The following is a 132355-nucleotide window of genomic DNA, read 5'->3' as shown; positions in this document are numbered from 1 at the left end:
CAAACTTAAATCATAATTTACATATACATCTTCTTCCATGGTTTTCAAAATTTGATATATAATTAGTAAGTACACTTTGGTTTATTGTGAGAAAAGGAATTACATATATTAAGAGTGAATTGGTTTTGTATCCAATTCCATATATATTTTCACATTAGTTGATATTTCATCATAATTAAGTAATTACTGTTTAAGAAGTTAAATTAATTTTTAATCTATCTATTAATTAAATATCTCCACTTTCTTTCTCTAATCTTTAATTAAATCTCCTCACTCACTCTTATCTTCCACGATTTGGAACTCCAACCCTCATTTCTTAAGCTTAAGTAAAAGAATAAAACCAATGTATATAAGTTATCAAAATACATTATAAATAATTGATTTAATTTACCTCGTAATCAACATTCTTCCAATGGTATACACTATTTATGACATAACTCATAGTATTAGTATTATATTCTTTCGATTGTATAAACATTTGATCTACCTTATACATTATAGTATCATTTATTTATTTCTCTTTAAAGAATAAAATCAATATCTTTTCTCCTAAATAATGAAAAAAAATAAACTAAAAACATAGCTAAGTAATTTGGGACTTGTAATTTTATTTTACAAGAAAAAAAGTAAAGAAAAGACAAATGCTTGTAAATTAGTATTTAAGATGTGCATCAACATTTTTCTTATTTGACTTTGGAAATGTTAAAAACTCACTATTGGAAAAATATTTATATTTGGTACAAAAATCAATTACAGTAAATTTGTATTATTTAATGGTTTTTTTTTTTGTCGTAAAATGTAAATAATTTGTTTTTTTAAAGATAAAGTTTTTGAAAATATCTATAAATATATTTAAATATCTCAATATATCTGTGATAGACTACGAAAGTCTATCGCGATCATCATGATATAATTAAACATGGATAGTAGTCTATTTTGGTTTATTATAGTCAATCGTAAATAAACTATAATATTTTGTAAATATTTTGATTCATATATGTGAATAAAATAATATAATTAGAGTGTAAGCAAGTCACAGTTGAAAATCCCTTATAAGAAAATGTCACAATTAAAGTATCATTCATCAATTCAAACCTTACTTAGGGGTGAAGAAAAAATGAGAATGTAGGCTTTGATTTATATTCAAATTTTAGAAATCTTCAAGTCTCTAAATTTAAGTACCTTAAATTTTTGTGCTCATGAATTATTGTTTCTTACGGATTTTTATTTGAGTTGAAATTTATAATTTTACATTACTTATTTTTTGAGATCAAGTTATAACTTTTTATTTTTCTAATGTCAATATTTACCCCTATAAAGTTTGATGTAATTTTTGTGCTCATCGAATAAATAGTTGTATCAATTTGAAATTTTCGTTCGTGTAATGATAACACTTTACACTCTTCATTTCATGGTATTTGAATAAATATTGTGTGCAATTTGTAATTTACTGAATCATTAATTAAATCCTTAAACTTTTAAAATTGAATCAATTTAGACTTTCAATTAAGATTTTTTTTTTTAAATCATTCATGCATCAATTCTACTCGTTCATTTTATTTTTCATTTATCATGCTTTTGTAATCTTGTTAATTAACATCCTACTATAAACTAGTGGTAACTCACGTTGTAATTCATTGAAAATACACAATAGAGGAAAATCTTAAAATGCCTTAGTTTCATAGAAATTATTTAAATAACAAAACTTCTAAAAATATTAAAGAAGAGACTTATTAGACAAACATAGACTACTGTAGATCTAATAGTCTATTGCTTCGTCATTGTTTATAGATGGTGATATTTTACTATATTTTGTTTTATTTTTCTATATTTGAAAATAACTCTAATTTTTATCTATTTACAGTGGTTTATAAGATTAATTAAAACAGTTATATGTTTTTGCGCAATACCTTGTAAATTGAGTTTATAATATTTTAGTTCTTCGACCTTCTTAATAGTGTAGTTCTTTTATACTAAATTATATATATATATATAAAATCCTTCAACTTTATATTTTGTGTTTAAAATAATTTCAAATTTTCAACAGTTTTAAAAATACTACTGAATACAATCTTCGCTAGTAAATAAAAGAACCGTCAGCATTGATCTGATTAAGGTAGTAAACAAAAAAGTAAGATCATTTAAACCTATTTTTCAACGTTTATAGAATTTGGAAATTATATTTCAAAAAGTTAAAGATTCTCCATTGATAGGTTTTCCAGAGTGAAAAATATCTTAATTAAAAGTGAAAATGTTTTTATTTTATTTATAATTTGTTTAGAGAATATTATATATATATATACACACACATGGGATCGTGGTGTATAACACAAACAAAAAGAACAAAAGAAAAACGATGGAATAGAAACAACGAAACAAATTCCATGGTCTTGTTTGATTGGTGAAAGCCGAAGGAATCCTTTGTTTCTCATTTCCCCCATCAAATTCTTGGCTGCACTTAACCACACCCCATAAAAGAAAAACAAAAACAAAACTGAGCAACTTATTGGGTGGGAGCAGGTGCCGTCCCTCTCCGCCGCCGCCGCCACCGCCCCTCTCTTCCTTTTCCCCTCCTCCGATCATTCCCCCCCTTCCCTCAACTCCAATGGAAGCTCTTCTTCTCAACGCACCCACTTCACACCCAATTCCTCGTAAATCCTTCCTCCCATCCCCACCTTCCTTCTTCAATGGCACCTCCATTTCGATTGATGACAATCGAAACAGAGTTAGACTCACCAGGCCTCCATTCATCCAAGCCACGCTTTCGAAGCACGCCGTCGACATCCCTCCTAATTCTGTATCCAACACTTCGATTCCGACTCCTGGAGATGCATTGGCGCCCACCCCTTTGCCTCCTCGCAGAAGGGTGTCGGCGGATTCTCTGCAGTTCCCGCCTGGCTATCTTGGCGCTGTTCCGGACCGTTCCGGTTCTGATAATGGCGAGGATAGTGTTGACGCCATGGAGTATTTGACTAGAATATTGGGTTCGAAGGTTTATGATGTGGCTATTGAATCGCCGTTGCAGCTTGCGCCGACGTTGTCTGAACGTCTGGGGAATAATATCTGGCTTAAAAGAGAGGACTTGCAGCCTGTAAGTGAATTTTGAGTAGAGTTTTTTGTACTTTTTCATTTTTATTGATCTATTGGTTTGAAAGTTGGTATTTCTTTGGTCGCTTGTTCAAGGATTCTGTGTGAACTAGTTCCCATATTTTCATTTTGACCTTTTGTTTAACATGTTGTGTTAACTGTTGAGCATTCATCTGACTTCTTTTAAGAATATCAAGTTGCGGCTCGACTGTCTTTTGATTTCAACATCAGATGAAGACGGCGGCTTCTGTTGATGAGGATTGATGAACGATTTTGCATAGCAGTCATGGCTTTAACCCCTTTTTTTTTTATATTTTATTTGTAGGTGTTCTCATTCAAGCTCCGAGGAGCTTATAATATGATGGCCAAACTTCCCCAAGAACAGTTGGAAAAAGGAGTTATATGCTCTTCAGCTGGAAATCATGCTCAAGGGGTTGCATTAGCGGCTAAGCGATTAAGATGTAATGCTGTTATTGCTATGCCAGTTACTACACCTGAAATTAAGGTGCAATAATTTCTTCACTATAGGTTCTCCCTTTTTGTCCTGGTATTTCATGCAGATAACAATGTTGTTGGTTTGCTAATGAAAATGAGAACTTCTAACGTTGCAGTGGCAATCAGTTCAAAAATTGGGTGCAACTGTTGTTCTTGTTGGAGATTCATACGATGAGGCACAAGCATATGCTAAAAAGCGGAGTGTAGAGGAAGGCCGCACATTCATTCCACCTTTTGATCACCCTGATGTTATAGCAGGGCAGGGTACAGTTGGGATGGAAATTGTGCGTCAAATAAAAGGTCCAGTGCATGCGATTTTTGTACCGGTTGGGGGCGGTGGTCTAATAGCTGGTATTGCTGCTTATGTCAAAAGGGTTTCTCCTGAGGTCTGTTGGTCTTTGTTGGAGTGGATTTTTGTTTTAAGCTTTCTCATCCTAACACTATTTTTTTAGTTCAACAATAAGTGGGGGGGGGGGGGGGGGGGTGGGTGGGTATTCGAACAACCTTTTGATCAAGCTTATAATGTGTTTTAACCAGTTGAGCTATGCTCATTTTTTGTTATCTGTTTACTTTACCTGCTTCATTTGACCATAAGATTTTTATAATCTGGAATGGGATGAAGTGTCAGAATTATGGGAATTCTTGATACTACACTATTTCTTAATATATCTATTCTTCCCTCAAGGAACCAGACTTGAAATCTTATCTATTATAGAAATATTAATTGGTCTTATTTTTCACGTCTTTCATACAGGTAAAAATTATTGGGGTAGAGCCATCTGATGCAAATGCTATGGCATTATCATTATGTCATGGCCAAAGAGTCATATTGGACAAGGCTGGAGGTTTTGCTGATGGTGTAGCAGTTAAAGAAGTTGGTGAAGAGACTTTTCGCCTTTGCAAAGATCTCATGGATGGTGTAGTTCTTGTTAGTCGTGATGCTATATGTGCTTCGATAAAGGTTTGAGTTTCTTTTTTCCCTTTCATGCACATGCGGCATTGTCTTATAACATAAAAAGATTAACTTCTCATTTGTTGAATCCATATGATAAAAAGACCTTTACGCTTCCATAGAAAGGATCACAATGAAGATTCAATTGAATGAACGTCTGGCAAAAAATAGATGAAAAGGCTATTGCTAATTTTGATATTCTTAACACCTAATGTAGATATGTGCTCAAACTATAACTGGTCTTTTTCTTCTCCTTTAAATGGTATTTGTAAAAGTGATGTGATTTTTCTTGTGGAACTTGTCTCCAACATTCTTCAAGCAGTGGTTTGAGCAGAGGTTTTTTATGTTTGTTATTATATCACAGGATATGTTTGAGGAGAAGAGAAGCATCTTGGAACCTGCAGGTGCTCTTTCTCTTGCTGGAGCCGAGGCCTACTGCAAATATTATGGCTTGAAGGGAGAAAATGTTGTGGTAATAACCAGTGGTGCAAATATGAACTTTGACAAACTGAGTATAGTTACTGAACTTGCCAATGTTGGTCGTGAGAAAGAGGCTGTGCTCGCAACTATATTGCCGGAGACACCTGGAAGCTTTAAAAAATTTTGTGAACTGGTTTGTTTATTAGTATTTCTAAAATTTTCTTGTTAAACATCATTCTTGGTTGATTTTCATAGACTTTAGAATGAGTGCTATAAACGGGGACTTTGGCTTTTCAGGTTGGGCCTATGAACATTACAGAATTCAAGTACAGATATAGTTCTGAAAAAGAAGCTGTTGTTCTTTATAGGTAAGTGCTTATCAAGCTATTGCCAATCTGAATTAGAACTTTTTTCTAGTTTTTCAGTAGCTTTTTAGGTAAGCGCTTATCAAGCTATTGGCAAGGAAAATTTAGTAATAAAAATTGTGATTTAATGAGAATATTAAAACAAAAGCAAGGAAAACGGAAAGAGCAGTTTTGCTGTAGATATTTGAAGATTTTCAGATTGGTGTGTAATTTTTTTTTTTATGTTATGTTTTTATTTCATTTTGGTTTGTTTTGTTTTTGCTTTTTTGTTTTGTTTTTTTTTTTTCCTGTTTCAAGGCAGTACTTTGGTGTCATCGTAAATATTATTCGGTCTTTCAATCAGGGTCATTTACAATCGTTTGTGCCAGTCAAGTGGAAGGTCTAGCCTCTTTCATGTGTTTTTTGGTATTGATTTATACTGGCAAAATCAAGAACTTGTCTATTGATTTGGGGGTTATGGTTAGAGAGGAAGTAGAGTGTTTTTGGTGGGGCTTGAAGGATATTGAGAGGAGGTGTAGTCTCCTATGTGATATAATGCTTTCTCTAGGTGCTTGTCAACTAAGACTCTTTGTAATTATCATTTGAGCCTATTACATTTGGACTAGACCCCTTCTTTGTTGAGCTAGTTTGGGGCAGGGGCTCTCTCTCTTGTTGGGCTGTTTTTTTTATGTCCTATAGTGTTTCATTTCTTAATTCTTCTCAAGGAAAATGAAGTAATTTTTCAATGATGATATCTTGAATACTTTCAATTTTGTCATTGTTGCAGACTTTTTAATATTGTTTTAGTTGGTAACAGTGTTGTAGAAAGCCCTTCCAGGCCTATATACCACACCTTGAAAAAGCAATGCCCACAAAATAAGGCGAGCATCTTTCGTGAAGTGCTGGGCATTGAGACTTTTCATTATTTTTTAGAAATAATAATAATTAGGTGTGAGACCCGTACCTAGATAAGAAAAGTCAAAATTTTGACCAAGTGTTGAATAGGTTTTTTGAGAAGAAGCCTATGATAAGAAGATGGCGTTTAAGTTAGTTCGCGATGAAGTAAAGTGACGTGATAAGACATTTGACATTTAAGTTTAAGTATGGTCAGGTGTTTGATGTTGTTCGCAAAATGGAGCAAGGCGAGGAAAAGTCTAATTTTGATTTGACAGAGGTTTACGTGGAAGGTTAAGAGTTAAGCATGTTTATTAAGGTAAACACGAAGCTTACACGTATATCACTTAGAGCAGGAGCTGGGAAATTATTAAGTGATTAAGAATGACTAATCCAATTCAAGATTAGTATAAATAGAGGATGAAGTCAGATTAATAAGAAGTTTTGGCTGTTGGAAATCAGAAAAGAAGTTAAGAGTTGAAGTTGACATTAGGCGTTCTGCGAGAAGGAAAGACAAGTTGTTGTGAGTGATTTCTTCTAAAAAGGGTTTGTTTATGTTAAAAGGTTTTCCTTAACTTTCTTACTGATTGAAATGATGTTTTATATTTGCATGTTTTAAAAGGGATTTCGAAAGGAAAATGTTACGATGTTCAAAGTATGTTTTTATGAATGTAAATAAAATTACGTTCAAACCATTAGTCTTCTCCCTTTCGATGAGCTAACTGTAATGTGTACATAAGGAGTAAAGGCAGCCATGTAGAAAAGGACTGCATGGTGGAGAGAAGCTAACCAATGCATAAAAGATGTGTATTGTGCTTAGTGGCCTGAGCAACAAGGAGTGAATTAGGCTATTCCCGGGTGCTGTTGACGAAAAGGACATCATAGTAGTCTAAACGCGTGATGATAAGTCTTGGTGTAGGGAATGATTCATGTTTTTGGCGAAAGGATTGTTTGAGACTAATGTTTGTTTATGCGATATGATATGAAATGATATTTCAAAAAGGGTTTTTCTTAAAATTTTCTTAAGTTTTCACTCTCCAAGTGGTCAGTCGTTAAGGGCAAAGTAAGGAAAGGATGAGAAGTTGCTAGGCAACGAGGATACCAGACGTTTAGTTTAAGTTTTAGTATTATACCAGACGTTTAGTTTAAGTTTTAGTATTATTTTTTTGTATCATGTGAATTGTTGTAAAACACATGGTTAAAAGTTAATAAAACAAAATGGTTTGTCTTTTTCCATCGTGTAGAGTTGTTATTTATCGTGAAGTCACCAGGCAATTAAGCAAAGCTTAAAGGACCTAAGTGAACGTTCTAACATTTCACTTAGAGGCGCCGCCGCCGGGATTGCTTTAAGTTGCACCGCGTACAGTATGGCAAGTTCGGATGCGTGCAGGGCGGGACGTGACATTAGGGTTTTTCTTTTTTTATTAACTAAAAATTCAAATTGACCAACTCTAAGTAGCTTAAGTGGAAAATTTCTTGTGTTTAGGGATTTATTTTTTCTCCGTAGTTTCACTTCAACTATGTTTTCTAGTACTTTTAGATATAGTATGCCTCAAAAATAGCTTGTACCTTTCTTTGGTATGTGTGCTTTAAGCCCCAAAAGACGTGCTTTATTGCGCCTTGAGCTTTAAAAAGCACTGGTTGATAATAGTATATCAAGTTTTGCTTTTTTGGGTCTTATGGTGCAGATCCTTGACTGTTTTTAAGTTGGTTTCTTCCTTATCAAGATGGTTAGCTTTGTTTTATTTATCCTTCGTGTTGGATCAGTGTTGTGGGTTGGTTACCGCACACGCACAACATTTTTTTCTTAAAGAAGGAAGCATATTATAATATTTGTTTTCGTCGTCGTCCTTTGCAGTGTTGGTATCCATATGCCTTCCGAACTAGAGGAAATGAAGAATAGGATGGAATCGTCTCAGCTTCCAACTTATAATCTCACAAAGAATGATCTTGTAAAGGATCACTTGCGTTACTTGGTAATTTTTTTCATTTTGGCTGATGAATTTAGCAAATGCCTATGACTATTGCTTAACTTGTGGATAGTAAAGATGCTCCATCTCTGCCTGCTTATGGTAGCTCTCTGTTTATTCTTTTATACGTATGTGTGTGTTTGTATAATATATGTATTTTTGAGATAATATATGTACATATGTTTTTGTCTCTATTGTAAGGGGACATCAAACATGCATAATTGGTATGTTGATGCACTTCCAATTTGAATATTGAAAAGGTAAAATTCTTTTATCATAAGGAAACAACCATATCATACAATCTGCTGCCAATTTAAATGAATGGTTGAAAAGAGTACCAAGGTGGAATTGACCTAATTTAGGCCTGTTTGATAATCATTAGTGTTTGTTTTTTGGCTTTTGAACATTGTGCTAGTTTTCTCCGGTGCTCCTTACAATAGCTAAGGACTTAATTCTGAAGCCTTAGCTTATTTTATATTTTAAATTTTTAGTTTTCAAAACCAGGCTTTTGGAACTCACGGTGGAAGTAGTGTTTATAAAGTTAACCTAGAGTGAGATTGCCCGTTAGCCTCAGAGGAAAAAAGCTCTCTTATATCTTTATTTTGTTTTTTCAGCTGTTGTTTTAGAGATTTACTCGTTGACTGGCCTGAAATTCCAATTCCTGAACTTGTTTTACTCAAAGTCCTGTGTTTTAACAGTATTTGCATGTATTGGACATGGCGGAGTAAATTTGAAATTCAGATTTTCGCATATTATCACATTTGGATTAACTGGAAATATATCTTCCATATTTAGATTAACTGGAAATATATCTTCCATGTTCTTGTACCAAACAAATTATTACTCTTTGCAGATGGGAGGCAAATCAAATGTCGAAAACGAAGTTCTTTGTCGTTTTATTTTCCCAGAAAGGCCGGGTGCTCTAGAGAAGTTCTTAGATGCTTTGAGTCCTCGCTGGAACATTACTTTGTTTCATTATCAAAGCAAGGTTTAAAAACTGGGCTCTGACTTTTAAATTACTCTTTCATTAGGAAGACTGTTTTCAAGATCCTTCCATCCGCTAATATATTGAACATTTCTTCGTCAACAGGGTGAAACTGGTGCAAATATATTAGTTGGGCTTCAGATTGAAAAACCCGACATGGGCGAATTCCATGAACGTGCTCGAAGGGTCGGATATGATTACGTTGTGGTAACTGATGATGGTATCTTTCAGCTTCTGATGCATCATAGACCAACCCACAAGGCCATAGATCTCTTAAGTTGATCAAAATATCAACTTATTATCTTCTCCACGAAAGCGAGTAAAACAAGCTACTCCAAAATCTTGTACATTGTATTAGAGACATGGTGATGGCCCTACGTACTTCAAAAGGCTACCAAGTATCATCCTTTACCTTGAAATTTTGTAATGTGTTTGTTTAACTTAGTGTTATCTCTACTTACATAATTAGGGGTGGGGGATCTTTCAAATACTATCTCTCTTTGTGTTGATGTTGGAATAGCTCTGTTTTATTTGTCCCAATTTAAAATAATGGATGATGATGGAAATTAGTAGAGTTCACGTCATGCGTCTGTATCGGGGGAAATTGACCAGCTATCCTTGTATGAATGAAATGATTCAAGTAGTTCACTAAAGTAGATTTTAATGCTTCTTTTTCGTTCATGTAACATAATTATGGCTTTTTACTGCTTGAAAAGCAATTTTTTGGTTCATGTTTATTAGTAAATTGTAGTAATTTCTCCATGTATAATTGCAGCGAAAATGTCAGGAAGTTCAAAGTTGTATTAACACGTCTTCAGTGTTTGTCTTTTATTTAACAAATACCTATATTCTTTTAAAAGTTGTTGAACAGACAATTAAAAAATGTGGTGGTGACTAAGGCACCTTTCTACAAACATTTCAACAGTTTTTTTTAATTCTCTTTATAGTTCTACGTTCTCGAGTGGGATCTCGTCTTTTGAAGAGACGACCTCAATGAGATGGAGTTTGTCACAAATTAACAGAGAAGTAGACACATAACTACTGCTCCAACCTGCCAGCCTCGTCTCTTAAAGAGAATACATCGTGTAATACGTAGAATTGTTTACATGACAATGTTGCTTGAGATACGACAAAAGATCTTGGACACAACCTCCACTCGAAAATTTGAAACTATAATATTTAAATAAATAGTTTCAGAATTAAAATATTTTAATGCAAAGAAAAAAAAAACTCCATGTTTATATATATAATTTAGCTGAATTTATGTGATATTAGTATTGGGCTTTTCAACATTTTTCTTCACTTATCTGTGAGCTCCTGCAGCCCTCCATTACTCCCATTTACTCCATTTCACAGCTGCTTCCATAAAATGGTAAGAACACAGGAAACGTAGCAGAAGAAAAGTTTTTGCAGCAAATAGTACCTTTCAATTGATTTCAGCATTTATTTTGCTCCAACCAATCCTAAACAAAGAAAATATAATGCACTCACTTTAATCTTTATATCCCACAGTTCTGTCTAAAACAATAATAATAAACAAACGAACAAACAATTTTTATAAAAAATCTTAAAACAGAACTGAAAATCTAAGGATGTGCCAAACCATGCTTCTTCTTGGGGAAATGAACCATACCATGCAAAGAAAATAAGTTATGGCAATTTGACCAACGCTCTTAGAATCAAAATTTCCTCAATAAATTCTCTCCCAACTGCCCACTGCATCCTCATTCACTCTTCCTTCTTCTTTCTCTCTTGCCTAGACCAAAAGCTTTCACCTTTCTCCAACACAAAAACAAAATGCAGCTTCGAGTCATTGGCTTCTTGCTTCCCTTCATCCTTCTAGCTCTCATTTTTCCGGTGGCTATCACTGATCCTCTTGTCCCTGCACTCTGCATCTTCGGTGACTCGGTGGTCGACGTCGGAAATAACAACAATCTTCTAACAGTTGTCAAGGCTAACTTCCCTCCTTATGGAAGAGACTTTGTTACTCACACACCAACAGGAAGGTTTTGCAATGGCAAGCTTGCCACTGATTTTACTGGTATCTTTCCATTTTCTTCTTCTTCTTTATTTTTCTCTAGAGTCCCGTTTTCATCCTTTCAACCAGTTTGTTTCTGTTTTTCATTATATACACAGCTGAAAACCTTGGATTTTCTTCATATCCTCCTGCGTATTTGAGCCAGGATGCTACTGGAAACAAGCTTTTAACAGGAGCTAACTTTGCTTCTGCTGCTTCTGGCTTTTATGATGGCACCGCTCAGCTCTATGTAAATAATCTTCTATAACTCACCATGTTGTAGTTTATGGATCGTGTACTAATATTGAAGCTAACACTTGAAATAAGGTGTTTAGATCTAATATCAGATTGAGATCGTGAGTACGAACTCATCTGTGTTGGCTTTCGTTTTAAGTTTTTGAATTTAGTGATGATATAATACGTTCATGTTTGCATTGGTTCTGCAGCATGCAGTTTCACTAACTCAGCAGTTGAATTATTACAAGGAATATCAAAGCAAAGTTGTAAACATGGTGGGAACAGAGAAAGCCAACGCTATATTCTCTGGTGCAATTCATCTTCTTAGTGCAGGCAGCAGTGATTTCATTCAGAATTACTATGTTAATCCTCTTCTTTACAGAACGTACTCGCCACAGCAGTTCTCTGACATTCTCATTACATCTTTCTCTAACTTCATTCAGGTTTCCCAGTTTTTTTATTTCTGTTTCTTCTTATTTACAGATATATAATGCATCTTGAGGAACCTGAGAACAGATTCCAACATTTTCTCTTTCTCAAACCTCAAATTTATTTTCATATTTTTCGACTACTTTATGTTGGTTAAATTACTATATATCAAGAATTCTTTGAGCCTCATAAATTGAAACCATGATGTATAACCATTGAAACAAGTTTTTTGTCGAGGTTATACTACAACGTTAGACAAATGTTTTGAATAATCTAGGTGTATGCAAGCTGGTACAGGCAGCCATAAAATAACCAAAATTGATTATGTAATATTTCTGCATTGATTTCCTTGAAATCTACAACATATCAAGATCTTCACTTTCACAGAACTTATATGGAATGGGAGCAAGGAGGATAGGGGTGACAGGATTACCTCCATTGGGTTGCTTGCCAGCAGCTATAACCCTCTTTGGTTCTGGCAGCAATCAGTGCATCCAAAGGTTAAATCAAGATGCCATTGCATTCAACACTAAGCTGCAAAGCGCAACGAGTAGTTTGCAGAACAGATTCTCTGATCTCAAGCTTGTTGCCTTTGATATTTATCAACCTCTCTTGAATATGGTCTCAAAGCCTGCAGAAAATGGTAAAAATCCGCCTTAAACAGCTTCACATGGAACTCAAAATTAAAGGATATGCATATGAAAACATTCTCCAAGTTTTGCATACCCCTTTATGTTATTGCCTACTAATCTGTTTTGAGATCATTCTGCATTGTTGATGGAGATTTTAAGACAATATCCACAAATTTGTTTCCCAATTAGTTGTGTTTGCTTGTCTTTGCTCTTTGAGCCCACCTCTCAAGCCAGTTTTCAAAGATGAGTTTTACGCTCATTTAAAGATGATTTTCCCTCTCTTTCTCAAATTGTATTATTTCCATCACATCTTACAATTTTCATCAGAGATAAAAGTGCAGATGGAAAGATGAAAATGACTTTTTTTAGATGGAAACTGACATTTCTAGGTGGAACTTTGAATGTCACAGGGTTTTTCGAGTCGAGAAGGGCTTGTTGTGGAACAGGAACAGTAGAGACCTCCTTCCTTTGCAACAGTAGATCAGTTGGAACCTGCTCAAATGCCACCGGCTACGTTTTCTGGGACGGTTTCCATCCAACTGAAGCTGCAAATCAAGTACTGGCTGGGGATTTACTTACTCAAGGATTCAGCCTCATCTGATTTAGTGTTGCTACTATCAGATACTGGCAATTCTTCTATAACACATTTTATCAAACAACCTTGCGTTTGTTCCATGACCCTTATCATACAGTTCCTTTGTATGTTGAAATGCTTTGATAGTTAAACTCTAATCTTACATCGGATCTTATAGCACAAAAGATCAACTTTAGCTTGTCAGGTATGAGGCAAGTTTAAGTTTTTCGAACAATGGATGATGGTTTTGGACACGTAAAAAACTTTATCATTTATCAAACTCACTCTTCTAAAACATGAGCGATTACTTTCTCAACGTCTGTTTTCTTCGTAACCTCTCAAACCGACTTAACAAAAGCTATTGCAACATCAAATGTAAGTTAAAGGTCACATTTTATGTCTACTTTATTTTTTTATTGATGTTTATGCTGCAAACTAATGGTGATATCATTTATAATTTTGTCACACATTTTAATAAAAACAGAACCTGTGTTGTTGGGGATTATTTGTTAATAGCGCATTATGTTGTACGTGGAGGATCGGAAGATTTCATTACTTGATGTTTCTTATCATGTCTAGTGATATTCCTACGGTTGAGTTTGTTGTATTTGTTATTTACTTTAAAATAAAACAAAACTTGGAGTGGCTATTTAAATACAATTCAATTGTAATAGATACACTCTTTCCATTACATTTAGAATAATTTATTTTATTTTTGAAAAATAATGGTTTAAATCTCGTAGCCTACATTTGTTGTAGAAGAATAGTCATGTATAACACAAAAATGAAATTGCTTACAAAGTATAGTAAAAATCTCAAATAGACTATGAGTTTGATGAATTTTGCTATATTTTGTAAACAATTCCAATATTTTGCTATTTTTAAAAATACTCTTATATTGTACTCCAATATATCAACAATCTTTTATTCTCTCCTTTCTTTACCTTTTTTCATCTAATTGCCTGCGAACTTGTTTGAACATTGTGGATACTAAAAAACAAACAAACAAAAAAATTTCTTAAATTATCTTCCTTATACCTGAAAATAGCAGTAGAATGAATAGTTATCCTTGATTCAAAGAAAAAAAAGTCATAGTTTTTATTTAATTATAGAGTATCAACGATTATATTTTACTTTTAGATTTTGAATTTAGTTTTTATCCCATCAATATATGTCGAAACATAGTTTTGAGTTTAGTTTTCGCCTCTATTGGTCTTTAAAATTAGTTTTACATTAAATAATTTAAAATAATTATGATGAAAAATTTTTAGTAATTGAAAATTAATAGAAAAATAACAACAAATTAGTAGAAGTAAACATTAAAGAAAAAAAAATCAGTTTTTTATCCTTGCATATTATTTGTAGAGTTTTTTTCTTTTTGGATTACATGGCACCCGCAGCAGTTGGGGAAGGAAAAGAAAGGCAAGAAAGAAGAGTTGAAGACTGAGCAAAGAAAATATCAGTTATGGGTATGCTTAAAGTTGGCGCCTTTGGATGAAACCCATATGAATGGCAGCCATTGTTTCACTCTCTACATACCCCATTTCTGCACCTTCTCTTCTTCCTCCCACCATCTTCTCCCGCTTTCCTTCTATGCCCGCCAATCCTTCTCCTCCAACACCACCACCACATCTATCCAAAACTTCTTTGTCTCTCTGTAACCCAAACCCCTGTCTCCGCCCATTCAATTCCACCTCTCCCACCCAATTCCCCACCTGCCCTCAACACCTTGTCTCTGTTTCAGAACCCCTTTTCGCTTCACGCCCTCTAAACACCTCTCTTTCTACCGTTGCTTCCCCCTTCGACTTGCTTCGCCTATCCACTCGCTACGGTGACCCTGACCTCGCCAGAGCTGTTCATGCTCAGTTTCTCAAGCTCGAGGAAGATATCTTTCTGGGTAATGCTCTAATTTCGGCTTATCTCAAATTGGGACTTGTTCGAGATGCTGATAAAGTCTTTTCTGGCCTTTCTTGTCCTAATGTGGTGTCTTACACTGCGTTGATTTCTGGGTTTTCCAAGTCGAATTGGGAAGATGAGGCTGTTGAGCTTTTCTTTGCGATGTTGGACTCAGGTATTGAGCCGAATGAATATACTTTTGTAGCAATTTTGACTGCTTGTATTCGAAATATGGATTATCAGTTAGGTTTGCAAGTTCATGGTATTGTCGTCAAATTGGGATTCTTGAGTTGTGTTTTCATTTGTAATGCACTTATGGGGTTGTATTGTAAGTGTGGGTTTTTGGGACTTGTACTTAGATTGTTCGAGGAAATGCTTGAGAGAGACATTACTTCATGGAATACTGTTATCTCGAGTTTGGTGAAGGAGTTCAAGTATGATGAAGCGTTCGATTACTTTCGTGGTATGCAGCTATGTAAGGGTCTCAGAGTGGATCATTTCTCTCTTTCTACTCTATTGACTGCTTGTGCTGGTAGTGTTAAACCAATGAAAGGCCAACAACTTCATGCTCTTGCTTTGAAGGTCGGGCTGGAGTCTCATTTGAGCGTGAGCAATTCCCTTATTGGTTTCTATACTAAATGTGGGAGTGCAAATGATGTAAAGGATCTGTTTGAGACAATGCCAATAAGAGATGTTATTACTTGGACAGGAATGATAACGTCATACATGGAATTTGGAATGTTGGATTTGGCAGTCGAAGTTTTTGATAAGATGCCGAAGAGGAATTGCATCTCTTATAATGCTGTTTTGGCAGGACTTTCAAGGAATGGCGACGGGTCTAGAGCTCTGGAACTTTTCATTGAAATGTTAGAGGAGGGTATAGAAATATCAGATTGCACATTGACTAGCATCATCACTGCATGCGGGTTGCTCAAAAGTTTTAAAGTTAGCCAACAGATTCAAGGCTTCGTCGTGAAATTCGGTATTTTGTCAAATTCTTGTATTGAAACAGCATTGGTTGACATGTATACAAGGTGTGGAAGGATGGAGGATGCTGAAAAGATGTTTCATCAGCGTTCATTAGAGAATGACTACACTGCAATGCTAACATCAATGATTTGTGGGTATACTCGAAATGGGAAACTTAATGAAGCGATTTCTCTCTTCCACTCTGGTCAATCTGAAGGAGCCATTGTTATGGATGAAGTTGTGTCGACATCAATACTCTCTCTTTGTGGGAATATAGGCTTTCATGAGATGGGGAAGCAAATGCATTGCCATGCACTTAAATCAGGTCTCATAACTGATACAGGGGTAGGAAATGCAACAGTCAGCATGTACTCAAAGTGCTGGAATATGGATGATGCCGTCCATGTGTTCAATACAATGAACATGCAAGACATTGTTTCTTGGAATGGTTTAGTTGCTGGCCACGTGCTTCATTGGCAGGGTGATAAAGCCTTGGGAATTTGGAAGAAGATGGAAAAGGCAGGAATAAAACCTGACAATATTACGTTTGCTTTGATTATTTCAGCATACAAACACACTGAATTGAATTTAGTTGATAGTTGTCGCAGTTTATTTGTCTCTATGGAAACTGAACACAATATCAAACCCACTTTAGAGCATTATGCCTCCTTCATCAGTGTTTTGGGTCGTTGGGGTCTTCTTGAAGAAGCTGAACAAACAATCAGGAACATGCCTTTTGAACCGGATGTTTATGTCTGGCGTGCTTTGCTTAATAGTTGTAAAATCAACAAAAATGAAAGGCTGGAAAAACTTGCTGTCAGAAACATACTGGCAGTGGAGCCGAAAGATCCGTTTTCTTACATACTTAAGTCCAATCTATACTCTGCATCAGGGAGATGGCACTATTCGGAAAAGGTGAGAGAGGATATGCGAGAGAAAGGGTTCCGGAAGCACCCAAGTCAGAGCTGGATCATTCATGAGAACAAAATTCATTCATTTTATGCCAGAGACAGGTCTCATCCTCAAGTAAAAGACATTTACAGTGGATTAGAGATACTAATCTTAGAATGTTTAAAAATTGGTTATGTTCCGGACACAAGTTTTGTTCTTCAAGAAGTAGAGGAACGCCAAAAGAAGGAATTTTTGTTCTATCACAGTGGAAAATTAGCTGCAACTTTTGGGATTCTAATGACCAAACCGGGAAAGCCTATTCAAATTGTGAAGAATGTCCGTTTGTGTGGAGATTGCCATACCTTCTTGAAATATGTTTCTATTGTCACCAGAAGGAAAATACTTCTTAGGGACACTTCGGGTTTTCATTGCTTTATAGATGGCCAATGCTCATGTACAGATTACTGGTAACTATTTTTCAATCACCATAAATCTCATATATTTATGCTTAGAATCTCTTGAAGTTATTATTATATTTGGGAAACTGCATCTTTGCATTTGAAGAGAATTAGGATAGCTCTCTAGTGAATCTCTTGGTTTTATAGTATTTATAGATTGTTTGGATTGACTGAGTGCATTATTGTTGTATGCTGCTGAACCAAATAAACTGTTGCGGAGGGGGGGGGAGGGGTTTGAGGAGAGACAAAAAGTTAGGTAACTGATGAAAATAATGAATTACTTATAATCTTATATTAACATAAAATAAAATTAGAGCGGGGGTGGACAAAACACCTATAATTACAGGAAACCAAACCTAGAAATCTAAAAAATAACAGGCAATTTTGTATTCTGAAAACCTTTAGAAAAAACGAAAGGGAAATTTATATTAAGCGTAAAAACTTAAGAAACAAGAATATCCTAACAAGTAACTTGAACTGCAAGCCGATTATGTTTCTTGCAACCAGTGTTTCCAAGATTACTTTTTGTAACTTCAATGGAACATTTCCTTTTTCCAAGACATGCCTACAATCCAAAAGAAAACAAACCATAAAAAACTCACAAAATTAAATACAATACCATATTGTGGAACAACCTAACGAGCGCCATAACCATTTAACAGAAAGAAGTTTTACCTTTTCAATGACTGAGAGGGCAGTGGAAGAATCACAGGTACCCTTCTGGAAATTGTCACAATTGCCATGAGGATTCCCAAAGCTCACAAAATTGATGTTTTTGATGGTTCGATCATGGCATGATAGCTCCAATGTGCTTCCTGCATAAGGCTTTGCACACACTTTTTTCACTCTTGTTATCTGGATATCTATATTCAATGGCACCCCACCAAACTCCTCGAATAAAATCAGTGTGTTTTCTTTGCCTTTATTCAGGTACGATCTTGGAATGTGGTACCTATGTAATTTTCAAACAATCATTACTTTCTTTTCACTTGAAACAATCATATTATACAATTTACGTTCTATGCCCAAAAACTCGAAAACATACCATCTTTGAGTGGGTTTTCCACAGTTAGTGACACACTTGTTATCATAGTATGCTCCACGGAAGTCACAATGTGAAGAGCAATCATTTTCATTTGCATGATAACTTGGCCAGTACCTTCCAATGCTTTTTCCATTTACCCAAGCATGCCCCTTTCCCATGCCCAGTAAATCCACCACCACTCCTTCTCGTTTTTTAGGAGTTTGGAAAGTGGTCTGTACCAAACAGATTTTAGAGTTAATTTGGGTAGATTGTTACAGAATATAGGTTTTCAAAAGTAAGGGGAAAAAGAAGAAGAAAATTTAATACCTTCTACCAAGTGAAATTCTGGTTTGACGGGAGATTGTCAGAGAGCCAGGGCTTTCTAAATCGATGATTAGGATCGAAAAACTCATACTTTTCACCATCCAAACCAATTTTGTAGGCCCATTCATTATTCGACAAATCCCTTATTGTTTCTCCATCAGCAACTAATTCAACTGGTCCATGAACTCCCGCCTCAACATCTTCAAAGTGTGCTCCATAATGCTTCATTTCCCAATTAAAATTTCATGTTTGTAAATTTAAATTAAGGGTTTTCATCTTTATCGAAGGGTTTTTAATGTGCTTGTACTTACAGGTAATCCAACTGTGGCACTTAATAGAACAATCTGGTTGAATCCATGCCTTAGATTCCTAACTTCCTTCTCAAATATGAAGTTATATTTGCTTTTTAAAGCATATTGTGACCTTGATATTTGGATTTGAAGCTTATCGATATATGATGTAAGATCTTTTTAGACATAAAAATGTTTTGAGAAAGGTGAGAACTTACCAATATGCCTTTTGTTGACGAAGGCATGAAGTATATGGCCACGAGTGTTAACGCGCAATTTTACCCTCTTGCCAAAAAGTGGATCGGATCCCTCAAGATGGAAACTGAAATAGAGGGTAAATACAATTATTATGATTAGGTTTATGATTCTGACTATAATTAGGAGATAATTAAAAAGGGGAACTTAGAACTTACCCAGTGAGGTACCACAAGTAATCACTGGCATCATTTGTGACAACCTTTTGATCAAGAAGCCTATTGGCAGTGATAACACTTCCATCAACTCGATCCTCATATGTCATGTGTTCTATTTTCTCGCTTCTCCATTGCCATTTGAATCCTTTGTTTGTTCTTTGGCTCGAAACCTTCTCTCTTATCGTTGTTTGAGTGTTTACCTGATAGATATTCATAGATTCATCAAACAAACAGGATTGAATTGCGAAAAAGGAAATTATTGTAATGGAAGAAATGAGAGAATTCATTACCTCTGCAGTATTGTAAACTTCAGATTTGCAATCAGGAAGTATACCGACTGACCAACCAGGAATATTATAGGTTCTATCTCCAAAAGTTACATTCCTGTCACCATTTTCTGCATTTCCAATGAAGCAACTTGATTTTCCCTTGTAGGTGTAAGTTGTTGCCCGTTACAAATATTTAGGTCACTGTCAGTAATTGTACCAAATCTTTTAATCTTAAAGAGAGAGAGAGAGAGATTCTCACTGTTGTCGAATGGCCATAATCAGTGTGTTTAACATCACCATAGGTCAAAACTTTCTCCATTGACATCAAAAGTTCATTAAGTTGCTTCAAATGTTCCCATTTTGGTTGGTTTATATTCCCTAACAAACAAATCTAGATCAGACTCCCATTTTCATTAAATGGGTCTCATTTCAAAATCAAAATCATTAACAAAATAAGAGCAAAATCTACCATATTCGTCAAGTGGTGCATTATAATCATAAAAAGTCTTGATGTAAGGACCTCCTGAAGTTCTACCAAAGTTTGTCCCACCATGATACTACAAAAGAAAAAATGGATCAAAATTATTAATATATTTTTCTTAAAAAAAAACACGTGATTTTAGGGTGAAAATTACCATATAGTAATTTTGCAAGGAACCACCATATTGGAAGAAACGAGCAACAGAAAATGCTACATCCTCAGCTGTTCTCATTGGGTCCCCAGTTCTTGAACCTAATTTTTTTTCAATTGATAAAAAATTAAATTTATCTTATTTAATGAAAATTAAATAAAATACAAGAATTAGCATAGGTAAAAGGACAAACCAGCCAGTCCACATCTTAGGACTACTTTTATTGTTGGGTTTGAATTGGTCGCAGTAAAGCCCATTGCATGTATTAATCTGTCAATTACAAAATGAAATGTAAATAAACTTTTAACAACAAACAAATAAATAAATGAGAAAGGAGCATTATGGCAAATGGAATACCATGGGTTGAGGAGCATCTTTTTGTTGACATATAACCCAAGGAACATCAAGGTCGTAAGATTGTGCTAACTCAGCACACCACTTCACATACTCATTCCCCTCTTCTCCATACGATGATTTTACATTTCCATACTCATTTTCAATCTAAAATAAACATATCAGTAATTCTCCATTTTCTTTAATAATAATAATTAAATTAAAATTTTGAGACTTAAAATAATAATAATACTAATAACCTGGGCAAGGATGATGGGTCCTCCTTGTGATGCAAATAACTTATTATTCTCCATTTTGTTGACTATTAATGAGGTGAATTTTTCCATCTCATCCTAAATCACAATTAATTTTACTATCATTACTCAAATTTATTATTAATTAGTAAGCAAACTAATAATACAAATATATATATATATATATATATATATATATATACCATGTAAACTTGATTACTTGATTATTTGTTCTTAACTGGATGCCAGGAAGGTTATGCAACCAAACAGGAAATCCACTGCAAAGAAATTAAAATATAAATAGATAGAAATGAAAATTAATAAAAGAAAAAAGAGAAATTAAATTTACCCATAATTCCACTCTGCACAAACATAAGGTCCAATTCTAAGAATAGCATAAAGCCCTTGTTCTTGTATTGTTTTAATAAACTTTACCAAATCATTATTTCCCGAAAAATCATACTGACAATATATATATATATATATATTAAATATTTTAGGAACAAACAAATAAATATTTTGATTTAGAAAGAAAAAGAAAAATTACTTGGCCACGTTCAGGTTCATGGGCATTCCAAAATACGTAAGTGTCAATTGCATTAACCCCTCCTTTTGCTTTCTTCATCAACAATGGCCACATCTATATTAATTATAAACAAAATTCATACAGTTAATTAAATAACTAAATGATGTAAATGAATAGGAATTAAATTAATATCGAATGAGAAAAAAAAAAAAAAAAGTTTACTTCAGGAGTGCTATGAGGATAATGAATGGAACCAGAAATTATAATTTTTCTGTCTCCATTTATTTTTAGAGCTCTTCCATCATAAGAAAATGAAGTTTTCTTTGCAGAAGAAAGTATGGGTAGAGCTAATATCAAAATGACAAAGTTTAAGAATACAAAATTCCCACTCCAACCCATTTTTGAGTTTCTGCTAATGGGGAACTCTCTCGATTTATAATGCAAATTTATGAATTTTAGATGTTCATATAATTTTGATTTTGTAATTCTGATTTCGTTTCTGAGATTTTTTTTTTTTTTTTTTTGTCGTTTTTATAATGAAAATGAATCATAAATTATTAGGATCATAACCATTTTCAAATAAATAAATAAAAACAATATGATAATCTTTAAATAATCTTTTTAAATAATGTCATCTCTCCTTCGGATTTTAGGAAACACCAAATTGATAATCTTTTTTCATTAACCCTCCAAACTTTTTAATTGAATGTGAATAGCTCATAATTCTTTTATATACTTCTAGTGATCATGATAACCATATATTAAGATCATAATTTTTTACGATTTTCATGTGTCGTTTTAAGATGACGACTAGATCAACTCAAAAGTGAGTTAAAGTTCATTTTTTTCACAAGGATATTTATGATTAATTATAAAGACACTCTCAATGCATTTGAAAAAAAAAAAATCTAATGCAGATTCAAGATTTTATAAATAAAAAGTTATTGGATACAATAAAAATGGGTTATAAATTATTGGGATTTATATCCATTTTCAAATGAATAATTACTAATGCTTCGTTTTTTTCCCCTTAATTTTAGTTGGGAAGTCTGCTTTTCAATTTAATTTTTTTTGCTTTTCAATTTAATTTTTTTAGTTGTCTTCATTATTAAATATATTAATTGGAATACTTACCTTAATTTCATATTATTGTTATATTTAATTAGGTAAATTATTTAAATTATTTGAACAGTATCAGATTAAATAAATAATAAAAACAACCATAATCTTTAAATATTAACATTTATGCCCTCTGATTTTAGAAAACACTGAATTGGTCATCTATTTTAATGCAAAAAAGAACGAGAAGAATTTTGTTTATGCACTACTGGATCCACATGAGGGTTAGGAGCACATGTCTTCTTCCACTTATCGGTTTTTCTATTTTAAATATATCTTTTTAGTACCATTTAATTATATATATAGAGATGAATTCAACTATATGAATGAGGTTTAAACTATGAATGAGATTTTAAGGCGCTTCTATCATTTTGATCTGACTTGGAATCTCATCTTATCCATTTTTAAAACTCGTTTTACTTTAAAAAATCAAAATTTTGAATTCTGATATATTAGGTATGTTCCATTGTCTATTTTTTCTATGAAATGAAACGAAGTTCCTTTAAAAATATATATATAAATTTAGGAAAACTAAAAGAAATTTAGTTTTAAAGAAAATCATATTTTTAAGTGTAAATCATAAAATGATAGGGTAATTATAATAGGTAGCAATTTTTAGAATAATTATCAAGTATGTAGCAATATTTTTAAAAAATTGCAAATATAGCAAAATCTATTGGTGATAGAGTTCTATAATTGATAGACTCTTAAGTTTTATAGTGATAGACCAACATTTGTTACATGGTCTATTAGTAATAGACTCCTATCATTAATAGATTTTGACTGATTTTACTATGTTTGCAATTTTTTTAAAATGTTGCTATATATCTTATTATTTTGAATGTAATTGTTATATTTGCAACTATCCGTAAATACTTTTTTTTAGAGTAAATACGTATATTTTAAAGAAAAATACTATTAGAGACTACTAAGTTAAGAAAAAAACAAAATTATTTTACCAATTTTTGTTGCTTAAAACTAAAAATTTTAATACTTTTTTTAAATGTATAATAGATATATAAACTTGTAATTTAGTATTTAAAAATCTAAAAATTTATTATATTTTTTAATTAAACGTACGTTTTTTATTTTGAATAGCTAGTAGTCATATATTATTTTTCTTTCAAACCATGTTTGTCAATTTTCATTCGTCGCTTAATTTTACTTATTTTGATGATATCATGTGATTCTCATCAATATCATATCGATGTATTTAAAATTATATTTACATGAGTTTGTGTCTCTCTTTTCTTCTATGCAACATAATTAAACTTGGGTCGATATGTTATCCTTGCCTTAATTTAAAATTTAAAATGATTAGTTATATTCTTCAAATTCAAAATTTTATATTTTCTTTCATTTTAACACAATGGGTTAGACAAAATTAGGTCAGGATTTGGAGTGTTAGAGTGCGTTTGGATGGACCGTGGAAAAAAAATTGTTTTTCAAAAATACACTTTCTTTTAAGCACTTTTTTAAAACTGAATTTGAAATCCAAACGCTCCATTAGATCTTTTATAAGCGTTCATATACATAACTTTGTTTAAAAACTTATTTTCTCAAAATTTGGTTTTGAGTTTTCTTTTTAAATAGATTATTTTCCGATCTCATTTTTTAAAAATATATTTTGAAAAGTTATCAAAAACACCTCAAATATTTTGAAATTGATTTTTTTTTCAAACTTAAACACTTTAAAATGTAATCCAACAAATAAGTAAATTTTCTTTTATCAACTACTTAAGTTTTTGTGTAAATCGATCATTAATATATCATCCGATAGTCCAAAAAAATTTATTGAAAATTTTTGGCCATAGGTAATCATGGGTAAAAACAATCACAATTTTCAACTTATAATAATAGGAACCCAAACCAAACACTTTAGGCATAACAAACCACTTCACCAACTTAAGTAACGAGATTTGTCAATCATCCATTCTAATTTAGAAAATTAAAATTGTAGTTTCATTTTAAGTTGCTAAATTAAATTTCTTAAAAAGTTATGGAAAGATATTTTTAAACTAACTTATGAGATATTTAATTTACCTAATCTAATTAAAATGTGTTTCGAAATTGACACTAAATTAATCGTTTACTTACTATAAATTAAAGAATATTGATATTTTGTGTTCAATTCTGAAATGCTACAAACCATATTAAACATTCCATTTTTCGAACAATTCTCTCATATGAATATTATTATCTAATATTTTTCTTAAGATAATGAAAAGCAGATTCAAACTACAAATTTTTTAATGGTTTGACAGATTGTATATCCATTAAATTTTACTCCTCTCTTTGGCTACCTGACTTAAAGTTTGGACTAAATTATTGATAGTTTTGTATCGTAAGATTTATCATATTGATTATATATATTTAAGGCATGTATAAATATGAAATTCATGTGTGGTATCATATTTGTATATATATTGATCTTATCTTAACTATATGCATCTTTGCACTTATAGCGGCGGTGGAGATAGACATGCACGGCAACCACCAATCTCCGGTGCGGCGGTGCCGGTGCGTTTAATGCTCCTAATTATGACCAGAATTTATCAACTAATTAGCACCAAAAATCTAATTAAGTCTTCCATATAATAAATACCAATTAAAATAGATACATACACGTACTAATTTAATTTCTTCCTACTTCCAATGACTTTATTCAAATTCCCACTCAGAAACTTCTTACTAAACAACTCCCAATATTTAACCAAATTTTAAAACCTTAAGTTTTTGCTTTTTCATATCGTTCAAATTGCCCAAAGAAACATGAATCTCAATTCTTAAAACCTTAAAACACAATTGCATTTAATATTTTTATTGAACTACGTACATGAAAGTTAGTTTTCAATGGATTAAAATTAAAGGAAAAAAGGGCATTGGGAGTTTAAATGAGAGGTGGCAATTGGCATGCACGAGAGAGAGAGAGAGAGAGAGAGAAAGTTTCCCCCTCCTTAATTTCTTTCTCAAACCTTTATTACTATTATTAAATTTCTCTTTAAATGAGAGGTGGCAATTTTTTTGGTTTAATTCAATGTGTGTTAGAGTTACATTTTATATATATACTTCAAATTAAAATTTATAGGTTTAGTTACAGTTTCTTTAGAGATAATTTTAATTACAGTTTCCATTCTTGTATTTTTAGTTTTAGTTTAGTTTTTATATTTGTCTTTATGATTTCAAGAGTTTCAATTCATATAGTTTAGATTGACTCAATTTTAATGTAAGTTATACATGCATGAAAATAAAAGAAAAAAAAAATTACTCTAACCCCATTTATGGTTTATTATGTGATCAATATTTAGGGTTCTTGGACTTTTCATTGATATATGGAATTAAAGCAAGCATATCGTAGAAGATAAAAACTTATAAATCATATTAAAAAGTAAGTTATAAGTTTGACCAATATTATTATTTGAATTTGTTACTATAATTTTACCAAAAAAGAATCAATTTAGTCTTATCTCTTGAGATTAAATTAAATTTGACATTTATTATTTCCAAACTTTCAATACCAAAGGTGGCATGAACTAGAAAGAGAGCGAAGATTGATAATTACTCTACACTACTTTTTGGTTTAACATGTCTCTCGTCTCTCTTATTTTCAAAAATGGAAAAGAAAAAAGAAAAAAAAAAAAGAACATGTCCCTCTCTTACAAACCCATTTTTTTTGTTTAATTTTCATAGTATTCAACTTCTTTTATTAGTCAAAGTATATTCTTTTGGTATAATATTTTTTAATATTTTATCTAAAAAAATTTAATTTAAACATTTCTTGAAGTTGGGAGTTAAGTATATATCACAAACACAATTATCTAAAGAAAACTACCATAAAATTATAAAACCTACTAGGTGGCATATATTTTTTTCATTTATTTTAATAGAATGACAGAAAAGATCAATTTAAAATCCTAAACTAACTAATATATTATTAGTTTCAACAGTGTATCAATTTAAACTAAAAAGTTATATCAATTTAACTTATTCATTATATTTTATTTAAATACACTTATGAAAATTAATGATCAGTTATAAAGTTTAGAATTTAAATTAACATTCTAGAGTATAAATTGATACAAACAAAACATTAAATTATGGGTTGGGTGATATAAGTTTGGTATTTACCCTAAAATGACATATTAGATATGGTATAGGAAGGAAAGGAATTAAGTAGAGAAACATTGAACATGATGAACTAAGAAATTAAATATGTGAACAAGGGGTATAATGGGAATAAGGAAAAGTTGCATGAAGGGAAGTATGAATTAAAGTAAAAAGGAAATAACAGATTGACACTTGGCAGTAACATTGTTACTATTTATGGCCACATCCTCTGTTCTTCCATCACCTTTCTCCTTCTTCTCTCTCTGTTCTCACTTCTTTTGTACTAACCCCTCCAATGAAGTAAAAGAAATTTCCAGTTCTTGAAACTTGCAAGAGAGTCATGAAGTTCCCGGTTTTTGTAATTCCCCTCATCGCCATTTCTTGTTTTCTTGCTCTTTTCGCTCCTCAGTTCAACACCGATTGGACCATTTTCTTTCATAAATCTGCTCCAATCCACCCCTCTCTTTCTTATTCCTTCAAAAGAGAGGAATTTCATTCTAATACCTCCGTTTCGGTAGCGGCGGACGAGGCTGCGGCGGCGGCGAATGTCTCTGTTCTTTCTTTTTCTTCCCCACCGCCACCAGTGAACGACGAAAAGCAAAGTCTTCAACTACACCCAGTAAGATTCTTTTTGTATTTATCATTTTGCATGTAGAATTTTTCAAACACGAGGATTGGAATCTTTAAGACGAATCAAGATTGATTCCTGTTTTTTGTGTTTTGAGAGTTGGTGTTAATGTAGCTAATATGGATATGTGATGATAATGATACGAACAGAACAGGACGAGAGTCAACGAAGATTTGGGAGAAACCGCGACCGCCATTAATGGAGTGATCAGAAACGTTTCTAATGATAGTAGTTATGAATCAGCGGTGAAAGTGAGAGCAAGAAGACAGAGAGAATATACAAAATTGGAGAGAATTGAAGCAGGGTTAAGAAGAGCAAGAGCCGCCATTAGAGAAGCTAAGTTCCTTAATCAAACACAAGATCCTGACTTCGTGCCTTCTGGTCCAATGTATTGGAATTCCAAAGCATTTCACAGGTTAAATTTCAATCTTTTGTTTCTTAATTTTGTTCACAAGTTATCAACTTTTGAATTTGTTTTTCTTTCTAACAATACTGTATTTAATGAGGATTAAAAATGGTTGACCAAAATTTGATAATGATGCAATTTATTTTGTTTTATTATAACATAAGATTACAAGTGTTAAGGGTGAAATATATCCTAGCTTTTTTTGGGTTCTTCATTTAATTTTGAATTCTATTTTGTCTTTCATGTATTTTGCATTTTCGAACGATTAACCTTATCAATGTGTAGGTTTAACCATGATTTGTATTTATCATAAGTCAGATTTTTACAATATTTGTGTATTATCATGTATATATCAAATTGGGAAAAATTCAATTTTCTGTCTAGCTGTGTTACATTATAGTTGCCTAACGATTTTAATTAGCTTGATACTGATCGAAACAATCAGCCTTCCTTCCAAGAGGTGGAAGGTTTGAATCCCCCAACCTTGAATGACAAATCCAAAAATTTTGTTTAAACATAGGCCTCGAGATAGATTTTAGACAGATATACCACTGAGGCAGCTAGGAGTTTTGATATTGTGGCCGATACATACATACATATCCAAATCCGTTGACCAAACATGAAATTGACATAAATGTTGCAATTAAAACCTTATACCTTAGGGGGTGACTAAGGGAATGAACCGGCCTCCTTAAGAAGTCATATAATTACTGTATAATTAATGTTTTTTACCTCCACACTTCTCAATTTAATATTTAACCTCCTTGGTATATTTTGCAATTAGTACTATGTTATTGGTTTTTCGAATTGTTAAAATATGGCTTGGCCAAAGTTTTTGTGGCATGATATGTAAGTATTATTTTCTCTGTTGAACTCTGAATGCAAGTTAATTTTTCTGAGAAAGTTGTGCACTGAAAAATATGTACTCTTGACCAAAAGAGGTAAGAGGTTTGAATCTTGGCATACTCGAGACCAAGTATTCGGTGTTTCTAGCGTTAACTTGAAATTTTAAGGTTAGAAAATTAATACACTAATATAGAAATGGCGACGTTAGAAGTGTTCAAAAGACAAGAGGGTATTCCCATTCATTTTCTTACCATTTCCTGTAATGGCAATTATGGCAGGAGTTACCTTGAGATGGAGAAGGAGATGAAGATCTTTGTGTACGAAGAAGGAGAGCCTCCCCTGTTTCACAATGGCCCTTGCAAGAGCATTTACTCAACTGAAGGTAACTTCATCCACGCCATCGAAATGGACTCCCAATTTCGAACCAAAGATCCCAACAAGGCCCATGTCTTCTTCCTTCCTCTAAGTGTTGCCATGCTCGTTCGGTTCGTCTATGTTCACGACTCACATGACTTCACTCCAATACGACACACCGTCATTGATTACATCAATGTCATTGGAACCAAATACCCGTTTTGGAATCGCTCACTCGGTGCTGATCATTTTATGCTCTCCTGCCATGATTGGGTAAGTAATTCACATTGTTCAAGATTTAACTATTATATTCCCATCACTTAGATTCCTTTTCATATTGTTAATCTGACCTCGACAGGGTCCTGAAGCATCGAAGTCGGTTCCCAATCTATACAAAAACTCGATTCGAGTACTGTGTAATGCAAACACCTCCGAGGGCTTCAACCCATCAAAGGACGTATCATTCCCAGAAATCAATCTACAAACAGGTTACCTGACTGGATTTCTTGGCGGCCCATCTCCCTCCCACCGCCCAATCCTGGCCTTCTTCGCCGGTGGGCTTCACGGCCCAATAAGGCCCATTCTAATCCAACAGTGGGAGAACCAAGACCAAGACATTCAAGTCCACCAATATCTCCCCAAGGGCGTCGTCTCCTACATTGACATGATGAGGAAGAGCAAGTTCTGTCTCTGCCCCAGCGGCTACGAAGTTGCCAGCCCTAGGATTGTCGAGGCCATTTACACCGGCTGCGTTCCTGTCCTCATTTCCGACCACTACGTCCCACCATTCAGCGACGTAATCAATTGGAAATCTTTCTCTGTTGAGGTCTCGGTCGACGAAATTCCAAACTTGAAGACGATCTTGACAGGAATATCGACACGGCAGTACTTGAGAATGTATAGGAGGGTGGTGAAAGTTAGGAGACACTTTGAAGTAAACTCTCCGCCGAAGAGATATGATGTGTATCATATGATTTTACATTCTGTATGGCTTAGAAGACTCAATCTTAGACTACGTTGATATAGTAAGTAATTGTATTGGATACTGATCAATTTTAATTTGTATAGCTATTTATTGCTTCACTTTTTTTTAGATTTATGGATTCTCTAATCCGAGTGATCATTTTCATTACGTTTTCTGGTTTGATAAATTAATAATTGGAATCATTGAATTACTTAGGTAAATTAAAAAAAAAGGCTTTCATGTAGATATAAGAAAAAAGAATTGTTTATTAACATATTATTAATCATTTTATAGTTCATATTACCACCACTATGCTGAGAATTGGTATTAGCGTAAAAATTGAGGAGGGATTTGAATCCTATATTAACTTTGTTGGTGATACCAAACCAAACCAAACCAAAATGTGTGAAGAGTTTCTGTTGGTGATACCAAACCAACATGTGTCAAAGTGTTTATTGCATGTGGGATCTAGATTTTAGAGATCTTTGTACTCTCTCACTCTACATACCACATGATTTATTTATTTATTTATTTATTTATTTATTTTGGCTCTTATGCTGTCAGATTGTTGGTATTGTCAATTTCACAAAATTTCAAAATTTGATCTCTAAATTTAAGTGGTCATCACTGTATGGATGGAGTGTTTTTAAAAAAATATAATAAACTCACCTTACAACATATAAAAAATGTTTCGTGTTTGACATACGATCGGTGTTTGACATACGATCGTTTAGATTTGATAGTTCAAATTTCGTTACAATTTATTTTTTCAATTCTACTGTTTTTTTTTATATGATCAGTTTAATTTGATTATGTTTAAACACGATCATTTATATTTGAATTCAGATATAAACGATTTTTTTTTTCAAATTTGGTACACAATAATTTAGATTTGGCTAAACAATTTTTTTTTTAATTTTTTTGGTACACGATCATTTATTTTTTTTACACGCAATATTTTAAATTTTGCTATTTTTTTGTACAAGTCTTTTATATTTGGTTGTCCAAAAAAGTGACGGAAAAGAATAAAGACATGGAAAGAAATTACAGCAAAAAAAAGAGAGAAAAAAAATAAAAGGACAAATTTGAAATATTTAAAAGATTGTGTTTTATTACATTTATGAAAATTACCCTTTAATAAACGGAAACTTTCTTGAATATAACAAACTATTAAAACATTTAAGTTTGTATTTTTAAAAATTTTCAAGTTACTCTTCCATCCTTGTTCTTTCTGATTTTCTTATCGTTTTTATTCTTATGTCTTTCTATCTTTCTTCTTTTTCTGATTTTCTTATCATTTTTATTCTTATTTCTTTCAATATTTCTTCTTTTTCTAAATTTAGATAACAAAGTCTGACTTTTTTTCTGTCTTTCTTCTTTTATTTTTCGTTCGTTACATACATCGTCTTTCTTCTTTTGCTGTTCTTTTTTATGTTGTTTAGATTATGGTAATCAAATCTAAAAGATCGTTGAAAAAAAATCATTTGTACCAAATTTTGGAAAAAGAAAATAGTTCCAAATCTAAATATCAAACAATAGTCAAATCTAAACGGGTGTTACCAAATATATTTTGGCGTTGTTGATAGAATATTTTTTTTGCATTTTTTATGGTAGACAGATTTTTTCCGTTTTTAGAAATATGGTGTAAATATTTTGCCGTTTTATTATATTTTTAAAAATACCCATTTATTTTATTGTGCAAAACATTTTAACGAAAGTAATATATATAAGATTATTCTCCTAAAATTTGATTTTGGGGCTAACGGGAAGAATGTCAACCCCTATCAACGTTTTTTATTTGAAATTATGGCAAATTGATTATCAATGTTTTATTAATTAATTAATAGATTGAAGATATCATACTCTATCCTTGTAGTCTCTACATTGATAGACTCCTGTAAATCTAATATGGGGTAATAAAGTACATACACTTTAATTGAAACAAAATATAAATAGATATAATGATCGTAACACAATACTCGCTACTATATGATAACCAACTTATGTGAATATAGTATTTATAATCCAAAATAACAACAATCCATGCATATATATATTATTCCTGCTATTTCTAAAACAGTCTAATATAATAATGTATTGAGAATGTATAGTAGAAGGAGAAAGCGATCATCAATGTCAAATAGAAAATGCAAAAAAAAAAAAAAAAAAAAAAAAAAAGAAAAGAAAAGAAAAGGCATCGTACCCATGAGATTTCATTACATGGTATTAACTTATACATATTATCCACACTTAATTGTGATAGAATCGTTAAGAATGTAATTTACAAACATACATTCATGAACAAATACATTATATAATTAAAAGAAAACTAATTGACAAGTTGTATTGTACGTGTTATAAAAGGTAAAAAAGAACTCCAATGACGTACAGCATGTATTATTAATTACTATGATAATTACTTTTTGCTATACTAAATATTATTTAAAAATATTTAATTAATTACAATAAATACTATTTCAAAATACTTCATTTCAACAGTTTCATTGTTTTATATATTGATAATTTATTTTATTTTTTTTATTATCGTATTTATTAATTGCATGAAACATTATTAGTGGAAAGGAAGTCAAAAAATTGGTCAGCTGCCAGAAAAGTACAGACACGAAGTCCCTACTCAACGTTGGAAGATTCCTTCAATTCAACGATGAATAATTGCAATACTATTTTCCAAAGTATCACCCCTCGTTACCATCTAAATTCCTTAAACTTACTGTAACATTATTACAACTTCAAACTTGTAAAGATGCAAGCAATTAAAACCTTAAACTATAAAAATTGAACCTTCCATTTCGTGCCATTTTTATGATTATAAAAGTTTAAACAATTTAATTTTTATACGTGTAAGTTTCAAGACTCCATTTGGTTTTTTATTTTTTAAAACGTGTATAATGAATAGAACATTTTTTTTTAATAAGTGAAACAATTGAGAAAAATATAGTAGAGAAGTCGTGGACGGTAGTCCACGGCTTTGTTGACGTGTCCATTACGAAGTCCACGACTTCCATAGTTGTTCTCCATTCACACTTATTATATTCTTCTTTTAACTTTTTTTATATATAGCCACCATTAATAAATCTCAATCTCCTAAAAATATTTCATTCCTAAAAATATCATTCCTTAATTATTAAATAAAAAATATCTGTTAAATTACAATATTTAATTATTTCCTTTCTAAAAATCTTAATTATGAACTTAAAAAATTATTTAAAAGTTTTCGATTGAATTATTAACAAAAAAAAATCTTATTAATAAAATTCAAAATTAGAATATTTCTATAATTTAATAAGAAGAAATTTAAATATTAAAAATAGAAAGAGGAAGGAATAGAAATTATACCTTTATACCAAAATAAATATTAAATATAATTATTAAAACAATAAGCAATACGGCATAATTATCTATGAAGGAATGGTAAAATCACCTAAGGAGAGAAACTGCTCTCCCGAATGGCCGTAGGGTTTTTTATTTTCCTTTTATCGTTGTCCTTAGTTGTGTTTCATATAATTATATTATATATTTTTTAATAAGTTTCTATTCATTTCTCTTTCTAGGTTTAATATTTATTTTGATATAATTATATTTTTATTTTTAATATTTATTTTGATATAATTATACTATTTATTTTTTAATAAGATTTCTATTCCTTACCCTTTCTATTAATAATATTAAAAAATTTCTTTATTAAATTATAGAAATATTCTAATTTTAAATTTCATTAATAAGAGATTTTGTTAATAATTCAATAAGGAAACTTTTAAATAATTTTTTAAATTCATCATTAAGATTTTTTAAAAGAAAATAATCAAATATTTTAATTTAATAATTAAGGAATGATATTTTTAAGAATGAAATATTTTTAAGAGGTTGAGATTTATCAACGATAATTATGTATAAAGAAAATAATAATAATAAAAAAAAAAAAAGAATAAAATAAGTGTTGGATGATATCGTGGACTCCATTTACGACTTTGCCTAATCGTGGACCCTTCCTACTCTATTTTTGTCGATTATTTCAATTTTATCCCATTTTTGACAATAATTTTTAAAATAACATTATTAAAAAAAACGTTATAATGAATATCAATATTTACCCTTTAAAAGAAATAAAGAAAATAGGTATGCAAAAATAATATGGATTTTATATATATATATATATATATATATATATATATATATATTGTTGAGAAAGGAATAGTTTGGAGTAATATGGTTGAAATTAGATGGTTGGAGAAAAGAAGAAAGTACATAACTTAGCTGTCAAATGTGGAAGGATATGTATATAAAGATTGTAGTCTTTTCTTTTTCTTTTTCCTCTTTCATTTCTTCTTTTCCATACTAAGCCAAGTAACGTCCTTTTCTCAGTGTTGTCCTCCCCAAATTAGCTTTATTTTATTTTATTTATATCTTATCCAAATATGACCCTCCGATTAAATTTTAAATAATACCATAATTTATTATAAATAATAAAACGCTTAAAATAGACACCCCATATTAATTTGATAATGCCTAAAAATTTATTATATATATATATATATATATATATATTTTAAAAAAAAAATATTTTGATTCATTTTGAAGTAATAGTTATTACTTAAATATTAAGCTATTATAAGTAAATCGATCAATACCATTTATCGGTGGTTTACATTTTTTTTATTTGATTACTTTAGGAAAGTTAAAGTCCCGTAATGCAAGTATTCTTTTCCAAAAGGTTTCAAAATAGATGAAAAATTTAGAGATTTTTCAAGAATAATAAAAGAATACAAACTATTTATACTTTAGGACAAAAAAAAAATCACTAAAGGACAAGAACTCGCTTGCTTGTTTATTTTGACATTTTTTTACAATTTTCCTAGAAAATTTACAAGGTAATTCTTTGATAAATCAGCAAATAAAATATATAGAGGCAGAGAGAGTATAAATATACATGAAAAATATTCAAGTTTGACACAAATCCACTACAATCTAATCTATTGTATTTGATTCTTATATTTCTCTTTCATTTATATTAATTCCCTGGTTCAAAAATTGAATTAATCTGTCTTTTTAATCTCTCCTCTTTTTATAAAAAAAAAATTACATCATATAACAAAAAAAAATTCAGAAAAAAAAAGCAATCCATAGCATCTTACAAATATAATAAGTAATTAAATATATCAAACGACTATGGATTATTAAAAGACTATCCGTTTTTAAATTTATTACTTTTAGAGTAACATGTATCATATTACTATAATTTCTTTTTTTTGCTGCAAAGGTCGCTTTTAAAAATTTATTTCCTTCTTCATTCCAAATATGTCAAGAAGTAGATGAGGGTGGAGAGAGACTTAGAATAACAAGATAAAAAAGAGAATAATTATTTTTAAATAAAAAGGACCATATATTATATAAGTATGCCAACTTGATCATAATTTCTGAAGTCTAAGTTTACATCTAATTTAATATTCTGATTAAAACAGTCGCATTATAAATTAAATGAACATTATACTAAAATAAACAAATGATTTATTCTCTCCAGAAAATGGACGGTTGATATTTTAGAAAAAGGAAAAACAAAACAAGTCACAATTCTCTTTGTGTGGTTCCTTGGTCTTTTTATTTTTTATTTTTTTTTTATTTTTTTTTTGTCCCTAATAAGAAAATGACATCATTTGAAATCTCAAAGAAAATTTAAACTAACTTGTTCGACTAAACTTTATCCCTTATGATTGATTCTTAAAGTTCACCCTCTTTCTTAGATTCTACATATCTTCATATTTCATTTGTCTAAATTCCACCCACCACCACCCTTTATTATTGTTTTGGAACTTTCTAGCTATTTGAGAAAATATTTAGATTTTACACCGACAAATGTACATCTACATATCCTCTCTTTTTATCCAAATAGATAGAGAAATGCACTAATAACTGTATCAAATATGAAGGGTTTCATATCCTTATTTACTAAATAATAATAAATACTTCTACTTATGTACTTTACAAAGTATTATAGTTATTTACTAATATAAATATCGTAAAGATATTTTCATAGACACTTTTAACATTATTATTATTATATATATATATGCTTGTTAATTGGGCCTGTAGACGTAGACAAGTGTGTGATAAATGATTATATATTAATGAAAAATAAATAATAATGGAGGGAAAAAGATGTATACAATGTTTAGGATTTTTCAAAGAAAAAAAAACTTTTGAATTGAAGAGTTGTGATATTCTTCCATAAATATTTTGTTTTCTTTTTATATATATAATTATGTGTTTTTTTCACACATTTTTGTTACATTTTTCATGTTTTTTTAAACATATACATTTAAATTCTAAATCAAAATTTAAAGGTAATGAATTTTAAACAAATAATAAAAGGAAAGAAATAAAATCTAGAGTTGTGATATTCCTCCAATTGGAAAATAATCAAGCCTGTGGCTCTTAGCTTTTGCAACATTTGAGACTTTATTTCTTTATTATTTTTGAAAAACACCAATTATGATTGTATCTAAATCCTTAAAAACTTTAATAACTCTAGTATATTAGTTTATACACTCAATTACCTCTCACATTTTTTAAAAGAATCAATTTAAATAGTCAATTACAATTTTTCTTTCAAAATTGTTCTTACATCGTTTCTAAATTATAATATTCTATTTTATTTATATTAACAATTAAAAAAATCAACACAAGATGTAAGAATAAATGTATGAACGAGATTAAATGTCATATAATTAATAAATAAATAAAAAATATAACTAATTTAGAGTTGAATTTAACCTCACCTCTAAACTTTTCAAACTCTACAAATATGAAAGCAAAGGCATAGAAATATGTTGAATTTACGTTGTTTTGATTTGTTTTAAATATTGAATACGAAAGAATCATCAAAGTCGCTTTTCTCTATATTTATGCTTATGTGATCACTAGAAGAATTTCATTTTAATCGGGTAACCTTAATCTAAAAGAAAAAATAAATAAATGTTTAAACTGTATGTATTTAAACATTCCAAATAATGTAATGAATAACCAACCAACCCCCAAGTTCACAATTCAACCTATAGATTGAATCATGTCTATGGCTCATGAATTATTATTACACCTATCGCTTCTCTTGTCAATTAAAATTAAAGTATTTATATTTTAAGCATTTAATTCAAGGTTTATTTTACTCTATTTTGTTTATTAACCTAATGTTTTCGTCTATATTTCTATAATTAATTTGCCGATCTGTTTATTCAATTATAAATAATACAAAACATTATCTATAGGTGTATAAATGTAATCAGTTTACATAAGCTTGCTAAATATTCAATATCGTATAGGGTGTGTGTGTGTATAATCAAATACAAATTTAGGTCAAGATAAACATAAGAATAACAAAGAGCCAAGGAGGTGTATCTCTTTCAAAAATAGTGATACTAATAAATAAATAAAACATTAGGAGGCCTATCGAGGAACTTCAATAAACTAAATAAGGAAGGCCTTTCACAGACTCCAAAAGCTCTCTAATCTCTATTTTTTGTGAAAGAGAACAATTATAATTACTACAGTGGGATTTTTTTTTCCTTAAAAAAAGTTTTCACTTAAAATTAGGCTTGTCTTAGATTAAAGTTACGAAGATATGCTTTGGACTCGAGATTTGATTATCTTCAATTAGTATTTCGACTGATATGGAGTTTGATTGTTTTCGAGGTATCGTTTTGTTGGATAAAGTTGCTCTTAATCGGTCTGAAGTTAGATTTTTTTAATTAAGAAGTTTAATGATGGGTTTAATCAAAATGTTATGACATGATGTATTGTTTAATTTATAAAGAAAGTCTTGAATTTTTATTTAGCTTACTTTGGTTATATCTCATGAGATTTTGGTATAGTTGTTTGGTTTCATTGTTTTGTTTCTATTTTTAACGTTAATTAGAAAGAAAAGATAATTAAAGCTCACAATATTCGGTTTTTCTGTTTTATTTTGGTTTATTTTAATCTCTGTAATTTTAAAATGTTAATTTTTCTCTATTGTTTTATTAAATATATACAACTTATTATTTAAGGGAGGGAGACATTGTTATTTTTCAAAACCAAAGGATTTAATGGCAAATTATGCATAATAAAGCAAAAAATTATGAATATCAGAAAAAATAAAAAATTTCCCATCATCAATGTCATTATTAATAGGGACCAAATTAATTAGGTTTGTTGATATTATAACCTCCCAAAAAAAGGAACATTTATGAATATTTGGATGATTCATCCCTAACTTGATTTTAAAACCATATAAAAATAAACCAAAAGAAATAGTTTTTTCCATTTTACGTGAAGACAAATTGTGAGACGTCTGGACCATTTTTGAAATTGAAAATAAAAGTAGATATACTTTGTTGTATGAATTGAAGTTTGATTCATTATTTCTCCATATATAACATATGATGTAAATCTCAAACTCATCTCCTCCTCATCAATTTTATTTCTTTATTCTTAATATATTTATATAACGAGAATATTCCACTTTTTGTGATTTATTTAATCTTTCCTAATTTCTCAAATTAATGTGGACTTGGTGTAATCTTCGGCCGTAGCCTAAAATTATTTTCCCTGATGTGTTTGAAGTTTGTTTTTCTTTTATTATATTTATTATTTTTCTCTATGATTCGTTTTCTTTTTTTAAACAATTTTTTTTTCTTTGAACGACTGAGGGCTACAGCTAGGGCTAGCCTGGATCAATTTATATATATTTATATCACGTGATTTTAATTGAAGAATCTTTGCTTCTAAATTTTGAAAATTTTGACACTTTAATTGACTTTATATTTGGTTACTACCAAAATTATTTGTTATCATGCATCTATGGTATGTGTGTTCATGTATGTAATCAAATAATTTCTTTTAACTAAAATTTAAAAGACCAAACATGTGAATTAGTTTGGCTTTGTGTAAGTCATGTTTGACAAAATTAGTTTGGTATTTTATTCCTTTTGAATTTTTAACTTAATTTAAAAGACCAAACATGTGCATAGGAATAGGGTGTTTTTAATCTAAGATCTCTTTCATATATTTTTAATTTAATATAGTATATAAATTTTAAAATAGTTCATTTTAAAATCAATTTACAATAAAATAAGTTTACCGGAAATTCTCATAAATCTGGTATCAATATGTATATTTTATAGTTTTAAGTTATTAAGAAAGTGCATGTGCATCTAAAAAATAATTACTAGAAAAGTAAGGGTGAAAATAAATATAATTGGTTTAAGATTTGGATAGGTAGAAAGAGTTGATGTATAGATGGAGGAGGGATAGACATGCTCAAATAATTGTTTGGTAGATAGCGAAAATTATTTATTGCTATAAGAGCCAAGAGGAGGACAAAAACGATGAAAATGACAAAAAATGGGTAATTTATAAATAAATAAATAAATAAATATATTTTGAGACATGAAATGTAACAGTTATAATATTTAAATATAATTTCGCTACGGAAACGCTGCAGGGAGATTGGTAATGGCCAATTATTAAATGCCACGTACCTCTAAATTAGTGATGGAATGGAATTGAATCGCCTCTGTTGGAATTTGAATATTCTCTATTTATTTTATTTCAGATAAACAAATATATATATATATATATATATATATATATATATATATATATATATATATATATAAACATATTTATATTCATATCCCTTCCCTAAATCCTTGAGAAGCACGGCCACCACTCACGATTCCGTAAAAATCTTGAAACCACGGTTGCCGGAGACCAACGACGTGCGCGATTTTCTTTTTCTTTTTTCCCTCCCCTTCTTTTTTCTCTTTCCACCATGGCCACTTCTGGGTTTCTTCTTTACCTTCTTTCTGCCTCTTCCATCGCCATTCTCTCTGTTCTATACCTCTCTGACTCTTCTTCTTCTTCTTCTTCTTCTTCTTCTTCTTCTTCTTCTTCTTCTTCTTCCTCCTCCTCCTCCACCGTTCTCAACGCCTCTCTCTACACCGACAAAACATGGCCGGTTCGTTCTTCCCTCTTTTATTTTTCCTTTTCATTAATGTGCGTGTGGGTTCTCATCTTTGTTTTTGTTTTTCCTGTTGAAGGATTTGGAGCTGAGTTGGAGGCTTGTGGCGGCGACGGTCATCGGATTTCTCGGCTCTGCTTGCGGAACCGTTGGAGGAGTCGGCGGCGGCGGCATTTTTGTCCCTATGCTTACGTTGATTATTGGGTTCGACACCAAATCTGCTGCTGCCATTTCCAAATGTATTGCTTGCTCTCTTTTAAATCCAAAATCCCCCAAATGATTTTTCTTTGAATTGAAGAAAATTCTTATAATTAATGGGATGTGTTTGTTTTGTTGTAGGTATGATAATGGGAGCTTCTACATCGTCGGTTTGGTACAATTTAAGGGTGGCTCATCCGACGAAGGATGTGCCGATTATAGATCATGATTTAGCGTTGTTGTTTCAACCCATGTTGATGCTTGGAATCACCGTTGGTGTTGCCCTTAGCGTTGTTTTCCCCTACTGGCTTATCACAGTTCTCATCATTATTCTCTTTATTGGTCTGCCATTTTTTCTTTCCTTTTTCTCTTTTCCTAACTCTCCAGATTTATGCATAATTATATGGGTTTCTTCTTCTTTTGGTTGTTTGATTCAGGGACTTCCTCCAGGTCTTTCTTTAAGGGAATTGAGATGTGGAAAGAAGAAACTATTCTCAAGGTTTTCTAATTCATTTCCCTATGTTCTAATAATGTTTGGTTTTGTTTGGAGGTCATAATTTACTCTTTGTTGGTTTTTTCTTTTTCCCCAGAAAGAGTTTGCTAAACAATGTGAGACTGTTGCGAATTCTCATGGAGAACGTAAGTAAAATGGTTATTTGAAAGTCTTTGATAACTATTTCGATTTTTTAGCTAAAAGTTATGTTGCCTTGTTTGACAATTCTTTTGGTTCGATCCCGATCATTTGAATTTTTAAGCTAAATGATAAAAGTGAATTGGATAAAAGGAAAAGGGAAGATGGAGCTAGCTAAGAAATTGTTAATGTTTTGTATTTTTTTCTGGTGGTTTTGCAGTATTGATTGATGTTGAGTATGACCCACTGATTCCCAAAGAACAGAAAACAAAACTGGTGGGGGACTAAAACACCAATAATTTCTTTGACTTCATTATTCACTGTTTATGTAAACGGAAAATCTTAATGAACTAAATATTTTTGTTATTTTGACCTCTTCTTTTTCAGGAATTAATGTGCTTCAATCTAAGATGGAAAAGGACCTCCATTTTGTTTGTTGTTTGGATTTCTTTTCTCATACTTCAAGTTGTGAAGGTTTCTTTCTATATTTCTCTATGTTCCTTTTCTTCTCTCTCAAAATTCATCTTTTAATGTATATGGTTGATTGAACAATTATGTAGAATGATGTAGCAGCTTGTAGCAATTGGTATTGGGTCGTCTTCTTCTTGCAGGTTTGTATTATTTGAAACTTTAATCAATACCCCATTTGTTATTTGATTATTTTATTAGTTTTTTTTTTTTTTTTATCATACTAATGTTTAGAACAGTGTTTTCAATATAGTGTTTTCAATATAATGCAAATCAATGTTTAGATTTTGGATTGGGATTAGAGTCGGAATCTTTCACTAATTCTTAACTTTTTTATTTTTGCTGATTCTAAATTCATGGTGGGTCCTACGTCAAATTGGGAATGGAATTCCTAAGTTTGGGATGTGATTTTACCATTAAAATTCCAAAAAATCTTACCATGATACCTAAATTTGTGCACCCCACCCTACCATGATTCCTAGATTTGTGCACCCCACTTTTTAGGGTTATGTTTGATAACATTGTTATTTTTTAGTTTTCTGTTTTGGGGAATTTTGCTTATTTACTAATGTTTGTCTCTCTTTCTAATTCTGTTTTTGGAAATTTTGCTTTAATCACTAATACTTCTAAGGATAAACCTACAGTACCATTTGTTACGGTTGGATAACCTTTAGATTCTTAATCAAATTCCAAGAATAAAGAAGAGAGTTTTTAAAAAGTAACTGTTTTTATGTCTCATTTTTTTAACCATTAGGTTTTTACTTTTGGAAAATTCAAATTTTATTCAAGAAAAATGGTAATTATAGAAAAGAAATTTTGACAAATACAATCTTATTTTCAAAATACAGAAAACCAAATAGTTATCAAATAAAATTTTAGTTTTTCGAGACTTGGACTTGAATTTTGCAAATACTTGTAATAGGTAATAGGTAATAGAGAACATGCTTAATTCTAATAAATAAATAAAAACCAGATAATATTTTCAAAAGGATCTTAACTTTTTTTAACTATGTCCAAGACTTCTAACTAATTTTATTAATTGGAAGTATATTGAGGTGTAGATAACAAAATATTGAAAATAGTATCTGATTCTAATGGACTTTATTAACTATACTGTGCTGTTGTTGTTGTGAACTTGTATCAGTTCCCCATAGCAATTGCAGTGTTTGGGTATGAAGCAAGAAAGCTATACAAAGAACACAAGAAGAGGATGGAGACAGGGAACTTGGAACAAATTTGTGAGGCTTCAATAGGATGGACTGGCTCACACCTTGCCTTTTGTGCACTTTGTGGCATTGTTGGAGGCACTGTTGGAGGCCTTTTGGGTTCTGGTGGTGGCTTTGTTTTGGGCCCTTTGCTGTTGGAAATTGGTGTTGTCCCTCAAGTTGCTAGTGCCACAGCAACTTTTGTTATGATGTTTTCCTCTTCCTTATCTGTTGTTGAATTCTACTTGCTCAACAGGTTTCCCATTCCATATGGTGGGTTCCCGTTTCCATTCTTAACACTTTCCGATCTCGTTCAGATTCTATCAAATTAACCATAAGCTCTTCTCTCTGAATCTGTTTTTGCAGCTTTGTATCTGACATCAGTGTCGGTTCTGGCTGGGTTCTGGGGACAGTTCTTTGTTAGAAAGTTGATCACCATTCTAAGAAGGGCCTCACTCATTGTGTTTATCCTTTCTGGTGTTATCTTTGCCAGTGCCATCACCATGGGTATGCATTTTCATTTAACAGAACATTTTAAAAGTTCAATGACTAAAAATCTAACTTGTGGGTTTGCCTTGTTTTCAGGCATTGTTGGAGTAACGAAAAGTATAACAATGATACAAAACCATGAGTTCATGGGGTTCTTAGATTTCTGCAGCAGTGGGTGAATGAGATTTGATCACATAGGCAGAAAACTGTAGAAAAGAATGAAGACTAGTGCAGAAAAAATAGTGTTTTGATTTTGTTAGTTGCTTTGCTGGTGATATCAAGCTGAATTTGTTAGTCGCTTTGCTTGTGATGTCAAGCTGAAGAATTGGCCAACGCTAGTTGTCCAATACAATACCATGTTTGTGAAATAAAAATAATAATTAAGGTGATTGATGACGGTTAGCTCTTCGCTGACAGCATCATCATACCTTCCAAATTATTTAAATGTCTCAAAAATTGTTTTATTGGGTTGTCGTTGGATTGTTCTGTTAGCACCTCGCTGACAGCATCATCTGTAAATTTCATCTATTGTCAGTAAAATGTCACTATGCAGTGTGTTCAATATTCTTTTGCTGCCTCCTTTCTAAATTATTGTTAGCGTAGTTAATTATCTAATGCCACATCAAGATCATAATAGTAAACATTAAAAGAGTGTCGTGGTTTATAAAGAAACAGTCAGCGAAACTTTGAAGACTAGAAATGACTTTATACTCAGCAGATTAAACTTGTTATTCCATATTAACTTGTGTTAAATATTATAATAACCTAACACTGAGCATTGTTCTTTAGTAATACTTTTTCCTTTCCTTAAACTTGTATATATATATATATATGAAAGAAATCAATATACAAACCAATAAATCACATTGTATTGCAAAGCATGCTGACGCCATACCAGGCCATCTGAATACAAAGGAATATCTTTTTCTCTCTTTTTTTTTTCTTTAAATGGTAAAATGTAAATTATTTTTGAACTATAGGAATACTTAAACCAGTAAAACCACCCATCTGGATTCCACACTAGCCAGACTGCTACATCATTCAGCTTCATTAAAATAAACTTCATGTTTCACCACATTCCCAGCACAAGCGTTGTCTTCATCCTTGTAATCACAAGTTTTTCACTCGGAGTTGCTGGAGCTTCGTTTCCCTCCTGTTAAAGCAAGTCATTGCTTTACTCAGCTCTTTTGGAGTAAAATCCCAACCACCGTTGCTAAATCCACACGAAAGATGAGGAGAAGCAGAGACCAACTTCAGGCATTGGCTTTGCTGATTTTGGACTTGAACTCCTGGGAATCATTAGCTTGTTCAGAATCAGAAGTAATGGCAATTTTTCTCATTCTAACCTCCATTGCCTCATCTTCATTCTCCTTCTTATTCTCCTCAGAAGTCGAGGGATTCAGGGATGGTTCCAACAACCGAGGGCCAGCATTCATCCATGGATGAAGAAGGCATTGACCTGCAGAGGGTCGGTTTTCTGGAACAAAATCAAGAATTGGTACTAGAAATTCTGCCATTTGATTTGCATCTTGTTCGTTGAAATCATACTTCTCCATGAGAACTTTGTTTAATGGCCAGAAACGTAACCTCCGGATGTGCCTCAAATTTCCATATCGATTGAAGAAATCTCGAGAATAGCGACCTCCGAAAGCAATCTGAAAATGATGGACATCACAAAAGTGTGTGTGGTTATGCTAGCAGATAGTTTTTAAAAGGCTTCGAGGAACAATTGATTACCTTGCGTGGCATCATTCCAAGAAGTTCCATCATCAAAGCCAAGTGGTCCTGCAGCATAAGAATATATTGTTTTTAAAGCTTGAAAACCTTGGCAGGTATCTACAACTCATTAATAGGAAAGCAACTTCAGAAAAGCCTAAATCAACATAAAGACAATATTTCAGCTATAAACAGCACATACAAACACAGAAAATGACTATGACTGCATCGAGTATCAGGATCACACCATTGATTAAATCACTTTTCTAACAATGATCAAGAAAGAAGAAAAATAAAGATTCAAAACAAATCTTCTTAAACACATTCCACAAAACAGGATTATGAGATATCTTTTATGGACCGGAAGCTTTTTAAGCACAGAATTCAAGAATGGGTCATTGCAAAAGAAAAGCCTAGCTAACCAAAAGGGATTAAGATTGAAATGTATGCTTAGGTAAAGTATATGACAAAGTGGAAGAGTGTAAGAACGGGCAGCATCTCATGCCGAAATGGTATCTTTCATATTAAGACTAGTATGTTTTACTACAACACTAAATTCAATCAAAAAGAAGAAACAAACGTGTAAACAAAAGGCTCAAAGAAGGAAAGTCTGTCCTAATAGTTTTAGAATGTGGCCAAACCTCATCTCTGTCGAAGTTGTCTCCACTGTGAGGATCAAAGAGTACATCACCAGTTGCAAGCTCAAAACAAATGCATGCAAAGGACCAAAGATCTGCTGATGTAGAGTACTTGGATCCAAGGATAACTTCTGGGCACCTATATTGTCTAGTCTGAATGTCATTTGTAAACTGTTTGTATGTCCAACATGCATTTCCAAAGTCAACCAACTTGCAATTCAGATCCACCGAAGCCAATAACATTTTCTTTCTCAATCGACTCCCTTTCTTGGCAACTTGATTTTCTTCTCCGTCGCCCTTTGCTCCATCAGCATCCAATGACCTGTTTGTATTGAAAGAACTAGATTGTCTTTCCTCATTTGCACCTGCACTTGACTTTGCATTTGGAGATGATTGAACAGTACAAGAAGTTTCTGGATTAGTCTCAGCCTCTGCAGTCATTTCCTTCTCCACACACCCCTGAGCAGCTTGCTTTGCCTTTCTTCGAATGTTTCTCTTATGATGTTTAGTCATATCTCCATTTGAAAATTTAATCTCTTTTGAAATCCCAGACTCAAATGTAGCCTTGTCCTTGTTAGTTGGAAGAATGAGAGGGATACCAGATTTTCTAGGATCCTTTGATGGGTCAATCATCGACAGTAACAAAATATTTTCAGGCTTCAAATCAGTATGTATAATAGAAAGCTGTTTATGCAAGTAGTCTAAGCCAACCAATATATGAAAACATATCTCCTTAACCATATGAATTGGTAATCCGCGGTAGTCAGTATACTTTATTAGTGTCAACAGATTATCCCCCAAATACTCAAAAATCATACAAACATGCTGCCCATTAGGTCCTGAATGCTTGAAATGATCCAAAAGCTTCACCACACATTTTTTATCATCAGGGTCTCCCTCAGCAATCTGTTTCAGGATTGTAATCTCGTCCATGGCTGCCTCAGTGTAGTGCTGAGCACTCTTCTGTACTTTGAGAGCTACATATCGCTGGACGTCATAAAATCAGTTTAATACATAAAGCCAACCTCCCACTCCCAACCAAAAAAAAAAATATATATATATATTCTACTTTCTACTTGCAAAAAAAAAAACCAACATCCTACAAAAGCCAAATAAACTACCAGCATAGATTCAAAAAAGAAGGTAATTAAAGCAACAAGAAAAAGGGTTTTGTGTATTGATGAACAAGGAGATTATGAATGCGAAAAGAGAAATGAGAAGGAGATAGAGTAATTACAGAGGATTGGGTGTCCCAGGCGAGCCAAACGGTGGAGAAATGTCCCCAACCGAGCTTGCTCTGCACCACATATCTAGCATTCTTGAAAGTATCGCCAATTCGAACAGCGTGGTAACCTCCACGGCGGTAATCTTCGCTTCCCTCGTCCTCCGACGTGTAATCGCTGCTGTCGGTGTGATCTTCCTCTTGGTTCTTAGTATCCATGGCTGTCCAGAGCTGCCATGCGAGTTGAGGGGTCAACTAACTCCCAAAGAGTTCCGATTTAGTCGGAAAATTAAGGGGATTAGAAAACAGAAGGGTTGTTGGAGCAGAGAGGAAGGATTAAAAAGGGGATTTTTTTCAAAAGCAGAGAAAGAGAGAAGATGGAGATGGGAATTATTGAAGAGTTTCTCCCTTTTGATTACCGAGAAGATGGGGACTTGGGAGCTCCTTTTCTTGTTGCTCCCTCTTTGTCAAATATGTCTCTCTCTCTCTCTCTCTCTCTCTCTCTCTCTCTCTTTATTAATTTAAATTATTGACATATATATATATATATATATATATATATATATATATCAATTCACAGCCTGGATAAATCAAGTATTTATTTGCTCTACAATATATAAACATTTTTTTCTCAAATATATTGTTCATTTTAGATGATGGTATCCATTACCCGATTGTTCAAAAATGTCATTTGTTCTATTTTGATGTCTTGCATGACTATTATATGATCACAAAACTTCATTTTGGGGTGAGAAATGTTTAATAATTCTCTATCAAAAATGTAAAGAATGTTCGTTTAGGTGTAGAAATGTTGAGATTTGTCTTCATTCTTAATGTCTAAGTTAAGCTATATCACTAAAATGAACATTCTTTAGTACATATATTTTGCATTGATATATTAGACCTGCTTAATTTTGTAAAGATTAATGATGTATTTGAGATGTTTTTTCAATTGTTTAATTTAAAAAAATAGCTAATTTTGAAGAAAAAAAAGTAAGTATTTGGGAACCACTTTGTGGGAATAATTATGTTAGATTCAAGTTTATCTTCCTTGTCTGGCTTTCTCTTCATTCTTGCTTGTGTTTTTATGATTTCAATATGCATCATAATGTAATAAAGGCGAATTCTCCTTTTGACTACGAGTTCGAGCCATAGCTCAAAGCATTGAATTATGTTATTCTCCCTCTTCTCTCTCGTTCTTGATATTTCTAATAATGAAAGACCGAAGGGTAGAGTTTGGAATACCAAAGGGAAGAGCGAACTAAAGAGTCTTTCCATCTATAGTTAGTGGACAGAGAAAGGGAACTTTTTCCTAGAGGCAAAAGAGAAGAAAAAAAGCATTATCCTAGTATAGTATAAGATCGAACGAAGGTGAAGAAGGATCCCATTCCAAAGATAGAGTCACGTTTAGACTGAGAAAGTAAATGGAAAATCAAGACTGAGAAGGAAAACTCTCCCACGAGGAACATGAACTCATGCCTCAGACTCCACGATGGAAATAGCCTTTGCGCCTCATGGTCGAGTTACTTACTTTTTGTAGGTCATATGACTCTAATTCCTCCACGGGGTAGAATACTTGATGCTCTTCACTAGCTGACTCTTTAGAAAGAGATCTAGTCTGGAATACTCGCTGACTGAGAATCCTAATGGATGCTTTGAGTACTTCTTCCTATTATAAGTTATGAAATTACAGAATATTCGAGCCTTTTTCTCGTAAACTCTATACCCAACTCCTATCCTGATCGAAGAGAAGTCTCAATGATAGTGGATTAGTCGAGAAACTTGGGATAGACTTTCTTTGCCTCAAATTCCCCTTCCCGTATAGTAGGAAGCTTCTTAAGAAACTGAGCAAAAGTCATCTACCTCATTTCCATCATATTGTCGCAGAACCTACCACCAACTCTCTATCACCCAACTTCGTCTACTACCATTTTCGGCCAAAACTGCAAACACTACGTGATTGCTATCGTTGGCGACCAACTTAGTGCGACCACTTTTAGCCAACTCTAACGACCAGACACCCCATAGTAGCACTTTTCGACCATCTCTCTATAATTATCATCATCACCAACGACATTCAGTCACCACCATTGTTGATAAACTTCGTCTAACCACCTCCATCAACTTAAATAACAACCAACTTTAGCAATCATAATTTTAAATAATTTGTCCATAACATTTTTAAAGTTGTTAGATATGTAACTTTGCACTAATAAAAGTACATTTAGCATATGACAAACCAAACAAACTTGCAGTAAAAATGCTATTAAAAGATTCAGGTATCAATTAGATAGTGGTTTATATTTTAAACTTTTTTTTTTTAAATCAAAGTTGTTTAAGTGAAATAACTTTTCTAAACAAATGTTTATTTTCCTACCATCAATCTAAAAGACCTTGTAATTTAATTTTTAAATATTCTTTTTAAAAATAAAAATAAAAAAGCCCAAACTCCTAATAGGCCTTGAAAAGGCTGGGCTCAAAAAGGAATTGGACCAACATATCGGCCCGCATATAGTAGAAGGCCCAGTGGCATTATGGTGATTAAATTACAATAAAGGGGTTGTCAAATAAACCTCAAACTATACATATCGTTTCCCTCGATAGATTTAGTTTCTAGGGTTTCGGCGACCACGAAGAAACGGAGGAGTAAGAACTGCAGCCGCCACCATGGTGTTGAAGTTAGTCTCTATTACAGCTCTTTCTGATTCATAGTTGTATTGATTTCATTTAGTTTTTCGCATTCCTTTTAAGTTTCTTTCGTAATCGATGATTGCATCCATTATGGCGAGATAGAGCTGGATCGATGATACTATAGGTTTTTTTCCTAGGTGAATTTGATATGTAGGTCAGTAGGCTCTTTACGATTGATGGGTTTGAAGAAGTAGTGGCTTATACTGTGAGAATGTGATGACCTGTGGTGGTAGATATGCGTATTTCGTTATTGATTGATTCTGAAATGTAATCTGCCTTGGTAGGACCGAGCTTTGTCGATTCAGTGGTGCGAAGATATATCCCGGTAAAGGAATCAGATTTGTCCGGGCTGATTCACAGGTAATTAATCTGCACAGCCACTGATTGAGTTGGAGTTATAACTGGATAATTTTATTTCTTTCTTTTCTTTTGGTATGATTTATTTAAATTGTAATCTTGTTTGGATTCACTAGGTTTTCCTGTTTGCTAACTCCAAATGCAAGAGGTACTTCCATAACAGACTGAAGCCTTCTAAGCTCACCTGGACAGCAATGTACAGGAAGCAACATAAGAAGGTAAAAAAGAAATTTTAGTTCTGGGATTTTTATTTTTTATGTGTATATTTATAATATTCTGTCATATCGTGTTCTGTTTGCAAGCTTTGATTTTTGACGGGTAATTTTGAAACAGAGTGATTTGTACATTAAGATCATCATTTCTATCATATCGTATTCTGTTTGATAGCTTAGGTTTTGGATGGGTAATTTTAAAACAAAAAGATAGGTCTGTGTTACTTATAGATCATGATTTTTATCAATATAGAGGTTTTCTGTTTTGTGGAAACACAGGCCTAATTATTTGGGGAAATATTTAATGTTTTTTTATTCGTGTAGGACATTGCTCAAGAGGCTGTAAAGAAGAGGAGACGTGCCACCAAAAAACCCTACTCAAGGTCCATTGTTGGTGCTACATTGGAGGTGATCCAAAAGAAGAGATCTGAGAAGCCTGAGGTTCGCGATGCTGCAAGGGAAGCAGCCCTCCGGTACGTGATTGTTCTAAGTGTGAAATATCATCTATCATTTGTATCCTACGTTTCTAACAACCACTAAATAATATATTTATCAATCACATATCTTGTGTTTTTTCTTGGGTGCAGTGAAATTAAGGAGAGAATTAAGAAAACAAAGGATGAAAAGAAGGCAAAGAAAGCAGAAGTGATGGCCAAAACACAGAAGACACAGGGGAAGGGTAACGTTGGTAGGGGAGCTGCACCGAAAGGACCAAAGCTTGGTGGCGGCGGTGGCAAACGTTGAACTCTCTATGCTGTAAGCTAAGAAGAGTAGTAAGCTTTTGATCGTCTTTCAAATAGCAAGCCTGAGTAAAAGATAATGTTTGTTTATTTCCAAAATTTTGAATGGATCAATTATTGCACTTATGTTACAAATATCAGAGTTCTGCATTTTGTTTTCCTGTTAATTTGCATGATTATGAATGATAACTTGACTATGTTCATTAGGGGCATGGTTCTTTTTTAGGAATTTCCATTAAAATTTTATTTGCTTACCTTTTGGATCCGTGAAGTATGGATAAATTATTTGGGCAACACGGATTGTTGTTGAGCACTCTCGCATTTGAAGTTTTTGGTTTTTTCACTCTTGCTGGGACTTAATTTTGTGGCAGAGCCCTGTGGGTTTGGTTTAACTTTTAATTTAATTTTGAAATTCATTTTAGAAAAGAAATTGAAACGTTCGACAAATTTTTAAAATAGCTTCTAAAACTCTTCAAGGTGTGTTTTGGACAAGGAGTTGAGTGTGATTATTTTAGTTTGGATTATAATAATATGTGTTTGGTAGAAATGCTAAACACGGGTAAAAAAATAAAAAAAAAGATGAATCAAGATTTTTAGAATATTGTTTACTTTTAAATAATATTTTTTGATCTTATAGTCCTAAATAATTTAACATAAGATGATTTCTTTTTAAATCATGGGCAAGCATTTTATTTTTTTGGGTTGCTAACAACTTTTGTTTGGTTTATTTGTATTGGATAGAGAAGAGTTTAACTTTTATCAAGTGGATATTTGCTTCTATATTCTTATTTACTTTATGCTTTGCTTCCTTATTGAAGCATAAAATTTCGCTTGGACAGTATAGACGTCAGACAGTTGGGTATAGCCTAAATGTAACTATTTTTCTTTTATATCAATCACAATTATTTTAATCATGATAGTTGAGAAGAGAATCCTAACGACTAGTGACGGAGAATTAGGAATCAGTTGAGTATCTGAATTTTTAATTCTCAAATGTCAAGTCAACTTGATAATAACGTTAAGAATTGAGTTAGACACAAATTGCTTAAAGATCAAAACTTTGGAGACAAACATGTTTCTTGGTTCAAGCTTTGAATATTTCATAAAATAGGACAATAAATTTTATTGAATATTCTTAACATATGATTAATAACAAATTTCATTGAATATTTTTAACATATAATTAACGCATAGGTCCAAATTATTTTCGTTGAACTTATAGAGACCAAAATGGATTTATCATAGTTTGTTGAAGAGAAAGACATTAAATAGTCTATTTATAATATTATAGTCGCATCATTGTGAAAATGATAAAATGGTAAAATTGAGAAATAATAGAATTATATCATGAAACAAAATGTAGATAGTCTTCTTTTTTTGCTTTGGATGATTCATTTTTCAATCCAAACATTTTTTTTTTATTTTCTTTTTGTGGTTGCATGATCAAACATTTGTGACTTCCAACCTCATCAATGGGTCTAAAGTCAACTTTTACGTATATTTCATTGGATTAAATATGAATCAATGTTTTAAAAATTGGCTGGCCTACGAGTTCCATTTATGCCATATTTAGATTGAAACCTATTTAAGGATGGACTTATCATGGACCAACCTAACATGTATTATATTTTATATATTAGATTATTGATCTTTTCAGTATTATTTTTTTTAAAATGTATTTAGATACAATGTACGGTAAAAAATTGATTAAAGTATTTACATGATACCGTTTCTATTAAAATTAGACAAACATTCTAAATACTTGGTTTTGAAATTTTGTTATATTTTATAAATATTATTTTATTATATTTAAAAATAATCTATGAAATTTTATAATATGAATATTGTATAACAATATTGAACCCATTCAACAACGAAAATGGTATTCAAACGAAACTCAATTACGTAACATTCGTTAGTGATCAAACGACATTGTATCATGTAATTACCATGTTCTTGTGAAAAAATTTCAAAAACTATATTAATACGATTGAGCTTCCATTCAAAATGTAGCATCATGAGTTTGAGTTTGGCAAATGAATTTGATAAATAAAGTCAAATTCTTAGAAGCTCGAGAGAACCCATTGTTCTTCCCCAGCTATTCTGTGGCAATCTCACTTAATATATTCGCCATTATCTCTTTCCTTTCGGAGGAGGTGAAGATTGGCAACCAAAAATTTTCTTCTCATCCACACTTCAAAAGTAGTACTTTTTTCTTCGCCTCCCGCGTATTATTTTGAACACCTTTGTCTACAACACATCTTTCTCCATTTTTCATAAGAAAATATCGAATAACGATTTTATGGATAATAATCTTTGGTGTATGTAAGCATTTTTAGAAAATGGTAAATATAATAAAGTTTATCAACGATAGACGTTTTTATCACTATTAGTCTTATATATTTTATCAGTGATAGACCACCAATAATATCACTGATAGACTTTGTTATTTTATATGCTAATATTTTAATTATCATTGCTATACTTTCAGACCTTCTAAAAGATATTTATGTGTTGGACTTTTCTTCGTAAATTCTACTTAATTGTCTAATCATAATTTGCATATAACAATCCTTTTTTTATCTTATGGTCTAGATGCAATTTAAAAGGCATCCAAGTATTGGTTGTTTGACCATAATCTCTCAACTTGTCCTCTCTTGTGTTTAAGTATGCTATGAGCTATGTCAAGGTATATCAGTCACAAATGTCGTTTATCCATTTTTTGGAATCATGATTTTTGTTTTACCTCAATCAATGAAATACATTTAATTCGTTTTGTTGGCCTTTTTATTGCATTTGAATTCAGTACGTAGAAGTTTTACAAAAAAACGAACATAGTTCAACTAACATACGAACGTGTTGACTGCAAGATACGTGGATCGGATGACCCAACCTGGCTACCTCCACTCCTCTTGTACTTTCTTCTCCTTACCCTTCATCTCCTATCTGTCATTTTCAACTTGGGAACTTTCTAGTTCTACATATATGATCATTTATTAAGATCATTCCAATAAGTAAAGGCTGTCCCATAAAATTAAAGCCACTGTTAGCTATATTATTAATGGAAAGTAACATGGCAATGTATGAATAAAGAAAGTTGACATTTTTATTTTTTATTTGACAATGATAATAAAAAGGTTGCACTATTTGTATATCATTGGATGGTAACATAACAATGCCTTTATAATTACGTTTGTACCTTCAAATTTCACGTACTTCCAAAACCATCCTAACAAGTTAAGGTTATCTGTCAAATAAAAGGCCCTTTCTATCGATTATTATTGGAAAGCAACAAAACAATATAATGCTCCCATTAACACCTTTGACTAGATCACATAAAACGTTAAAATAAGCGATGCACTGTAAATTAAAATGTTAAATCCTGAAAAAAAGAAATGTCGAATACTTATAGAAAAAGTCCAAGTTTCTTTGAATTGACTTCAAAAGATGCTTTTCAACGAAATACATTTTTACTTTAACTCACCTGTTAAAATACATTTCGAAATTGCTAATTTTTTTAAAAAATTATTTTGAAAATTAAACACTAAAATATATTCAATGATAGATCTTAATAAACTAAACTAAAAGAAAGAACATGCATAAACCCATTTATTTTATAATATTTAACAAAATTATTGAAAGTGCAAATTATCATAGGTTATATTAGACTATATGCAATATGATTGTTCACCCAAAATCGAGCTCTTCTAATTGCTCTACCACTGTAAGAAAAATATATTGATCAAATAATATATATATATATATATATATTTATGCCGTTAAGATAATTAGTTGAATTTGTTATTTGACACACCCTCACATCGATTAAACAAAAGATTTTATTATACATTTTCATATTTTGTACTTTGTTGCTCCATAGAATGGAAGAAAAGGTTCTCTTTTATTTATCGATGTAACTAACACACCACTAATGAAACTATGTAAATATATGTGTGTCATGTTCTTGTCTTTTTGTTTTGGTCCATTGTTTTTGTAATAACAGTAGCAATTTATACTCATGTTTAAATACATGTTTAATTTAGTCCTAAAGCTTTTTTGGATTGTATTTAAAAAGGTGTCTTAAAATTTAAACAATAATGTCTATCAGGGTATTAAAACTTTTAATATGGTGCCTCTCATTTTGACTTTAATAATGTATAATATCCCTGTGTACCTGCAAGTGTTATGTGTTGTGGTTGTGAATCCAAAATAGAATGATAAAATAAAATGTGGACAGAGAAATTTTTTGAGACTGACAAAGTAAAAGAACAGACATCTTAATTTTCTGTACACATATGCTTATGTCAGTACTACAGTAACATGAAACTATTTTGATCATTCTACTGCTACTATACATATCACATTTATTATTAAGTATTCAATTAGCATTAATGTTTGTTGTGTACCTTTGTTGGTTGGGACAAACAAAATATATAAAGAGAATTAGAAAAAAAAATTGTAAATTAAATATATATACATACCGTACAGTTCAGGTTTTATTTTTTTAAAGCTTACAGTCGTTTAACCTACTGCAACCATGCATTTCTCCTTTCCGTAACTTATTTGGGAAACTTTGGACGTAGGTATAACATGCACCTTACGTATAGGATTCAAAGTTCATATCCGACTCTTCGTTATGGGGCATCACAAATGGTATCAGAGCAAGACTTCTTTTAAGTAAGATACGATTTAAGGACGAACCTAAGCAGAATCTGGTGGGCATATGTATACCCTACGTTTAGGAAGGGTTTATGAATGAACCGAGATTACACATAAATGAGGGAGATTCTAAAAGAATATAAAAGTATGGTTAAGAAGTCTTAAAAGAATTAAATGGTACAATAACCTATATATCAACGTGGTGCACGTTTCTTTTTAGTAGCTCAATCGTAGAAACTCTAAATTAAGTGTGTGTTTTAACTGAGAGCAGTCCTATTTTTTGGTTGATAAAATTTTTTTCTAAAATTAAATTAACCTATACGAAAAAATTGGTATTTGTTTGTAAGGAGATAGTCTTTCTTCTTGGAAGCACTTTTAAGACAAATGGATGGGTGTATCAATTTGTACTCTCCATGACTAAATCTTTAGAGACTCACCACTTCTTTATTTGACACCTAAGAATTCTATATCAACATAGTCTAAGTTAGGAGCATAACCCTAATATCAATTATTGATAATTTATTAAGGACAACAAACCATCCACCTCCTCAATCATATTATCCAAAAGACTTAATACCTAATAGAGATAGTTGTTTGTACTTGTCTAATTTATTTTAAGGCTTTTTTTTTTTTTTTTTTTTTTGCATATAACAGTTTCTTATATATAAATCCATAAATGGTATTTTCAATTGAATAATGTTGTATCTGAAAAAGTTTGTGAATAAAAAAATAAGCCAAATAGAACGATATAGATTTATATATCGACATGCACACATGAAATCAAAAGTTTTTGTTCCTGATCAATAAAAATATCCCAAGAAAGGGGAAGAACACATCCAGTGATTGAGCCTTGGAAGTGAAGTTAATTTTATATGGGTGATCAAGAATATTCAAACACACATAACATCAAACGATATAATGTCTTTTCTAGATCATATCATCATAAGAGAGTAAAAAAGTTGATGCAAATTTCTAAACCCAAACTAATAATTAAAATTAAGTACCCCTCGGGAAGCCTAGCTAAGGATAAGAAGGCAAGTGAGCAGCCTCAGCACCCCACCAGAATGGAGGAGCTGAAGCTGATATTTGGTTGAAATCTTCCACATTGTACATGTAATTGTTACAGCTCAGAATCTCCACCGATGTGCACTCTACCGTCGTCTCCTCCCCGGAGATGTCCGTGTGAGCCATCGACCCTGCATTCCTCGTTGTCTGTTCTCTTAGCATGTTTCTTAATTTCATCACCTGTCCCACCAATCCAAAAGTTAAGTAATAAATTAAAGGAACTTCCCTTTTCTCTGATATCACGTTAAATCAACCATTATTGAAAAAAACCAAACTTTCAAAGGGATGGACTATATATGGCCAGTTAGAGATATGGAAAAGAGTCGAGGCATTGATGTTCACCGCCACACAATAATCTCAATTAAATGTATTAACCCATCCGTATTTTTTTTTAATCAATATTTCTATATGTCATTGAAGGGTATAATATCCTTTCCTTTCTCAAGATGTTTTTTAGGTCATTGTTTAAAAACACCTTACTTTCAAGGCTTTGGAGGGATGTTTTTGCATGATTTTATGTCAAAGGAATATGATTAAGCTACCCTAATGACAATGATTATTTATATATAATTGATGTGCTAATTAATGTCAACTCAATGATATAGTTCACAGAGTCTATTTAGAACAACTTTCTTAAACACTTAAAAACATTATGTTATTTGTTACTTATAAAAAAGTAGTTCCATGCATATCTAAGTCACTTTTACACTCTATTTCTGACAACAACTTAACTATGAAGAGATTAGAGAGAGAAAAACCTCTTGTTGAAGATTGTGTTTTTCTTTAGAGATAGTATCAAATTGTTGTTTGAGAGTATCATAGAGATGCTCAAGTTGCTTGGTCTTCCAACGAGCTCTTCTATTTTGAAACCACACAGCTATTTGCCTTGGTTGAAGTCCAAGTTCCATTGAAAGCTTCATTTTCCTATCAGGATCAAGCTTTACTTCTTCTTGAAAGCTTCTCTCCAATGCCTCCAACTGATCTTGACTCAACCTCTTCTTCTTTTGATGATCCACTCCTCCAGCCATATTTTGCTTGCCTTCCCCGGTCGCTACCCGTGTCGCTGTCTCTATCACTAGTTGGACCGAAGAAGGTTGAGAATATCGATCGGTCTCTTCTTTAATAACCATTTTATTAGTTTAATTGGTTCATTCTTGATTAATTATTAGATTGTTAAGTTAATTATAGACTCTGCCTAGCTCTAGCTATGAGTTTCTTTGGTTTTGTTATCTACCACTCTAACAACATTTTCCCTTTGAAACATAAAAAAGTGAAGATCTTTGTAAATAAATGAAAAAATTAACCAAAAGAGTAAAAACAAATATACTTTCATATTTTTAATTAGGTTTACAGTTCAAATTTTACATAAAAAAAATTATTTCAAAGAAATCGTAAAATCCAAAAGTTATCAAAACAAGGTATTTAAAAACTTAGATTTTTTTTTTTTTTTTTTTTTTTTTTGTTGTTGTTGTTGCAATTTGGTTTAGAATTAAAACATGCTTTTCAAGAATGTAAATAGCATACCACAAATTAGCAAACAAAGCATAAATTCCAAAATTAACAAAAAAAAAAAAAAAAAAAAAAAACCAAAATGGGTATCAAACCAAACCCAAAATTTTCATTTTGAGTTCAATTCGTTGTGATTTAACAATGTATTTAAGAGGGAAAAAAAATGTTACGTTCAAACTCCTACCTCGAATGCTAATACCTCTCCACAATCACCCAATAGATAGAGTAGTGTTGAGAGAGAAAAAGAAAAAGAAAAAGAAGAAGAAGAAGAAACAAACCCAAAACCCTAAAAACCCTAAAACCCTATTTGGCAAAATTTTGACAAATTAGATAGGGTTTATAGAGAGAAGGTTTAGGTTTAATGATCCATCCAAAAGTGGTGTCTAAAAGGAAAAAAAAAACGAACAATATATACATGTAGAACAGTAAAAACTAAGTTTAATTTATGAGTTGGTTTACCAGGAAAGTGATCCAAATTGTAGCTGCAGTTGAAGTTGTAGTTGTAAAGCAATGCAGAGGAAGAAGAGGATTGTGGTAGTTGAGAAACAAAGTTAGAACTAAAACTTATATTTCCATTATTCCATTCCATATGTATTTGGAATATGACTTTCTTTAATTTTTCGCACAACCTCTCTGTTTTGTTCAAACCAAATGGACCACAAACAACATAACAATATCTATCTGTCTGTCTATCTCTCTCTATATAGATATATATAAAGAAAGGCCAAAGCTAAATAGATTATGATTAGTTAGGCGTGGAAGATAACAGTAGAAGCTAAGAAAAAGGCTTCTATTCTGTTGTTTCTTCTTCTTCGTTCCTCTTCTTACAAAAAAGTGAAAAAGAGAAAACAGAGAGAAGAAGAAAGGCGTTAGAAAATTCTTAACTTTTTGGGAAAACGAAAAGGTTTCGAAATTAATTAAGTAAAGGGTGGAAGGCGTGAGAAAGTGATGACAGACATATAATGTCAGTTGAAACAGAGGGCAGAAGAAACAGAGCAAAGCAGAAGAAAGCAACATGAATTATAGGGACCATATCGAAAGAGACCTTTGAAACAAAACCCTTTATTTTCTTTTTCCTTTTTTGTTCAAATTTTTCATGTTTACTAATTACTTCTTCACCCACAGTTAAAAACCTTTCTTTCTCTTTCTCGGACCTTCTATATCAATGAGTTTACAGAACAGAGCATGAAACAGAGCAGAAGCTTCTTGAGAATCCATTTAAAAAAAAAAAGATTATTGTGTGGATTCTGGGTTTTGCTTTTTGATGATGATGATGGTGGTGGTGGTTTAGGTTTAATGAATGGGGGCAGGAGCAGGTGGCTATGAAGGGCTCCAGAATCAGAGTCGTCGGAGAGAAAGTAGACAAAAACAGAGTAGTACACACCATTCCATCACAGTAAGTAGCGTTGTCATTACGTGAATTGGTTAAGGTTGGCAGATTCAAAGCTCTAAAAATGGCGAAAGAGATTGATCATATTATCATCCTCTTTATCTCTCCATTATTTACCACACGTGTCGCCCTTTAATTGCATCCCAAAATTCCAACTCCTACCCGTGTATATATATATATATACAAGGGATAGTTGCAAATGTAACAATTATATTCAAAATTAATAAGTATATTCCAACATTTTAAACAAATTGCAAATATAGCAAAATCTGTCAAAATTTATAATAATAGAAATCTATCACTGATAGATCATATAACAAATGTTAGTCTTAAATCATAAGAAGTCTATCACTGAGATTTTAGTATATTTATAATTTTTTTAAATATTGCTACATGCTTAATAATTATTCTAAAAATTACAACCATATATATAAATTGGTAGAGTTATTATCTTTCTACGTGATTTAAAGAAAAAATGCACAGATGAGAGGCAATAATCGATAATAAAAAGATCTAAACTTATTTAGAAATGAATGCTTGTTTTACGTTTACTACTTATGATTTTTTTTTCAAAAGCATTCAACTCAACATTTTTTCAATATTTATATATAAATTGAGGCATTTAGATATAGGATGTGATTGCTTTATTTCTTGGGTGATAATGGAAGGTTTATAATTTGGAAAAAGAAAAAAAAAATTGAATGATCATAATTTGGAGAAAAAATCTAAAAAATAAACGATAAAGTTTGGATGAAACTGACAAATAGAATAACTACTAAACTATCGATTATTAAAAATTAAATAACTTTTTTTATAAATATTGAGGCTTGAATCCCTAAACTTATACTAAATCGGTCTATGAATGTTATTAAAGAATTAAAGAAAATTATATTAGATGACAAAAAAATAAAAAAACAAATTATGATACTTTTTTTACATATTACAAATATGACAATTAAACAGATATATTAGAAACTATTAAAGGACTATGAAAAGGTTATTCATTTTTACATTTGCTATTTTTACAATTTAAAAATACAATAACATAGATCCTATTATTATTTTTCTTATGTGTTTTTTTTTTTTTTTTTACTAACACCAACAAAATCAAAGACTATCATTAAGCCATTAAAAGAAACGGAGAGAAAACTGTTTTTTTTTTTTTTTTTTTTATGTGAATAGCCACCAAAGCACCACTCTATTTAATTCGTAAAAGACACAAACATCAACTTTTTCTTTGTTTTAATTTGTTTCTTTCCACAACTTTTTCACTATCGATTTCTTTTTTAGAAGAAATAATAATAATGATAATGTTGACTACTATCTCAACCATTCCATTCATTTAGATATAAGATAAAAATTAATAATTTACCGCTAATAATAATGATAATAATTTTTAATCAGGGTAATTCTAATGGACAGTAAGTTTTAGAATAATTATTAAGTATGTATCAATATTTTTAAAAAATTGCAAATATATCAAAGTCTATCAGTAATAGACTTCTATCATTGATAGACTCTTATAGTTTATCGATGATAAACCAATATTTGCTAGACTTCTATCATTAATAGATTTTGATAGATTTTGTTGTATTTGCAATTCTTTTAAAATGTTGCTATATATTTAATTATTTTGAATATAATTGCTAACTTTGAAACTATCCATATTTTTGTCAATATCTAATATCAATAGAATTTATAAGTTTATTACAATTTGTAAATATTTTTAACCGTTTCGGAACATAAAGGTAAGATTCAGTTTCTTTTTTAAAATAAAATGGAATTATGAATGAAACAATTTGCTCTCTCTTTTTCAGAAGTAATAAATGAAGTTCTCAAGTATTGTTTCTATTCTTTTAACATGTGATATTTTACAATGGTATCAAAGCAGGAGTTAGAAAAGATCAAATGAGTTTTTAATATCAACGTTAAACCTTCTAATTTACAAATAAATCAAAATGTCAAATGAATATTTAAATTCTTGCACATAGGGCATTATTAGTTGAAGTCTAGAATCTTTTACTTTCACTAATTAAATATTGTAAAAGATTAGATCTTTTTAACTGGGGAGAGAACATTTTGGAGCAATAAAAATTTAACTTAAAAGTTTAGAAACTATGTATATATGAAATGTCCTTTTAGTTTGAGAAGGATGAATAACTTACATAAGCCAATTGAGCTATAGGTTGATTAGGATTTGAGGTTCAATTTGAAATATTTTTAATCTGTCATTAATTTGAGGTAGTGCACTGTTTAGATGTATACAATGTATACCTATCTTTATGTATTATGTCTCATTGCTTCTTATTTTGTCGTCAATTTCTAGTTTCTTTAGGGATCATTTGGTTCAAAGGTTATTACTATTGAGTTGGATTATAATAACCTAACCATTGTTCAAGGGAAATGTTATCATAACCTTGTTTTTGGGTTTATCATAGCCTCTCTTCCCCCTCTCTCCTTCTTCTTAAACCTTTTTCAACTCCCTATAACCTTATCTCTTCAACTCCCCCATAAAACTACATTCTTAAATTCTCCCTCCAAACACATCTATAATAAAACTATCTTTTTAAACTCTTCCCCAAAGCACGTATCAAAATACTAACTCTCCATAACTCAACCCTTCCACCAAATGTCTCTAGATTTTGTATGTACTTTTTCTTTTTGTATCCGAAGTTTTTTTCATTAAGTATATGTTTTATTCACCATTTTTCAGATTTCTTTTTTCGATTTAGTTGATGTTAAATAAACATTACAATTTCACGTCTTTAATATATAATATTAAAATTAATCATTTATCACATACTAGTAAGTGCAATGTTAAGTTTATCATAAGTAAATAACAAAACTAAAAAAATATATACACAAAGCCAAACAAAAGAAAGATTCAACGGATAGATATACGTAGTTCGCTAAATGTGTTAGCTACATTTCCTAGAAAAAAAGAGCAATTTTGTTGGAGAAATGTTACGAACAATGAATCCTAAAAGTCATAATCATAAATAATTAAATATGTTAAATATGAGTTTTAAGTAAATTTCAAGATTGTTGCTCTTGAACTTCGTATTTGGTCATTCAATGCGTCATATAACAAATTCATAGCATTTTACAAACATAAAAGATTCATTTGAAACTTTATGAACAATAGATAAACAGTAAGCCAAACATTAGGATCTAAATGAAAACACATTTTAAGCAAGAACTTGTTACATTTCTAAAAGAAAAGTAGGAGAACCAACCAAAACTTGGTTGAGTAAAAAGGAAATTCTGCTTAGAAAAGAGAGTTGCATTAGATTAGGAATAAGAGTAGAGTGTGAGAGTGGTCCATTTATAAAGCACAGAGAACCTATAATCCAGAAGATCATACGTAAAAACTAAAAAGCAAGTTAAAACTCAAACCAAAGAAGGAAAAGAGCTCAAAAAAATGGAATTGAACACTGGATGGTGCAAGAATTTAGAAAATTTCTGAGAGATTGAGAGATTAGACCACCAAGAACAGAACCATGGTGGGGTGTCCTGTGCACAGGCGGCGCCATAGGTGGACCAAATCTATACAACTCCACAAAGCAAACTGCAGGAGCAACATCTCACCTGGCCCACCACTCTACTTGGCTACTCCTACTCTCACATGCCTTCATTGGAAACCCAAAAGACCAAAGACAAATTTATGAACTTCCTTAAAATAATGATTCCATCGACGCGTGTTGTACGTCGAACCATCGATCGAGCACCAAGAGATGATAAAAAAAACTAGAAACAGGGAATGTAATATGCGTCATTGAAGTACCATACTTATTAGTGGTTTAATAGCTACTACCCAGCAAGTCAGAAGGAAATTCTAAAATCTCAGTCAAGAAATCAATGATGATCAAGTAGTTTGTTGAATAACTTCAATCATCCATGGAGGTTTTACATAAATATCATATGGCTTCTAAGAAAGACAAAAATGATCCATCAAGAGTCAGTTTACACAGATAATTACTCACCAGGCTACAATTAATTCTCCAAACTCTATGTTTGTATATATGCAATAGGTGATGACAGCAATTGGAGGACCAGAAGCTCTTCAAAAATTTTGAGGGGAGGTGGTGGGATGGTGGTCCCAAGGTTCAAGAGGTGAAGATGGCATTTTAATCTTCAAGCTCGATAATCTTTACTACTGATGCATCCCCAACTTTCTGGCAAACCACTACACGGTCATGTGCCTTAATGATTCCTGCTGACTTTCCATGATCTAGAGCAGCCTTCAGAACAGACTCATTCGTTGCATTGTTAGAGTCCGCCTAGAAAGCAAGAAAATTATTAATTTACTAATATAATAGTACGATCATCTGATCAAAATGGTGGCACAACTTGTTATCCAAGAAGTTCAACATTGTTTCACTCTTTTGTTCAAATATACAAGAAAACAGTATACAATAAAATGATTGTGAAATTCGTAATAATGGTAATTATGTTGCATACTCGGCAAAATATATGTACAACATGTACAAAAACCATGGCCGGTATTCACAAAGGCTGGCACACAGTGGCCAGTAACTCTACCACACCAGCCGTATGGCACACAGTGCAGGGTCAAAGCAATCACAGAATAAAATGTACAAAAACGAGCCTTTGTCATTCCGTTGCTTCCATGGCAGTTGGAGAAACAAAGTTTGTTGCTAAGGGTTGACTACGAGGAAACCTATGAAAAAGTTAATTGATCTTTTCTAGAAGCAAGGATTGGTGGCTGCATTTCATCAGCAAACTTCTCTATAATTGTGAATAAAAGAACCAAGGGGGAAAAACTTGCCTAAAAGGGGTTTGAGACAACGGGACTCCCTCTCCCCCTACCTTTTGAAACTTATGGACCTTAGGAGGGAAACAAGAAGAGAGGCTCTCTGGAAGAAGGTGATTTCTAGTGTATATGGGGTTGAACCCTTCAGGTAGATCGCTTCTAAACCAATGGGTAGGGTATTGGAAGGCCTTCATTCAATATAACCAAGAATACATCCTTCTTCCTTGAACTTTTGATGTTCAAAGTAGATGGGGAAAGAATCGATTATGGAAAGATAGATGGGTGGGAGACGATACTTTAGAATGTGCCTTCCCTGATCACTTTTGTTACCACCAAAAGCAATGCAACCATTGCAGATTGCTGAAATGAAAATTAAAAAAGCTAGGGTTGGGTTTTAGAAGAAGGTTTTTCGACACAAAAGTCAATAGCAAACCGCTTCATTAATCAGACTTGGTGCAGCTTGGATCAAGGAAAGATAGTATGCTGTGGACTCTTGACCTCTTCGGTAAATTCACCTCCAAGTCTGCCCTTCTGTAGCTCACAGAGTGTATGCCCTCTTTTAGAACCCCTTTTTTCAACTCTATTTGAAAATTCAATATTCCTAGAAAGGTGAAAGTTTTCTTTTGGCCCTTAGCTGGTCAAAGAGGCATTAATACTCAAGATAGAATGCAAAGAAAGATGCAGAGGGCGGGTGAGGTTTCAGTCATTTTACTGCCTAAGTTTCAACAATGAAGAATCTTTGGATCATATTTCATACAGGCAGTTTTCTTTGAAAAGCTAGGCTTTTCTCCTGAAGTTGGGCTCCCTGACTTTTCGCCCTCAGCATTTAGATGATTGGCTGGAGGTTCTTAACGGGGAATAATTTAAAAGCTTAGCCAAGTTGTTATGGGGTTATACAGTCCATGCACTATAGAGGGGATGTTGGTGGGAGAGAAATTTCAAGACTTTTGAAGATAGCTTTGTAATAACGTACAGCTTCCTACTTCTTGGTGGTGTTATAGAAGCACCAAATTTATGTCATTATTCCCTCGCAATAACTCTTCTAGATTGGAAGGTTTTCTTGTGATTAGTTCATTCTGGAGGGGCTTATCTCTTTCCCTGCCCCTAGGTTGTCCTTTTGTTTCTTTCTCCATGTATATATCCAGGTTTCTTTAAAAGAATAATAATAATAAGATTAAAAAAAAAAAAAAAAAAAAAAAAACATATACAAAACCCTGAAGGGCTATAAACCACCACAACTAAACATTATATACCGCAAATACAACTAATTTTAGGAGAAAACATCCCCCATAAACCATCAAAAAAGAGATTCATCAACTTTGGAATCAGCCATGTAAAACCAACCTGAAATCAATAAATTAGATATAATAAAGCAATTTACATAATTCAACGATTGTACAGAATGAGAACATACTAGGTGTTGAGGATCAGCAAGCACAGGAAAAAGACCTCTGATAATTAATGATTGTCGAGCCTGAAATTGAAGAGTCAGTTTCTGCTTTCAGCACTTGGTTAATAATAATTAAAAAAATCATAATCACTATCAAGAAGAGTCCCTTCAACACGATAGAGCAAATAGTTGCTGAGATTTGGGCAATTGAACCAAGTTTAACCTTAGAACTTTCAATTTCATTCGTTTAATCTTTGAACTAAAATAGGTAATGCAATTAAAACTCCATACATAACATAAATAAGTTGTACAATTAATACCCTCAATTAGTAAAGATTCTACTTTTTGTAAGATGACAATGGCTGTCGGTGTTCTAGTTCCTGTTTTCTTTTTTGATAACAATGTGGGGTAAGGTGACCTCAGACCTTGAGGTTGATAATTCAAGTTCAAGTCAATTGAGTTATGTTCATATTGGCTCCTCCTATAGTTGAATGAAATTGTTTCTGAAGGTGTCGATAAATTTTGTTTTGAGGTATTAATGGCAATTGGTAAATATGCTGAATTGGAAGTTCAAGTTTAAATCGACACACCCACCTATGTTTAGAAGTAAAAGTTGAATTTTTCCCCTAGAAGAATTGTAGTTAGAATTTGGAAGGCCTACCGAAAGATAGGCATAGAAAATCCATCTAACACTTGAAAGATAACAGATAACATTTAAAAATATTAAGGCAACACAAAGCACGAGGAGTAACAGTTGTACATTAATCGACCATGATAAGAATGAGAGAAAATTTCTTAAAAGGGAAGGCTGATTCTAGAAAAACTTTAGAATGCTTGATTGTTAGGAATTTAGGTATTTGTGTAGAGGGGTAAAATAGAAACCTTCTTTGGTACACCAACAAAAGCAGCATAAATTTTAATTTTTACCCATAAAGTGCTTGCGTATTTACTAACTACTTTGTTTAAGAACACACGCACGCATGCAAAAAGAAGGAAAAAAAATAAAAGAAAAGCATATAGGAAATTTTGAGCCAAAATTATTCATTTATTTTTGCAGTAGTACTCATCAAAAACGTAGTTCACAGTAGCACTCTCTTTGCATGAAAATTAAGTTCTTAAAAGATAGTAACAGTAGCAGAGCAATAGGCATACCTCAAATGCCCCACTCAGACTCCACCTTAGTTGATCTGTCTTCAACCTTGGAACGACAACAGATATAACTGGCATTGTTGGCCTATACTTTGCAATTAATCTGCACATTAAGACAAAAATGTATGAAACTGACATATTAATGGGAGATTTTCCTTTCTACATATAACAAAAAAAAAAAGCTATGGTATTAGCTCAAAATTCAAAAGCAAATAGCAGGACTAATGAATTCAACAATCTCAGATTTAGAAGCATCTGTACATGAACACACCTAGCAGCCCTTCCAGACGAAGTAAAGCATATAATCACAGAAGCCTTCACTTTAATGGCTGCCCTAACCTAAACAAAAAAGGTAAGATTACCAATTAAGGAACCCACTTTTAAACTTCAGCAAAAATGGACAAGAGAGAGAATATAACAGAAAATTGTAATGAAAAATTAGAGCTGGAATAGAAAGCAACACCGCTGAGGAGGCAATAGATTCCAAATGTGACATTGGCTCCCCAATGTGTTTGACTGCCTTCTTGAAATACAAATCTTGATTGAAAACCTTCTCTGACTGCATTGTTAAAAAAGAAAGGAAAAAGAATAGAGTTTATGCAAAAGGTTCCAATTTCACGATATGAAAACAATACATTTTAACTGCAACCTCTAATCACTTAATAACCAAATATCTGATTGCTGAGAGCAGTTAAAAGGGATATTTGAAGCAAAGATGAAAGATACTGGAAATAATTATGTTCTTCTTTCATTTTCAGTTTAGCCAAAAAATGTTTAGGGAAGCGCTTTTTTCAAGGGCTGCGAGTGAACTAGGGTTTACATTGGTGCACTGTTGACCATTTAGAATGCATTCGTAGATCAGCCAGAAAGGCATAAACAAAATGATAACAATGTAAGTGCTCTAGCTTCAGCTTTTGTCATTACCCTAAACAGTGAAAAGTTATCATAATGTAAAGTGGTCTAGCCTCAGCTTTTGTTGTTACCATACCACCCAGTGGTATGTGAATGGTTGATCAGTAGGCTGGGCAAGTAGCCTTTATTGTACATGTTCCTTTGAAAATGAATTCATGGTTCTTGGGTAGGTTAGCTTTCTTCAGATTTACTCTCCTTGAAACTACAGAACTGAGTAGCTTACGGTTTTCATTTTATCATTTGGGTCGAGTGTTGAGATTTTACAGCAATTATTTGTTTTTATGTTTGGGATCTTTATATTCCTCGATTGGATGTGTTTCGTAACTTCCTTAGTTCCTTAGTAATATTTTCATTTGATTAATAAAAACTTTCTGTTTCGAAGTTAAAAGAATAAAGGTAATAACGTGACAAATATGGATAGAGAGAAATGCAAGAGCTCCTATTAAAAGAAGGGGATGGCGAGAAACTCTGGCCTCTGTCAAGGTTCCACCTTCAGTTGGGTGAACTTTTTCTAACTCACGAGCCCCTTAGTGCACGAGATTTTAGAATGTTTCCAACTTTTTACTTCAAATAGTATCAAAGAAATTTTTAGTTTTTTTTGTGAGGGAGAAACTTACCTAAAGAGACTCAACAGAGTAACAAGAGAATGCAGCACTAAATGGTGGTTATAAGGGAAAGCATGCAGCATTTTCTTTGGCCATAAACAGCCTCCACTTTTAGAGATATTCCTTTGTTTTACTTATAACTTTATCCTTTCCTGGCAAGAGTTCGTGTTTTCTTTCATGTATGGTTTTCCTTCTATTTCGCCTTAGTGGGCCTTTTCTAGTCCTTTAACTGCACTCATGACCTCACGTTAAATGTTCGTTTTCTCCAAACGAAAATTGTACCTTCATTAATTCATTAATGGAAAAGTAATGAAGGAAGGAATGAAGGAACGAACACACCTTATACAACATAAAGCTTAGGTTTAAAAACTGTGTTTCTATCTCATACACACACAAATTACCTCGGCACATATTCTACTAACGGTTGAAACGGTTTCTACTGGATATAATCCACGCAATGTCTCAGCCCCAAGAAGAATTGCATCACTTCCTGCACACTCATGAGAAGACAGGTTATAAAAAACGTCATACAATCATACCCCTAGTCAGGAATAGAACTAAGAACCCTGATTTACACTAAATATAATGATACAATTGAACGTAAAACAGATAAATTTAAAAAGTTCAACCCAATGTTCAGCATCCGTTATTATGAGATCAGTGGCTTTAGAAGGTAGAGAGGGATTTTAAAGAACCATGACTTAAAAAATCATTCTTCTTCGGTCTTTAAGCAATAGAGATTTAAAAATTGAATAACTCACCATCAAGTACAGCATTGGCAACATCAGTAGCTTCTGCACGTGTAGGTCTCAAGTTGTTAGTCATGCTGTCTACCACACGAGTTAAAACAGCAGGCTTCCCAGCCATATTACATCTATAAAGGGCAGTTTTCTGAAACAAAAACACCTGTAACAATGTAGAAAACAGAAATAATCAATCCTAAGGTAACCATGGTTGACCAACAATAGCACTACCAATCAGTGATAGACTATAGGTATTAATAATCACTGAGCCCAAGAGATATTATCATAAAAATACCCATAATTAAATATCTCTTACACCCTCAATGTTCACTCAACAGTGTATAAACTCAACTCTTAGTGGACCATCAAATTCAAACTAGCTTACAGAAAATTAGACTAGAATTTTGTGGTACTTTCCTTATTACAAATTGTAAGCATCTTTTTGTATTTCCTATAGATGGGACTCTTTTGTATATTTTTTAATACTGTACTCAAACAACGAAATAGTGTCGTTAAAAGAAACAATTGGGGACCGGGTGGTGGTTATACATATAAATATATACATATATACATACAGACATACAGACAAACATACATATATATGTATACTTTTGTTAAGAAAAAAAATAAAAGAATATTCTCAGTAAACAAATAAAGAAAGATACCAATTTAATGCTCCAAAATACACCCCCACTCCCACAAAGAGAGGAGGGGAGAAAGAAAGTAAGACACTGTGACTGCCCACAAGAAAACAAAGTACGAGAATAGATATACTCTTTTCATTTTAACACGGTTCCAAAAAAAAAAACATTGCATTGAATAAACACATAGAAACTAACCTTCTCTGGTGGAAGATCTAACCCCAAATTGCCACGAGCAAGAATAATACCATCTGCTTCTTGTAGTATTTCATCAAAATTGGTCAATCCCTAGGAAAGGAACAAAAAAGTATGCATGCATTTAAATTACCACCATGGTACGTTGATATATTAACAAAACAATCTTTCAACTAAAGAATATGAGTCAAAAGTGAGCTAACAATGACTTACCTCTACACTTTCAATCTTTGCGAATATTTGAGTTTGGTTAAGGTCGCCTAGCTTAGAAAGAAATTGTCGAGCCTACATAAAAATTTAATTTAGCAATCAATATCCTCTATTGTAATAATCAACATAGTCAAATCACCCACGGTCAATCATTTGTTTAAAGTGAAGACTCAATGCAAGGAAATAATACTTGTCGAACATCTTCCGCATGTCTAGCATGTGACAGAGAGAGGAAGTCAATCTTGTTTTTTACTCCCCACGTAGCTATGATCTAAAGTCACCAGTCAACATCAAAAAATACTATGAGCTACCAATCATATTGAGGTTGTATAAGCTAATTGCAAGCAATCAGAGAGCCTTAACAGGCATAACAGACAGGAAACCGAAGAATTAACCTCTTTGTCTTTCTCAGTAAGTGTTGGAAGATCAATGTGAATTTCAGCAGCATGCAAAGTGTACATTGTACCAACCAACGTGGCAGAGTTTTTTACCACACAAACAACATCATCTCCTTTCACTTCAGAAACCTGATAAATCCCCAACAGACATAGCATAACATCATTTACCATGATTCCTTACAGTGAAAAAAAAAATGACGAACACTAACAATATGCTCCATTACCTCCAACCAGACAGATGTTGTTTCACTTCCAGTAAAGAGGTACTGACCAAGAAAAAGGGTGTCTCCTTTCTTAACAACCTATATAAGAAAATTTCAAGTTTAGTAATGGGAAGGAGATTACTGTATAATCAATGCAGTGAAGGAAAGAACGCCTATATTTTATAAAGTTTGACTTTGCAAAATATCTTATTTGCATAAACTAAAGAATATTAAAACCTCAACCTCTTATCAATTTTTAATGAAAAACTCATTTGTCTTCATACGATGCAATTAACAATGCGGATCTCATGCATCAATGAAATGAACTACCACCTCTACACGATAATTTCTTATTACAAGTCTATTTTTCAATAAGCACCAAATTGAAATCCCTTAATATATAAGGGAACTTGATGTCAGCTGCTTATTTTACTGAGAGAAAATTGCATCAGGCAACAGACACGATGTAGACAAGTAATTAGATAATTAGTATAGTCGGTTAACATTAGTTTAGTTGATGATTTTAGATTAAATAATGGTTTGGATTTATTTAGCTATTTGTTCTATTGTCTTGTATAACAACAAATAGCCACTTCTAGAAATACACGAGGGGCTTTTGAATATCAATTTAAAATAGAACTTTAATTCATAGAAAGTTTTTCCTGAACTTCAGGGCTACAGATTTTCCTTGTTTGGCTGTGGATTTGGCCTAATCTAAAATGTTCCACAAGTAGTATGAAGTTTTATAGTATTTACCAACCTTTGAAAGTCCATCATAATTTATAGGTAGCAGCTCCGAAGATGCCTCTAGTTCTTGATTGGGTGTTAGAATAACAAACCCATCTTCCTGAAGAGAGATAGATTTCTCACTTCTATTTACAACCAACACCTCAGGACCCGCTGTATCCAGCATAACCTGAAAAAAGCAGAGGCCAAGTTACTAAAAAATGGTAGGAAAGTTCAAATGATAAAATATACACTCAAAACATATTAAAAACGAACATACAGCACAAAGTTTCTTGGTGCTTTTAACAGCAATCTTCAAATTTTCCAAAGTCTCTTGATGGTAATCCGGACTACCCCATGAAAAGTCGAACCGAGCAACTAGCAGCCACCAAAGAAAGAATATAATAACAAAAGTTCCCTACTTTAACATTACCCACTAGAAACAAAAGGAAAGTTGGTAAGGAAACGAACCATACCCGACATTCCAGCCGTCAAACAAGCAGAAATAACTTGTACAGATCGAGAGTTAGGACCCAGAGTACCAACAATCTTAGTCATCGTAGGAAAGAAGCTCTGTAAAACAAGAGGGCAACAAACAACAAAACATCAAGGGGCCTCAAATACAAGAAAAAAATGCAATCTATGTACACTTGTAATAAAATGCAGCAATTCAAAGAGGGAAGTAAAATCAAAACCGGAAAGGCAAGACTTACAGCCTTGGAAGGCTCCAAAATGGAAGCCATCCGAATGGGCTCCTCAAGAAGCAAGTGATTGGAATGCATTTTGGTGAAAATGGGAATGTGGGTTCAGTTGGAAAGAGAAGAATCCTTGGAAAAAAGAAATCCTTTTTTGGGGGGGGTTTAAGTAAAGAAGAGCAAAACAAGGTTCTGCAAAACAAAACCAGAAGAAGATGAATCAATAGATTCAATACATTCGAGTCTTCCACTTCCCAAAACTGATGACTTCTTCTGTCTTTTGATGCGCTGTAATATAATATAATACATTTCAATCAAATCAAATCAATTATTATAGTTTCTGTTTGACAATTTTCTTTCTTTATTTTTTTTTTCTTTTTAAGAATTAAATTGAATGAGATGTGTTGTTGTATAGAATTTATATAGTTCTATGATTGCCTTAGCGTTAAGACATTGAAAAATAGCTCCCACCATACATTAAATTTGTTCAACAACTAAAACTTGCTATTCAATTTCTTTCTTCTTTTTCCTCTTTTTCTTTTTTGGATTTCATTTATTGAGAGATTCAAAACTCATCCAATCCATTTTATTTTGTGACATGTATTCCATTTCATTTGTTATTTTATATTTTTCAAATCGGCAATAGTAATTTTTTTCAAAATATTTTAAAAATATAGCAAAATAAACCAATTTATTTACTCATACACCATCAAACATAATTAACTTTTATTTGAAGGTATCTTATTTTCAAACAATATATTTTCCAACCTTTTATTCTTAATCATTTACAAGATCTTAATTTAAATTATTTTAAATGATAATTTAGATAAATTTATAAATATAGCAAAATTTTAAATTTTATTAATGACAGATACTAGTAAACTTCTATCAATATGTATCTAGTGTCCACCAAATCTACTCGTGGATGATTTATAAAATTTAACTATAATTTCTAAATATTTAAATTTATTATATGATGTTGGACGTAATTTATAAGTTTAAGAGTATAGTTTAATTGTATTTTTTAATAAAGTTTAGAGTTGATATAATTTAACCACAAATACTAAAAAGTAAAGATAAGTTCAACGATAATTTTATCTTTCGTCTCAATAGATCGAAAATCAAATCCTCACTTTTATCGTCGTGGTAAAAAAATAAAAGGCAGTAAATAAATAAAAATTTTAACCTCCTATTCCATTACCATTACCCATCTTTGACTTTTGTAATATTACTGCTCCCTTTTATTTTCTCTATTGGAGTCCATTGTTTTACTAAAAACCACCAAGACAAACAAACAAAAAAGAAAAGGTATATACATATATATAGAAACGTCACAAAAGCATATTGATTTAAAAAGGAAGCTGCCGAAAGGACCTTGGAAATTTAATTTGCCTATACTTACTTTGAAAAATTAATTTGTACCGAAATTTGTTCACAATGATATAAACGATACCACTTCAATTAATAAAATTCAGTTGAATTTAATTTCAGTGACAATTATGTAAAAGTGTCGAATCCTGCCTTACTTGACAGCAAATGATTGAAAGATTCAAACTCACGTGCATATCAATTTGTTTTTCCTTGTAATATGTGAAGTTATAATGCATACATGTATATAAAGTAAAGTATAGTATTCAGTTACCTTATAAGCTAAGCTAAATTTGTTTCGCAAACAATGATTGAAGAAGATCCTACAAGGCTTGGGAAAGAAAATTTAGTGTAACTATTTACATGTCCTAATAAATGTTTTTATATTTTTTATAATTTAAGTAGACGTCAGTAAATATATAATAATAAAAATCTATCTATACTTAGAAACTAATACAAATGATAGAAATCTATAGAAATTTATTATTAACAGAGGTGGATAAAATTTTATCAATATCTATGAATTAGGAAAATGGATTGAGTATATAATTGAGAATGTAGATGATAAAAATAATACAATTAATTCATTTCATTAAGTAAGAGTTGACAAGAGCTTATCATTTTTTTTGTCTTAATATGTGAAACTTTTTCAAAGAGAAATAGCGTAATTTGAGTAAATAACACATGAATTAGCATAAAAGAGAGGAGGGCGTGAATCACGCGCATACGTGGCACCACATCCGTCCGTACCGTACGGTGCGTTTTGGATGGCGACAAAGCGACAGTACACACGAAACGAAACGGACGGGAACTCCGCTTTTTGGCTTGGCGCCCTCAGGGCCAAAACTCATCCAATAAAAAAAGAAAATGCATTATTCCACATATCAATTCTGACAATTTAGGAATTATTCTTGTTATTAGTAATTTGGTATGAAGTCCAAAAATATAAATTACTTTCTTTTTTTTTTTTTTTTTTTTTTTTTAATCTTTGCATGCTTCGTTAATTTAATTTAAAACTTAAAAAGTTTTATCTTTTTCTTTTGTAATAATTGTGGAGATAAATTTTATGACTCGACACTCATTACTTTAAATAAAAGGAATGTCATTTTCTTAGTGTGAGGTAGTTGGGTTGCATATGGAGCTTGTTCGATGTGGTAGGTATAAAGTAAGGCTTATCCATTTCTTGCATCCATTATCACCAGCGAAAACTATGCAGGGGTCGCAGGTACACGTGCTCTCTTTCAAATTTATAGGTTTTATATTTTAATATTAATTGTGAGGCATCATTTTATATCATTAATATCAAGATGAAGTCATAATTTTATCATTTGAGACACGTATCCATTTTAGGATTTCCATATAAGGATCCATGTGGGAGCAAATTTCTGAACTTTTAATCTAAAATATAAATAATAGTTAATGAGTTAGATGGTTGTGTGGTTCATTACTTGGAAACATGGGATTTTGTATTTAAATCTCATTTAATAGGTAATTTATGGTTTTCTTTTTGCCTAATTTTAATTATAAGTTTAGTACGAAGCGTGAATTTGAACTGTTGTGAAATCTTGTCATAAATAGAAAAAATAAGAATAAAATAAATAAAAAAGAATAACTTAAGTTTTATGTTTTAATTGGGTAAATATTATAACAATGCAATTTCTCCATCTTTTCTAGGGATTTCTCTCTAAGATTTTAAACTCAACAACATTTAATTAAATAGGTAACTTTTTTTTAGTGTAACTTTCGTATCATAAGTTTAACTCAAATGAAAATTACTGAAATAATTAATTATAACTATGTGAAAAAAATTGAAATTAGTTAATTCATATTAACTCTAAGAAAACGTGTATATGAAGAGATAAAAAAAACTTAAAAATGTGAAATTTTAAAGTTAATGGAAACAAATGCAGGTAAAAGGGTAACATTTTGTAGCCTACCTTATATATGCTACTTTTCATTATAATTTTTTTTAAAAAAAGTTTAGGTTAGATATCAAAATTTTAATTTTGATCTCTATTTTTCAACCTTGATTTCCATTGGAAAAGATAGAGGAGAATGTAAAAGGGAATAAAGAAGAGAAAAGAAAATGGAAGGAGATGATGGTGACTGCCAATGAGGCGAGTGAAGAAAACAGTCGATGGAGAAAAGAAAAACGAGAAAAACGAATTATAAAGTTAAAATTCTGGTAAAAATTAACCAAAGGAAATTTGTGTTACGTCCAAAACACTTTATAACTAGACATTTAATAACAAAATAGTCATAAGATAGTTATCAAAAAGAAATTATACACTTGAAAATTAAAATATGGAAAAGAAATTAGAACAAATTTGAAGTTAGTTGGTAAAACATTAATAAAAAAAAAATTGTCAAACTTCAACGGTTCAAAATTCTCCCACAACAGCTAGCAACCCTATCCTAAACTGGACCCTTCAATATCTATCTAACATACTTGATTTCCCTGAAGTCATGAAAGATTTTGTTTCGCCACAAAGGAATATATAAAAGCATTGCCATACGCAGGAAGGTAATAAAATTCAGTACTTGGGTATTCCGTTGTTCTTCAACAATATGATTAAAAAAGAGGACCACAATTATTCTAAGCAATATGCAAATCAAAACTACAAAGAAAGAACAATTCAGCGTACAAGAAATTTCCGGACTGTAACAAAACCAGTAGATCTCATGATTATTGTGGTGAGTGCATGATCAAAAACGGCAACCACAGATCCTCTAGTATAGGTCTCCTAATGCCACAATAAATGAAACTAACCAAAAATCATGACTTGGCCATTGGTTGAATAACTTCAATAAATTAAGATTTGCCATGAACACCATGGCTTCTAAATTTGGGAAAGTTAATAATGTTTTTATGAGTCATTTTACATTTTCTCACTTATAAGATCTCCTCAATCTCCAAAACCATGTATATAATTTCATTATACCTCATGGTGGTGACAGCACCAGCAAAACGGTCACTTCAAAAATTAGCGGGAAAAGAAATTATCTGGAAAGGCTATTTCAATCTTCAAGCTCAATAATCTTGACCACAGATGCATCCCCAACCTTCTGACAAACGACAACTCGGTCATGTGACTTAATCACTCCAGATGCTTTGCCATGATCCAGAGCAACCTTTAGAACTGACTCATTTGTTGCGCTAGTAGATTCCGCCTACAAAGCGAATACAATCAGAAGGCTTAAGTCATATTGGTATTGAGATTTTATTTTAAAAAGAACAATATACAAATTTGAAAAACATAATGAAAAATTGAAAATTGTCATTCTTTTACATTCAAGAAAGACAGCCGTGCCCTTATTAGAACATACATGTGCTCATGCGAAAATTTCCACAACACAAGTTCATGATTTAAGAAAATGAGCATTCTCGTGTCTATATGATTATTTTTTCTATGCAAACCCAGAATAAATGAAGCTGGCTCATTCATTCTCAACCAAAGGGATTCTTTTTCTCTTGTTAATTTCAAACCTTTTCTGGAGGTTTTGCTCCATTGCAAATCGTAAATTGTCGCGGTACATGCTCCTTTTCTATGTCAGGTGAACAGCCCAGGCACCCAATACAAGCTACGTAACTATTTTCAGAGAACCAATCACAAGGTTTGTGTAGAACTAATTTTGTTCCAAAGCAAAACAGGGATAGACCAAAAACCATTTGTTTACAAACAATTTTGAAGCATAATTCAGATATAAACCAGCCTGGTCTTGTTAAAGGATCATGAGTGAGACAGTCGATTCAGACATAAACCAAAAGCACAATTCACTTTATCAACCATATAGAATAAAATGGAAAATAGCACTTACAGGGTGCCTTGGATCAGCAAGCATAGGGAAGAGACCTCTTACTATCAATGACTGCCTTGCCTGAAATAGCCCAAGACCAAATAACACATTTACCAAAAATAGAAACCATCAATATAGGATTCAGGTTTTGGGAAGAAAATTGTTCAACACCAATGGCAAAACGTGAATATATTCAAGGATGAGAGGTAATCTAGTTGCACGTTTAGCTTCATCTACACGACTTCTTATTGCACAGTAATACTAATACTTACCTAAAGAAAAGAAAGAAAATTATACAATCTCTCATACACATGCCTAAAGTAAGGATAATGGCATCCAACAACTACATAGAACAATTGATACTCTAGCTAAAATCTAAGAAATGAGAGGAAATTATATGGCCTTACAGTATCTTAATTACTTTAATTTTGTTTGAACTTCTTTGCTGGGATGAATTTGAGATAGAATACCAAGTATAATACATACTCAACAAGTTTGAAATAGCGTCCACGATTCCTCTTTAGCAATGATATAATCATTTTAGAAATATCACAAGAAAAAGAGTGCACAATAGCAAGACAGTATTGAATATTTCACCGACTATTGACTAGTATAGCTCGAATTGAGGTAACTATAAAAGGGTCCCTTTACTAAATCACCCAACCCATGAGCAAGAAATATTTGTCACTTAAAGAAATGACAGCAAAAATGAGACAAGATGTACCTCAAATGCTCCACTAAAGCTCCACCTTAACTGATTTGTCTTCAGCCTAGGAATGACAACAGATATAACTGGCATCGTGGGCCTATATTTAGCAATTAATCTGCATATTTGCACAAGAAATTTAGAACTCTGAAACATATGGGTGGAAAATTTTAAGAAAACTTCAGCATGTTTGGAGATAAAAAAAGGATCCGTAGACTCTGATACCTTGCAGCTCTTCCAGATGAAGTGAAGCAAATAATAACTGAAGCTTTCACCTTAATGGCAGCCCTAACCTAAAAACAGAATAAACATATGAAAACCACAGTAGACCAATAACAATATAAAAAGATCATTAGTAAGTCCAAAACCCATTGAAAATAATATGCACAAAAATAACACAGAATGAGAATTTAGTACCGCTGAGGAAGCAATGGATTCCAAGTGCGTCATAGGTTCCCCAACAAATTTGACAGTCTTCTTGAAATATAAATCTTGATTGAACACCTTCTCAGACTGCATTTATATTGGAAAACAGAAGCACCAAAGGGGAAAATAAACACTTAAGCAGAAAAAAACAGAAAAAGGAATCAACATTCTATATAGACCGATAAAAGAATATTGATGAAAAAAGATGCCAGTTTCAAATCTCGTATTACAAAAAAGTTATAAAAGACGGAGGCATGATGAAAATTGTAGGTTAAATTGCAAATTTGGTCCCTCTTATGAAGGTTTTATCGAACCAAAAAGATTAAATTCTAACTTTAAGAGAATAATGATAAATTTGAAAATAAAGGTAAAAGGGTTCCATATCTCACGATTGGAAAGAAAAATTCATAAATCATAGAATGAAAGACTAAAGCACAATGAACAAAATTATAATCAAAGTTTGTCTTAGGAGTATGGGACGTATTTGACCCACATAAGCAAAAAAAAATAATAATGATGATGATGTGATCATGCGAATAATTTGAGTAAACCCAAGCAGAAACAGAACTCAACACAAAGTCAACCTGTACTACAAATAACAATTGAATTAGTACAAGGGTCAAGTTTATCAAAGTGATAAAAAACCAGTAAGATAATGTGTCAGAAAATCCCTAAAAAGAATAGACAAAAATTAAATATTGGAGCACGAATCTATTCCATTATAGCTGCTAATTGAAGTTAGAATTAGTGTCATTGGATGATTCTAAACTTAGTGAACACGTTAGCATAGTGAAAAAAATAACTGATCACTAAAACCATGGACACAGTCTTAAAGATAAAAGTTGTGGTAAATCAATGGGTAAAGAAAAGCAATAGGATATGGGTGAGGAAATAACCGGATGTGGCTTTAAACAAAACTAAAATAGCTTAATACCGAAGTTTGCGAAGAAGTGAATTTTGGGTGCAAGATTGTGTTCACAAAATGAATTCCTTGATATACACCAACTACATATATACATGGATCAACAGAGAGTATTTACCTCAGCACAAATCCTACCAACAGTAGAAATAGTCTCAACTGGATACAGTCCACGCAAAGTCTCAGCCCCTAGAAGAATTGCATCACTTCCTGTATACATGAAAAAAGTTTTTTTGTCATGGAACTTCAATGCAATCGTTGATGTCAACTGATATTTCAGAAGAATCACAAAGATCACAGAAACTCTTTAAAGCAGTTTGAATTCATAAACAAAATTGTCATCCCTTAAATAGGTTACAAATAAGCTATAATAGTATTTACATTCCTAGACCAACATACTGTCCACATATCTACTGTCTTGACATTTCATCGACATTTCCACAATATTTTGGGAAAAGAAAATTTTACTTCTCAAATAAAAAAAGTGGAAGAAAGAGAGTATTTGAGGATCAAATTTCTAAGCAAAACCACATCATTGCAGTAAACCAAAGACTTCCAGAAAAGGGTATCATCGAGAAAAGTTTACACAATATACTTTTCCCATTATTATTATTGTATGACTTACCATCAAGGACTGCATTTGCAACATCAGTAGCTTCTGCACGAGTTGGCCTTAAATTGTTGGTCATACTGTCTACAACACGAGTAACCACAGCAGGCTTACCAGCCATGTTACACTTGTAAAGGGCAGCTTTCTGAAATAAAAACACCTGCAATATATGGAGAAGTGATCAGAAAGAAGCATACCTTAAGCCCACCTTAAGGTCACGGTGAGAAGTAAATTACGTTTGGACAAAGATCATCAATTATTGAAAAGGATTTACGAGGATAATGTCGTAGAGTGTTTTGAGAATATACAGAAGGAAACTAACCTTCTCGGGTGGGAGATCTATACCCAAATTCCCACGGGATAGAATAATACCATCAGCTGCTTGTAGAATCTCATCAAAATGGGTTAATCCCTAAAAGCAGGACCACAAAAATATGCAAATGTCCAAATCAGCATTATTATAGGGCATTCCCCCAACCAAAAAAAAAGGAAGCTAAACATGACTAACCTCAACAGTTTCAATCTTGGCAAAGATTTGGGTTTGGCTAAGGTCACCCAACTTAGAAAGAAATTCACGAGCCTGTATAATAACAAAAATGAAGTCCAACCATTTAACTCAAATTATATAGGCAGAGATGGAGACAGAATCAGAGAGTTCAATGTAAAGGAATATCATACTTGTCGAACATCTTCAGCATGTCTGGTATATGATAGTGAAAGGAAATCAATTTTGTTTTGCACTCCCCAACTTGATATAACCTGAAATTAAAAGTACAATACATAAAGTTTAAGAACCAATAATGAGAAAATTATAGTCCTTGAGGATAATGACAATACAAAAATCAGAATGCTCGCCCACCTCCTTGTCCTCATCAGAAAGTGTAGGAAGGTTAATATGAATTTGAGAGCCATGCAAAGTGAACAGTGACCCAGTCAATGTGGCAGAGTTCTTAATTACACAAACAACATCATCGCCCTTGACTTCGGAAACCTGATCAAGTTCCCAGTAAAAAACAGTCAAGAAAAAATTCATCTTTTCAACACAATATTCAAAAGAAGCCTGCTATAAACATCCTTATGAATTTATGTGGTAAACTATGTTTTCCTGATTAAAAACCATCCAGACAAAAAAGGTGCACGATCAAATCATACAAACACACACACTCTTGAAATAAAGCCACTATCTGAAAGAGCCGTAGTTTTAGGGTGCTATCTCAAAGAACTGGAAACAGCTTAGAAGTTTTCCTTACCTCCAGCCATGCAGAAGTTGATTCACTTCCAGTGAAAAGATATTGACCCACGAAAATTGTGTCTCCTTTCTTCACAGCCTACAAAAGACAAAGTATAGTTTTTGGATGAAAATTACTAATATAAACTGAAATTGGATAGTAAAAAACTGCAGTGCTAAATGGTTCACAATGCTGACTCAATTTGTAAATTAAAAAGATACGAAAATCAGTGTTGGATGAGATCCATTTGAATAAAATATATTAAGTTCTTACAGTCGAAGTTAAAAACAAAAATTTTATTGATATCTATCGAAGATGTAAATAAAGTATTTCTACTTTTTACTATTTGTAAATATCACTCTTAGGTTTTAAAAATTATTATTGGTACTTCGTTGTTTTCATCAATATTTGGACAATTGGTATTTTAAATAATCATGAGCACATAAATGTGAAACCATCATGTCAGTATGAAATTCAGAATTGAGAAACCCATAATATCATTATTCCAGGTGACTACAAGACTAAGAATGCATGACTTCAAACGCTTCAAAGTTCATTATTAGCATTTTTCACTAATGGATCAACCCATGGTGGTTCACTACTAGCTTCAAAGGCAAGGATCTATCTTTTTTTGACAAGTCTGTACAAGGCCAACATTGCTACACCCTACATGATGTCATCAAAAAAGGAAGATTTGCTAGAGAAAGGATGTTTCAGTAAGGCCTCACAATGACAAAAGAGATCAAGTGCTAACTTTCAACAGCCAGTCCAACTAACATAGCCAGACCAAACAAAATCAAACTCATTATTAATTTGTAAAACGAGACAGTCATCACGAAAATAACAAAAGTATGAAGTTTAATACCTTTGAAAGTCCTGTAAAGTTAATAGGCAAGAGCTCCGAAGTCGCCTCGAGTTCTTGATTCGGTGTAAGGACGACTATTGCATCTTCCTGAAGTGAAATGGATTTCTCGGTTTTGTTTATTACTTGCAATTCAGGGCCCACAGTGTCAAGCATAACCTGAAAATAGCACAAGTGCCAAGGCATCACATTAGTTCTCTTCCTTCACTACACATAGAAGGTAGAAAACTTTGCATGCATTTAAATAGAATAGGCAAACATATTATTTCATCAGAGAAGAATTAATTCTTGGATGATGGCACTAAATACCAAGTACCACCACTAAACAATCTATAAAAAAAAAAGACTTCCAGTTCCAAATTCCAATAACAGAGCAGAACATATAAGATATCAACTTGGTAAAATAAAAAAAAAAAAAACCTCCATCCAGTTCCATCCTGGGACAGACATTCACATATTTTGTCCACTTAACCAAACAAATAATCCAACAAAAGTAAGACAACACAAAATACTTTTCTAATTTATTTTTTAAAAAAAACAAAAAGGGGCAGACGGCATGTCAAGGGAGTGTTTCCCCTTTCTACAATAGAGTATTAAAGTGACAAAGATTTCAACATACAGCGCAAAGCTTCTTGGTACTCTTGACAGCGGCCTTCAAATTCTCCAAAGTCTCCTGATGATATTCAGCGTTACCCCATGAAAAATCGAAACGAGCAACTATAACCACGAAAAAGAAAAGCTATTAGAAATAAGCAAACTACGAAAACATGCATGAAAAGACGGAGATTGGAAAGGAGAAAACGTGTGAATACCGGACATTCCAGCCTTAAGACAACCAGAGATAATCTCAACAGATCGAGACCTAGGACCAAGAGTCCCAACGATCTTAGTCATAGCAGGAAAAAAACTCTGAGAAACAAACAAAAAGAAAAACAATGAATCATCAATAAAGAAATCGTTAAATCAATAAAACAAATAAAAGGCAATAGAAGATCGAAGAGGAATGGAGATGATGAAAAGGGGTGAGTGAAGTTACAGATTTGGACGGCTCGAGGATGGAGGCCATGCGAATAGGCTCCTCGAGAAGCAAGTGATTGGAATGCATGGTCGATGGGTAATCGGGGGTGATTGAGAGAAGATGAAGAAATCGGAGGAGGAGGAGGAAGAAGAAGAAGAAGAAAAAGAAGAGGAAGTGAATGAATCGAAAATGGAAAATGGCCTTTTTTCTATCTCTGAATCCGAGAGGGGAATGAGAGAAAAACCTGGTTCTGCCCTTCCACAAGGAAAAACAGCAAACCAATTTTTGTATATTTTTTTTTTTCGCTCTCTCACTAACTTCTCTCCTCTTCTTCCAATCTCGCGATAAATTCGCTTTTTTACACATTTGTTCTTTTCACTTTTTTTCTTTTTTCTTAATTACTTACTTACTCCATTCTTATAATAATATAATAAATACGAATTGTTTTCAAATTTTTATGGTTTTGTTTTTACTCTTTTAAGTTCATCTTTGTTATTTACTATTTTTTTTAATTTAAAATTATTTATATCATTATTATAAAAACTTAAATCTATAATAATTAATTTCTTACCTCGAACTTGCTCGATAGATTGATACATGTCTATTAGTATTTATCGGTATTAGACTATAAGATTTTGTTATATTTTATATTTATAAATATTTTTTATTAATCTTACTATATTTTAAAGCAATCATTTTTTTATATGACTTGAATTGGTTTTCATTTAATAGTTTCAATAATTGACATTTATGTTTGTTAATTAATTTAAAATAGTTATGAAGTGAAGTTTATATTTCTTATTTTAATACCGGTGAAAGTGACGAAGCTTAATTAATTACAATCGTTTTAAATGAACTAACATACATTAATAATGCTAAAATACTAAAGTGACTGTATTGTGAAAACTCGAGATGAAAAAGTGTAAATCTCAAAACATGTGTTTCAAATTAAAACAAAATTCAAATCTTATAGGTAAATTGTAACACCGTAAATAACACATATAGATATACTTAAAACCAAACTTGAAAGTCTTAATATATTTTGAAAACTTGGAGATGAAACCTAAACTAGATTCAGAAAGTACTTATGGACAAGAAAGATATATATTATTAGTGAAAATGGCAGTAATCTACCATTCTATCCAACTTGTGATTGGAATTCGATATTGAATATTGTTTAAGGTAGGAGGGTAAAAGTGTAAATTCACTTTAAAAAAAAATATTGAGCCCCTTTAGTATGGAGAACCCGTTCAAGTGGTTATTGTTTAAGAGAGTTGTTGGAAGCAAGTGATGTGCAATTAGATTGCATATGGTATCATAAATAAATCATGCAAACAAATGAGTATAGTGCAATGTTTACTTACATTTTAAATTGGAATGAAAATAAATAATCACTAAGGATGAAGTGTTTGGGGTAAAGATAATGCATTACTGTAATGATCATCTCTTATTACAGTAAATACCATTTTAAAATTCTCAACTAGTTATAATAAACACTATTTCAAAATCTCTCATTTTCTTCAATACTATTTTACATTTATATTTTTTTATTATTTACTACAATGTTTACTATTTACTTCTCAAACTAAAATGTTTTCATCCAGATATAGATTATTGTAATTCAAGCCAAAATAATTTATACTATAAACACAAAAACTATTCTAACTCAACTGTAATAATATAATATAACTTACCTTTTACCCCAAATACCCCTGATATTCTGCTTGACAATCATTTAATTTTTGTTTTAACCGAGTCTATTTTATCTAGCTAGCTTACACTAATTTGTTTGTGTATATATATGTATGTATATTTGTATGTAGTATGTATGTATGTGTGTATATATATATAAGGAACTTGAATCGTTAGCTAAATTAAAAAATAATGTTTTAGTTTTCAGAGTTTTACAAAACTCTGGAAGCAAGTAGATAGGAAAAAAAACATTTTTAGAATAGAAAAAAAAAATATTTTCTGTACCTATCTTTTCATTTGGTTTTTTAAGTTATGAGTTTGGATTCAATTTACTCTTAAGACTTGAGTTTTTGTTTTAACATGGTTATATATTTCAAGAATTCTTCTTAGTACTCACTTTTTATCCTCAATGTTATTGTCCTGTTCTTTTAATTTAATTTAAAATAACTAAAATAATTATAATTAATTAAGTTTAATTTACTATTTTCACCCCAATTAACCTATTTTAAAATTAATTAATAGATATCAATCAACTATTTTAAACAAAAGTAAAAAGCAAAGTACTATCAGCAAAAGAGGCATGATATATTTTTTTTTAGGTTGAAAATGATGGAGGAAGTATGAAGCAACAAGAGAAATACATAAATAATATAAAATAAGGGAGATATGTCAAATACGTTATAAAGCGTGAAAAAAATGTATAAGTTCTACGGAATAAAACACGAAAAGAGATCGATTGATGTTTTAGACAAAATCATAAATCAGAATGAGATTCTCAAATTTGAATTCAGCTCTACATTTGAAATTTATTTTCTAATCTTAGTACACCTTAAAGAAAAAATAGAATAAATTCGATCGTAATAATTCACATTCTTTTGTTTTCACTATCCATTAATTAATATATGTCAAAGACAATAATAGTAATAATAACAATGAGTGAATGAATGAAAAATGGTGTGGGAGTTGAGAGAGTTATTGAAAGGCTATTCCATTCCCAATCGAGCCCATTGTAATAGTAACAAAGGAAATAATTTCCCATCATTTCATGGATTCCAATGCCATTTCAAACATTGCCCATTGTAAATATTAACACTAACCAACGACAGCCCACCGTTTCTAAACATCAATTATGTGTACTAACAATTTTGAATCAAACTAAATTTGATTTAGTTTCAAAATTAAAATCATCATCAAACCCAGCAAATATTCATTAAATTGTACTAAAAATAAAGCTGAAATCGTTAGCGACTATATGACATCTCAAAATCTTCGTTCGTTCCTTTAATCAAAACATCTTTTAAATGTAAACTTCATGAATTTGAGATTACATTATACTATAAATATATCCTATAAAAAATGTAAAGAGTTAGAGAAAAATTAGGTATAAATTGATTTTTTTAATTTTTCGAATTTAATATTAAATTAAAAGGAAAAGAAAATAGAAAAGAGGAAATAGGGCATTTTATTTGGTGGCTCTTTATTTTATTTAATTTTTCCCTGTTTTAAAAATAAGGTGGTGGGTTGTGATTAGTCAACAGCTCTATCATTTTCGGTATCTTTTTATGTCACATTCACACTTTATTTTATTTTATTATTCTCAAACTTAAAATAGCTTTCTATCCTTTTCGATAAACTGTTCTATGCTACTTTTTTTTAAACGTTGTGCTGTTTGTACTTTTGATTATATACTTTGTCACTTACTCCACTTTAATCATTGTGGATTATTAATTACTCATAATTTAATATTTGCAAATTATAATTTGGTTCCCGTAGTTATTTGGTTTAAAGTTAGAAGGAATTGTTTGGAGTGATAAAAGATATATGAAATTTGTATGTTTGTAATTGACAGCTGAGGTATAAGTTAATATAAATATAATATTCAAGTTATATAACATTGTCAAGACAAAAGCAAAACTAACTTAATGCATATATGGTGGCAAAACAAAGAGTTTAATATTCCAACTCAACTCATCTCTCATGTTAGTATGCCAAATACTATCCAATATTGTTTTAATATTTCTAACGCAATAAATATAGTTTATTCGAAGAATAGTTTAAACCATGAAAATTTAAACAAAACTAACAAAATATAGAATTTAGAGTCAAAGTTCAAAATACTCCCTCCATCGAAATCTTAAAATAAAAGCCCATAAATTAAGTTAACCAACTAAACTAAAATGAGTTAAAGAGCTTAGTCTACGTTAGTTTAAAAACTTTCGAGTCGATTTTTTTAAAAAAAAATCTTTGAAGAATTAAACTAACTAACGGATGATCAATTTGAATGTTTACTAAGTCGATCGTAGATAAACCAATGACGTTAACAAATTATTAATAAGTGAATTTCATGAAATAAAGGTTATAGTAGATAACACAATTTAAAAAAATAAATTAAAAATGCAGCTCCCTAATAAAATAAATTTTAAAAAATAACAAGCATCGACCATTCAACTAATTATTATTTTTTTTAAAATGTCAAGTATCCTTCGATGGCTATCATGATACATACTATCACTAATAACTATTGTCGATGTAGAAACTATCACTGTTAGCAACTAATACCACTTTTCTCAACTTGAAAACTATCAACGATGACAACAATATTAATAATGATTGGTATCATCGATAGTTTTCAATTTGGAAGAACTAGAAAGAAATCTTTAGAATGGTAGTTAAATACAAGCTTTTCAACCTTTCATGAATCATGTTTGGGGGTGGACATTAATAAATAAGAATGAAAAAAGAAAAAAGGGAAATATATGTAAACCAAAAGAGCAATAAATATAGGAATGATTTTTATTCTTCAAATTATCGCGAAAAGATGGAGATTAAATAGAGAGGGTTGGCGGCGAAAAATTGGAGTTGAAAAGAGGAGGCGGAGTAATACTTGGGCGCCACGGAAGCCTTGAAGTGATTATTGCGTTCAATTGCCGCACAAATCAGTGAGCGGACACTGATTCAACTTTACCAAATCCAAATTAAATAATAAATTACTTTTTGTGCAGTTTATTTAAAAAAAAAAAAAAAAAGGAAAAAGGAAAAAAGAAGGAAAAATAAATATATTATTCCTTAAACAGAGTGAAGTGTATCATTATTGACCATAATCTCTCAAATTTCATCTAATTATTGCTTCCCTTCTAATTCACTTGTATGCAATTACTATTTTATTTTAACAAAATGCAGTAAACATCCATAAACAAACAAACTATTTCAATAAAATAAAATTTGTATAAATGAAACTATTTAATTACTGATTTTTAAAATGAACAATTTTTGTTTGAGTTCCAACATGAAACAAGACGATTCAAACTTTACTACTGAAATATGCATATACATATTTATATTAATCAGCTCTATCAGTTTTATACATGTACAGAAAAACATGTTAATGACAAATTGTTTATAAAATAATTCTTTAAATTAATATTATCATAAGATAATCCTTCGAAAAAGAAAAAACCATAACATGAACCTTACAAAACTTATTTAAGGTAAAAAGTGAAGCGTTTTATCTAATTAAAGATAAACATTGCAAACTCATCTTAGTTTTATGGTGTATTTTAGGGGTGTTCAAAAAAACTGTTGATCCGACCAACATAGATTATCCTATAAGGGTTGAGTTTGATTGGATTGAGTTAGAAGATTGGAGAAAAATAAATTGAACTGGGTAGCCGGCTCGTGCAAGTAAGAGGTCGGATTGACTGGTCAAACCCAAATTTATATATAATATACATAAAATTCTCTTCTCTATTTCCAATTTCAGTCAAACTCAGCTTTGAGATAGCCCAAATTCTATGCTTCTTAACTTCCCTGCCTCCCATCCCAACAGACAAGCTTGGATTAGCCCGACAACTCAACCTTCAAAGCTTTACGTCATTCATCTCAGTCGGAAAACACGAAATTAGCTTGAAAAATCAATCTCTAAAGTTTTTTTGTTCTTCATCTCAATCGGGAAACACCAAGATTAGCATCAAGATTAGCCCGAGAACACAATCTCTAAAGTTTTTTCATCCTTCATCTCAACCAGGAGACACCAAGATTAGTCCTAGGATTTCACTCCTTTCTTCAATTTTGGCCGAGAAACACCGAGATTAGCACCTTGCATATTGAAAAATAATATGAAAAACAATTTACAGACAGATGAAAAAGAAAAAAGAAAAAAAAAAGGTCAACCCACCAACCTAACCCAAATTTTTAGGTTGAGTTAGGTTGGATTAAACCTTGATATCGAATTTTTAGGTTGAGTTGGGTTGAATTAAACCTTGATATCGAACAGATAATGTTCAATTTTTGCAAACTTGATTACTTTGGATTGGTCTATATTTTTCCTCCAACTAACTTATCTTAGTATTCCTCTAAAATTAAAAATTTAGAGCAAAAAGTTATACACAATCCCATTTGGAAGAAAATTTTAATTTATTCAAATGACATTTTCAAATATAATAAAATAAACTAAAATATTTACAAAATATGGTAAAATTTTGGATTTTATTCATAATAGAAACCGATAAACTTATATCACTTTCTACCGATGTCAATAATAAAAGCATATCAATATCTATTATTAATAAAATTTAAAATTTTATTATATTTTATAAATAGTTTGTCAAGTGTTTACTGTTCCTCTATTGTAATCTCACCCGATTATAATCTCACCTCACCGTAATATCATGAAAATACTAAAAGCAAAGAAAGAAAAATTATGATCATATTAAAAAAGTCTTAAATTATGATCATATTAAAAAAGTCTTTTTCATCTATGATGCATCCATCCATGTGCAAAGATGATAAGGTTAGAAATTTTTGTGAGGACAAAGATAATTGATAAAGGAAGGGAAATTCTCATTATGAAAATATTTGAAACTATTTGCACATGCAACCATTCTCCCACCTTAAAAACGAAACAATCCAATCGAGTAATTCCTACAAATATACCATGTATATTTAAAACATTTAAATCCACTAACGTTCCAAAGAATTTTATCCAGGATTGTATATGTCATCACCTACCCAAAAGCACTTCTCAGAACTTTGGAATTTAGTGAGTTCCAAGTACCAACAATAATGCCACTCGCCAGAGCTTGCTGCGCCTGTTTAGCGGCCATTCGGTGCGCTTCCAAAACTTTGTCGTCTTTAAGCAGATTTTTTATAGCTCCTCCAAGGTCCACTTTTCCATGAACCTGAATCAGTTGAATACAGGTGAAATTTCACAACAAACATCAGTCAGAAGTGGTCAAAAAAGAAAGTTTAGATTTATTTTAGAAAGATTCAGTTGATTACAAATGAAATTCGATGACAAAGATCAGTCAGAAGGTTTCTTTTAGAATCATTTGTATTGCTACTTTCTACGATATGCCAAAGAAGAGGCACTTTCAAAATCAAACTAGCTTAGCCACATGTTTGATTATGATTTATTTGGTAACAATAGGAATGAGATGATTATCTATTGCTCGTCTACACATACTCTATGTTATACTTGTTCGGAATATGTTTACGTTTGATTATGATTATTGTTACTCTCATTATTTTGGAGATTTGTAATGAATTATAGCCTGAAAATCATTGGTAATTTATTTATTTTTTTTAAAAAATAAAAACAATTTTATTGAACCAATCAACCCGTTACATAAGATGAGACCTTTCCAATTATCTCAAAGATCAGAGTATAATTAATTAAAGAAGAATTGCTCATTTTCCACTTAGAAGCAAATAAAAGATTCTGTCTAGAATATAGCAAGTCCAGCCTGAACTAAATAAGGTTAGACTAATAAAAGGAAGATCATGGATATATGAATGAAAGGAGAACCTCTTTATTGGTATGAGATCTTAAAGATAAAACCAAAAGTGAAGTGAATTTATTGAAGTTTATATCTAAAGAGGACTATTATCAATATGCCACTATCAAAATGTGGCTGGGCTGGTTGTCCTTATCATTTTTCTTTCATTTTATTTTTAGTTTTATTTTTAAAATGTCAAGTGATCCAAAGAAAGATCTTGCTAAGATTCAAATAATCGTTTAGACTCTCTCTCTAAAGAGTGGTTAGTCAAGAGAGAGAAGAGTTGACTATATAAGTTGAGGAGTTGGTCCATCTGAAGAAAGAAAAGAAAGATTCAGAAAGAAGTGGCGAGATGACAGCACATGAAAGATGTAATCTTGAGTCACCACAGCTACTCACAAACGGTGCCACGGCTTCGGAATAGAACGATACCAAGATTTTTTCTTTGAAGTTTGTTAGACATCCTTGTATTGACATTAAATATCCCTTGCCATCCTTTGTTTTTACCTCATTGTAACTCTTTTTATGCTCGTTTGCAGTTTCTGTGTATTCCTTATGAGGTTGACACCTGTCAAACCCCAAGTATTTAATATATTCTTTCAGCCACAGCAACATTTGGCTGAGTGCTCGATTCCCAATTTCTGTGTTCTCACTGCTCAAGAAAACCGTATACAAAGTTTAACTTGATCATTGACGCTTTCCAAACTCACTTTACTTTCTTTGGTACGGATATTTATCTTTCCACAGAGCTTTGCCTACTTTATGACCAAGGGTATTGCTCTTTTTGTTAAACGAAAACGAGCCTCCTTATCAATGATAATAAATGAGACTAATGTAATAATAAATGAGATTAATACTCAAAGTACAAGAGAATTATACTAGGTTTTACTCCTAAAAACCTATAATATTAATTAATACAATACCAAAGGTATTGTTGAAGTTTAACGGCTGGAGATGGATTTACCGCTTAAGAAATTCGAAGGGACACAATTCCATCTCCAATAATCACGAGGGTCAATAAAAATTAACCATCCATTCTTCCCCCTACGATAGTAACACTATAGAAACTCATCATATCGACAAAGACACAAAAGAATGAAAGGTCCAAATCTGGCCAATGGTCCAAGCATAAATAATAGGAAAGCGATAGGAGAAAGAATCTTTGCATATCCAATAATTTCCCAGAGCTAAAACTCAACGAAGTGAAAAATATCACCTTTATTTTTCTTTACAGGATATGACCTTTATTATCTTATAGGAGCAACCATATAAATCCACATCAACTATCTATAGGAAACCTTCATCAAACCAGAACTGTCATCCAAAATCAAATTAAACGGCATGACTTGACTAATGCAAGATATGAAAACCGTATCAGGTTCTTAAAATCCTGACAGCTAATACTTGGACTAATAGGACATGTCGTCAGGGCTACAGAACCAAACATGGAATATTCCGATGACACAAAGAAAACATCCAATATCTGAATCCGAACCAGAGCATTTCTTCCAGATAAATAAAAGGGAAATGTAAAGTGGGACAAGATTTTATGTTCACCTGCAAAACCGACATTGGATTAAACTGCTGCATTTTAGCCACCATGCTCGAGAAATGGCCAACATATGGACCTGGCAGAGGAAAAAGAACTCTGAGAACAGAACATTTAAGGATGACAACATATCATAAAGACTAAGGCGGAAAATACTTACCGGTCAATACAGCACAACCAGCTGCGGCAGCTTCTGATACGTTGTGACCAGCAAGACCAGGCAAGAAGGATCCTCCAACCACAGCAATGGAGGTTATTCCATACAAATACCTTAATTCACCTATGTTGCACGTGGAAATGACATCAGAAGATTTAGCCAAAAGCGACCAAAACATCCCAATAGTATGAGATTCAGAAAGAATATCTATTCCTAGTGACCACCAAAATAAGATAACAAGTTACTCTTAAATGGCACGTTATTTATATCAAAGTTACTCTTGAAAGATGTTGCCAAGTTTCCGTAAGAATGTTTCTCTGGTCTCTGGATATTAGTAAGGCGTTTTTTCAAAAACCATACTTTGGTATATATGGTGACAAAGAAGTGATAGAATATACCATTCGAGATTTAATTTCCTAAATTACCTCTTATACATTTCTACTTCTGATGGAAACATAAATACTATATCTTTATATTTATATCTTGTCATAAAAAATTGAGCAGAGGTTTACCCTCAGCTATGGAAATAGCATAGCCTTCTATTGAGCACAACATTTAAAACAACATATAACTATATCTTTATCTCTCAATGAAATTGTCTTCATTTATCAAAAAAAAAAAAAAACTAAAAATATTTATATATACATCTTGTATCTTAAAAGCTCACTTCCAAAGAGAGAGAATGAGTTCAAGTAAGAAGTTAATGAAACACCATAGAAAATATATATATACTGCATACCTAATGTGTCTACAATGTATATGTTCGTTCCCGATGTAATGTTTTCACCTCGAGACCTCAAAGCTACGTTCTGCCCTTCTTTCTGCATTTCCTGTGCTAATTAAAATGGTAATACAAAAATCAAGCATGGAGCTAATCTTCACAATAGAGCCCTGCTAAGTCGAATGCCATACCAACAAAGAAAATCAACAAGTATATTTCCAGTTCTGTAAGCTGGTTTGAAATATGTTTGCAACCCCACTCCCCTCCCCATCCCCCTCCCACTCCCACAAACACACACACACTCACCAAACATATTTTACATGACTTGCACAGGGTAGTTTAACTTTAAAAAACTGCTCGAGGGTTATTCAAAAAGTCAAAAAAAAAAAAAAAAAAAAAAGGACTTCGAGGCATCACCATCTACAAGAATCTGATGAAAAGACCTAATAAAAGGAGTTATCAACACATTAATGTTTCTTTCATAAAAGGTTGTCATCATTATAAATACTGTGTACAAAGCACAAAAATAAAGCATAAGAAACCTACTAAAGCGATCTCTTTTCCATGCTGTGGATGTCGAGGTACAATAACAGTTACTAGATTTGGGTGTGCTTCTAAGAGCATTCTGTGAACTTGAAGTATAACTGCAGAATGAGAAACTTAACCAATATCAATTTCATTACAGAGCCTTAAACTTCAAAATATAAATTGTAGAGGCATTTGCGGCATTTCTCTATTAAAGTAAAGGCTAAGAGGAAATAAATCATAACAGCGCAAAAAAATCATAGACATGCTACAACATAAAACTAACATTAGAAACATATATGCATCAGCTTTCTAGGAGAAACATAACCTTCTTCTTCTCCTTTATGTATGGATGAAGCCATCCAAGCTTGTCTATAGGCCAACTGTGCTCTTAGATCTTCAACCTTTTTGATCTCTTTTTCTGACATACCAACATTTTCAACGGCTGAATGGAAAGAAAAACTTCAAAATCCAACCTCAGTGTTAGCAAAGCACATCGATCAAGTTCAGTGGAAGTTTGTGAAAACCATGTGGTTCAATGTTTTTATAATAGCACTAATCCCATACTTGTCGAATAACAGTTGACAAACCAATTGTGCATTCATTTCATAAAACATAATTTCCGTTCCAGCATATCGGAAGAAAAAGTTGATGGTGGATACCAAATTTCAGATCACCAGCAAAACTGATGACCAGTGGTGAAGCCTGCAGTAGCTGGAACCGTATGGCCTGTAGATTGCTCTAAAACACAAAACAAGATCAATGATGAGGAAAAAAAAAATCAATTTTACTAAGGAAAGTTCGACGGTCTATACCAACGGGAGAATCAATGAAAACTTTGACAGCATAAAGGAAATCAGCGGAAGAAACACTGGAATTGACCAATGCTTAAAGGACGTAGCTGACATCCGAGCATTTAACAATGCCATATCAATCTGAAGAGAGCAAGGGTGAATGTAAAAACCTTAAGCATCCATACCATAAAGAAAATTATGTCGGTAAGAGGTCACAACTTACACCACGCTGTGAAGCACCCAAGATAAGATTAGGCCAAAGTTCACTCTCCATTAAAATAATAACTTTAGGCTTCCAATATTCAATGAAAGTGTCTATGGAAGCAGCTGTATCAAGTGGAGCAAACTGATTTGTACAAAAAAATGTGAACACCATAGAAAGTAAATCTAGATACCCTAAGACATGTCAAAACCATAAAATACAAAAATGATTAGTCTTACGAAAGGACAAATGTATCACCTAGCACAGAAAAATATAGATAGCAAGAGAGAGCGAAAAAAATCACTATTTTGATTGATTGTACTTTCAAGTCATTTCTATAATGAGCTAAACAGGTAGAAAAACAATTGAAAACAACACGTTTTGACATACAGCAAGAAGTAGAATAGATGAAATATTCTCATCGATCTGGATCACATTTACATATTAAAACTATTTCAACTGTAAACTTAATCATGCTTTGGAAAATAGAACTTCTTAAAAACAGTCGATACATAAATACAGAATTTGAGGTTTATTCTGTGTTTAATCAATTTCACTACATTCCTCCTTGTCCTGACCCAACATTCAATAATTCTTTACGAAAAAGAAACGGTCAACAGACGACAACTCTATGTGCCCAAGGAAAAAAGAAAGATCCCTCGTTTCATCATATCTCAAACTGAAGTGTCAAGCATTCCACCGAAAACAAGTAGTACCACGCAATTGGAAGAAAAGTTTTACAAAAATGCAGAGAGATACGTCATAAACGGAAACAGCATTATATACATCGTTCCAAATCTCAATTACAAATGCAAACTTGATCCTACAACACTTTTGATTAAGAGAGGAAATGTAAGATCAGTACCTGATATATGACGCCGGTAGGAAGACAATTCTTCACTACCTGACTGCACAAGAAGAAAATACAATCAACTCCATTTACAGACTTTCATGTATAAGCTACACAATCCTGTTCGCAAACGATAATGGTAACCCTATTTTCAGCTAAGCTTATAATTCCACGATAAAAATCAGTTCGGATTTCACCGTTTGAAATGTCTAGAAAGTAACCAACTCCAACAGCAACTAGAATTTAAAGAGAAAAACAACTAACACCAATTCTTACAAGGCAGAATAAGTGGTTGTTGTCATCAAAACGATCAAATCAGGCCTCCTCTGAATACATTGCTTAATTACAGGAATAGTAGCCAAACCTTCTCCTGCATAAGAACAAGAAACCACGTTACATTCTAAGCACACACTACTGCAATCAATACACTTCATCGATTCAGAAAGATTATAGTTTATTTCCGAATTTCCCTGTAAGAAGAATGAAATGATGGTATTAGAGAATGAACCTAAAGAGACGGCATGGAACCAGAGGAGTGGACCGGGAGGACGAGCATGAGAAGGTCGACCAAGACGCTCCGGCCATCGGGAAGGGTGCTCGAGACCACGAAGCACACGCCATCGGAGGTGAAGGTAGAGCAATGGCGAGAGGCCGTAGCTTAGTGCTCTGTATACTTTGTAAATTAGCTTCCCCTTCGTTGCCGCCATTCTTTCTGTTTACAAGAATTCGTGCAGTTAGATCCTGAGCAACATGTGGTTAAAAACTACAATATGGGCCCTTTACATGGCATAACTCTGGGCCGTTAGGATGGCCCATACCACATCCTCGGCCCAAAATGTTTCATCTCAATATCAAATTTACCAATATTAATTTTTCTAAAGGAAAAATATATTAATAATTCTAAAGTTAAAATCCCATTTAAATCAAATATTTTAGGGCTTGTTTTGGTGTATACTGTTAAATTTTAGTTATTAATATATTTTGATTTTGTTTTCTTATTAAAATTGGTTAGCTAGTAATAATAATTTTCAGTAAACCAAGTAAATTCAAAGTTATACAGCAAAAATCGATAGAAATCGTGGAAAAAACGAAAATAAACTAATAGTATAAACTCACTTCATAATTTATCCTAAAACAATTTAAAGTCAGAATAGACAAACTCTTGTGGTGTTTAATATTGAGAATTCTAATTGTTTTTCAATTCTCGCACGTATTTCATGATTTAGATTTTTTTTCTCGTAAAAACGATACAATATTACTTTAATATTATTTTTTTCTAATGCAACAACTGTAGGATAAAAATCCAATAAAATCAAACTTCAATCTCTAAGACGGCATTAACTAATTATAACTAAGGTTAGTGATTTTACACACAAAAATGGCATAAAATAATCGAATTTAAATGAAACTCAAAGAATCAAACATAAACTTTAATGAATACATGCACATTATCCATGCAAATATACGAAAAAAATTAAATTTAATTGCAAACATACGAAAAAAAAACAAAAGGTTTACAAAAAAAAATTCATGCCAGCCGGATTTCTTAAAACATAGATTGAAAATAACAGAACAATAATTTTCCTAGCACTAAATGAATTTAGAAGTTGAATCAGGGTCCAATTATCTTAATTTTCACAAACTACAAATCATGGCTTAAATTAGCATCAAACAATTAAAAGTGTTTAAAACTATTTCCAATTCCAAACACCACAAAATTGATTATTAACGGTCTTAAAATTGCTATCTAAATTAAATTCCTATAAACCTCTTTCGAAAACTCTTCCAAGCATGTCATCGTTACGTTAATCTAAACCAACCTTCTTTGTTTCCCATAACTACCGACGCACATTTTCATGGGTACATTCACTTGTTCCACACAACCTCATGCCTCATCATATCACTCCATTGAAGAACACCAATTTAAACATAAAAAACAAGCCACTTCTTCTTACTTTCAAGACAGCCTCAACCTCCTGCACTATATTCTAAACAACTGGGAATTTATTAATCGTTTGTGTATCTTCTATATACGTAGAGAACACATTCTTTGACATTACTAAATAAGATATGAAGAATAGATGATCATCAAATTCCAGACTTCCAAAAAGATACTATTAAATTCATAAGTTAATTAAGCATTTTACATATGAATTAACATTAATCAAAATGATAGCCGTAGGTAGAAATTAACTATTTCTCATATGTTGAAATGATTTTGGAATAATAATCCCAATTCGGATGATATGGAGAAATGGGTGGGTTTCCAAATGGATTGTGTTTGATGAAATTAGGAACATCTTTGGCCTCGGCAACTTTTTCAAGGAAACGTCTTAGTTCACTTCCAGCTCCTAAAGCATCGTCGTCAATATCATCTGCCTTGTACTCCTTTGGGAATATAGCAGTGTGAGGCTGCATATATAATTCATACAAAGTCAAAAACATAAAAATCTTAGGGATCCAAAGGAATCCCAAGGCAAAGATGTTAGGTTAGAAAAAAATAGAAATAGCAATCACTGAGGCTATACCTAATCTAAGTACTTTTTTTATTAAAAAAAAAAAAAAAGAAACAAATGACAAAGTTAGCAGTTGAATACTGACCGGATTCAACAAAACTTTGTAAGGCTCATTGTCAATTAAGAGTGTATTGGATGAACAAAATTGTGTTGAAGGCCTCGAAATTCCAACTCCATTGCCTTCCCATACTTTCTTCAATTCCTTGAGAAAAATGGGTTTGAACTTCTTCTCCAAGTCAAAAAAACAGGTCTTAGTACACTTTCCTTGGTCCTATAAAAAACCACAACAAACAAAAAATAATAAAATTGAATTAGACACCAATTTTTAATAAGGCTAACAATATAATTCATTGCAGAATTTGGGTACTAAATATATTGCTTACCCATGCAAATAGAAGTTTGCGTCTCAATCCATGCATTATAGAATCCAAAGCACTGTCCAAGTACCATCTATATACATATATATACACACATGCACACGTTTGAAAATAATACAAACTTGTTAGAAAACAAAATTGTCAAAATAATAATTAGTTGCAAATATAATACGGTTTTGTCAAAATTAATTTGAGAATCACTAACTCTTTTGCTGAAGACCATATACCAACTTCAAACCTCTCTAAGCAGAACTTCATGAAGTCCTCACAGAATGGTCGCTTGTAAACTAGCATAGAGATATGGACAACTAAATTAGAAATAAGAAATGTAATTTGTGCATAGTGTGAGAATGGATAGAGATTTAGCAACACATCGTATTAAATATTTAAGATTTGATTAAAAAAGTAGCTCTTATTAAAACAGATGCAACCTAAGATAGGATAGTAAAAGGAAAGAAAATAAATTCCGATTTTATATAAAAAAAAAAAAAAGAAGAAAAAATAAGTAAAAAAATGAAGATAATAATAATAATATGATAAATCATTGAGAAGAAAATTAAAAGGAGAATGGTGAGACCATAGAAACTGCCATAGGATGCATCAGGATGACGATGTTTTGGGATCGTTTCTCTGCGGTAACGATAACAGACTCTATGACAAAGAAATCCACCGATTCCCATGATCAAAAGCTTCTTTTTTGGGCCAAGACTCAAACTTTTCATTGACAACCCCAAGTCAATATTTCGATTTTCTTCTTCTTCGTCGCTGCTGTATTTGCTTGCACGAGCTTTGTTTTTGTTGGTTGATGATTCTGCCATTTTCAGTGATGTCGTTTGATTTTATATCCGAATGAGGATCTTTGTTTATATATATATATATGGATCTGAAATTTTCGAGACGACTTTTGAACTTCTCTAATAAAGCGTTGGGTTTCCCAATGATCCTCGTTAGGAGTCGGTCTGTTTAGCTTCTCTATTCTTTTTCATTCGATGTATTCATCGATATAGAGTATTTTTGGAAATTATTACTTTTATGTATTCTTTCCTTTGTGTTTTTTAATTTGGTTATATTTAGGTATATAATTTTTTGTTATTATCCAAAAAATATCTATATTTAAGAAAATATACCATTACTCTACAAACTAACACAATGTTTGCATCAACATCTAGAAAATAAATTTTAACTTCAATTATTATCGATTTTACTTTATTAATTACCTTTTGATTTTAAAGATATTTAAATTAAAATAAAAGTTAACCACGAAAATAAAACAAGATATTAAGATTAGGATTTAAACCTCAATTTTGTATTAATTAATTCACGTCCGTACCTACATTCAATTAATTCTCTGCCCACCGATGCAATTTCACTAAAAAAAGTTGGAAAAAATCTAACTCAAAAGAAGATTTGTTTTGCTAAAACAATCAATAAGAAAACACCTCAAATCTCAAATAATTTTCTTATCCTAATGGCAAAGAGCAAAAACACTGCCCTTTCTTTTGGAACACTCAGCAATATAGCAATTATATATATATATATATATATATATATATATATATATATATATATATATATATATATCAGAGGTATTATTACATATAGTAACGTTTCTTAAAAAAATAGGGAATATAGTAAAATTTGTAACAATCTAATATTTTTTTTTATTCCAATTTGATTATTAGGTTTCAAGATTTACCTATTGAGTTCAACTTTTCACTAAATATTTACTTTCAATATTTTCTTTGTGTCGTGATATAATAGACATGTCGTATTTCATTGCAGATAAATTGTGATGTTTCATATTTTGTAATGTTTTTTTTAGGACTTTAGGCTGCTTACCAACATTTAAGCAACTTAATTAAATAAATAAAATAATATTCTAAAATAATTATAAAATTAATTTAATATATATTTTTTGTTTAATTGTTAACAAGTTGTGTTTACTTGGAACATGAAAACGATGGGAAGAATGGTTGTAGACGCAAAATGGAATGAATTGTTTCAAAAGTATTTGAATCTCCCTATTCAAAACGAAAAGTTGGTATTGTTAGAGATATAAATTCACACAAATAGACTAGAAAACTAATTGAAAAAAAAAATCAAAATTAACTAAAGAGTAAAATGCATACAAAGTGTTGCGTTATTACAAATATATTGATCTAATATCAAATATCATTTAACTGATTTATGCACAATCAAGGGAAAATTCATGTAAGATTTCATATCAACAAACAAATATAATTATTGATTTCGATCCTTTTTCAACTATGATATTTATTATACCTAATCATTATAATTATGATTAAAATATTTGATTTAATTTTATGCATTCTCTTGTACTCTCGTCGAGTAACATTTTAGATGGAATGTTAAAACAATTCGAGTACGCGACAAACTATGCCGCATTGTATTGCAATAATATAAAAATTCATACAAGTACACCAGATTGAATTGAGAGATAAAACGGGACCAATATTGACAACCACTTCATGCAGAATTACATAGCATAATTGTTTGCTTGCACATCATGATTATTGTGCACAAGATAATTAATATATAGTACATACTACATAGATATGAGTCAATTATGTCAATTGCATATTTATTTTGATATATATATATATGAATCAATCACAAGAAATAATAGCATATCTGACAATGCTTATTTTTACTGCACCATAGAAACTTTTTGTTTGTTCTATTTTTTTTTTCAATTATATATATGTATGTACATTATATTAATAATATATTTTTTTTCATATAGAACATCTTTGTTCAATATAGACAACAACACAGTGAAACATAACTTGAAATTGGTGTCTAAATGTGTGACCAATGTGTTTTAAATGTAATATATTGTTAGAAAAATATACCATAAAGAAGAATATAAAGATTCCAAAATTAATTTTACAACATTTGAAAATTCAAAATTTATAAATTGAGGCATGCCAACAAAATTGTCCATGGAGAAGATATGTCCCACATTGCACTAAGAAACTTTTTGTATAGCATCTAAAATATAGAAGAAAACGTTTAACTGCGTTCTCACTCTTCCCTTTTTACAAGAAGGTGAATTTAACTCATAAAATATCCAATACATGTATCATTCAATGTGTTGAAAAACTAATATAAATATTATAGAAATAAGACATGTTCGTTGTAGCAACAACGACAACATGCAAAAAGAATTTTAGAAGCACATGCATAGTAAGAAAACCTCCACAATTCCCTATCACACATTCAAATATAAGTGGCTTATCTTTTTCTTCGTTGTTTTCCATTCTTTTCATTTGTTTTAATGCAATGTTTGTTATTTTTAGTTAATGCGTAGCCCATTTTCTTTCCCCAAAACCAAATATAACTTTGGCTTCTTCTCTAAATTTGTTTGTTTGCGTGTTCTTCCATTATTGAAGTAGTAATTATCATTTGATCCAAACTATAACCTTAGATTTTTCATCCCTACTTTTAGGCTGTCAAATAGAACCCTAAACCCTAAACACATGGCCTAATACTTCTACGCATTCATTTATGCGTCGTCCAGATTAAAATTGAATTTTAAAAACATATTAGAGAAATGGAGAAATTTATTATTTATGAAATTATTTATAAAAAAAAAAAGAAAATAAAGGAGCATTTTAATTCGAAACATCAATCACTCAACCACTCTATTTAATTAAAAGAACTAAAACTAAAGTTTTGAGTTATATGGCCTATTTGCCCCCACCCTCCAAATTCCAAACAATGCTTAATCGGTAAAGTAACAAAAACCCTTACCTTTTCTTTTCTTTTTTTTTTTTCTTTGTTAGATCTGTTGACTTTGGTCAATAAAACTAATATTAATTATTTTGCTTTGAAATTTATCGTCCTTTTTCCATTATTCATGAATTCTAATTTACAGATTTCCAACTTCTATTATTTTCTAATGATCTAATCTAAAGTTGTTATTCTTTTATAAAGAAAACCTTTGTTAATTTGCACAATTACACAGTGAAATTATTTGTAAACTCTACGAAAACATGCAAGATTGTTCCTTGATGCACAATTACACCATGACATTTACTTTTGTTTTCGCACTTATTACTTTAATTTATAAATCTCTCTTTAATGAAACGATATACATAAGTTTTAAGAACGAGTAATTAGAAGAATAAGATTGAGAACGAGGTAAGTAGGAATGTGTATGAATTAAGATGAAAGAGAGTGAGGAGAATTATTTGACCAAAACCCAGTGAGGTATGGAGTATTTTTGAAAAGAATAAAAGGATGCGAAATAAATTGAAATACAAACAAAAAAGGGGTAAAAGGATGATCATGTGGAGGGCTTAAAAAGAAGAAGATGAGGGTCGGAGTTCACAAGGGGAAAAGATTGAATTAAAAAATAAAGAGTATGTTGTGAGTTGTGATGTCAGTTTGGTGCAGTGTCCCTATCGAATCTAATTCCAAACAATCATTCCCTTAATTAATTAATTTAATATTTCCCCCATCAAAATAAATCAATTAAATTTTAATTTTAGAATATTATAAGCATCATATCAATTGGATTAAAGTGTCCGATTATCATAAGCTCTATATTACATTAGCGCCTTCAAATTTTCATTTATATACCAATAAAAGTTTACGTGAGTTTTCATTTTTTTTTTTTTTTATTAATGTTAGCAGTCATCTATGATTTTCTTAGTATATATTGTAAAACAAGAAAATTTTAATGTGGACCCAATTCATAACGTAGAAAGTTCAACCTAATGAAATAATGTAAAATAAACCTTAGCAGCGATCCGACATGTTCATAAAAAACTAATCCATAATAAAATAATTAAAAGTTCATCATCAAACAAAATAACAAGTCAATTTATAAAATTCAGAATGATGGAAACAATAAAATACTAGTTATGCAATGTAACATTTTCCCAACAATCCAACGACAGAACTGTGAAGTATTGAAAAAAGTTGGATCATCTGACAATTGAAATGTGAAGTTTGATGGAACACATAGCTCTTTTGGATTTCCAAACATGACAATAAAAAACAACTAATTGCTTAAATGTTGATAAAAGAAAATTTGTTTGTAGGGACTTCTAGGAACAACAAATGTGGAGGAAGGAGGGATTTTAACTTTCAAATTTAGGCCATGCTTACCACAATCTGTAATCAAAATTAGTATAATATGATAGATCAAAGGTTTATAATCGCTAACGTAGTTAAATTCATATTTTTATTTAATTAAAATTATTATAAATATATTGTAATAATGTTTGTTACGGTAAATAACATCGACTAGTGGATTTTACTTAATTTTCAAATATAATTATCTTTCACTAGATAAACAACAATAAATTTAACTAATTAATTCAGTATGTTTTCCATATTATTATACCATCTTTGATGCTTACTATTAAATAAATATAACCTATGAAGACTAAGTATTACTATGAAACATTGAGATTTGAAATCTTTATGAACTGTCACTTTTAGGAAATGTGCTTCACGATTTGATGCCTTTTTTATGCCGTTATTTATTTTGGAACGTTTTACGTGGATTTTTTTCATTAAAAAAGAATCTTAAAAAGCTAATACTATTCTAAAATATATTATCAATAAGAAAAGAAATTTAGACTTATATATAATAAAAAACCATGTCAAACACGACCAAAAAAAAATTAATTTAATTAACGTTCAAGTGTACTAGTAATCACGAAGTTTATGATTGTTGTACTAAAAAACAAGCAATTTAAGAAATACAACGGTACAATATTATTACACTTTTTCCTCGAAAATCATATTATTGTTCACTTTAGAAAATGGAAAACCATTATTATTGCCCACTCTACAAAATGGAAAGAAGGTTCATTTTCAACACAATCCATGGTCATTGGTGGGAAATGATTATAACACAACAAACAATGATAGAAATCTTTTCTTCTTCTTTTTGAGACAAAATAATTGTAAAGTTTCCATCAACAAAATATCATGTGTGCATGTGCATCTTTGATAATTGCTATACACTCATCATTTAATTTTGTTTCAAGGTCCCAAAATAATAATTATTACTTCCCATCCGTATTGGTTTGGCAAGAGAATGTCTTTGTTTTTTATTTGTTATTTTCAAAAGAAAAACGTACGGATTTAGTTTCTATTTAATTTCTAAATCGTATTTTAAATTTTTAACTATTACCTTTTAGTTAAAACTTTTTACAAATATAAATTTAACTATTTTGGTGGCTAAATTTGTGCCATATGCTTCCCTTGTCAAAGAAAGAAATGCCCCATTGTTAGTAGCGGACTCAATAAAGTTCTAAGATATGAACACACAAAGCTCGTATAAGTTCAAATTATAAGGGAGAGTTCCTTAATTTTTAAATTTGATTCTATTTTTACTCTATGTATTACTTTTCGGAGGATTAATATATCTTTAAATTTTCAATTTTGTATCTTATAAACTCTTAAAATCTCGATATTATATTAAATAAGTCTTAAAACCTATTCAATTTTTTAAAAATGTGAATGTGTTGTTATATTTATAAAAGTTTTAAACTACTTTACATTTTTTAAAAAATATTAATACGATTATTAGGAAAAAAATTAAATTTGATGCATAAAACAATTTATTTAAGTTTTTTCAATATGCCAAATGTTTATTTGATTGAGAACTAAACGTGGATAAATTTATTAGACTTTTTCAAATTTTAAATTGAAGACATTTTAATGGAAACTGTGAACTTTATAAACATATCATTGTAAAAAAAAAAAATTAAGGACTTTGTTAGGTTATTATTAATTAGAAACTTATTATAATTGGTTACCCTAATATCTTGTCAATACACCAAAAGAGTTCAATAAAAATTGGTATGATGATTTAATCTTTTATCTCACAATTATTATACTAAAAAAATCTCCTAACATACAATGAGAAAAAATGATAAACTTGAGACATTTAAGATGTTTTGAAATATAGTTATGTTTTTGTGGATCAATTAATTTTTTTAAAATAAATTGTTTAATCTCTATATGCTAACCGTTTTGGTTGGTTTTCTGAAAAATAAGTTTGCAAACATTTCTTTTATCGTTAAATTTCATGCTTTGATATATATTTTTATTTATGTTTTAAAAAAAAAGAAAACAAATCAAAATTTGTAAACTAAAAAGTGTAGATTTTTTAAAATATATTTTTGTTTGTAGAATTTGGCTAAAAATATAAGTATTTTACTTAATAATAATAATAAAAAAAGTAAGAAAATAGACATAATTTTTAAGACATCAAACACAATAGTTACAACAGATTGTTTTTTATGTTCATTGATGTGAAAAGTTCTAAATTCTCGAGGGGTAAACGTACCACCATTGAAATTAATATGTATAGTTTTATATTGTAAATTTTAAAAGGAAAAAGAAAATTAAGTATGTATATATATATGTACATACGTATTGTATGTATACAGGAAAGAAGAAAAAGATCAATTTGATCGGTAGTATTAAATTTCAATCGATGTCATGATATTAGACATTTCTTTGAATTATTAGACATCGATGGAAGTAAGTACATTGTACTGTAAAATCATAATATAAAAACACTAAAAAAACAAAATGTCACTCAGTTTTATTTTCAATATATATATATATATATATATTACTAAAATAAATACAATATAAATAAGGTGTTTTTCAGAAAGAAAAAAAAAGAGAGAAAAAAAACCAAACACATTAATGCTCTATAAAAAGTCACTAAATTTTTTTTTTATTATAATTGATTTTTCTGTAAATAATGGTCGGTTTTTCTATTATTTGATAGTTTTCATATGAAAAAACAATAGTCATGCTAAGTTGTTTATGAAGGATAAAATATGTATTTAAATATATTTAGATTTTTATAATAAAATCTATTGATATTCAAAATGGTTATAGATAGGATGGATATTAGCATCAAATGAGAGTAAGACTTCAATAATTTGATTGACATAATAAAACTTTCTAAACCGCACCCATTGGTTGACATAAGTCTGGGTGGGTGGCCTACAAGCCCCAAGCCCCCAGGTGACCATCAAATCAAATCAAATCAACGATTCAACTATTAATTAATTTTAGTAAAGAAAGGAAGAAAGAAGTGTGTGTACTATTTATAATTTCAGGGGACCATATTATCTCCATATGTATCCTCCGGAGTTTCGCCTTTTTAATAATACATCCGCCGTTGCCATTGCCACCACCACCACCACCGCCACCGCCACACTTTCTCCATCAATTTTTCCCCACCTTATATTATTCTTCAACATTTTTGCTCCATATAATCAACTATATCTTTCATTTTCATTTTAATCTATATTTTTTTCTTTTAGTTTCAATCTATGAGTTCCTTTTGAGTCATCTAACATCAATGTATTATTCCTAAAATAGAAAGTAAAAAAAAAAAAAAAAAAATCTTCTTTTTTTCTTATCTCTTCTTACTCTTTTCCATCTCTATTTTTAGCCGTTCAATTCACTTCCTTTCAAAATATTATATATATATATATATAATATATAATATGATATATAACATCCATGATTAAAACATCTTAATGACTAAATAAACGGTTATAGCAAGAATTTAATTATTATAGTTATAAGATATTATAATTGAGTTATAAATTATTTTTATATATTATGCATTCGAGATGCGTAAATTATCTTAGTTTGCAAAGCAAGTAATAAGGCAAACTAAAAATGTGTTACACTATAGATTTTTTCACAATTTTAAAACTTTTGAAAGTTTAAACAAAAAATACCTTCTATGGTCTTTTAAATCCACTGGTCAAGAAACACATGTAATGCAATGCATATAAAATCTTGTACTTCCAATTAGTTTCCTAACAATAAATAAAATTAGAAATTATATGATGTAATAATTTTTATTTTAATATTTTATTATAGTAATTAAAAAAAAATCTTCTATTTAATTTAAAGATAAAAAAAAAGTGTTACAGTAATTATATTATTGAATTAATTGGTTAATAATCCACTATTGTAATTTATATAATATTTTTAAGTTTGATCCATTATTTCATTTCATCGATTATTACTTTTATTCAATTAAATCTTTTATTTTTTAAATTCTAAAATTTGGATCTTATTAATTAAATTATTTTTTAATAATATAAATACATTTATTGATTTTGTTTTTCTTTTATGATATTGAAAGAACTAACATACCAATGTAAAATACCTCCATCTCGAAGAGTCACGTTCCATCAACATTAAATGCACTAAGTGACCTAAGATTTAATTCGAAAAGTCACGACCAATTGACGAAAGGTAATATGGAAGTTTATGAAAAATGTAGGAGTAAAAGCCCCTTCTAATATAGTAAAGAAGAGATTTTAAGAAGCTAAAAATTTACATTTTAAAATCCCACTGATCAAATTGATTTATAAGCCTTTACAGTAAAGACACATCTTTAAAACTAAAAAACCAAACGCATACATTTTATATATATATATATATATATATATATATATATATAAAAAGAACTTAAAAATCTTCTTTTTTTCTTATCTCTTCTTACTCTTTCCCATCTCTATTTTTAGCCATTCAATTCGCTTCCTTTCAAAATATTATATATATATATACAAAGATATAATATAATATAAGTTATAACATCCATGATTAGAACATTTTAATAACTAAATAAACGTTTATAACAAGAATTTAATTATTATAGTTATAAGATATTATATTGTTTGTGTTATAATAATATGCATTCGAGATGCGTAAATTATCTTAGTTTGCAAAGCAAATAATAAGAAAAACTAAAAATATGTTACACTATAGATTTATTTATTTGGATAAATACTAGAAGATTCAATATTAATATAATAGTTTTGATATTAAGATATTTATTTCTTAAGAACCTATTTCACATTGGTTTTAAATAAATATACATGCGTGATTTCATATTATTTTATCCAAAAAAAGAAGTTAATAATTATAATAAAGTATTTAATAAGGTGTTAAATAATAATTGTAAAAATGTTTGTGGGGATCCACCACCAATATATATGGAGTATAATTAATTTTATTTTTGTAGTAATAGAAAATAGTGGTGTGTTTTAAGTGTGGTACTATTAGAATGAGATTGAGAGGTCCCATCATCCAAAGAAAGGTATGGTAATGGGGAAACTCACAAAAACCTCTACTTGTTTTTGTTTGGTTTCAAAGAGGGAGACTGACTTAGATATGTTGGCTTTGCCAATAATGCTCAATTTTCATTTATTTTATATGAACTTTTTCACGTTTTTAATTTGACAATCAATTTCAGATTAAGTTTCCCCATAATTCCTTTCCATAATTTATGATTTTTAATTTACATATGTTTTTTTTTTTCTTTTTTTTCTTTTTCACTTTCAACTTTGTACATACTGATGTTTATATTTTAAATTTCTTCTTCTTCTTCTTCTTCTTCTTCTTCTTCTTTTTTTTATTAATCACATGGTAAAATTACCATAAATATTATTCAAGCACACACATGTGGTGGCCTTTTATGTTTTTTTTTTCTTTAAAAAAAACAAAAGGAGTTGAAAAGATATTTGAAAACAACAAATGAAATTAATTTTAGTAATTAAGAATAAGAAAAGGCAAGTGGGGTTCTTGTACAGCTAAAGTATGAAGATGAGAGTTTGTTGTGACTTGTAGTGTGAATTCAATTTTGTGTCTCTGTTCAATAACAAACCTTCCTTCCGATATTTCTATTATCAAAATATATAAATTATTTAATTTTTATTTTGAGTAACTGAACTTTTCAAACTATGACAAGTTATTATCTGTGTCGACTAAGATTTAAAGTTAAACATATATAATAGTCTATCTCAGTTTATCGTAACTTATTCTTTTGATGATATTACCTTTATTTTACAAAACCATTCATAGAAAAGAAACAAGAGGAAAGTAAGATATTGGAAGTAATATTGAGATTATTGAAAAAGTGTGGACTACGAGATAATGATTCATGACCTTCATTTTTCTTTTAATACAATAGGGAATGAGAGAGGGTTCGAGTCACAAATTTCATCTTAAACAACAATATGTATCAATTGGGTTATGTTCACTTGAAAGTTTTAAATTGGTGTACTTCCGATATAACTTTGCTATCTTGTGAGAAATTTACAATATCTTTGTTTATTTAACCTTCAAATACATCTTAGGACAATAATTATTAAAACTAATCAATGTTAAATTAGTATCTTAGAATCCATGAGTTAACTGTGTTATTTTCTTGTAATACCGTAGATACCATATTTTGACCATTTATTTTTTACATTTACTTTACTTTATTTTATTACTTTATTTTATTTATTAATTTTAATTAAATTAAGTTGATTTGAATTTGAATTTAATTAAAAAAAAAAAAGAAAAAAAAGAAAAAAAAGGAAAAGAAAACAATAATTAAAAATTCATATCTTTTCCCTGTTTTATCTCAACCACTTCCAGTCCTACGATTTGATTATTTAGCTGCTCAACCAGTAGCAGATTACGAACCTATGAGGATTGATTTCCCGGATGATAACATATTTCTAGTTGAAAAGAATGCTAGAGATCATGAGACATGGATTATGCTTTTCGATGGTGCCTCAAATGAGTTGGGACATGGGATTGGAGTTGTGCTAATTTCTCCAGAAGGAAAGGTTTTCCCCCTAACGGCCAAGTTATGTTTTGAATGCACTCACAATTTCGCTGAATATGAAGCTTGCATTATGGGACTTCAAGTAGCATGTGATATGAGTGTTAAAAAGTTGAAAGTTTTGGGTGACTCGATGTCAGTGATACATCAAGTCAAGGAAGAATGGGAAACAAGACATGCTAAATTGGTACCTTACCGCCAATACGTTACAAAATTGTCTCAAAATTTTGAGAAGATTTCATTTGACCATGTTCCTAGGGAAGACAATCGAATGACGAATGCATTAGCCACTCTGGCAGTGATGTTTGATCTTAATCTTGAATTTGAACTTCATCCAATCCAAATTACAAAGCGAGATGTGCCAGCATATTGCATGAATGTTGGAAATGATAACAAGCCATGATATTTTGACATTAAGCAATACATAAAGTGTAGAAAATATCCATATGAAGCTTCAGAAAATGACAAACGCACAATAAGGAGGTTGGCCATGAACTTTTTCTTAAGTGGTGAAGTTCTTTATAAAAGAAACCACGATATGGTGCTCCTTCGGTGTGTTGATGAAGAGGAAGCAAACCAAATTATGACAGACATTCATGAAGGAATATGTGGAACACATGCTAATGGACATATGATGGCTAGACAAATACTTAGATCCGGTTATTATTGGACAACGATGGAATCAGATTGCATAAATATGCAATGGAATGTAAAAAATGTCAAATTTATATGGATAAGATCCATGTAGCAGCATCTCCATTGCATATCTTGTCAGCACCGTGGCCATTTTCTTTATGGGGAATGGATGTTATTGGACCCATTGATCCTAAAGCCTCAAATGGCCATCGTTTTATTCTTGTGGCCATTAATTACTTCACTAAATGGATAGAGGCTGCATCTTATTGCAATGTTACAAGGGGAGTAGTGCTCAAGTTTATCAAGAAAGAGCTTATATGTCGTTATGGTCTCCCAGAAGGTATTATTACGGATAATGCCAAGAACCTTAATAACAAAATGATGGACGAACTTTGTGAGCAGTTCAAGATCAATCGCCGAAATTCAACTCCATATCGCCCAAAGATGAATGGGGCAGTTGAGGCAGCTAACAAAAATATTAAAAGAATCATTGAGAAAATGACAATAACATACAAAGATTGGCATGAAATGCTACCGTTTGCGCTGCATGGATATCGCACATCAGTTCGTACTTCAACTGGGGCAACACCATTTTCTTTAGTTTATGGTATAGAAGCTGTTTTACCTTTAGAAGTTGAGATACCTTCATTGAAAGTTCTCATGGAAGCTAAGTTAGATGAAGCTGAATGGATACGAGGTCGTTATGAGCAGTTGAATTTCGTTGAAGAAAAAAGGTTGGCAGCATTAAATCATGGGCAACTTTACCAAAGAAGACTAATGCGAGCATACAATAAGAAAGTGCATCCTCGAAGGTTTCGAGAGGGAGATTTGGTATTAAAAAGAATACTTCCGTTTCAAAAGGATCATCGAGGAAAATGGACTCCTAATTATGAAGATCCATTTGTAGTGAAAAAAGCTTTTTCAGGAGGAGCTCTACTTTTGACTAATATGGATGACGTTGAGTTAAAAAATCCTGTGAATTCAGACTATGTTCGAAGATATTATGCATGAGGCCTTTTCTTAGAGGGATTCGTAATGTTGAAAGAAGTCAGGGGTATTTCTAGGAAACTTACATTTAGTTCTTAGAATGTTATTTCCAGATGTGTAAACTTTCTCTCACCCCTCTCTTCGTACTCCTATTCCAAGCATTGTTGTCACATTTTTTTTTTATTTTTCTTATTATATTTTTTTGAACATATGTTTATTTGCCAATCTTTTGTTTTATCCTTTCTAAAAGATAGTAAACATTCATGATTCATTAGTCCATTATTCTACATTTTTTAATTAGTAAGGATCCAGTACAATTTATTGTATTTGCAGACCAAGTAAAAGCTATGATTTTCTTTTGATAAGATTTAAGGAAATATAGGTGTCTACAAGTTCAAACAAATTTTTCTATGATGGGAGTTATCGTAATTGGAAGTCTACATCTTAAAAGGATTCACGTTTTGTGATGTCCAAGGACTAAACAATATTGGATCTTTACAACATAGTGCAGTCATTTGCAGTTTTGATTCAAAGAGTGGAGAACTTGACAACTTAAAAAGCTTTCATGATATATTTGTTTTATTCTATCCGGTGGCCATACTGATCAATTGTTAATAGGATTGATGAATGGAGCAATGAGCTATTTATTTCTTTGAAAATGACAATATTTTATTTTCAAATTAAATCTTTACCAACTCCAAAGCAGGACGAGTCCATTTTTTATCAAACCTAGTCCTAGAGCTAAGGTTGATGTTCTTTCAAATTTGGTTAAATCGAGCCCAGATCTGAAGCTGAGGCCGAAGCCTGTCTATCAGGTCCTTTATTTATCAAACCTAGTCCTAGAGCTAAGGTTGATGTCTTTTTAAATTTGGTTAAATCGAGCCCAGATCTGAAGCTGAGGCCGAAGCCTGTCTCTCAGGTCCTTTATTTATCAAACCTAGTCCTAGAGCTAAGGTTGATGTCTTTTCGAATTTGGTTAAATCGAGCCCAGATCTGAAGCTGAGGTCGAAGCCTGTCTATCAGGTCCTTTATTTATCAAACCTAGTCCTAGAGCTAAGGTTGATGTCTTTTTGAATTTGGTTAAATCGAGCCCAGATCTGAAGCTGAGGCCGAAGCCTGTCTATCAGGTCCTTTATTTATCAAACCTAGTCCTAGAGCTAAGGTTGATGTCTTTTCGAATTTGGTTAAATCGAGCCCAGACCTGAAGCTGAGGCCGAAGCCTGTCTATCAGGTTCTTTATTTATCAAACCTAGCCCTAGAGTTAGGGTTGATAACCTTTTTAGTGCCCTCTTTAAAAAATAAATTTTGGCCCAAATACTTTATCTATTTCCTTTGTCCACCTTTAAATATTTTCAGGATGGACAAAGGGGGGCAAACTGTAGATACCATATTTTGACCATTTATTTTTTACATTTACTTTACTTTATTTTATTTATTAATTTTAATTAAATTAAGTTGATTTGAATTTGAATTTGAATTTAATTTAAAAAAAAGAAAAAGAAAACAGTAATTAAAAATTCATATCTTTTCCCTGTTTTATCTCAACCACTTCCAGCCCTACTATTTTCCCCCTCTCCACGATCCTCCCTCTCCACGTTTCTTCCCACTTTCTCACTATCACAAACACGATCTTCATGATCTGCAATCTTAAAAAAAAAGTTATATCTCAGCCCTATAAAAACAGAGAAAAAAAGAGAGAAGAGCAGGATTTCTTGATTACTGGAAAAGGCAAAAAAAAAAAAAAAAATTCAGCCAAGCTAAGTTTTTTTTTTCTTCCATTCTTTAAATTTAATTCGTTTTAATTCATTTTGATTTTATTCAGACTGTGTTTAATTTTTTTTAGGGTTAGGTTATTTTAATTTTGTTAGGTTTAGACCAATTGAGTCGTCTTGTATTCTAATTTTGTTGGGTTAAACTTTGCATCAAATCTTGCCTAGACTGTACTGTGTTTAATTTTTTTTTAGGTTTAGGTTTAGGTATTTTAATTCTGTCAGGTTTAATTGTATTCTAATTTTGTTGGGTTAAACTTGCATCAATTTTTGCCTAGGTTGTACTGTGTGGTTTAGGGTGTTTTAATTTTGTTAGGTTTAGACCAATTGAGTATATTTCTCAAGCCTCTTCTATTCCAATTTTGTTGGGTTAAACCAATTGGATATTATTGTATCAAATTTTGATACTGTGTTCAATTTTTTTTTAAAAAAAATTATGACTCTTTAGGTTAAACCAATTGAATACCAATAGAATAGTGTTACATCAAATTTGTCATTGTGTTTAATTCTGTTAGAAATACTATCACATCAAATCTGCTTGTGTTACATCAAATCCCCGTGCTTTAAATTTGATTTAAAGTAAGCAATTTGATTAAAATTTGTTAAATGGAAGGTTTAATTTGGTTGTTTTTACTGTTTGATTGATTAGATTGGTTGAATGACAGAGTACTTATTTCAGCACTGTATATTATTTACTTTCCAAATATTATTTCTCAAACATTATATATTTATATTATTTCTAATATTTTATTTTTGAATATGTAGATATTATCTCCAACTTTTATTATTTGGCAACAGGTTGTATTATTTGTCATATTTGCCAACTATTTTATACTGTATTATTTATGGGAAAGAGTAATGTTCATTTATGGTTAAAATTCCATAAATACATGAAATTTCTCAATTTTTTAAAGTTAATACAATTATTTTTAAACAAAGTATATCTAACAATTTTGTAATTTAGAATGGGACTGAGTAATGTTTTTTTTAGAATTCATTAATTCTTTTGATACATGAAACTTTCCATTAAAGGCTATGATGGAGATTAATATTCTTGAGGTAAATAAAAAAAATCTTTTTAAGTAAAAATTAAATTCTAATTTTCTAATGGCTCTCATGCCACCCATATAATCATCAATTCAGACTTAGTTTTTTTAGTTATGAATTGATAACCATGGGACATTTAAAAAATATCAAACAAAAACTTTGTTTTGTGAACCTCGTTAATTTAGTTTAAAAGATAAATTTTGGTAATCATTTTTATGGGTGTTGTGGGGTGCTAATACCTTCCCTACACACAACTGAATCTCGAACCTTAAATCTGAATTTAGGTAGACCAATTTTTTTGTGGGGACCAATCACACCTTAATATGATTGGTGGCGACTCCAAATCTTTTAAATATTAAAGATTAAATGAAAGGAGGATGTCGGCCGCTCCGCGTTGCGATCACGTCGCGACAAATACAATAAAAAAAACACCTCAAATTTTAGAAATCTCATTTGAATTTTTGGTTGGTGAGAGTGTTCTCCTAAAATCAATAAATTTTCATGCAAAAGCATTTAAAAATGATATTGATGGGGCATTTACTCAATGTAACACTAAACATATATTATAGATTATTTTTTGAACATGATGATCAACCACATAATTGAGAATGGAAATCTATAATCTAAACACAAAATCAAATTTTAAATTGACACGAATGATTAGTTAAGGATTTAAATAGATCCAAGACTCCCATTTTGGATATTAGTTGATATTTGTTCTACCAATTAATATAAGAACTATAGATTTTAGGATTTTGTAAATCTTTGTAGATCTTCATATTGCATGCACGTGGCAGTGTAGTCGTCACTTGGGGTTCAATTATTTTCTTATCCTATGTAGAAAAGTTATGTAACTAAATTACATTTGTACATATATCTAATGTATTAAATTCATGACAGTATTCATTTTCATTTAACTATTATCTTAAACCTTACATTAAATAACATTCGATGTGACGTGTGAGTTACATATATACTCGTACTTGTATTAATAGTAATAGTAAGAAGTCAAAATGGTAAACAAATGTAACAGCGGGTCACCATATGGAGACATTAGATGATAATGGATCCAAAATTCATGTGCAAATGTAAGAAATTAAAATAGTAAAGAAAAAAAAGAAGAAGAAGAAGAAGAAGAAGAAGAAGATGATGAAACTTTTAAAAACAAATAAAATTACACGCTGTCAGTCAGCATATAGAGACAGATAAATTATACATTGTTTTGGAAAGGGTTCCAAAATCCATGTGCTATGTGTTCCACTAAGACAGTATAAAGGGGGGATTGGAAAAAAGGACAAACAAAAATAGGTACCTTATAGTATAGTTCACACATCTTTATATCTTAGTCTATACAATAATATAGATAAAATTCACTTGGTCTCCAAGTTGTTCTCAAGTCTATAATTAGAATAAATTTATTTTTCAATCGGTACCTTTTAATACCAAAGATTTATAAAATTAGGTTCAAAAAAAATCTCTCAAATATATAATATTTAAATTAGAAGAATAATTTATAAAAAAAAAATCACATCCTTTCTAAAGGTATTGTTTTTCTAATTTTAAGTAATATATAACTAATTTTAAGAAAATCAAGGGCTAATTATAAAAAAAAAAATGCTCCTAAAGTGTAGTTTGTGTAAAAATTAAATATTATTAATTAAACTTTCAAAAAGAGTTTAAAAATATTTTTACCGTTAATTTTAGATGAAAACTGTTAAGGTTTTGTTTCAAAAATAGATATAAACTATTGAAAAGGTTTTATATATACCTTTGAACTTAAAACAAAGTTTAGAAGAAAAAAAAAACACTTATTATCCCAAAATTTGCACCAATTTTCTCAACAAGTTAAAACCATAGTTTTAAATTTATTCGAGTATTAACACATAGTGTTAAAACATGAACACAATCAATCTCAATAGGTATTGCTGTAATTAATGTACAGTTCATTGTCAAATAAAAAATGTATTTGATTATTAACACACATTGGTAGTCTGATAGACCTATTAATATGATTTTTTATTATTTGACTAATTAGTGTTTTAGTACGCTATAAGGAGAAATTTTCATTTTGAAATTTTTTGTGATTTTGTAGAATTTTATGCTTTAACCAAGGTTTAAAATATCAATCTACTAATTTTAAAGAAATTTCGATTTTAATGGATATTTTTGAAAAAAAATTATAAAAACAAAAAAAATCAAAAAATAGATTTAAGTTAGTAAATAAATATATTTTATTCTTTTCAAAATAAGTAAACATGTATGTTATTTATATTATATATATTATTTGTGTCGTTTTGATGTTTATTTCTTTTGATTAGTAGATTTTTGTATGATGTAACAGAAAAATCAATTCATCCCTTCTATTGATATCAAACCCATGAAAATGGAAAAATATCAATGTGTCGAGGTAAATTTAAACTATGGTTTTAACTTACAATTTTAAAACATTTGAAAGTTTAAACAAAAAATACCTCTATGGCCTTTTAAATCTATGGTCTTTTAAAGTGATGCAATGCATATAAAATCTTGTAGTTTCAATTAGTTTCCTAATAATAAATAAAATTAGAAATTATATGATGTAATAATTTTTATTTTAATATTTTATTATAGTAATTAAAAAAATCTTCTATTTAATTTAAAGAGAGAAAAAAGTGTTACAGTAATTATATTAATTAATTGGTTAATAATCCACTGTTGTAATTTATATAATATTTTTAAATTTGATCCATTATTTCATCTTATCGATTATTACTTTCATTCAATTAAATCTTTTATTTTTTAAACTCTAAAATTTGGATCTTATTAATTAAATTATTTTTTAATAATATAAATACATTTATTTATTTTGTTTTTCTTTTATGATATTGAAAGAACTAACGTACCAATGTAAAATACTTCCATCTCGAAGAGTTACGTCCCATCAACATCAAATGCACTAAGTGACCTAAGATCTAATTTGAAAAGTCACGACCAATAGACGAAAGGTAATATGGAAGTTTATGAAAAATGTAGGAGTAAAAGTCCCTTCTAATATAGTAAAGAAGAGATTTTAAGAAGCTAAAAATATACATTTTAAAAACTCATGGATCAAATTGATTTATAAGCCTAGACACATCTTTAAAACTCAAAAACCAAACGCATATATTTTATATATATAAAAAAACTTAAAAATATAAGTTTTTATATTTAATATTTGAAATATAAAAAAAGGAAAGGGGGGAATCCATGTGGGAGGTGAGTGGGTCACATGCTCCGATTGGATATTAATTTATGCGTTTTATTCTATTCTATGTATTGTTTTAACTACAGGGATTGGAAGGCTTTGGTCGAGTGGTCCGGTCAACATCCGCAAGGAATGGGGACTATGCCCTTCCTCCCCCTCTCCCTCCCTTTACGTAAGTTTCCTATTTTTCCTTCATTCTTAAAATCATTCATTCTTTTTACAACTTTTCTTACTCACACCACACCTATTATTTTTACAAACTTTACCTTTATTTCTTTTCCACAAATACATACATACAATTTTAAGTTTTTTTTTTTTTTTGTACTTTTGTAATTAATATTATGGATGTCTTTTATATTTACATTAAATCTTAACAGGGACATTTTTTAAAAACAACAAAATATTGAATTTCATTTTATATATATATATATATATATTTTGCAAATAGTTTTATTTTGAATGTTATTCCTAACAATTCTTTAACATTTTTATTATATTAATTTTGTATTTAATCAAAAATTACATCCAACTTGAAAACTTTTTTATTTAATTCCTACACCCTAGGTATTTGGCATATTAATTTTTAAAAAATCTAATTACCTTATTCTGTATTGTTTTAAAATTTTAATTTAGTAAGTAGTATAGTAATGTATCATAGAAATTATTAGATATAAAATTAAATTTAATATATATGATACTACAATTAATTTTTTACATCTTAAATATGTATGTGAGAGACTTGTTTTATACGTAAATACAAAATTAAAAATAAAAAAGTATTATAAAAATTTAGAGGTGAGTAATATATTTGGAATAAAAATAAAAATGCACATGCACAAAACTCGTGAGATTATATATGAAATTTTTGTATAGAATTTTGGGTCTGCCCCTCCTCTCAGATTTCTAAAATCGCTTTATATTCTATTGTCTTTTCAGGATGTGTATTTTTTTGGAAGGTTTCAAGATGTAAACATAATTAATTATAGCATTATACTCCTTTTTTAAAACAAGAAAAAATATTGTGGCCTATATGCTCCTGTTTCCGATTTTATATGCAAATTTATAATAATGGAGAACAAATATTTGATTTGTGTTTGCCTACTACAAACAAAAAAGTTTGAACGTTAATAAGAAAATCATGTCAATTATCGTGAAGTTAAGATCATTTAGATTATAGTAACTTTAAATTTGATGTTTTTTTTCTACAGTAAATTTAGAAAATCAAGGCACTAGATCAAATACGATACAGATCAATTGGTTTTGTTGATTATATTTTAAGAAAAAAGTTCCTTATTTAAAATTTAAAAAACTACTCTAATTTTCAATTTATATCGCAAATCAAATTTGGGGATCACTTTCTAATCTGCAATGAAACATGTTGTAATCATAATGAGATTTTGTTGGTAGATCAATCATAATGACTATATGCAAAATGTAATTGAGTTGCTTTTAATCACGTTTACTTGAAAATATTTTGTAAATGTAATTTCTTTTTACCTTTAGTGCCGCATAACAGTAAAAATAATTGTATCACTTTGATTTCATAATTCTCACATTGTAATCAACATTGAAGATAGTTCAAGGTAGTTTTTAACTACAACCGAATTGAGCACCCTCCACTACCTAATTAAATATTGCAGGTCTTGATTACAAATTTAGAAGTGCCTTATCGTATTACAATCATGGAAAACACTACCTAATCACATCATACGTAAGTTGTATAATATGTATTATGTGTGATAAACCTAACCTTTTTTTAAAACCAAACCAAACCAAACCTATTTTTTATTACTATTGTTAAAAAAGTAAAAATTGTTATCGATAAGGAAAATTAAAACTATTTACAAAATATAACCGAAAGAAAAACTTAAATGTTTTTGATATTTTGCTATTTTTTTAAAATTACAGGTAAAAAAAACTAAACCAAACCCAATGCCCAAATATATTTGAAGAACTCATAGCCTCCTCTTCCTCCATCCATCAAAACGATGCTTTCTTTTTTACACTTTTCATCTTTCTCTCTTTACCTTATTTCTCTTCAAACTCGCTTATCTCTCTTTTCATCTTACTCTCTCCACAAACCTATCTTCACCCTTCTTCTTCTTCTTCTTCTTCTTCAATGCCTTTTATTTTTATCTTTTTTTCTAAACAAACAAATGGTTAAAAATCAAAACCAGACCAACTGGTTTGATTTGGTAATTGACCCAAACCGAACTATAAATATGTCCTAAACTAAACCCCTTGCGTAGAAGAAGAGTGGACTCCCACTACTTCTTAAAAACCCTATATAGACCTCCCACTTGTGTTCTTCATTTCTTACTACTTCCCCTTTCCAGGCTCTGCTTCTTCAGCAGAAGCAGAAAGCCAAATTCCTAATCCCACTTTTAATTTTTATTTCTTATTTCAAATGTTGGGTTAATCCGAAAACCAACTCACACCATTCTGTTTTTCTTTTAATTTTGGACTTTTTTTTAAACAGAGAGATTTTGTTTGTAGATCCAAAAAAAAAAACCAAACAGATCTCGTAAACAATGGAGACGATTTCGTCGGAGACTCTTCTTCCGGTGACAGCATTGCAAGGAACAACAGCCAACACGCTGTTTCAAGTAATTACATTGATTTGGGAAGGCATAAAATCTGCAATTGTCGTTCCTCTGCTCCGAGGGGCGGTTTATATTTGTCTTACAATGTCGTTAATGCTGCTGATTGAGAGGGTTTATATGGGGATTGTCATTGGTTTGGTCAAACTCTTTAAAAGAAAACCAGAAAAGCGCTACAAATGGGAGCCCATGGAAGACGATATCGAGCTTGGCAGCTCTGTTTATCCAATGGTTTTAGTTCAAATCCCAATGTACAATGAAAAAGAGGTATAGTTTTTTAACTCATTACCTTTCGTTTTTGAACAAACTTTCTACTTCTCTTTCTAAAATAATTCTGTGTTGTGTGAATGTTTTTGTATATAGGTTTATCAGCTTTCAATTGGAGCTGCCTGTGGCCTCTCATGGCCGTCAGATCGAATCATCATTCAAGTTCTTGACGATTCCACAGATCCAATAGTGAAGGTAATAATAATGTCTAATTTTATCATTATTTAGAAAAACAAATGTTTGGGAAGTGGGAATTAATAATAATAACAATGATAATGATGTAGGAATTAGTGGAAAAGGAATGTGAAAGATGGGCAAGCAAAGGAATAAACATAAAGTATGAAATAAGAGACAATAGAAATGGATACAAGGCTGGAGCTCTGAAAGAAGGGTTGAAGAGAAGCTATGTGAAGTTATGTGATTACGTAGTAATCTTCGATGCTGATTTTCAACCCGAACCGGATTTCCTTCGTCGAACCGTTCCGTTTCTCATTCACAACCCCAAAATTGCCCTTGTTCAAGCCCGTTGGAAATTTGGTAAGTTAGCCCATCTTTTTTCTTTTTATAGTGATTAAGGATTATGGAAACAGCTTAATACTAATAATCACAAAGGCAAAAAGAGTTTCTTCTTTTTTTAAAAAAAAAAAAAAAAAAAAAAGAAACATCAGTAATCCACGTTGGTTGTCGTTCTATAGTACTATAAATATGTAGTGTTTGTTTGTTGACCTGTAAAATTGTCTCCGTAAATATTTAGTGAAATAATGTTTGGGTGTACCACGTCATTATGCTCACAAGACACGTCTTAAACTCTTCTCTCTTTGTCTTTTTTAAAATCTTTTGGCCGTTCGATTTGACAGATCATCATTTTTCATTTTCTAAAACTTAAAAGTTATTATTATTATTATTAAACCAGTTTTAATTTCAAATTAAAATTAAATAAGTAGAAAGTACATAAAATAAAGTAATTTTTTTAACGAAACGACAGTTGAATTTTCAACGTAATTGGAATTTGCTTGGCCAAATTTGGACTTTTCTTTTATCTTTTTTTTTTTTTTTTCATTTTCAGATTACAAAATTTGACTTTTCTTTACTAAAACAAACAATTAAGCTTTTTGGGTTCCCACCTCTCCATAATGATTCTGATGGCAAAGTTTGTTTAGAGCCAAAATGTCCGCTTCCATCATTTTTCCTCTTTCTTATAATAATGTTCCCACATTCCTCTTTCTCCTTAATCACATCACATTATTTCTATTTATTAATTTGGGTGCTTTTGATACAACAAAATATAAAAAGTCCAAATGTTCCATTAATTCAAAATTTGGATAGATCGAGCATGAATAGACCGGAGTCTAATCATAAGCCATGATGTGTTGTTACATTCTTTTTATGTCTTTTTTTTTCTTTTTCTCTAATGCTTCCTCCTCTTTGCCATACAACTAAAAGTTGTTTAATAATATATATATTTTTTTGAAATAAATTAACTACAACATGTGACATTTTTTTTATTGTGTACAACTTGAGATGCATAATATAGATGGTGCATTCTAATTTCTCTGTGTCTTTAATTGTTTTCATTTATTTTTTCTTCTGTTTTGTACTATGAAAGTGGGATATAGTTGTGCATCTTATCTCCATTTGAATATCCACTCTTAAATAAGAGACAATAATTATTAGCAGCAATTATGTAGGAAGTTGTGACAAATATAAGAATAAATATATTGGGTGAGAAAAAGTTTGGTGAAATGGAGTAAAAAGGGCATAAATTCCTCAATTATAGAAATGTATTGGAATGACAAAAATTAAAAACATCCCCAACCGAAAACGAATCTTAATTTTATCTTCCAAATTTTAGAAAAAACGAGAAATGTTGAACTTATGTATATTTGGTGTATGAAACTTTTAAGATTAATTATATACTTCAAAAAGTATCCAAAAAAAGTTCGTACACTTTATATCTTGTACTTAATAGGTGTTTGACAATATGCCTATAAAACACATAATTAAAAATTTATGAATCTATTTGATATAAAATTAAAAGTTTAGATATACAAAATTGGTATCTTATGCAGTAAAAAATTGAAAATGGAGTGTTTTGAAGCATGAGGTATAATGATATCGAGTAAGGTGCGGTTAGATTTGAAGAAGTTTATGTGAGGGTAGTTAATAGAAGGGAGATGGGAAGAAAATTCCAAGTTTGAAAGGGAAGTAGTGCGGTTGTGTAAAATATGTGTAATGGCTGTATTCGTTTGGTAAGGTTATATTCAATTTTAGCTGTCATTTCTGACACATTCATCATTAGGGATGGCCCAATTAAGTTGTTTGCCCAAATAAATATAAAGTTAAAAAGGGGAAAAGAAAGATGATAATATTTATCTGAGGCCAGAGGGAGGCGGCATTGGCATGTGGGTAAGGACTAATTAGGAGCATGGATAGAGAAGAAGAATTGTGGTCCGTAGTGAGGCCGTGGTTGTGGGAAGCTCTCAATTATTCGAGTGGAGTGGATTCCAGTATAATTTTGGAGTTTTTCTTTTCTTTCTTTTTTAAAATTTTTTGTGGCTTTTATGTTTTAATTTTTGTTTTATTTTGTGTTTTTGTTGTATAGTGAATGCGAACGAGTGCTTGATGACAAGGATGCAAGAGATGTCATTGGATTATCATTTCACTGTGGAGCAAGAAGTGGGCTCCTCCACTTATGCTTTCTTTGGTTTCAATGGTATTTATAACTTACTATTTACTCTAACTAATTATACAAATAAATACTCGTTTAAGGAAATTGAGATGCTTGTAATAATCAAATGTTGTATAAAGTCAATGAGTAGGTTCTATAATTAATAGAGGTGCTTTTTACTATAGTAAACCATTTTGACAAAATGGAGTAAAGTTTGAAAATGGAAACAGGGACAGCAGGTGTTTGGAGAATTGCGGCACTGAATGAGGCTGGTGGGTGGAAAGATCGCACCACTGTTGAAGACATGGACTTGGCCGTCCGTGCCAGTCTCAAAGGCTGGAAATTCTTATATCTCGGGAACATTCAGGTTCGTTTTCTTTTTTTATTGAACTACTGATTACATAATCAAACCAAGTTTAAATTCATATCTTAATGTTTATATATATATGAGCACAGGTAAAAAATGAACTCCCCAGCACATTGAAAGCCTTCCGTTACCAACAACACAGATGGTCATGTGGGCCGGCCAATTTATTCAGAAAGATGGTTGTGGAAATTATCACAAACAATGTAACTAAAAAAACAAAACTCATACATTAAGTTTGAACAATAATGCTATAATGGTAATAATAACGTTCGGTGTGTGCGTGTGTGCGTGGGGTTGATTTGCAGAGAGTAACAACGTGGAAGAAAGTGCACGTGATATACAGTTTCTTCTTTGTGAGAAAAGTGGTAGCCCATATAAACACCTTCATATTCTACTGTCTTGTATTACCAGCCACAGTGGTAGTACAAGATGTTGAAGTTCCTAAATGGGGATATGTTTACATTCCTGCTATCATTACTCTTCTCAATTCTGTTGGCACCCCAAGGTTCATAGATTTAGTTTCATTCATTTTGATTTTGGTTTTAAATTCTTGAGTAAGTAGTGGTCCAATTTTGACATGATATGATATGAGATTTGATTTGATTATTTCATAGGTCGTTTCATTTATTGGTGTATTGGATTCTGTTTGAGAACGTGATGGCAATGCATAGAACAAAAGGTACAATAATTGGGTTGTTGGAGGCAAGTAGAGTGAATGAATGGATTGTTACGGAAAAATTAGGCGATGCCACTAAGCCTAAATCTACTGATTTAAGAACACCCTTGATTGCAACTCCTCGCTTGAGAATTGGAGAAAGGTATTATTTCTTTTTAATTTCCTCCCCCTCTTTTATTTCTTTTTATTATTACATTCTATCATTTATCTCCATTGTTTCACCTACCTACCGTATCGTTTTATTTTTAAATGTCTAATACTAGTATTTAGTAAATCTTAAATTTAGTTCTAATTACTAGTGCATTCTAGGTAGCATTTGTATTTGTCTGTCCATTTCATTAAATTGTTTAATCAAAATTTGTCATGTGATAAATTTTGATTCTTTTTTAGACTATTTTAATTTTCTATATGAACGATGAGAATGGATGCACTAAGATGAATATACCTTGAAATGCACCCAAATGTTAAAATTATAATAAAAATTAAAATAATAGTAGAGACTAAATTTAAGATTTATTGAAAATTAAGGATTTAAATTATAAATTTAAAAGCATGAAAACTAAAAAAACAAATTAAATATAAATGTAGCGATTATATTAATATGGGTATTGTTATACTTTTTAATTCTTTGTTATAGATTTTTATTAATTGCATTTATTGTTTAGTGTGAAGGTTTAGTTTGGTCCTAATGATCCAAAATCAAATCTCACATTGTGTATTTTTTTCTTAATACAAAATGAATCTATTAACTTGTTTCTTTCTTTAGGAATAGATAGATGCACTCCATCTCTATTATTGATCATGTTCTATTATTCCCTAAATCCTAGGGAAGATGTTTAAATTAAAGATCTGACATCGGATTTCTCATTTACAAATTACAACCACTCTTTCTTTTATAATTTTTAATTTTGGCATCTACAATTTCAAATTTCAAAAACTAACTAAAAGTAAGAAAAATAATTAAAATTCTCTCATTCAGATCTGTTTTCTTTTTATCTCTCCACTTTTTCTCTTCAACTGGGCACAGTATATTATGAAGTCCTTTATTTTTTGAATTTTCAATTCCATAAGAGAATCAGAATCACTCACTCACAGCTTTAAAATTAAATTGAACAACCACCCAAACATGGATGACTTTTCTTATCACCTTTTTTTTTCCCCTTAAATACGCGTTGAGGTGGGAGATCGGACTCACGGGGCCTCTTAATCTTCAATAGATAGATGTTGACATTTTCTCACTCGTCCACAAAACCCACACTTTACAAAGGGAAATGTAGAGAGAGAGAGAGAGAGAGAGAGAGAGAGAGGAGAGGGATTTTTCTCATTTTTTTATTTTTCAAATTTAGAAATGGATTAAAAATAATAAAACAAATTGAAACTAAAAGGAAATTGTGTCCAGAAAATTAAAAATTACGGATAGGTGACTACTAATTGATCATTATCAAGTCACATCGTTTCTTTATTATCTAGACCTTTAAATTTTAAATTTTAAAATTTAAGAATCAAAATGATCAAATATCATTTTATAGTGTTTGCTATTTAATGTAAAAAAATAATTTTTGTTCAAACACATGCTATTCTAATCTAGCACTAAGTCAGTGTTTATATGGTAACCAAAATCAATGCTCAAACGCCACCATAAGGATTATAAAACTATTTCCCTCCCACCTCTTTTTCATTTTTCTTTATATAGCAACAGTTTACTTTTAACAAAATCCAATATTTTGACGGGTTTCAAATGAAATTTAGAAAGATTATGATGCATCTTAGAAAGATAATGCAGTGCTTTAATTCAGAGTTACGTGGACTCGGGATTCGAAATTTTTGTTTATAACACATGATTGTTGCATCTCAATACCATTTATTCTAACATCTCTAACACCAGATTTGGAGCTCATGAATTGTATGATTTGAATGACAGGGTTCTAATGTGGGAGCTTGGAGTGGGAATGTATTTGTTGTTATGTGGAGTTTACGATGTTTTCTTTGGGAAAAACCAATTCTACATATTCCTCTTCCTTCAAGCCATAACATTCTTTATCGTCGGATTTGGATACGTTGGTACCTATGTTCCTTCTTGATCCGAATCCCTCACCGCAACCACCACCGCCACCGCCGCTGCCACCCTCAACTTCTCTTCACTTAATTATTTTGCTCTCTCTCTCTCTCTCTCTCTCTCTCTCTCTCTCTCTCTCTCTCTTTCTCTTTCTCTCTCTATATATATAGATATATTATTCCTCTAATTTTTCATTAGATTTCATATCTTTTCTTTCTCTCTAGCCAATTCTTTTTTCTTTAGTCTGCATTATAAATTAGTTTGTAAAAAGCCAAAAATAAAGGGTCAGAAAAGAATCGGCCTTTTTTCTTCTTCTTCTTCTTTTACCTGGAAAAACTCAAAAATAGATAAGTTTAGGAAGTCTGTGAATATATTTGTCCTAAGGAATGCTCAACAATTTATTGTTTATTAACCTTTCATTCACTGTGTACTTTTCTTTCCTTGTGTTTTGGAAATTTAAATAAGCAATTTATTATTTTCTTTCTTTTACTTTGGTTTGATTTACGTTCTTAAACTTTTCAAATGAGATCAATTTTGATCTTTTGAAAATAAAATTATCAAAATAGTCTCTTTTTTTAAAAAAAAAGTTTAAACCACACAATAAACACTTCTAAAGTAGACGAACTTAAAAGAACCAAATGTGAAAATATAGGAGCTAAAATAAACATGTTAATAAGATCTAAAATCACATCAACCAAAGTAGTATATATATATAATTCTTTCCCAAGTCCAAGCATCATATAGAGGAGGATACATGGGTAATTTAATCACCTAAATATCGATATCGAACAATTTATATAGTTTGAAGTTGTGAAAACGTCATGTTTTGATACTAATAAATTATTAAATTCAGCCAAAATGATAGTATGAATCAATTTGTACAAGATGTTAAGAGTTTAAATCGTTGAATTAAATTAAATGGGTAATAATATACCAATAATTGTCTTATGGTTTCGATAATGGGGCTTAAATTTAGGCACCCGTTATGTAGAAAAGTTCAATATTCCATTAATTATATACATCCACCTATATATTCTCGAAAACAAAGGGGTCACACAAGAGAAATTAAATTTTTAAAATTATGAGATATTTTAAATTTGTCTGAATGGTGTTTGTTGGAATCTTCAAAATAAACTATAAACCTATACATCTTGTAGATTCTAAACTCATTTGATTCAACTAACATGAGGACAAAAATATTGCAAAATATTGAGGACAAAAGAGGGTGAAATAATAATATACCAGTAAAATCATAATTGTCGTATTTGTCCTCTTTGATTATGATCGATGGTTGAATTCATATATTTGAAATTATTACACAAAATATCTATATACTAAAAAACGAAATAGTTTTTTTAAAATAAAATATTTACACCATATCCAATAATTCAAAAAATGAAAAGGACTATAAGTCTGCAATTAAAAAATATTGTAATTTTTAAGCTATAAGTAAGTTAATAAAAAAACTTTTTTAAATATAACAAATTAGTGAAATATTTACGGTTGTATAACAAAGCGCATAAATTTAGCTTTTTTTAAATATTCCAGATTTGTCCTCACTTTTTTTTTAATTTTTTTATTGTCTTACTTTTCATGCTATTTCTTCCATTTTTTAATTTTTAGATTTGGGTAACCAAATCTTACCCAAATCTATTTCTTTCATTCGTCTTTTTTACGATAATCAAATTAGAAAATCTTGAAAAAATTGGTTAGACATTTAAATTTTAAATTAGAGTAACCAAAACTAAAAGACTATGTATAAAGAATATTGAAAAAATCGTATATACCAAATTTTGAAAAAAAAATGGTCTTAAATCTAAACGATTGTGTAGTCAAATCTAAACGATCGTGTACTAAATTTTTTTTAAAAAAATCATTTAGATTTGGACTATCATGTAACAAAATAAAATTCAAAAAAACAAAATATTGAGAAGACACCTAAGTTAATTTCATTTAGATGATTAAAAAGAAAACCTTAGTTAAGGCGGGCTTATATCTTGGGCTTGGATGGGCTTGAGCTCTATATTTGTTTCTTTTTTTTTTTCTCTTTTAGAAAAATATTTGTTTTATAAACTCTATTGTCAATATTTGGTAATGGTTTCAAATCTTTTAGATTTTAGTTTTGATTAATACAACAAGATGAGATTTTTGAAGAATTTGAAACTTTGATTTCGAGCATTATGCCCATGTTAGCAAATTGGATTTAAATTAAACAACTATTCAAAATGATAAATAAATAAATATATAAAGTTACTCACTAAATATATATTTAACCGATCAATATAATATGTTTTTGTTAAGTGTTTGCATGATTATTATTTTAATTACAATTTCGGTATAATTTGTAATATAATATAATTATATCATGTTTACTTAAATTTAACAAAAATAGGAGTTTAAGATATGCAGTGATGTATTTATCAAAGTTTCTTTTATATATATTCCATTTTAAAATATTAAGTTCCAAATTTTAGAAATACTAAAATATATATATATATATATAAGAAAATGTTGTTTTCAAGTCTTTCCATAATTTGAACTTTGGACAATAAAATTCCAAATATAACTTTGAATATATTTGTTTTCTTTTATAAAAAAGTGTTTCAGATAATGAAAACATAATCATTAGTAACCTTAGATTAAAAAGGGAGAAAAAAGATTTGAATTAAAAAAATCGAAATATCAAAAGTTTTTTTTTTTCTTTTTTGGATGATTTAATAGATGGTATAATTATTTCAAAATTGTACTTTGGTTCCAAATCGTAAAGGTTGTTGTTCCAAATAATATAGTTAGAAAACTGGAATAAAAAACCGTCAATTAAAACTTAACTTTTGTAAATAGAACAATCAAAATGTTAGAATTCGAGGGAAAAAGATTTGATTCGATAAGTTCCAAAGTTGAAAATTAGATTAACTAAACTAAAATACATCAAGAATAATAATAATAATGAAAAAGAAGAAAATGAATAATACCACAGACTTTTTTTTTCAAAAAAAAAAATCACCTAAACAAGTTAGATTAAAAACCAAGTATAAGAATTCCACTATAAGATAGGAAGCAAGAATAACAAATCATGGTTCATATAAACTTGATCATAACAAAATCGAATTTAATGGTAAAAAGTTTTAATGAAAACAAATTGATTCTAGAACAAAATGTAAGATCCAATGGTTACAAATGAACTCCAATAAAATTATTGAATACTAAGAAAAGTTATTGATAAATTAATATTATCTAAGACAGTATTAAACCGATAATTAAAATAATAATTATGATGTATTTCCAAGCCTTGAAAAACATAAAAATGTAAGCACAGTAACCTTAAACATGATTTGAAACAATCCTTCTTTTGGAACCTGTTAAGATAAGACATGACCTAATACTTCTATTCATCCTAAATATGTCATAAACAAATTAATTATGTTGGTTGATCATTGTGAAAAGCAAAAATTAGAAAAATAAATGTTAAAAACATATTAGAATTGAATGGGGCATTTAATTGGAAGTGTTAGGTTTTCAGTCAATTTAATTGGACAAAATCTGCTGGCATCAATCACTCAACTACCCCTCTTTAAAACAATCAATAAGTTCTCAAATTAAAGGGTTATTTGTTTGCTTCAAAAAAATTGCTTTTCTATATGTATATGTATACATATATTGACTATTTAGCCCCCACACCATAGAAAGATGATCATAAGTCATAACTGGTAAACTCACAAAAAAGCATTACTTTTTTGTTTGATCATTCAAATAGGGAGACTGAATTAGATATTAATTATTTTAAACTTTTCTTTTTAGTGTTTGTGCTTTGTGAATCAAATTCAAAGTAAGTGTGCTTTGGAATCTATTTTGTGAGCCTCTTTCCACCATTCATGAATTTTAATTTATACAATTTTTCTTTTGTTGCGATTGTGTTTTTAAAGTCTTAAAAATAGTAAGAATGTTGATTGGATTTAAATATTATGTCATTCAACAAAATATTGGAGATTTCATGTTTCCTTTGGAGTTTTAATGTTTCAGAAAACATCAAATCTTAAGTTAGTCAAATCTTTTCTTTTCTTAATTTTGAAAACGAAAACTAAGATTAACATATTAATTTATCTTATGATTTATATTATTATTTTACTTTTAAAAGATGAAATTCACACATAGTTTTAAAAGTTAAATGCAAATTTATTTATAGCGAAAATATTAATTCATAAAATATAACCTTAAATTTTAGGATTTTGTATCCAATTATTTTTTGATTTTTGATAAATTGTTTCAATTTACACTATTCATTACATTTTGTTTGGAAAGGCAACTATATGAAACTTATAATTTATAAGTAAGTTTCTAAACATGGATTTTTTCCATCAAAATGTATAATTTATATTAGAAACATATTCTAATTAATTTGTTTATCTAAAGGTGTTCCAGTAGGATATCTTTATTTATAAGTCCACGATAGCTAAAATTGACCGTAACTTCTTCTTCTTTTTTGCGTTAAGAAAATTCACAAAAAAAAAAACATAAGTTTATAGAAAACAAAGCAAAAGATAAAGAGAGATATGTATCTCAAGGAAGAAATGAATTGCCTTGAGTTGTAGACTGACAGGTTGAGTCAATAAATATATATTAATTGAAAAACAATTGAATGATATTCAAGTTAAGTAACTTGAAATCTCGAGTGTTCGGAATTTGTTTTTGGTACATTAATATCATTATATGTAACCAAAGATGTCTATTAAATGGTAGATTTATAAATAACACTATTCATTCACCATAAAGAGAAGATGCATGTAAGTAATTAATCTTCAAAAGTAGAGACATGATTTTGCTTCTATTAGGCTTAACTAAATTAGCCGTTCCTGACTAAGTAACTTATAGTATCGATATGCAATAGATTATTAATCATTGTTAGGAGGTTTGTAGGTAAGTTCACTTGAATTATCTCAAAACCAAACTAGGAGAAATGAGTTGGAGGCTAAGGCTATGACGCCCACAACAAAAGCTAGCCCAATTCAAATGTAATTGGAGCACAAAAACAACTTTATAAAATCCTTTAAAATGATCATCCACTATAATGCAACATGTCGTAACTTTCACTTTAGTTGGTATATATAAAAAAAAAAAAAAAAAAAAACTATTTATTTTCCAGATGGTTCGTTTAAAATTTTCATCTAAAAGATTAACTTAATCAGCCATATATTTAAATATATAGAAGATTCGTTGATATTGATAGAATTACATATATTTAGTAGAAAATTGTGTGATGTGAATTTTTGTCATTTATTTAGAAAATTGATTCTCAAAATTATTTATATATAAAAACAAAAAAAAAAAGATTTTAAAATAAGAGAATCGTTATAAATAGAAAAAAATGAAACTATTTACAAAATATATATAAATAAAAAACATAAATGAATGGTATAAAGTTGGACTAATTTTGTTATATTTTATAAATAGTTGATAGATTGTTTCAATTCCCTTCATTGAAAAATATCTATAATAATTATTTTTATAGGAAGTATATAGAAAATTTTATTTATACCTAAAATTAATTTGAATCATTTAATGAAATAAAATGTATGATGCTATGAGTTATATATTCTTTCGGAGAATTGTTCTCATAAAAAAAAAAAAAAAAAATCCAAACATCTAATTACATTGCTATATCTGATTATTAAGTGCATGTTCTTTTTCATTTACGTTGAAACCTAATACTATGTGAGTTTCAAAAATGTGTTGCATACTAATAGTAAAGTCAAATAAGAATAGATACAAAAATTGAGAATACATACATGAAATTATGACAATCCCATATTTAGGAAGGTTTTCAATACACTGAGTTTATTAAACTATGTTTAAAAAAATTACAAAGAAGCAATGTTTAAATTCACATAATTTAGTAATTTTGAACTATATATATATATATAGGTTGAAATAATTAATAATGTATAAAAACTATATTTAAATTACATTATACAAATATGTCATGCATCATTTTCATTAAATATGTCACTTAGGAAACAAATTAATTAAGATACCCACATCAAAAATCACTTTTTTATTATTATTTTTCTTTTTTAGGATGTGTCTGAGAGTGATAGTCGGATAGTGTTTTTAGAAAAAAAAGACTTAGGTATAATTAATTTCTAAACCGTTACAAACTCTTTAAATTGATTTTCAATCATCATGTTTATAAGTAAAAATGATCTTAAACCTATCAAATTACTTTAAAAAAAAGAGAGAGAATTTTAGGTATCACTAATTTGTTTAGGTTGGTATATACTAAATTTGTTGTACAAAAATGACGCTTACTCTTAATAGTCATTATCTATCTGTCTTCAATCCGATAAATTAATTATTGGTTTTTTTTTTTTTTTGTTACTTTTTAGAATCTGACTTCTACAAACAAAATTATTTGGTCATAGATGCTTACATAGTAAAAGTCATTTGTTTGCTTTATTACTCAATTATTAGACATCCAAAAGAGATTATTATCATAATCAAGATATTTTAAAGTTGATATGGAAGTACTACTAACTTACAAATCATCCAGAATTGTAGAAGAATATATTTTTAAAATAGATTATAGAAAGTGACTCTTTGTAATATAAAAGATGAGGGGAACTCTTTCCGAGGCCTAACATCACATCGCCACCATATCATTTCATCTATGCTAAAATAATTCAACTTCACCATTTTTTGACATTTTTTTTTTTTTTGTGTGTGTGAGTGTACTTCATAATCAAAAT

At 30.7% G+C, this 132355-nt stretch overlaps 14 protein-coding genes and 1 pseudogene across 18 annotated transcripts; 8 read left to right on the top strand and 7 right to left on the bottom strand.

The window, feature by feature from the left end:
- The first annotated feature begins 2320 nt into the window (after positions 1-2320).
- LOC103500854 (threonine dehydratase biosynthetic, chloroplastic) lies at positions 2321-9800 on the top strand. Its single transcript, XM_008464294.3, has 9 exons — positions 2321-3091; positions 3413-3592; positions 3699-3968; positions 4337-4543; positions 4899-5147; positions 5252-5322; positions 8051-8168; positions 9016-9150; positions 9253-9800. Exons 1-9 carry the CDS (start codon positions 2606-2608, stop codon positions 9427-9429), a joined length of 1893 nt encoding a protein of 630 aa, XP_008462516.1. The 5' UTR covers positions 2321-2605; the 3' UTR covers positions 9430-9800.
- An 872-nt stretch (positions 9801-10672) lies between these two features.
- LOC103500856 (GDSL esterase/lipase At5g03820) lies at positions 10673-13547 on the top strand. The gene is made up of 5 exons (XM_017047392.2): positions 10673-11188; positions 11284-11414; positions 11611-11844; positions 12218-12473; positions 12873-13547. Exons 1-5 carry the CDS (start codon positions 10945-10947, stop codon positions 13061-13063), a joined length of 1056 nt encoding a protein of 351 aa, XP_016902881.1. The 5' UTR covers positions 10673-10944; the 3' UTR covers positions 13064-13547.
- An 887-nt stretch (positions 13548-14434) lies between these two features.
- On the top strand, positions 14435-17306 carry LOC103500855 (pentatricopeptide repeat-containing protein At5g03800). Its single transcript, XM_008464295.3, has one exon. It carries the CDS (start codon positions 14546-14548, stop codon positions 17261-17263), a length of 2718 nt encoding a protein of 905 aa, XP_008462517.1. The 5' UTR covers positions 14435-14545; the 3' UTR covers positions 17264-17306.
- Positions 17307-17710: 404 nt separating this feature from the next.
- Positions 17711-21714, bottom strand: LOC103500969 (beta-galactosidase 7-like; annotated as a pseudogene).
- Positions 21715-26630: 4916 nt separating this feature from the next.
- LOC103500858 (probable glycosyltransferase At5g03795) lies at positions 26631-29867 on the top strand. Its single transcript, XM_008464297.3, has 4 exons — positions 26631-27160; positions 27319-27584; positions 28700-29048; positions 29134-29867. Exons 1-4 carry the CDS (start codon positions 26882-26884, stop codon positions 29794-29796), a joined length of 1557 nt encoding a protein of 518 aa, XP_008462519.1. The 5' UTR covers positions 26631-26881; the 3' UTR covers positions 29797-29867.
- Positions 29868-39250: 9383 nt separating this feature from the next.
- LOC103500970 (sulfite exporter TauE/SafE family protein 4) lies at positions 39251-43306 on the top strand. Of its 3 annotated transcripts, none has more exons than XM_008464445.3 (11): positions 39251-39748; positions 39831-39990; positions 40091-40291; positions 40387-40448; positions 40540-40588; positions 40801-40856; positions 40968-41054; positions 41141-41191; positions 42193-42526; positions 42620-42760; positions 42839-43306. In XM_008464445.3, the coding sequence occupies exons 1-11, from the start codon at positions 39563-39565 to the stop codon at positions 42919-42921; spliced, it is 1410 nt and encodes a 469-aa protein (XP_008462667.2). In that variant the 5' UTR covers positions 39251-39562; the 3' UTR covers positions 42922-43306. The 3 variants fall into 3 exon arrangements, with proteins under 3 accessions (XP_008462667.2, XP_050945067.1, XP_050945066.1); XM_051089110.1 differs by having other exon boundaries at positions 39415-39669; positions 39703-39748; positions 42620-43306; XM_051089109.1 differs by having other exon boundaries at positions 39415-39748; positions 42620-43306.
- Positions 43307-43589: 283 nt separating this feature from the next.
- LOC103500859 (uncharacterized) lies at positions 43590-46852 on the bottom strand. The gene is made up of 4 exons (XM_008464298.3): positions 46334-46852; positions 45100-46083; positions 44480-44527; positions 43590-44397 (listed from the first exon to the last, which is right to left on the bottom strand). Exons 1-4 carry the CDS (start codon positions 46535-46537, stop codon positions 43996-43998), a joined length of 1638 nt encoding a protein of 545 aa, XP_008462520.1. The 5' UTR covers positions 46538-46852; the 3' UTR covers positions 43590-43995.
- Positions 46853-48899: 2047 nt separating this feature from the next.
- Positions 48900-50485, top strand: LOC103500860 (60S ribosomal protein L24). The gene is made up of 5 exons (XM_008464299.2): positions 48900-48996; positions 49294-49369; positions 49483-49584; positions 49903-50051; positions 50166-50485. Exons 1-5 carry the CDS (start codon positions 48986-48988, stop codon positions 50320-50322), a joined length of 495 nt encoding a protein of 164 aa, XP_008462521.1. The 5' UTR covers positions 48900-48985; the 3' UTR covers positions 50323-50485.
- A 5216-nt stretch (positions 50486-55701) lies between these two features.
- Positions 55702-58390, bottom strand: LOC103500861 (homeobox-leucine zipper protein ATHB-22-like). The gene is made up of 3 exons (XM_008464301.3): positions 58011-58390; positions 56801-57117; positions 55702-56222 (listed from the first exon to the last, which is right to left on the bottom strand). The coding sequence occupies exons 1-3, from the start codon at positions 58138-58140 to the stop codon at positions 55998-56000; spliced, it is 672 nt and encodes a 223-aa protein (XP_008462523.1). The 5' UTR covers positions 58141-58390; the 3' UTR covers positions 55702-55997.
- Positions 58391-62800: 4410 nt separating this feature from the next.
- On the bottom strand, positions 62801-71963 carry LOC103500862 (pyruvate kinase 2, cytosolic-like). Its single transcript, XM_008464302.3, has 16 exons — positions 71601-71963; positions 71364-71460; positions 71168-71265; positions 70922-71077; positions 70183-70260; positions 69956-70087; positions 69751-69831; positions 69564-69635; positions 69354-69443; positions 68533-68677; positions 68173-68261; positions 66718-66813; positions 66526-66593; positions 66258-66357; positions 65130-65189; positions 62801-63221 (listed from the first exon to the last, which is right to left on the bottom strand). Exons 1-16 carry the CDS (start codon positions 71667-71669, stop codon positions 63069-63071), a joined length of 1584 nt encoding a protein of 527 aa, XP_008462524.1. The 5' UTR covers positions 71670-71963; the 3' UTR covers positions 62801-63068.
- Positions 71964-75610: 3647 nt separating this feature from the next.
- On the bottom strand, positions 75611-82843 carry LOC103500863 (pyruvate kinase 1, cytosolic). Its single transcript, XM_008464303.3, has 16 exons — positions 82537-82843; positions 82313-82409; positions 82120-82217; positions 81504-81659; positions 80660-80737; positions 80269-80400; positions 80088-80168; positions 79918-79989; positions 79732-79821; positions 79425-79569; positions 78921-79009; positions 77872-77967; positions 77680-77747; positions 77473-77572; positions 76770-76829; positions 75611-76121 (listed from the first exon to the last, which is right to left on the bottom strand). Exons 1-16 carry the CDS (start codon positions 82603-82605, stop codon positions 75969-75971), a joined length of 1584 nt encoding a protein of 527 aa, XP_008462525.1. The 5' UTR covers positions 82606-82843; the 3' UTR covers positions 75611-75968.
- Positions 82844-89028: 6185 nt separating this feature from the next.
- On the bottom strand, positions 89029-95515 carry LOC103500864 (probable 3-deoxy-D-manno-octulosonic acid transferase, mitochondrial). 3 transcript variants are annotated; one of them, XM_008464304.3, is made up of 12 exons: positions 95291-95515; positions 95059-95152; positions 94798-94840; positions 93954-94076; positions 93752-93871; positions 93599-93677; positions 93265-93381; positions 92958-93055; positions 92430-92520; positions 91694-91813; positions 91542-91612; positions 89029-89387 (listed from the first exon to the last, which is right to left on the bottom strand). In XM_008464304.3, exons 1-12 carry the CDS (start codon positions 95487-95489, stop codon positions 89214-89216), a joined length of 1329 nt encoding a protein of 442 aa, XP_008462526.2. In that variant the 5' UTR covers positions 95490-95515; the 3' UTR covers positions 89029-89213. The 3 variants fall into 3 exon arrangements, with proteins under 3 accessions (XP_008462526.2, XP_016902870.2, XP_050945064.1); XM_017047381.2 differs by having other exon boundaries at positions 92430-92511; XM_051089107.1 differs by having other exon boundaries at positions 93265-93357.
- A 1338-nt stretch (positions 95516-96853) lies between these two features.
- Positions 96854-98683, bottom strand: LOC103500865 (uncharacterized). The gene is made up of 5 exons (XM_017047393.2): positions 98253-98683; positions 97881-97962; positions 97682-97748; positions 97384-97569; positions 96854-97194 (listed from the first exon to the last, which is right to left on the bottom strand). Exons 1-5 carry the CDS (start codon positions 98491-98493, stop codon positions 96976-96978), a joined length of 795 nt encoding a protein of 264 aa, XP_016902882.2. The 5' UTR covers positions 98494-98683; the 3' UTR covers positions 96854-96975.
- A 10496-nt stretch (positions 98684-109179) lies between these two features.
- LOC103500971 (uncharacterized) lies at positions 109180-109722 on the top strand. Its single transcript, XM_017047390.1, has one exon. It carries the CDS (start codon positions 109180-109182, stop codon positions 109720-109722), a length of 543 nt encoding a protein of 180 aa, XP_016902879.1.
- A 9251-nt stretch (positions 109723-118973) lies between these two features.
- On the top strand, positions 118974-126034 carry LOC103500867 (glucomannan 4-beta-mannosyltransferase 9-like). Its single transcript, XM_051089106.1, has 9 exons — positions 118974-119848; positions 119945-120043; positions 120133-120385; positions 122451-122561; positions 122747-122883; positions 122973-123086; positions 123189-123388; positions 123498-123701; positions 125481-126034. The coding sequence occupies exons 1-9, from the start codon at positions 119513-119515 to the stop codon at positions 125638-125640; spliced, it is 1614 nt and encodes a 537-aa protein (XP_050945063.1). The 5' UTR covers positions 118974-119512; the 3' UTR covers positions 125641-126034.
- Positions 126035-132355: the final 6321 nt, after the last annotated feature.

Source organism: Cucumis melo, chromosome 8 (assembly GCF_025177605.1).
Source record: "Cucumis melo cultivar AY chromosome 8, USDA_Cmelo_AY_1.0, whole genome shotgun sequence".
NCBI lineage: Eukaryota > Viridiplantae > Streptophyta > Magnoliopsida > Cucurbitales > Cucurbitaceae > Cucumis > Cucumis melo.
Note: the sequence above shows the minus strand (reverse complement) of the source record. Positions and strands in the feature narration are given on the sequence as shown.

What these genes read in the sequence shown, in the direction of transcription:
- LOC103500854 (XM_008464294.3), top strand. Translation starts at nt 2,606, where the DNA reads ATGGAAGCTCTTCTTCTCAACGCACCCACTTCACACCCAATTCCTCGT. An exon ending in TTAAAAAATTTTGTGAACTG is followed by an intron (nt 5,148 to 5,251) that starts GTTTGTTTATTA and finishes TTGGCTTTTCAG; the next exon opens with GTTGGGCCTATGAACATTAC. An exon ending in TGTTTCATTATCAAAGCAAG is followed by an intron (nt 9,151 to 9,252) that starts GTTTAAAAACTG and finishes CTTCGTCAACAG; the next exon opens with GGTGAAACTGGTGCAAATAT.
- LOC103500856 (XM_017047392.2), top strand. Translation starts at nt 10,945, where the DNA reads ATGCAGCTTCGAGTCATTGGCTTCTTGCTTCCCTTCATCCTTCTAGCT. An exon ending in ATGGCACCGCTCAGCTCTAT is followed by an intron (nt 11,415 to 11,610) that starts GTAAATAATCTT and finishes TTGGTTCTGCAG; the next exon opens with CATGCAGTTTCACTAACTCA. An exon ending in CTCAAAGCCTGCAGAAAATG is followed by an intron (nt 12,474 to 12,872) that starts GTAAAAATCCGC and finishes TGAATGTCACAG; the next exon opens with GGTTTTTCGAGTCGAGAAGG.
- LOC103500855 (XM_008464295.3), top strand. Translation starts at nt 14,546, where the DNA reads ATGGCAGCCATTGTTTCACTCTCTACATACCCCATTTCTGCACCTTCT.
- LOC103500858 (XM_008464297.3), top strand. Translation starts at nt 26,882, where the DNA reads ATGAAGTTCCCGGTTTTTGTAATTCCCCTCATCGCCATTTCTTGTTTT. An exon ending in AATTCCAAAGCATTTCACAG is followed by an intron (nt 27,585 to 28,699) that starts GTTAAATTTCAA and finishes CAATTATGGCAG; the next exon opens with GAGTTACCTTGAGATGGAGA. An exon ending in TGCTCTCCTGCCATGATTGG is followed by an intron (nt 29,049 to 29,133) that starts GTAAGTAATTCA and finishes TGACCTCGACAG; the next exon opens with GGTCCTGAAGCATCGAAGTC.
- LOC103500970 (XM_051089109.1), top strand. Translation starts at nt 39,563, where the DNA reads ATGGCCACTTCTGGGTTTCTTCTTTACCTTCTTTCTGCCTCTTCCATC. An exon ending in AAGAAGAAACTATTCTCAAG is followed by an intron (nt 40,449 to 40,539) that starts GTTTTCTAATTC and finishes CTTTTTCCCCAG; the next exon opens with AAAGAGTTTGCTAAACAATG. An exon ending in CAGGTTTCCCATTCCATATG is followed by an intron (nt 42,527 to 42,619) that starts GTGGGTTCCCGT and finishes CTGTTTTTGCAG; the next exon opens with CTTTGTATCTGACATCAGTG.
- LOC103500859 (XM_008464298.3), bottom strand. Translation starts at nt 46,537, where the DNA reads ATGGATACTAAGAACCAAGAGGAAGATCACACCGACAGCAGCGATTAC. An exon ending in CCTGGGACACCCAATCCTCT is followed by an intron (nt 46,084 to 46,333) that starts GTAATTACTCTA and finishes TATGACGTCCAG; the next exon opens with CGATATGTAGCTCTCAAAGT. An exon ending in TTGGAATGATGCCACGCAAG is followed by an intron (nt 44,398 to 44,479) that starts GTAATCAATTGT and finishes CATCATTTTCAG; the next exon opens with ATTGCTTTCGGAGGTCGCTA.
- LOC103500860 (XM_008464299.2), top strand. An exon ending in ACAGGAAGCAACATAAGAAG is followed by an intron (nt 49,585 to 49,902) that starts GTAAAAAAGAAA and finishes TTATTCGTGTAG; the next exon opens with GACATTGCTCAAGAGGCTGT. An exon ending in GCAAGGGAAGCAGCCCTCCG is followed by an intron (nt 50,052 to 50,165) that starts GTACGTGATTGT and finishes TCTTGGGTGCAG; the next exon opens with TGAAATTAAGGAGAGAATTA.
- LOC103500861 (XM_008464301.3), bottom strand. Translation starts at nt 58,140, where the DNA reads ATGGAATGGAATAATGGAAATATAAGTTTTAGTTCTAACTTTGTTTCT. An exon ending in CAATTTGGATCACTTTCCTG is followed by an intron (nt 57,118 to 58,010) that starts GTAAACCAACTC and finishes CGGTCCAACTAG; the next exon opens with TGATAGAGACAGCGACACGG. An exon ending in AACACAATCTTCAACAAGAG is followed by an intron (nt 56,223 to 56,800) that starts GTTTTTCTCTCT and finishes TTGGTGGGACAG; the next exon opens with GTGATGAAATTAAGAAACAT.
- LOC103500862 (XM_008464302.3), bottom strand. Translation starts at nt 71,669, where the DNA reads ATGCATTCCAATCACTTGCTTCTTGAGGAGCCCATTCGGATGGCTTCC. An exon ending in TAGATCTTCCACCAGAGAAG is followed by an intron (nt 68,678 to 69,353) that starts GTTAGTTTCTAT and finishes ACATTGTTACAG; the next exon opens with GTGTTTTTGTTTCAGAAAAC. An exon ending in AATCTATTGCCTCCTCAGCG is followed by an intron (nt 66,594 to 66,717) that starts GTGTTGCTTTCT and finishes TTTTTTGTTTAG; the next exon opens with GTTAGGGCAGCCATTAAAGT.
- LOC103500863 (XM_008464303.3), bottom strand. Translation starts at nt 82,605, where the DNA reads ATGCATTCCAATCACTTGCTTCTCGAGGAGCCTATTCGCATGGCCTCC. An exon ending in TCTTAAGGCTGGAATGTCCG is followed by an intron (nt 82,218 to 82,312) that starts GTATTCACACGT and finishes TCGTGGTTATAG; the next exon opens with TTGCTCGTTTCGATTTTTCA. An exon ending in TTGCTGATCCAAGGCACCCT is followed by an intron (nt 76,122 to 76,769) that starts GTAAGTGCTATT and finishes TTCGCTTTGTAG; the next exon opens with GCGGAATCTACTAGCGCAAC.
- LOC103500864 (XM_008464304.3), bottom strand. Translation starts at nt 95,489, where the DNA reads ATGGCGGCAACGAAGGGGAAGCTAATTTACAAAGTATACAGAGCACTA. An exon ending in TGGGTGCTTCACAGCGTGGT is followed by an intron (nt 93,872 to 93,953) that starts GTAAGTTGTGAC and finishes TGCTCTCTTCAG; the next exon opens with ATTGATATGGCATTGTTAAA. An exon ending in ATACATTGTAGACACATTAG is followed by an intron (nt 91,814 to 92,429) that starts GTATGCAGTATA and finishes CGTGCAACATAG; the next exon opens with GTGAATTAAGGTATTTGTAT.
- LOC103500865 (XM_017047393.2), bottom strand. Translation starts at nt 98,493, where the DNA reads ATGGCAGAATCATCAACCAACAAAAACAAAGCTCGTGCAAGCAAATAC. An exon ending in ATATGGTCTTCAGCAAAAGA is followed by an intron (nt 97,749 to 97,880) that starts GTTAGTGATTCT and finishes ATATGTATATAG; the next exon opens with ATGGTACTTGGACAGTGCTT. An exon ending in GCAAACTTCTATTTGCATGG is followed by an intron (nt 97,570 to 97,681) that starts GTAAGCAATATA and finishes GGTTTTTTATAG; the next exon opens with GACCAAGGAAAGTGTACTAA.
- LOC103500971 (XM_017047390.1), top strand. Translation starts at nt 109,180, where the DNA reads ATGAGGATTGATTTCCCGGATGATAACATATTTCTAGTTGAAAAGAAT.
- LOC103500867 (XM_051089106.1), top strand. Translation starts at nt 119,513, where the DNA reads ATGGAGACGATTTCGTCGGAGACTCTTCTTCCGGTGACAGCATTGCAA. An exon ending in TCAAGCCCGTTGGAAATTTG is followed by an intron (nt 120,386 to 122,450) that starts GTAAGTTAGCCC and finishes TTTGTTGTATAG; the next exon opens with TGAATGCGAACGAGTGCTTG. An exon ending in TATATCTCGGGAACATTCAG is followed by an intron (nt 122,884 to 122,972) that starts GTTCGTTTTCTT and finishes ATATGAGCACAG; the next exon opens with GTAAAAAATGAACTCCCCAG.